This window comes from Balaenoptera physalus, assembly GCF_965194825.1.
Source record: "Balaenoptera physalus genome assembly, chromosome: 3".
Lineage (NCBI taxonomy): Eukaryota > Metazoa > Chordata > Mammalia > Artiodactyla > Balaenopteridae > Balaenoptera > Balaenoptera physalus.
This window is the reverse complement of record NC_138890.1, coordinates 21,314,114-21,436,009: the sequence shown is the minus strand read 5'-3', so window position 1 is coordinate 21,436,009 and position 121,896 is coordinate 21,314,114. Positions and strand designations below refer to the sequence as shown.

The 121,896-nt window shown below is 52.9% G+C and overlaps 5 protein-coding genes across 13 annotated transcripts; 3 read left to right on the top strand and 2 right to left on the bottom strand.

Moving 5' to 3' along the window:
- Positions 1–1,680: 1,680 nt before the first annotated feature.
- On the top strand, positions 1,681–40,785 carry CDHR2 (cadherin related family member 2). The gene is made up of 32 exons (XM_082456326.1): positions 1,681–1,780; positions 14,109–14,175; positions 14,444–14,515; positions 17,938–18,077; positions 18,189–18,242; positions 20,264–20,353; positions 22,197–22,286; positions 22,912–23,037; positions 23,114–23,260; positions 23,341–23,416; positions 23,516–23,631; positions 24,057–24,290; positions 25,222–25,377; positions 25,461–25,622; positions 25,909–25,970; positions 26,549–26,792; positions 29,288–29,527; positions 31,258–31,327; positions 31,459–32,064; positions 32,900–32,971; positions 33,398–33,447; positions 34,817–34,968; positions 35,118–35,226; positions 35,318–35,406; positions 36,030–36,098; positions 36,206–36,283; positions 36,378–36,438; positions 36,527–36,651; positions 37,187–37,300; positions 37,382–37,462; positions 37,785–37,842; positions 40,508–40,785. Exons 2-32 carry the CDS (start codon positions 14,124–14,126, stop codon positions 40,646–40,648), a joined length of 3,936 nt encoding a protein of 1,311 aa, XP_082312452.1. The 5' UTR covers positions 1,681–1,780; positions 14,109–14,123; the 3' UTR covers positions 40,649–40,785.
- Positions 40,786–40,816: 31 nt separating this feature from the next.
- On the bottom strand, positions 40,817–55,847 carry GPRIN1 (G protein regulated inducer of neurite outgrowth 1). Of its 4 annotated transcripts, none has more exons than XM_082456328.1 (3): positions 51,411–52,204; positions 48,943–49,094; positions 40,817–44,777 (listed from the first exon to the last, which is right to left on the bottom strand). In XM_082456328.1, exon 3 carries the CDS (start codon positions 44,609–44,611, stop codon positions 41,771–41,773), a length of 2,841 nt encoding a protein of 946 aa, XP_082312454.1. In that variant the 5' UTR covers positions 44,612–44,777; positions 48,943–49,094; positions 51,411–52,204; the 3' UTR covers positions 40,817–41,770. The 4 variants fall into 4 exon arrangements, with proteins under 4 accessions (XP_082312454.1, XP_082312455.1, XP_082312456.1 ...); XM_082456329.1 differs by having other exon boundaries at positions 49,001–49,094; XM_082456330.1 differs by lacking the exons at positions 48,943–49,094; positions 51,411–52,204 and adding an exon at positions 52,215–55,847.
- A 5,231-nt stretch (positions 55,848–61,078) lies between these two features.
- SNCB (synuclein beta) lies at positions 61,079–70,282 on the bottom strand. Its single transcript, XM_082456347.1, has 6 exons — positions 69,961–70,282; positions 69,212–69,341; positions 66,361–66,402; positions 66,029–66,147; positions 62,066–62,155; positions 61,079–61,716 (listed from the first exon to the last, which is right to left on the bottom strand). Exons 2-6 carry the CDS (start codon positions 69,330–69,332, stop codon positions 61,684–61,686), a joined length of 405 nt encoding a protein of 134 aa, XP_082312473.1. The 5' UTR covers positions 69,333–69,341; positions 69,961–70,282; the 3' UTR covers positions 61,079–61,683.
- Positions 70,283–81,956: 11,674 nt separating this feature from the next.
- Positions 81,957–85,447, top strand: EIF4E1B (eukaryotic translation initiation factor 4E family member 1B; the record flags this gene model as incomplete). The annotated part of the gene is made up of 7 exons (XM_082454013.1): positions 81,957–81,963; positions 82,050–82,290; positions 82,571–82,666; positions 83,280–83,499; positions 83,961–84,191; positions 84,325–84,464; positions 84,825–85,447. 7 exons carry the CDS (start codon positions 81,957–81,959, stop codon positions 84,937–84,939), a joined length of 1,050 nt encoding a protein of 349 aa, XP_082310139.1. The 3' UTR covers positions 84,940–85,447.
- Positions 85,448–87,060: 1,613 nt separating this feature from the next.
- On the top strand, positions 87,061–96,655 carry TSPAN17 (tetraspanin 17). 6 transcript variants are annotated; one of them, XM_082455294.1, is made up of 9 exons: positions 87,064–87,332; positions 91,526–91,576; positions 91,668–91,814; positions 92,608–92,778; positions 94,643–94,768; positions 95,330–95,377; positions 95,854–95,970; positions 96,059–96,120; positions 96,601–96,655. In XM_082455294.1, exons 1-9 carry the CDS (start codon positions 87,246–87,248, stop codon positions 96,635–96,637), a joined length of 846 nt encoding a protein of 281 aa, XP_082311420.1. In that variant the 5' UTR covers positions 87,064–87,245; the 3' UTR covers positions 96,638–96,655. The 6 variants fall into 6 exon arrangements, 5 of the variants coding, with proteins under 5 accessions (XP_082311419.1, XP_082311418.1, XP_082311420.1 ...); XR_014261864.1 differs by lacking the exon at positions 87,064–87,332 and adding an exon at positions 90,700–90,909 and having other exon boundaries at positions 95,334–95,377; XM_082455291.1 differs by lacking the exon at positions 87,064–87,332 and adding an exon at positions 90,707–90,909.
- The last annotated feature ends 25,241 nt before the right edge of the window (positions 96,656–121,896 follow it).

Sequence of the window (121,896 nt, the reverse complement as noted above, 5' to 3'; positions counted from 1 at the left end):
GTGCCCCGTCCTTAGCGTCTGGGTGGGGTGGTAAAAGGATGGGGAACTTCCTGCCTGAGGGGCATTGTAGTCAGGACAGACTAATTCAACCAGACCTAGCAAAAAAAATGAATGTATTGTTTCAATAATGGAAGAGTCTGGTGGTGATGGCTTCAGGCATGGCTACATCTAGGGGCTCACACAAAGTCTTGAGAAGTCCACGTGTCTCCATTTCTCAGCTCTGCTTTACTCAGTCTTGGATTATTTCTCTGTAGATCTTTCCCTCATGGTAGTAAGACAGACAGCTGTTGGAAGTCGCTTTCTCACAGCTTGGACATCCCAGCAGGGAGCAACGAGGTTCTCATGCTCAGCAGTTCCAACAAAAGTCCTTTATTTGAGTCCCACTGGTTCTCACTGACCCAGCTTTGGTCACATGCCCAAACTCAAACCAGCAGCTCTGGCCAGGGGGATGCTGTGCCGGCCTGGTCAGGCCTCATCACATGCACCCCATGGGGTAAGGAGAAGGAGGGGCGAGGAAGTTCCCCAAAGGAAAACTGGGTGTTGTTACCAGGGAAGTGAGGAGAGCTGCTAGGTGGCCAGAACAGGGGGTGGGCAGGGGGAAGTGTGGAGGAGGCCGCACTGGGTGAGGAGAAATGGGGAGGGCTGAGGTGAGCGAGGAGGACTCTTCCCTCATTGCAGGGCCTTGGTGCTGTGGTCAGAGTTGGTTCCTGGCTTACGGTCACTTCCCCTCTCTGAGCCCCATGACACTTCTCTGTAGTGTAGGCATGGTTATAATGGAACCTGCCTCTCCTGGGCAATGTCAGACATCAGAGAGACCATGATGTAAAGCACACCGTAGGTGATCAATAAATGCTGATTCCAACTCCACTCAGGAGGCACAAGGACATCCTCCCCTAGGACTTCCCTGGAGCTGAGAGTGTATTTGCATCTCATGATCTCTTTTGTTTGTTCCAGGCCTCACTGAGTGCCCATCCTGGGCTGGGTGTCTCCCTGGCCACCCTCACTGGCCCCTGGTGCGGGAGGACCCAGCGCCCCATGGTCCAGACACAGGCAGCATGGCTCAGAGAGGGGTGGTGACTTCCCCAGGCCTCCCAGCCCCAAGAACTTGAGATCCCCCTTCTCCTGTGTCAACACGGGGATGGTTGGGCCTGAGACTGGACGAGGAGTTGGGGGTTCGGCCTCTCCTGGGAGGCCGTGGGTTCTGGGAAGATATTTAAAGCCAGCCTGAGGGTGGATGAGCTCCTGGGGGGCCGGGTAGATACCCTCTGAGGGCCTCAAACGAGGGGAACAATCAAGGTTGCCTTCACTCCTCAGTGAAGACCTCGTGTTTGACTATTACACTATTTTACTGTTCCCTTCCCTGACCTATTGCCTTTCTCACCTTCCTCACAGGTCCTCTGTCACTGAAGACTCTTGTAGCAAGGAGGGGATGGAGGGCTCACCCTCCCCACATCCTCCTGCCCCAGGGCTGGGCCTGGTTCCCACATTCTCCGGGCTCGGTTCTGCCAGACCCTGGCTCCTGTGACCTAGGCCTCCAGGCCTGGGAGCACAGGGACTGTCACCTTGATCCTGCCCTCCTACCCTCTCCTCAGCTGTGGTCCGGGCCTCCTGAGGAGCCCTTCCCGTCCCAGGAGGTGTGGTCTCTCTCAGGGTTAATGATTGCTCAGGGGAGGCGGAGGTGGTGTCAAAGTCTGCTGCCCACACCACTGCAGGCCCCAGAAGGTGCCCACCTGTGCCTCAGGGCCCATCATCTGCCTCCGGGGCCCCTTCCGGGGCACAGGTAGGGAGGGTACGGCTCCTCTGCAGCAGGGGCGCGGGGTCTCCTGGCCAGGGGTGGGGACCGAGTGGGGTGGTTGGGGCCATGGGGAGCTCTGGGGGTCTCCCCCGCAGCTGGGTGGGAGCCTGGGAGGAGGGAGCAAGCACTGGAGCTGAGCTGAGTGGACCTGGAGTGAGTCCCAGCCTGGCCGCAAGGCCTCAGTGTCTCTTGCAGTGTGAGGCTAGTAATACCTATTCCCAAGGTTCCGATGGCTCCCTTCCCTTCTAAGGCCTTGGGCGATTTGGATCCAATGAGGTTTCTTCTCAGGACAGAAGGGAGGCAGGTGCCCTAGAAAAATGAATTCACACGTCCCGGCCCCTTTCACGGGAAGCCTAAAGGGGGGAAGACAGGGTGGCTGAGCCAGGGGGCTCCAGAGCTCAAAGAGAAAGGACTGGGCTCCAACTCCAGCTGCTTGGGTTCAGATCCCAGCTCCATCCTGACTTTGGGTGGGCTCCATAACTCTTCTGGGCCTCAGTTTCCTCATCTGTAGAATCGGGACGGTAATAGTGCAGGAAAGACGCTGGAGAGCCCCAGAGCAGTTTGGCTTGTGGTCGGTAATGAAGTCCGGTGCCTCCTCGGCCCAGACTAGGAAGTGTCTAGCTGGGACTCACTACAGGTGGCCCCCAGCTCTGGCACATTCCCAGGCCCCGACACATCTCTTTGCCCTGGGGTACCAGGTGGAGACTTGGCTGAGAGCTGAGCCGGGCCTGGGCCTCTTTCCTGAGGCAGGGACTGCTGGGTTGGGGCACCAGGCACAAAAGCAGGGACTTGGGGAACACTGAGATCCAACTTATGGAAACAGGCTGTGACCAGTGTGTGGACTCTGGCTCTTATCCACACCCTATTCTCAGAGGGGAAACTGAGGCCAGGAGGATAAGGGCTTGCCTGGGGTAAGTGAAATGCGGCAATCCAAACTCAGGGTCATTTGACTCCATGTCTGTTTGCCAGGGAAGCAGCCTGGGGATGGGACTGGAGGGGCCCCAGGGCCCTGGTGGCATCAAGTGGAGCCCAGACCAAGGCTTGCCCAGGGGCTCCTGGTTTGGGAGCCAGTCTGGGTCTAACGCTCTGTCCCTTCCTCTGGGCCATCCCTCTCTGAGCTTCTCTGAGCCTCAGTTTCCTCACCTGGACCCTGGAATGATAATTCCTACAGCTGGGAAACAACTGTGAGAAGTAAACAAGAAGGCGAAAAAGCAGAAGTGAGAGTTTGTGGTCGGTTGCAAGTGGCTGGTGGCTGAGCCTGCCTGCAGGGGGCCCATGGGTGAGGAGGGCCACGGCCCTCTCTGACCCTCCTGGAGGCCCTGAGCAGTCCTAGGGTCCACACTCCCAGTGCCTCCGAATTCTAGAAAGTCTTGGAGCCGTGGGCTGTTGAGAGCTGTGGCTGCCGCAGGGGGTGGGTATGCCCCTCCCAAAGGGACAGGCCCAAGGGCCTGCATGTCTCATGGGGTGGGGGCCAGAGCCACCCTAATTCACCTCCGCATCCTTTTTGACCCTTCCCCAGGCACTTTTTGAGGGCTGGGAAAGGCGAAGTGTAGAGACAGTTTGGGGGAGGGGGCTTGGGGGAAAAGAAGCTGTAATTTCTAGAATGTAGATAGTCTCATTTTTCAGGAGACAAACTGAGAGTCAGAGAGGAGCAAAGCAGAGCCCCAGGGCTCAGCTGTGAAGGGACTGGGGCCTGGAGAAAGCCATGCCTCCTTCACTCCCATGCCTCGGCCTAGGGCTGCCTGGCACAACGGAGCCCTGGGGAAGGGACTGGCCTGGGCCCTGTCGGGTCCCTTCCCCAGTACAGCCCATGGGCAACTCCATTCACTTCTTTTCCTTCTCTTTCTCCTTCTCCTCCTCCTCCTCCTCCTCTTCCCCCTCTCCCTCCCCCTCCCCTCCTCTTTTCTTCTTCTTCTTCTTCAATTTAATAGTATTTTCAATGTTGTTAGTTTCAGGTGTACAGCAAAGTGATTCAGTTATACATATATTCTTTTTTCAGATTTTTTTCCCTTACAGGTTATTACAAAACATTGAGTATAGTTCCCTGTGCTATACAGTAGGTCCTTGCTGGTTATCTATTTCACTCCATTCACTTCTTGTTCATTGGTGCTCGCTCTGTCCCTTGCCCCTGCTGGCGTACCAGGAGCTTAGGGGCCAGTGGAGGGGCCACCAACGCCTGAACTTGGTTCCACACCTGACCTGGCCTTGGAGGATAGAGAGAATTTGCACATATGCAGAAGACTAGGGAAGGTGTCCTGGGCAGAAGGCACGGCATATGCAAATGTCTGGAGGCAGGAAAACAGGCTGTGTACTGAGAACAGGAGCATTCAATGCCCGTGGGCCACGGGAGGGGAAGAACAGCTTGTGTGGGAAGAGACCCAGCAGCTGTGAGGCCCTAGCTTGCCAAGCGGAGGAACAGGAAGTGGCTTCCGCAGTCAGTGGGAGCCATGGCGGAGGTTTGAGCTTGGGAGTGGCCGCGCCTGGTGATGTGGGTGGGCAGGCTCACTGGTGGGGCAGGTTCAGCCTGTGCCTTCCCCAGCTCACACGGGCTCTGCACATTTTTCTCAGGTGACCGAATCCAGAGGATGATGCTCTGACTGTAGAACTTTGACCTCATTATGATCAAATGAGCGTGTGTTTATAAAAGTTTTTGTGACAAGGAGGAGGCAAGATTGCGTGAAAGCCAGGGCTGCGGCGAGGCAGTGAGAAAGAGTGCTGGACTGGGAGGCAGCGGGGTGGCGTCCCGGCTCTGCCCCGACTGGCGTGGCATGTTGAACAGGAGCCTGAGCTTCCCTGGGACTCAGGCCTGAAGGGGTTGACAGCCCTCTCTTCCTTCCCGGGGGACGGTGAGGGCTTGACGCAGGTAAAAGACTGCGTGTGCCTCACACACAACATCAAAGGTCACCGTGCTGCTCTGAGTAAGGGTCACAGGCCTCTCGAGGCCCCATGAGAATGGGAGGGGGGAGTCAGAAGAAACTATGATGAGTGATGGGTAGAGCTGGGTGGGGGAAGAGGGCCTGGAGGTGGAGGCCTCAGGGACCCTGCAGAATGAAGCCTGTGGTTAAGGCTGTTCTGCCCCCATCTCGACCCTGCGGGCTCTGCACAGCCTGTGGGAGAGTCTGGCCAAAGGGGAAGAGAAAACCAGAAGGCTGGCAGGAGAGAGCACAGACATCCTGCTCTGAGTTCTGATCCCGTTACGCACTGGGTCGCGTCCCTTCCCATCCGGGACCACAGTGTGCTGAGGAATCAGTGGTAATGGGTGCAAAGTTCCAGCCACAGCACTCGGCCATCGTGCCTGCTCCCTTCCCCGGGGGACTGGATCCCAGGACAGGAGTCTCCTGTCTTCCCTACTGCACTTTGACTTGGTGAGGAGCACAGCTGGCACACCTGCGGCCACACACTTAAGTGCCCAATAGTCCTATGGCTGCTGATTCACCTCTAAAAGAGGGGAAACGAGGGAGCAAAAGAGGTGAGGGTGTTAGGTCCAAGATCACACCCCAAGGGGGTGCCAAGGCTAGCTGCATCTGGCCAGTGTTAAGGGTCCTGGATTTTGCTCACACAGTGGATGCCAGCAGTTTATCAGCATCACAGGACCCCAGCTCCATCTGCATCTCCGCTATCAGCCCACCACCATCATCATCTCCGCCCCACAACCATCACCACCACCAGCTCCATCTGCATCCCCACCCGCATCATCACAAACATCACTGTTGCGTCCATCCCCACCACCATCACCACTTCCATCCCCTCTGCCATCCCTACCCCTAACCCAACTGCTCTCCTTGTCCCCCACCCACCTCCACAACCAGCTCCTGGACCGCCTCAGTCACGCACTACTCTGGACCCCAAGTCCATCACGCCAGCACCTCTCACGGCATCGCCATCCCCACAGCACATTCGTCGTCTCACTGAGGACTGTGGCTCAGCACACGTGATTCTGAGGACTGAGGGCTTATTAATTCCTCCCAAGAAGCGGGTCCATCTGCATTTCCCAACCTGGCTGAGCATAGCCCTGCTGTCCAGCATGTGGGCTGTCCCCAGCTATCATCTTTGGAGACCTTGGCAAGCCAACAGTTTTCACAGCCACTTCCCCAGGGGCACTGGCTAGAGTCCCACTGCAGGTGATGACCCAGGAATACAGTCCTTGGCGTCATCCACACACAGCCCTGCCCTGTTCTTGACCTCTACACTCAATCTCAGGGCATGGGCAGGATGACGGGCACAGGGGAGAGACGGGAGCGGTTTCTGTGGTGACCGCGCTGGGAGTAGCAGTCATAAAGTGAAGATGGCTCCACAAGATGCACAAGGAAGGGATTTGCATTTGCTGAGCACCTACTGTGTGCCAGGCACTGAGCTGGCACATTCTATTCTCATTCGCCGCCCCCCCCCCGCAACTTATCACTTATTGGAGGTATCATTCCCATCCTACAGATGAGGAAATAGGCTCAGGGAAGGGCAGTGAATTGCCCAGTGCAGCTCTGCAGCTTCTCAGCTCTGTAAACTCAAGCAAGGCTCTTCACCTCTCTGAGCTTTAGTTCCCCCAGGTGTAAAGTGGGTATAATGGCTTCTACCCTTCAGTGCTCTTGTGAGTGTTACATAGCACCCGGGCCAGGTCTGGCACGTCGTAGCTGTTCCTTACGTGGCAGCTCTTACTGTTCAACACCACGATGTCGAATGGCTGCCACACGTTCTGCCAAGGGCTCGGCCACGTTTTTCTTAAGCATTTGCTTGTGTTTCATGTTTAGGTTACTTCCATTTTCCAAGGTCAGAAATAATCGCTTGTGATGAACAACTTTCTGCAAAAAGTTTCTTTATTTTAGGTTAGTTAGATTACTGGGTCAAAGAGGGCGCATGTTTTAAAGATTTTGAGTCCACAGCTGAACTGGGTTTTTCCTCTCCTGCTGGGGTCCTGGCGGAAGGTGGGGCTGCACCCTTCCCTCTGTGCATGGGAGAGACCAGGGCCTTGAGCTTGGAGAACTGTGTTTGAATCCCACTCATTTCTAGCCGTGAGATCCTTAGCGGATCAGTCTGAGCTCCAGTGTCTCTGTCTGCAAAAGGAGATTAAATTATGTGAATTCCAAACATCCGGCCTCCAAAATATATCTCTACTCTCGCCTCTTCTCTCCAGCCCTGCTGCCACCATTTCAGCCCACTGGCACACAGCAGCTGGAAAGATCTTTTAGAAAAGTAAATGAATCCCTGTCGCTCCCCCGCTCAAAACCCTGAAACGATCTTCTGTTTTTCTTAGAATAAAACAAACCATCCTCACCATGTCTTACAGGGCCCAGCATGACCTGGCCCCAGCCTACTTCTCCAAGCTCATCTCCCACCCCTCTCCCCTCTGTCCCTGTGCTCCAGCCACACAGCCCCTCTTTCAATTCCTGGAACACACCTGATTCTTACCTGACCCGGGGCCATCTCTTGTATTGTCCGTACAACCTGGAAGGACCCTATAACAGTGCTCGCTCTATCAAAGTAACATGGATATTTAATGTAAACATTCCAAATAATACTACAAGGTTTAGAACAAAAACTGGCCTCTGAGCTGCTTTTTTCCATGTTTTTGTTTGATTTGGTTTGGGTTTTTCAGTGTCTGTCACTGGTGTGCAGGTTTCCATGATTTGATGTGTTTGCTTACTTCCACGGTGTAAATACTTCCATCTCCGCTGATTTCAAGCTGCTGACATAATGCCAACCAGTTTGCTAAATTCCTGAAACGATGGGTGCCATTGCCTCTGTCTTCCTTTCGACGCCTGGTGATCCCTGGCTAGCTCTAACTAAGAAGGAGGCTCCAAAAAGCTGACTGGGGCCCTGTGGGTGGGGCTTGTTTCCTGGACGCCACACCATAGAGTGATCCAATGGAGGCCCCTGCAGTTGAGAATCTGTGGGGCTTTTCTCTTAAGTGGGTCAGCTTTCTCTGATTTTTATTTCTGGTTGTTGGGGGAGGGGTCAGATCATCAGCCAGTGCTCTTGGGACTGATTGGGGAAGAGAGGCTGAGAGTGTCACCATTTAGTGTGTGGTCTTTCACTTAACCCCGTCTTGCTATGGTGCCCCTACCTCCACTGGGCCTCGTGTCCCTGAGTCCAGAGCTCTCTGATTCAGCCTCCCCAGGAAGCAGCCTCCTTGTGCTCTAGGGTGAGGATGAGGAAGTAGTGTCCGGAGTCTAAGTGCTTCTCATGCAAACCTTCAGCCAGTTTCCTGCCTTCAGGCCACTGCATACCTCTGCTCTCAGAGGGTCCTAGAACCTTCAATCCTTCAGGCTTGTTGGGGGTTTGAGCTTGCTTCCTGTGGGTGTTCTTTACCCCCATCCTTACTCAGGTTTTTTTTTTTTTTAATTAATTAATTAATTAATTAATTTTTGGCTGTGTTGGGTCTTCGTTTCTGTGCGAGGACTTTCTCTAGTTGTGGCAAGCGGGGGCCACTCTTCATCGCGGTGCGCGGGCCTCTCACTATTGCGGCCTCTCTTGTTGCGGAGCACAGGCTCCAGTCGCGCAGGCTCAGTAGTTGTGGCTCACGGGCCTAGTTGCTCCGCGGCATGTGGGATCTTCCCAGACCAGGGCTCGAACCTGTGTCCCCTGCATTGGCAGGCAGATTCTCAACCACTGCGCCACCAGGGAAGCCCCCTTACTCTGGTTTTAACTATCATTAGCTTGATACGGTGATCGTCTCTCATCAATTCATTCCAATTCTAAAATCTTTACTATCATTTTAGTGGGGTTTCAAGAGGGAGGAAGTGGAGATCAATGTTGAACTGTCCATGGTTAACAGGAAGCGCCCTCCTCTACTCCTTATACCTCTTCTCACCCCTCAGATCTCTGCTGACATTTCACCTCCTCAGAGACTCCACCCTATGTGTTCCCATTGTCCACTCCTGCAGAACAAACCATGCCAAGGCTCACTGGCAAACAGCAACAACAGTCATTTATTATGATGGGAAATCTGCCATTTAGGCAGGGCTCGGTAGGGATGGCTCATCTGGAGGTAGAGGGACCATTTCAGGATGGCTCACACGCATGGCTTGCTTACATAGGTGGGTGTTGCCTATCGACTGGGAGCTCGACTGGTCTGTGGGCCAGGGGCTTTGGTTCCTCTGCACATGAACCTCTTCAAGGAGCTGCTTGGACTTCCTTATAGCATGGCTGCTGAGTCCCAAGAGAGTGTGGTCCAAGAGGCAGGAAGGGGAAACTCCCAATATCATGAGACCAGGGCCTGGAAACTGGCACAGCATCTCTGGTGCCATATTCTGTTGATCAGTAACAGGGCCTGCCCAGATGTCTTAATTGTAAAACCTGTGGGATTTTTATTTTTATTTTTTTATTGAGGTATGGTTGCTATACAATATTATATAAGTTTCATGTGTACAACGTAGTGATTCACAACTAACCTTTAAAGGTTATAATCCACTTCTAGTTATTATAAAATGTTGGCTATATTCCCTGTGTTGTACAATGTATCTTTTTAGTTTATTTATTTCATACCCAGTAGTTTGTACTTCATCCCCTACCCCTATCTTGCCCCTCTCTTCCCTGTTCCCACTGGTAACCACTAGTTTGTTCTCTATATCTGTGTCTGTTTCTTTTTTGTGATATTCACTAGTTTTATTTTTTAGATTCTACATATAAATGATATGATACAGTATGACTTATTTCACTTAGTATAATACCCTCTAGGTCCATCCATGTTGCTTCAAGTGGCAAATTTTTATTCTTTTTTTATGGCTGAGTAGTATTCTACTGTATGTATGTGTATATATATATATATATATACCACAACTTTATCCATTCATATGTTGGTGGACACTTAGTTTGCTTCCATATCTCGGCAATTGTAAATGATGCTGCTGTGAACATTGGGGTGCATTTATGTTTTTGAATTAGTGTTCATTTTTTTCCAGATACATACACGGGAGTGGAATTGCTGGGTCATATGCTAGTTCTATTTTTAATTTTTTGAGAAACCTCCATGTTGTTTTCATAGTGGCTGTACCAATTTACATTCCCACCAACAGTGTACAAGGGATCCCTTTTCTCCACATCCTCATCAACATTTGTTACTTCTGTTCTTTTTGATGATAACCGTTCTGACAGGTGTGAGGTGATATCTCTTTGTGGCTTTAATTTGCATTTCTCTGGTGATGCTCAACATCGAGCAGCTTTTCATGTGCCTGTTGGCCATCTGTATGTCTTCTTTGGAAAAATATCTATTCACATCTTCTGCCCATTTTTTAATCAGGTTGTTTGGTTTTTTTTGATGTTGAGTTATATGAACTGTTTATGTATTTTGGATACTGAGCCCTTGTCAGTCGCATCATTTGCAAATATTTTCTCCTATTTGGTAGGTTGTCTTTTCGTGTTGTCGATGGTTTCCTTTGCTGTGCAAAAGCTTTTAAGTTTAGTTAGGTCCCATTTTTAAAATTTTTGCTTTTATTTCCTTTGTTTTAGGAGACAGATCAAAAAAATATTGCTACAATTTTTGTCAAAGAGTGTTCTGCCTATGTTTTCTACTAGGAGGTTTATGGTTTACCAGTCTTACATTTAGGTCTTTAATCCATTTGGAGTTTATTTTTGTATATGGCATGAGAAATTTTTCTAATTTAATTTTTTACATATAGTTGTCCAATTTTCCCAGCACCAGTTATTGAAGAGACCATCTTTTCTCCATTGTATATTTTTGTAGGGTTTTTTTTGGCCACGTTGCACAGCTTGTGGGATCTTAGTTCTCCAACCGGGGACTGAACCCAGGGCCTCGGCAGTGAAAGTGCGGAGTCCTAACCACTGGACTGCCAGGGAATTCCCCAGGATTTTTAATTTCTGCAGATGACTGAATGATGACCTGGAGAGGCTAAAGCCATTGAAGGAAGATTTTATTATTCACAGTTCCCTAGAGGAGGGGGCATGCCACACCATGCAGGGCCACATGGGGAAGCACCAGGTTTGGCCAGGAGGCAGAAGGAGTGAGGGGAAAGCAGGGCCCAGAGCCCTTACTGCATTTTCCATGGGAAGGAAGGTGGGAAGGAAGCTGCAGGTTAAGCAGCTGAGCAGGCTTAGGATTGGATAGTTTGACTAATTTTGGCAGGTTATAGGAGTCATGCTTAAACATTCAGTACCTGGTGCTGGGGAGATTTGAGACAGCAGGAATATTGGTTTGGTGTGTGAGAGCTGATAAAGGTGGCAGCTGGGAATACAGGCTTTGATTTTGTTGGTTTATATATGAGAGGAGTGTTTGCAGACAAATCACTTGTTATCTCTAGGAATTAGCTAGCCCTGATAGGGGCAGCCTTTCCCAGACCAGCAAGGCCCCCAAAATGTCAAAGCATCATAAAATACGAAAATAAAAACATGATGAATGCACCAGATTCAAGGGGAGCAATTCTCACATCTTGCTGAGAGGAGTGTTAAAAAGTCTGCAGCCCTCTTTATCTGCCAGACTGCCTAAAGTAGTGTCCCATTACTGTACTCTCGCAATGCCCACATTCTCTTCCTTCATAGCACTTAATGCAGTAAACAATTAGACAGTACTTTCCTTGCTTGTTTAGGGTCTGTCTTATTCACTAAGCATAAATTTGGTGAAGGCAGCACCTTGACTGTTATACCTACCATTGTATCCCCAGTGCTGGGAACAGGGTCTGGCACATAGTGGATCAAGGACACCCAATAAGTATTTGTTAGGGGAATGAATGGATAAATCATGGTACTCAGCACAGAGTAGGTGCTCAGGAAATGTCAGCAGATATTTAAAATGACCAACCCTCTTGATGCCCCAGAAGATCTGGGCAAAGTTGGGCAAAGACAACTCTGAGTTAAAGAGGGAAGACTAAAGCTGGAACTTCAGGACAGGTGGAGGCAAGCCAAGCCCAGAGGATGGTGGCCAGATTGGTGCCAGTGTCCCTCTGGCTATCTAGGGGACATTGACCGAGAGGGGCCTGTGAGGTGACCAAGGCAGGCCAGGGCAGAATATGGGGCTCCCAATGATGAGAGGGGCAGAAGACAGACTTTTATCTCCTCCATGATAATAGTTGCTGCCATTTTTTTGCTAACATACTTTGAGCCAGGCACTGTGTAAGCCTCACACAGACCCTGTAGTGTAGGTGCTGTAATTATTCCCAATTTACAGATGGGGGAACTGAGGCCCAGAGAGGTTAAGTTACTTGCCCAAGATTACATTGGATTGACACCCAGGCTCTCTAGCCCATATGTTTACCCCTTGCACCCTGCCCCACCTCTCAGGCTTTCCACGTCAGGCCACTGGGGTTACAGTGATTCACTGGCACACTCATTCATTCATTTCTGAAATGCCCCCTGAGCTTTCCCTGGGCTCAGCCCTGGACTCGGTCCTGGGGTCACAGAGATGAATCAGACCTGGACCTTGCCTTCACATCTCTCCTGGTCTGGAGGGAGAGGCTGATCTGCAAAGAGATAATGGGCCCTGAGAGCTACAGAGGTTAGGCTAGGATCTGAGCAGCGTCCAGTGAGGTCTCTAGGCCAGCGCAGGAGTCAGCTCCTCCTGTGGGAACATTGAAGGAGTGTCTGGACAGAAGATGACCTTGGGGCTGCTCATCAGTTAGCAAGGCAGGGAAAGGCATTCCAGAAAGAGGGAACTGCGTATGCAAAATGAGGGAAAACGGAGTGGGTCTGTGGATATGGGAGGTGTGAGGGAGGGAAGCAGGGCGTGGTTAGAGAGGAAGCTGGGGAGGGGGCAGCAGTGCTCAGGGCCAGATGGTCTGTTCGAAGCCTTTGTATGCAGTTTGGCAATGGGGAGCCACTGAAAAGTTTGGAGCAGGGGAGAAAGGTGATTAGAGGGAGTGAGGAAGGATAATTTTGGTTGAGAGGACTTGATTAGAGACGGAAGGGAAGGAGACCGTGAGGAGGGCTGAGCCGGGGAGAGAGGAAGCCTGTTGCAGGATGGAGAGAAGTGTAAGAGGTTCGGGAACTGGACTGGATGTGGGACATTCGGGAGACGGGGAGTCAAGGGTGATGGGGGAAGTGGGCGATCCCTGAGGCAGGAACACAGGAGGAGGGGTAGGTGGTGGGAGGGAGAGGAGTTGTGGTTTCTGATGTGTTTCACGGTCAAGGTTCGGCTCTGGAAGCCATTCCGCACCACCCTCGGAGGACCTGTCATACGGAGTCTGCCGTGGGTGAGGGTCCCTCCCTCTTCATTCTCCCATAGCTTTGGAGTCGGGCTCCTCTGGAAAACAGCGCTTGTCTCAGCCGCACTGGGGCAGGAGTGGGAGCTGCCCAGGACCCAGTGAGGGTGCTTAGCAGCAGCTGTGTTCCTTTGTGTGCTTTATAGCTTTAATTTATCTTTGGAAAAGTTAATATATTCACTCAGCACGAAATCCAAAAAGTACAAAAGAGTATGCAATAAAAATCCTGTCTTATGGAATGATTATGTAGATGCAAGCATGCAACTCATTTTCTTGACAGAGAGCACGAAGCATTTGCGAAATCTTGCTTTGGTAACAATTGTCTTTTGGGATGAAAGAGCCTTGGGGGTTCAGGTATCTCTTGGTGACAGTGAATCAAAGTCTGTCTTTTCCCAGATGAAGGGTAGCTTGCAATGTAAGATGACCAAGAAGACTGGGCAGGACAGGGTTTTCCAAGCGTTCCTGCCCAGCTGTCAATCAACAAGAGGAGCACAAAGCCCTTCCTAAACTGACTTGACCAGGGAACCCTTCTGTTATGGGGCATCTTACAGGACTGGGGTTCCATGGAGTACACTTTGAGAAAGGATGCAAAGGCAGCTATGAATTGTGTCAGCAAGTGGGACAAAGGACCGAGCCCCCCCACAGAGGCTCTGGATGGTCCAGGACAAGTCATAGTCCCTCTCCAGGCCCCTGATTTTGAAGGATGCTGTTAGCTTGGACTTTAAACAGGCAGGTTAGTGCAGTGGTTGAGGGAATGAATTCTGGAGTTCAAAAGACCTGTTTTCAGAGCATGGTCTTGCCATTGACTCTCTGTGTGGCCTCAGGCAAGCCCCTTAGCAGCCACTTAGTTGTAGGAATAAAGACATTATGCATGTAATATACTTGGATCCATGCCTGCTACACAGTGGGCACTGAACCCTGGGGTCAAGTTCAGGGTCAGTCTCAGGCTGGGGCTCTAGACCAGACTCAGCTACCCTGCCCCTCCCTGCCATGCCCCCCAACTCCCCGTCCCCTGGAACATCTGGCAAATGGGCAGAATTTGATAGGGGCCTGGGGGGAACCTTGAGTGATGGAGGTGAGTCGGCTGGGGTCAGACCCGACTGATCAGGGTCCACCAGAGGAGGGAGGACTGGGTTCAGGTGCCCCTCCCCTGATTCCTCTTCCCCCAGGTCCCTCCAGACGTGATGGTATGGCCGTGGCTGTCCTGCCTCTTGCTTCCTGCCCTCATGGTGTCTGGTGGGTACCTCCCCTCCCCCACCAGGGCAGCACTAACCTGGGGATCCTCAGCAGAACCCTCCAGAAGGGTGGGATGCTGCTTCATCAGCAAACACCCAACTCCTATGGCCCAGCCCCGGGCTTGGCTGCTCTGGGGAGGCCTGGAGAGGAATCCAGTCCTGGGCCGGTGAAAGTTGGCCACTGGGACTGGTGTGGGCTCCCACAGGGGCAGATGGGGGTCAGTCTTTATGGAGGTGTCCAGATGTTCCAACACTCTGTGTCCCTACAGTGGCAGCCAACGTGGCCCCAACATTCCTGCCCAACATGTCGGCAGTGAACCTGCCCGAGGACCTACCAGTGGGTGAGTAACTGTCCCTGTGCCCAGACTGCACCAAACACTTACCCACAAGAGGGCCCCAGGGGCTCCCCTTTGGGCTTGCTCCCCATCCCTGCAGCTCCACGGCTCGTCATGGGGCAAAGGTGGCCTGAAGGAAGTTTGTTCCAGAAGTTTGTTTTCTCCTTTGCAGCTTTTGGGTCGAGGGCCCTCACACAGCATCAAATAATCAAGACTCACTCCAAGAGAACATTCCTCCCATTTCCCATCTCTTTCAGTCTTTCTGATTTCCCAAGGGAGAAAGTATCCATTTGGTACCATTATTTCTCTTCTACCTCTCTCACTTGCTCATCTCTCTTCCTCCTCTGCTATTTTTTTTTTTTCAGACAGAAAGAGAGCAGGCTTTAGGCTCAGAGCCTTTCATGCATACATCTCACCAGAAATTGATACTTCTGCTGTCTTCGTTTGTAGAGTTACCTTCCCTCTATGGCTAGTGAAATGAGTTTTCTATGTACAGTAGCCATCTAGTTTGCTTTTAAAATAAATGTATTTACATGAAACAGTAAGTCAGTTAAAAGGAGGGTCATAAACACTGAGACGTGGATGTGGTAACGATCTTGGCAGTGTACAGGAGTGAATGATGTTCATGAAACATTGTTTTGGATGAAGCCACAGGGACTGGATGCCAGATTCCCAGCAGGCAGGATGGGGTTGAAGAAGCTGAAATGATAGATGACTGTATTCATTGGGATATAGGGTCAGCTGCGCATAACAGACCCCAAATAACAGAGCTGTAAACAAGGTCAAAGTTTCCTATTCTCTTACATAGTCATCTAGAGCAGTGATCCATCAGGCTGTTCCGTGCCCTATACTTCTGGCATCAGGGACCCTCCTTCCATTTCCAGGTTCTGCCTCCCCTAGGGCCTGGCCCTCACCCAGATGGTTCATGTCACGCCCTGTTCCAGTGAGAGCTGGGGACAATAAAGGGCCAAGAGGGCTCATTTCTTTCTCCTAAGGACAGGGCTCCAGATTTTACACATGTTACTTCTGCTCACATCTCATTGGCCAGAACTTAGCCACATGCCCTAGCTACAAGGGAACTAGAGAAATGAGGTCTTTATTTTATTTAGCCATGTGCACAGCTCAAAATCTGGGGTTCTATTAGTCTGAGAGAAAGGGGGTTGTGAATACTGGGGGACAATTTACAGTCTTTGTTGCAGTGTCAGAATTGGGACCCCAAATATCTAAATCTACTAGATAAAGCAAGAGACTGCATCAAAGGTGAAATCCAAAGTCTGCATTGGAATCCAGAAACCCAGGTCTAGGTACATGAAGAAAGGGTGGGCGATGGGCTTCAGAGCCACGAAGGCCACATCCATTTGGATGTGGTTGCCAGGACAGCAAGTCTACTAAGGGTTATATTAATAAAGGTTTAGATCCCAGGATGAGGGAGGTGATAGTCTCATTACATTCTGAGTTGGCACAATCCTCCCTGGAGGACTGGGCTGAGGTCAAACTATTTGATATCTGTGAATACAACAGAGAATTAGTATATACACGTTAATGATATTTTATGTATATTTTCATAGCTGTTTGGTCGCAGATAAACACACACACACCTCCAAACAAATGTCACAAATATGTTAACCCAAATGTCCTCAAGATCTCCATTCTCTTGGGTGACCCTTTAATGTCAGGTCTGATCTCAGCCAGACCAAATGAGGGTCTTTTCTTTGATAACCACAGGGCCCCTCTCTGGGCTTTCTCAAACCAAAGAGCAATTTCTTCCTTTCTGAGATGAATTGTATGGCTCTCTTGGGATGAGAAAGCATTTTCAGTCAGGTTTTTAAAAAATGTTGTTTAGACCTTTTATTTTGAGGTATAATATATATACAGGGAAGCACCCCGACCCACTCTCTCCCCTTCTAGTCACTCCCCGTCCTTTCTCTCTTGCAGACGACCTGTTTTCTTGACACTCACACTGTATAGTAGTTTAGTTTTGTCAGGCAGACTTTTTAAAATACGTCAAATTTGAGTTTAAAGACAGAGACCTAATATATGTCTTTTATTTCTGCAGCTCTTATTGATTTATTTGTTACAGTTAATTTTTTTTCAGACAGACTTTTAAAAAAGCTTTTCCTCCCTGATCCTTCTTTCTGTGTCCATGAGCACATGTGTACAGAGAAGGATTTACACATCCCCACTCACTTCCCATATTTCCTTAGGTATAAGGGCCGTATCAGTTTACATTTTGACATTTTTGAATCAGGATGTGTCTTATATTTGAGATAGTCAGTTAACACAGAGTGACTCCCCACCCCAGCAGTCATTAAATTGACAGTGTGTCTCACAACAGAGGAAACATACTGTAGATACTAACAGCTTTCTAGCCTGACGGTCTTCCTGGAGGAGGGGGCCTGGGTGGGAAGGGACCAAGCTTTCTAAGGAGTTTCTGGAGGAGCCAGAACTATTTGGTCAAAGAAGAGCAGACTCCAGATGTGCTGCCCAGACTGTCCCTGAAAGGCTGTCGTGGGCAAGATGGGGGGGCAGGCTGGTCCTCTGAGACCCTCAGGCTGGGTGCTGGGCCCCACCACCATGTCACTGTTCTGGCACTTTTGCTTTTGTAGGCCTCTCCCTCCAGAAAAATACATTAAAAATATACTTTAATATACTGCATTGGCATAAAGACAAATATCCTGAGGGCTAGATTATAATCATTAATTCCTTTTGATTTTTTTTTTACCGTTTGAAAAAATGAGGTATAATTGACATACAATATTATATTAGTTTCAGGTGTACAATATAATGATATATTTGTATATATTTCAAAATGATCACCACAATAAGTCTAGTTAACATATGTTACCACACATAGTTACAGATGGCTTTTTTTTTTTCCCTTGGGATGAGAGCTTTTAAGACCTACTCTCTTAGCAATTTTCAAATACCCAATACAGTATTATTAACTCTAGTCACCATGCTGTACATTACATCTCCAGGACTTATTTATTTTATAACTGGATATATGTACCTTTTGACCCTCTTCACCCATTTCTCAGTCCCCCACACCTCACCTCTGGCAACCACCAATCTTCTCTGTATCTATGAGCTTGGTTTTTGTTTTTAGATCCCACATGTAAATGAGATCATACAGTATTTGTTTTTTTTTTGACTTATTTCTCTTAGCAGAATTCCCTCTAGGTCCATCCATGTTGTTACAAATGGCAAGATTTTATTCTGTTTTTAAGGCTGAAAATATTCCATTGTACATGTATACCACATCTGCTTTACCCATTCATCCATTGATAGACATTTAGGTTGTTTCCATGTCTTGGCCCTTCTAATTTTAAAAGAAGTTTGACATTCTTGTGGGCCTCGTGGGCAGCTTGGCCAGGCCAGCATTGAACTAGGTGGCCGTGGACCCTGTGCATTCCCTGTCCCGTCTGCAGGTGCTGAGGTCTTCTGGCTGATAGCTCAGGACCAGGACAATGACCCTCTGACCTATGGGATTAGTGGCTCCTATGAGTACTTCTTTAATGTCACCCCGAATACTGGGGAAGTGAAGCTAGCCAAACTTCTGGACTATGAGGTAAAGGGAAGCAACCTGGGAAGGCCTCGTGAGGGGTTGGGGAGGTAGGGAGGGCCCTGGTGGGCACCCGAACAGGGCTTACCTTGGTTCCCTTCTCTCTGCCCACTGCAGACGCTCTACTGGTTTGCCATCAACATCTTTGTGAACGACGGTCACAACAACCCAGTGAGTCAGAAGTGGGGAGGGAAGGGAGGTCCAGGGATCAGAGAGCAGGGGACTGAGGGTCCACCGCTAATTGCCCACCACAAATAAGCAGAGAGCCCCAGCTAACAAAAAATGAATTGAATGTTTATTTTTATCGAAATTATACGTCTCCATTTTTTGTCATACAATATTAACCAAGATTTTAGTATTTATATTAATTATACAAATATATGGTTTATCTTTTGTGTATTTTGTATATCTATTGTATACCATTAATTACATTATTATTTTTTAAAAGATTTATGTATTATTTTTTATTTATCTTATTTACTTTTGACTGCGTTGGGTGTTAGTTGCAGCATGCAGGATCTTCGTGAGGCACGCGGGATCTTTCGTTGAGGCACGCGAGCTATTCGTTGTGGCGTGCGGGCTTCTCTCTCGTTGTGGCGCATGGGTTCCAGAGCACATGGGCTCTGTAGTTTGCAGCAGGTGGGCTCTAGTTGAGGCGCGAGCTCAGTAGTTGTGGCGCATGGGCTTAGTTGCCCCGAGGCATGTGGGATCTTAATTCCCTGACCAGGGATTGAACCCGCGTCCCCTACGTTGTAAGGCGGATTCTTTACCACTGGACCACCAGGGAAGTCCCAATTACATTATTAACTTGTATTAATACACTTATTAATAAAAAAACAAGTGCCAAATACCTCCCTACCCTCTCTCCACTGAGGTCATCACTTTCAGCCCCTTTGGCTGATAGGTTGGTCTCAGTGTTCATGTTTCTCAATAACACACTTATACAGCTGTGTCTTGTGTCTGTGAAAGTTGGGGGTTTTGTCTTTATAACCTATTCCCCAAACCCTATCCATTAAAAAAATCATTTTAATGACTTGGATATTCATAAGTATTTTCTCTTTGTAAACATTTTTAAAAGTGCAGATAAAGCTCAAGTCTCCTTGGGCAACACTTCCCAGCCCACTCCCACCTGAAGTGTCTGCCGTCACCGTGTTGTTTTCTATCCATTGCTAAACATTGACATGCATATATGCATCCACGGAAGAAAGATGATAGTTTTGGGTGCGTTTTCTGAAATCCAAGTGGGATCCTACTGCATATACGGTCTTGAACTGCCTTGTCGACTCAACAATCAGCTTTGGAAGACTTCCCTGGTGGTCCAGTGGTTAAGACTCTGTGCTTCCACTACAGGGAGCCCGGGTTCGATCCCTTGTCAGGGACGTTCCGCATGCCGCAGGGTGCAGGCAAAAAACAAAACAATACAACAATCAGCTTTGGAGTCCCTTCTGTGTCTGCACATGAGACTCCTGTTTCCTGTATGTCTATAGCCCAGTGTGGGGACTATAAGCACCACGGTGCTTAGCTGGTCTCCTTAACACTTAGGTTGTTCACAGCTTTACGCTATGGCTAACAAAGCTAAAAGGAACATTCTTGTAATAGGACATTTTAGATTTTTTTTTAATGACCTAATGATTTCCACAACATACTCTCCAAATGGTTCAGTAAATCTGTGGAGAGAAAAACTAAATAAGGGGTAAATCTGGATGAAGGGTATCAGGAATTCTTTGTACTGTACTTGCAACTTTTCTGGCGTTTGAAATGGCATCAAAAAAACACGGAGGGGAGAGGGGGAAGCTGGGGCAAAGTGAGAGTAGCATCACCATATATACACTACCAAATGTGACACAGATAGCTAGTGGGAAGCTGCTGCATAGCACAGGGAGATCAGCTCGGTGCTTTGCGACGACCTAGAAGGGTGGGATAGGGAGGATGGGAGGGAGGCTCAAGAGAGAGGGGATATGGGGACATGTGTATGCATATGGCTGATTCATTTAGTTGTACAACAGAAACTAACATAGCATTGTGAAGCAATTATACTTCAATAAAGATGTATAAAAAAAAAGTCACCCCAGATGTCACCTGATTGTTCTCCTGAGAAGCTATACCAACTTGCACTCCCGTCCTGATGTTCCTGACGTTGTTTTCTCAAGCTCCCACGTTTTCTGGGCTAACCTGGGCTTTCTCACTTGCAGGTGCAGATGGAGATGCAGGTGATCGTGGAGGACAGAAATGACAACGCACCCATTTTCCAGAACACAGACTTCTCCACCAGCATCAGTGAGGTAACATCTGCCTTAACGGGGTGTGTGTGTAGGATGCAGACATCCCACAAATCTGCTTAGAGTGGGAAGGACCAGAGATAGCCAGCAGGGCATCCAAGATTGGGAAGTGCACCTCCTAGAAAGGGCAGCTGCAGGAACCAAATTCAGGGGGTTGCATGTAACCCCATGTGCCAGAGTTACAGCAACATTTTGCAATCTATCAGACTGGATTGGAATATCTAAGTTGTGATAGTCAGAGGTGGGGGGGGGGAAGGAATTGATTTTCTCATGTTTCTGAAAAATTTAACAGTATATCTGACTTCAGGCATGGCTGGATCCAGGTACTCAAGCCATGTCATCAAAAAGAGATTTCTCTCCACCTAGCAGCTCTGCTTCTCTTGTTGCCACCATCCTGGGGTGGGGCGAGCAGTTCTCCCTTATGGTGATAAAAGTGTCCCCCAGCAGCTCCAGGCTCACATCCCACCAGCTTTGCAATTGCAACACAGACTGTCTCTTTCTCAATGGTCCCAGCCAAACCCCCAGGACTGACTCTTATTGGCCCATTTTCGGTCAGGTGCCCATCAGTTGAGGAGTATGGATTGCTCCAATTGTCTAGGTCTGCATCATGTGCTTTTCTCTCTAGCAAGAGGACCAGCCCCACTTGAACTGCATAGGCAAGGAGGAGGTTTCCCAGTGGTCCCAGGGCAGCAAACACAACACCACTCCTGAATCTTCATTACCACGTGGCTTCAAAGTCCTGACAGGTGTGGGTCCCCCTCCCCCAGGCCAGACCTGAGGCTGGTGAGGTTCAGACAGCCCTTCAACAGGCTCTGATTGAGCGCCTACTGTGTGTCTGGCACTGTCCTTGGTGCTGAGGATATCCGGTGAAGACAGACTTGGTCGCCACCCTCGGCAGCTCACATTGTAGTGAAGAGCACAGACAACAAAACATTTAATCAACAAAGCATTAAACAAACAGGATTATTTCAGATGGTGTTGAGCTCTATGAAGAGCATAAAACATGACTGGGGAGGGGCCTGCTTTAAATTGAGCCAGTCAGGAAAATCTTCTCTGAGTAGGTGACATCTGAGCAGAACTAAATGTTGAGGAGCCAGCATGGGCTGCTCCAGGAAAAGGATATTCCAGGCAGGGAACAGCAGCTGCAAAGGCTCTGAGGTGGGAATCAGCCTGGAGTGTTGTAGGCATAGCCAGGAAGCTCGTGTGTGTGGAGGGAGGAGGCTGAGGAGGAGGTGAGGTCAGAGAAGTGGGCAGTGGCCTGACCCTGGAGGGCCAAGGAGGCAGTCTGGACTGTATTCTGGGCAGAATGGGGGAACCACTTGTCGGTTTTGAGCACGAGACTGATGTGGTCTGGTTCAGGATTTTCAAAGATCTTTTTGGCCACCATGAAGAAATAGTGAGGGTGTGGACAGGTCCTAGAGGAAAAGCCTCCCAAAAGAACCTTACAGCTCTGCGGGGTGCTGTGTGGAACCTATTGCTGGAGGTTACAGAGAACACACAGGGATGTTTAAGCAGGGGAGTGGCACAACCTGAGTTCTGGAATGATCACTCATGGTGGTCCTGAGGGGCGCTGCAAATCAGAAGCCTGCTCAGGTTTCAGGGAGGCTGTGCGGGGAGAGGAGAAGGGGGAACTCTGCTCCCTGCCTCCATCCAGATGCCCCCAGAGGCCCAGCCCAGGTGGGAAGGAAAGGGGGACATCTGTGGAATGCTGGGTTTCAGGTTCTGGAAGGTCCATCGCTATCCCCGTGGTACAGTTGGGGGCACTGAAACTCCAGGAGGGGGCATGATGTGCTTGGGCATGGAAGAGATGTGTTGGAGCTCAGAGGTGACAAAACCCTTGTTACAGACCCTGCCGGTTGGCTCCCTGTTGCTCTCTGTGCTGGCCAAGGACAAAGACACTGGGTCCGGAGGCGCAGTGGTGTACTCCATAGAGAAGGTAAGTGTGTGCGGGTCCTTGTGAGAGTGTGGGCTCCACCTCCCCTCATGGCCACTAGGGGGCAGCATCTCCCACACAACCTGCAGGGACCTTGTGGAGCAGGAGCTCTGCGACGGCCCAGCCCTGGTCCCCACGCCTTCCTCTGTCCCCCTCTGGAACTCATTTGGCCCAGCCGCCTAAGGAGGATGCCTGCTGCAGACCGGACCCTCCTCCCCACCCTCTCGCCTGGGGCACTGTCTGTGACTTTGTCCGGTTAGCGTCACACCACCTGGTGGCTGTGGCAATCCTGGCTTCAAAGAAGAGGAAATCAAGTCTCAGAGAGGTCCAGGGTCTTGTCCAAGGTCACACAGACAATGGCGGGTGTGACCCCAGTTCTCACGAAGACACATTGGCTAGCCACGGCCCCCATCATTGAGTGCCCAGTACGTGCCTGGAACCTACCTTAGCTCACTTGACCCTGTTTTCATCCCACTGAGGCGATATCTAGCCCATTTCCCAGGCTCAGAGAGGTTAAGTGACCTGGTGAGGTTGAGAGCAGAGCCAGGATTCGACCCAGGTCTCTCAGAGCAGGTCCTGGGGGCAGGGCCGTCCCGGGGGAGCCTGGCCTGACTGTGCTCTGCCTCAGGTCATCCCTAGCACGGACAGCAGCGAGTACCTCTTCAGGATCCTGCCCAACGGCTCCATCATCCTCAACGGCAGCCTCAGCTACAACAACAAGAGTGCCTTCTATCAGCTGGAGCTGAAGGCCTGTGTGAGTGCGGGCGCACGTGGGGTCGGGGGCGTCGGGAGCCGAAGCCCCGGCTTCATGGAGACCCATCTCCCGGCAGGACTCGGGCGGCAGGTACAACAACAGCTTCGTCGTCCAGTGCTCCTCGCCTGTCTTCGTGTCCATCTCTGTAATCGACAAGCCGGACCTGGACCCCCAGTTTGTCAGGGAGTTTTACTCGGCCTCTGTGGCTGAGGATGCACCCCAGGTGTGCCAGGGAACTGGAGGGGTCTGGGTGGAGACGAGCGGTGGGGAAAGGGTCTGGCCACTGACCGTGCCTTCTCGCAGGGAACCTCGGTGCTGAAGGTGGAGGCCATGGATGGCGACAGAGGCATCAATGACCCTGTGATCTACAGCATCTCCAGTGAGAACGGGGTGTCCCCAGGCTGGGGCTGAGGCAAGGGAAGGGGTGGGGGCTCCGTCAGAGCCACTGGAAGCAGCTGCTCCTGCTGCCTTTTCCCAGACTCCACAAGGCCTGGCTGGTTCGAAATTGGACCAGACGGGGTGATCAGGGTCAGCGGTTCCCTGGACAGAGAGCAGCTGCTGGAGGAGGACGAGGAGGTGCAGGTGCAGGTCACGGTGAGTGAGAGGGCCACTGCCCACCTTGCACCCTGACTTTCTATACATTTATTTATTTATTTATTTATGGCTGTGTTGGGTCTTTGTTTCTGTGAGAGGGCTTTCTCTAGTTGCGGCAAGCGGGGGCCACTCTTCATCGCGGTGCACGGGCCTCTCACTATCACGGCCTCTCTTGTTGCGGAGCACAGGCTCCAGACGCGCAGGCTCAGTAATTGTGGCTCACGGGCCCAGTTGCTCTGCGGCATGCGGGATCTTCCCAGACCAGCGCTCGAACCCGTGTCCCCTGCATTGGCAGGCAGACTCTCAACCACTGCGCCACCAGGGAAGCCCTGCACCCTGACTTTCTAAACTCTGACCTTTGATCTCAGCTCTCTCTGAATGCTGGTTTTCTGACCTCTGCCTCTCGGCCTCTGCTCTGCTCTCAGGCCACCGAGATGGACCCCAACATCTATGGGCAGGAGGCCAAGGTGAGCATATGGGTCACGCTGAGAGTGACAGACGTCAATGACCACAAACCTGAGTTTTACAACTGCAGCCTCCCAACCTGCACCTTCACCCCCCAAGAGGCTCAAGTCAACTTCACTGGCTACGTGGACGAGCACGCCTCCACCCGCATCCCCATCGATGACCTAACCATGGTGGTCTACGACCCAGACAAGGCAGGGGCACTCAGACCATGCGCGGCATGGGTGGAAGTGATGGTTGGGAGATCGCTGGGGGGCAAGGTGGCGAGTGACCAGCAGAGTGTGGTACCACAGTGCTCGATGGGGCAGTGTGCAGTGGGCAACAGTGGTGCTGACCATGAGTTGTGGTCGGAGCTGTTGGGTGACATTGGAACTGCTGAGTGATGTTGAGCTGGTGGGTAAACTTGTGTTCAGGGTGGTGCTATGTGGTGGGGAACAGAAAGGCAGCACTGAGTGGAGGTTGGTCCTGGATGCTGGGTGTTGTTGAGTGGAATGTAATTTTTGGCGGTGTTGAGTAGAGGGGGTAGTGATGTGTGGATGGTGAAGTTGCGGGGTGCTGGGATAGTACTGGGTAGTGGAGGATGTGGGCAGTTTTGAGCACAGTATGGTCTGGGTGGGTGTCAAGTTGGAGGGTATTCCTAGGTGGAGGTTGATACTTAGTGCTGGGTGATTTGGGTAGTATTGAATGCTGAATAACTATGGATGGTGTTTGGTAGTATTTGGCGATAATGAGTTGGTACAAAATGTCGATTGGAGGGTGATATTGGGTAGTGGTGGATGGGTGGGTGTGTTGAGATGGTGGTTGGCCTTGACTGGAGAGGGGTGTGGAGTAGAGGGGGTGTGGATAATGGACAGACGTTGGACATTGATGATGTTTGGCGTTGGATTGGGTGGTGGAGAGTGGTGCATGGTGGCTGGTACGGAAGACTCAAAGGGAGTGAGGGGTGTGTGTCCAGGCGCTGCAGCCCAGGCTGGGGCCTCGGGGAGGTCTTCTTCTGATGAGCCCACATTGACAGGGACTAGTGACTAGCCTACCCTCCTGGGACCTGTGGCCAGGGATTGGGAGAAAGATGCAGGTGGGTACATTGCAGGAGTGGGGTCCCTAATATGTAGCCCACGTCTACAGGGCAGCAACGGCACCTTCCTGCTATCCCTGGGGGGCCCTGATGTTGAAGCCTTCAGCGTCTCCCCGGAGCGGGCGGTGGGCTCAGTGGATGTGCAGGTGCTGGTGAGAGCACCGTCGCTGGTGGACTACGAGACACAAACGGTGATGCTGGTGCAGGTGAGGGGTGCTGTGGGGCACCAGGGAGAGCGGGCCACGGGGTGCTCCAGTCCCAATGCCGCTGCCTCTTCCCCTGTCCTCAGGTCGTGGCCACTGACTCGGTCAGCAGAAGCTCCTCGGTAGCCTTGGTGACCATCCACCTTAGAGACATTAATGATCACAGGCCCACATTCCCCCACAACCTGTACAACCTCAGTGTCTTCGAGCACAGTGCGGTCGGCTATGTGGTCACCAACAGCATCCGAGTGAGTGATGGGGGACAGGGCTGGGCAGGGCTGGGAGAGATGCGGAGATGGGCAGGCCTGGGGCTGTGGCCCTGCTGGAGTTTCTGTATCATCTGATGTCAGCGGGGGCCAGCAGGTGTGTATGCGCGTGCGCGTGTATGTGATGTCTATGTGTCAGTCTGAGTGTGTCGGGGGCTTCTCCCTTTGGGTCAGGAAGCAGGACGGCCCTGTCCTCATCAATTGCACGGTTGACAGTGCGGGTATGGCTTCTGCTCAGTGTTCCATTGTCTATCTCTCTGCCTCACAGGCCTCCGACCCAGACACGGGCGAGGGGGGCCGTGTCACCTACAGCCTGCTTCCGGGGAATGGGTAAGTTATCCGGGTGGGCAGCGGGCGGGTGGGCGAGCGGGACCCAGGCTCACCTCTCTGCCTCACAGCAGGGCTAGAGGAGTCAGATAAAATATAGGGCACCCAGTTACATTTCAATTTCAGATAAACAATGAATGGGTTTTTTTTTTTTAGTATAAGTAGGTTGCAAATATTCCATGGGATGTCCTAAAATATTTTTCATTGTTTATCTGAAATGCAAATTGAAGTGGGCATCCTGTATCTTTTTTAATTTATTTATTTATTTATTTATTTATGGCTGTGTTGGGTCTTCGTTTCTGTGCGAGGCTTTCTCTAGTTGTGGCAAGCGGGGGCCACTCTTCATCACGGTGCACGTGCCTCTCACTATCGTGGCCTCTCTTGTTGCGGAGCACAGGCTCCAGACGTGCAGGCTCAGTAGTTGTGGCTCACGGGCTTTGTTGCTCCGTGGCATGTGGGATCCTCCGAGACCAGGGCTCGAACCCGTGTCCCCTGCATTAGCAGGCAGATTCTCAACCACTGCGCCACCAGGGAAGCCCCATCCTGTATCTTTATTTGCTCCACCTGGCCACTCTGCACAGGGCGGACATCTTTGCGGTGGATCCAGACTCGGGGACAGTGACGGTGAGAAACAGTGAGCTGCTGGATCGGGAGAAGCAGGCCGTGTACTACCTCACGCTGCTGGCCACGGACGGCGGGAACCTGTCGTCCTCCACCATGCTGCAGATTGTCGTGCTGGACATCAATGACAACAAGCCCGTGGTCAGCGGCTCCTACAACATCTTTGTCCAGGAAGAGGAGGGCAATGTCTCCGTGACCATCCAGGTGCGAGCCAGCCTGTAGCTGACGGGTGAGACGGGCACACGGCACCATGCCTGGCTCTGTAGTCATGCTGGTCCTGGGTTGGAATCTGGGCTCTGCTGTGTAGTCCTGAGAAAGTCACTCAGTCTCTCTGGGCCTCCGTTTTTTTTTTTTTTTTTTTTTTTGCAATGTAAATATTTAATTTTTTTTTTTTTTCTTTTTTTTTTTTTTTCTCCGTTTCTTCTTTGGAAAATGAAGACAATCTCAGTACTTATTCCCAGGGTCATAACGGATGTAAAGTGCTCGGCACAAGGCCTAGCACAGAACAAGCCCTCAAAAACATATTGCTCTTTTAAATTCAGGCTGCTGCCTCATTCCAAAAAGGATTTGAGGTGGCTTAGATTTAAAAGTGTGATAAAAGAAATAAGGAAAAAGAGAAAATAAGGATGGTATTTTTTTTAAGTGCACAAAGGTAGAAGCCATACAATTGCTAGGAGTGGGCTGAGTACTCAGTTCTGAGCTTCCTAATGGCCAAAGCAAAAATGGAAATGAGATCAGTGGTCAGGTTCACAGACTCTGTGAGATAAAAACCCACTACTGGCTCCAGAGGAACACTGGAGAGAAGCTTCGCCCCTGATTCTGAGGCTTTCAGAAGCTTCTCCACTGAGTCATCTGTAAGGGGATCTTGTGAGAATCGAGAAACCAGGTCCTTGGAATGACAATCACATGGCCGTGGAGCCCTCCCATCTTTCTGGGGCTTGTGGTTTCCGGAGTACATTCCCATCCCTGATCTCTTGACAAACTTATGAAGTAGGTGCTCTAATGCTCCCCATTTCACAGAAGGAGAAAACTGAGGCTCAAAGAGGTTAAGTGACTTTTCTGCGGTTATACAGCCAGTCAGTGGCAGTGCTGAAACCTGGGCCTTTCTTCATGTACCTCAGTGCTCCTCACCCTGGTCTGTGAGCTCTTTGGGGCAGGAGCATTTCAGATTTGCTGCCAGAACCATGGTGCCCAGTGTGAGCCCTGAGAAGTGCTTGGTGAATTAACCGGCCTGAGTTCAGAGCGCCAAGGAATGAACAGACAGAGTTTTTCATTTCATAAACATGATCCCAACAGATCTGAAACAAAAACCTGAAGGTGGCAGTGGGCAGAGAGGAGGGGAAAGAATTGGATCCAAGTGGGACTAGCCCAGCTCTGGATTCAAAGCCATATTTGCTGAGCATCTACTATGCACCAGACCCTTTGCTGGGCCCTGGGTCCTCCGAGATGAATCCACCATAATTCCTGCCTTCAGGGAGGGTGGCAGACCCTCATCCAAGGGTGTCACTTGCGCTGTACTGAAGGTAGCACAGGGGTTGTGGAGGACCAGGGGAGGCACCAATCTGACCTGGAGTCAAGCAGACAAGGTGTAGAGGGCATTCATGTGCATGTGCAAAGGCCTGGTGGCAGGGAAGAGCATCTTGTGCTCTCCGTGCTGGATCACCCCAAAGGCACACTAAGCATGTGTTCAGGACCTTGGTAGGACAGAAACACACACACACACACACACACACACACACACACACACACACACAGATTGGATGAAGAATTTCAGCTATTTAAAAAATACAGCACTGAAGTAGTCATCATGGGAAAATCAGAATCTTGTTGGACTTCACACTTCTTTATTTATTTATTTATTTATTTGGCCATGCCACACGGCTTGTGGGATTTCAGTTCTCCAACCAGGGCTTGAACCCGGGCTACAGCAGCGTAAGCCCAGAATCCTAACCACTAGGCCACCAGGGAATTCCCCCACAATTTTTTTTAAAATTTATGGCTGCGTTGGGTCTTCACTGCTGCGTGCAGGCTTTCTCTAATTGCGTTGAGCGGGGGCTACTCTTCGTTGCGGTGCACGGGCTTCTCATTGCGGTGGCTTCTCTTGCTGTGGAGCACGGGCTCTAGGTGCGTGGGCTTCAGTAGTTGTGGCTCGCGGGTTCCAGAGCGCAGGCTCAGTAGTTGTGGCGCACAGGCTTAGTTGCTCCGCGGCATGTGGGATCTTCACGGACCGGGGCTCGTACCCGTGTCCCCTGCATTGGCAGGCGGATTCTTAACCATTGTGCCACCAGGGAAGTCTCCCCAACACACACTTATTTTTGTTTGTTTATTTTAAACTTCGGCTGTCTATATTATACTACCCCCACTCCTCCCTCCCCACTAGAATATCAACTCCATAAGGGCACTGTCTTGATCATGGCTCTATTCCCAGTACCTAGACAGGGCTGGGCATATGGTAGGTAAACATTTGTGGGATGAATGAATGACCTCAATGTTTCAGACCTCAGAAGCTCTTGAAAGCTGTTGGTCTGGCCCTCTCAGATGCGAGACTGAGACTGGGAGACTGGGGGGCATCGCTCTGGCTTTAGGCCCAGTTACTGCCCTCATGGGCCAGCGCTGGAGGGGGAGTCCAGACTGCAGGGCAGGGGCTGGGGCCGGGGAGCACCTGATGGCTGACGTCCCAACCTTGCTTACCTGCACAGGCTCACGACAATGACCAGCCAGGCACCAACCACAGCCTTCTGCACTTCAGCCTGCTGAGCAGCCCCAACAGCCACAACTTCTCAGTGGACCCCGACAAAGGGATCCTCAGAAACCTGGGGCCCTTGGACCGAGAGGCCATCAACCCCACCCTGGGGGGCCGCATCGTGCTGACCGTGCGCGTGTCTGATTGTGGCGAGCCTGCCCTCTGGACTGACGTCAATGTCACCATCACTGTGGAGGTAAGGTCTGGCTCAGCCGGGGACAGGGTCCAGGATGAGCCCTGTACTGGGGGGGTCCTGAGCAGATGGCCAGCTCCCTGTCCTCCCAACTCAAGTCACATTTCTGCCCTTTGCAGTGCGGTGGGTAAAAGAGTTCTGGAACCAAGCTGATGGGTCAGAATCCTGGCTCATTTGTTGTGTGGTCTTAGGCAATCGCTCAACCTCCCTGTGTTCTCAAGTTCTTCATCTGCAAAATGGGGATGAAAATAATATAAAACGAGTTAAAAAATGGAAAGTGTTTCAAAGAATGCCCGGCCCAGAGAAGACACTCAGTGTATACCTGGTCCTGCAAGGGATGGATTGGTTAGCACCATTTTATTGATCAAGGGACTAAGACACACAGAGGTTCAGTAGCCTGCCTCGGGTCACAGAATGGGGTTTTGAATCCAGTCTGTCTGGTTCTAAGGCTGCCACTGGGTCACAGGCACCTTCCTCTACAATGTCCACAATGTGGTTGGTGCCCCCTCGGGTTGTGCAGTGCACAGCCCGCACCACCCCACACAGCAGCCCTGTTTCCCACTGGGTTGGAATGTGCCGCTTTCCCACAAGGATCAGAATGAGACCTCAGGGAAAATAGAGAAACAGAAGCTGGATGAGGATTTGCCAGCTGTCCTTGGGGTGGAAGTAGGCCACAAAGAAGGAAGAAAGCAAAATTGCATTTCCTGAGCGAGAAGGGTCCTTTCACACCCATGAGCTCTGTGAGTAGGGAGGACCACTCCACTTTGCAGATGAAGATATTGAGGCCCAGAGAGGTCAAAGTCACATGTGAGGAAGAGGTGGAGCTGGACTGAACTCAGAGCTGTGCTCTTAGCCACTCCTGTGAGTTAGGACGACCTTGAGAATGCAGCTGGCCATGTGCACGGAGGCAGTAGCGCCATCTCTGGGAAATCGCCATCAGAAATTACATCTGGTTAATGGGGAGAGGGCTCTGTTTTCAAAGATGTTCCTTCTACCATTATTTAGAAAAAGCTGAAAGCAAAAGCAGACACCTCTGGGCCATCCTGGGGAAGGACTGGGAAAGCCAAGGGCGCCCAGCACACACCAGCATCAGGGGAGGAAGCACAGGCAGAGTTGGCCTGATGCTGTGACAACAGGGGCAGCGCTCTGTCTGGGCGGGGTGACCAGGACTGGAGAGGGAAGGCGAGAACAGAACACAGTGGGCGTCTCAGGACAGGACCAGGTCAAGCCCTGGCAGGTGCCCCCAGCCCAGCCCCACCTGAGCACAGAGTGAGTGTCTTGGGATCGACCGAGGTCAGGAGGGACAGGAGAAAGGAGGGGACCAGGGAAACCTTGGGCCTTTGTGGGATCATGGTGGTATTGGGGCCAACCCAATAAATCCGAGAGATGGGGAGTCAAGCTGGGCCAGACAGGGACACAGTTGGGGACTCAGAACTATCCTTCCCAAGAGCAGGGTCTAAGATGGCTCTGGGTGGTGCACAGGGAAACAGAGTGTACACCAAACTTCAGAGTACCGCCACAGACCTCTGAGCCCCAGAGGTGGGGTCGGGGCGAGTTCTGTCTGCTTGAAGCCTGTTTCATCATCTAGGAAGCAGGCAGTGCTGTCTGAGGAGACAGGGACAGAGATTCTGGGCCTCAGGCCAGGGGAAGTATTGGCTTCTCAGACTGGCTCTGGGGAGGCTGAACCTGGGGTCTCCTGAGTTCCCTGGGCTCAGAACTGCCTCTGTCTGCAGGACATCAATGATAATCTGCCCATCTTCAACCAGTCCAGCTATTCCTTCTCAGTGAGGGAGAGGGACCCAGGTAAGTCCTCCCTCGGCCAGGCTATACGACCCCTTCGAGGGCAGGCCTGAAGCCCCCAAGGGGGGTGAGGACAGAGGATGCTCCCAGTGGCCGGGCCAGGGGTCCCTCCACACTCTGCCCCTCATTCACAGGAGTGCTGGTGGGCGTGGTGGAGGCCTGGGATGCAGACCAGACGGAAGCCAACAACCGCATCAGCTTCAGCCTATCAGGGGGCGGTGCCAACAACTTCTTGCTCCGAGGCTTGGTGCTGGGGTCTGGGCGGGCGGAGGGCCACCTCCAGCTGCCCTCGGGCGTGAGCCTGGACTATGAGACACAGGACTCCTTCAGTCTGACAGTGAGTGCTGAGAACCCAGACCCCCAGGGGCGTGACGCCACAGCAAAAGTCCTCGTGAATGTGGAGGACGTGAATGACGTGCCACCCACCCTGGACTCAGCCTCGCTCCGGGGCATCCGTGTGGCTGAGAATGGCTCGCAGCATGGTATGGTGGCTGAGGTGGTGGCCCAGGACAGGGACACCATGTCCCAGGTGGAGGTACAGCTTGTGAACGTCATCTGTACCAAGGCCGGGGTCGACGTGGGCAGTCTGTGCCACGGCTGGTTCTCTGTGATGGCCAACGGCTCTGTGTTCATCAGTCAGAGTGAAGTCATCGACTATGAGACCTGTGACCTGGTCACGCTGGTTGTGCGGGCCTATGACCTCACAACGGACCCCCGCTTCCAGGCCTACAGTGACAACGGTGAGGCAGCCTGGCCTGCAGGGCTCAGCAGGCTGTAACATAGGGGCTGTGGGAAAGAACTGGCACCTGCAAGGTCTGGGTTCAAATTGTGGCTCCAGCCTTTACCAGCTGTGCCACTGGGAAAGTCATGACACCTCCCCAAGCTTTAGTAGCCCCATCTGTCAAGTGGAGTTGGGTAGTAGGTTGGCTGTGAAGATTAAATGAGAATATATATGTAAAGCATTTCATGCAGTGTTTGGCACATAGTAAGCACTTAACTAATGCTATTATGTTGTGAGGCAGCGTAAAAGAAAGAGCACACTTCAGAGCCCGTTGTGCACTCAGATCCCACCTCTGACACCAAGTAGCAATAACAATCATATTAACAGCTAGCGTATATTGAATCCTTACTACAGCCAAGAGCTATGCCAAGTACCTTGCAAGCATTTCTTCATTTTATTCCCACACAATCCATGTGGTAGGTGATCCCTATCCAATTTTATAGATGAGGAAACAGGCACAGGGTGGGCAGTTCAATAATCTAGATTACACAGCTAGTAAGGGTCAGAATAATGTTGTGGTCAGGTGGGACATGCCTGGGTTGGGCTCAATCCTGGCCCACTGCTCTTGCTGTGTGACTTTGGACAAGTTGCTTGTCCTCTCTGAGGTCTGGGGAGGATGCTCCCTCCTACGAAGGCCAGAGGAGACTGAGTCAGCATCCTGAGTCAGGAGCAGGGGAGGGGACTGAGCATGGATGATGCATGGGAGGGAGGCTGCTGGGAGCAAGACTGAGGACCAGACTTTCTGGGTCAGGTCTTTGCTTAGAGACCAAGGCCAGCCAACATTTCCCCCCTAGGAAGCCTCCCCATCACCATTGAGGATGTGAATGACAATGCACCCTACTTTCTGCCTGAGAATAAGACTTTCGGTAAGCAGCAATCCCCTCCCTCCCCACCCACACTGTACTCTGCCAGGACTACCTTTGGGCAACTCCCACAGATGCTCCTCAGACCCCAGCTGTGCCCTTAGAAAGGGAAGAAGGCCTCCAACCCTGCCTCTCCCTCAGGGTTTCCACAGGAGGGGAGACCTGAGTTTTCACCCCAGCTCTGTCCCAGCTCACATCTGACCCTGGGCCAGGCCCTCCTTCTCTGGGCCTCAGTTTCCCCATCTGCACAATGGGAGGTGGAGGACCTGCTAACTAACGGCTTAGGGGTAGTAGTAATGGGGGTCTCTGGTGGTAGAGAGGTTAAGGGCAGGTTTGGTGGGATGAGCCCTGAACTGGGCTTAAGGTCAGCACTTGGCCAAGTGGGCACTGGCCCTGACCCCACTGACCTCTTCCTGTCCACACCTGTAGTGATCATCCCAGAACTTGTGATACCCAACCAGCAGGTGGCTTCTGTCCAGGTAAGTCCTTGGCTCCAAATTTTGTCATTCACATTAGCTCCAGGAGACACAGGGCCTAGGCCTTTAGGTCCTTCAGCTGCCCCCAAAATGTTTTAACACTAGAAAGAAAATCTATTGGCTCCGACATATGAAAAGAAAACCCCAGAATGGAAACGAACACCTGCTTAATTGATATGATTAAACTCCATTAACTGTTAAATGTAGTATTCATAAAAATTTCATGACCATAAAAATCACTTGCAGTGGTTTTCTCACTGCACCAGAATTCTGGAGCATTACAGAGAAATCATAGTAACTGTAAATTAAACAAGTTCCTCATATTAAATAATTTCCAGAGCAAAATTGTAAAAATACTTTCAATTTTTATGGCATTGGATGTGTTTATTAGAGGGTGGCAGCTATGCCATGCGGGGTCGAGGTGGGTAGTGCGGCCTCCCACACAGCTCTGGGGCCTGGGCCTGGCTGGGCTTCTTCCTGAGCTGGGGAGCTGCCACACCTTTCTGGAACTCACTTTCCCTCCTGGACAAGAAGCTGTCAGTTCTTTGCAGTAACTCCTTAGGGTTAAGAGATGGGTTGTATGTGGGCGCCACTCCCTGCGCTGTGGAAAGGGCACAGGTGTGGAGATGGATGGGCCTGGCCCTCCCCACTTAGAGCTGCGTGTGCCTGTGGGCAGGACGGGGTCTCTCTCAGACCCCCAGTGTTCTCCCATAAAAGGGGGATAGTGATTCTCCCTCTCTAGGTTCTTTCTAGGTTTAAACAGTCAGTTTTCCAGTCTTCAGCCAATTGCATTCCAATGTCATGAGTCTGGCCATGGCTTTGAACAATTTTCTTTAAACTGACTCCTTTTTGAAACATAAACACCAGCTTTGGCCTCATCCTGAACAGTGCCGTCAGTGGACTCACAGCTCTGTGTGTTGGTTATATTCTTCTCTAAAAGGCACTAGAATGAATAAAAATGCTTGTGCCCTCTCCCCACATCATTTCGTGGTTCACTTGGGGAGTTCGTACTCATGTTAGCAAGCACTGAAAGGAGGGATCTAAGGGAAGGTGACTGGCACACAGTAGGTGCCCAGGAAATCTGAGTGTCCCTGAGCTTGTGTGTGTGTGTGGCAGTGGCAGGGGCAGGGGAGAGCAGGGTGGGATTTCCACACGGGAGGGACTTTGGGCAATGACCTGTTGAGCTGGGGGGCCAGAAGCAGGGACTTGTTCAAACACTGTTTGTTTAAAGCATTTGGTCAGTGGCCTGGGGAAGGCTGATAGAGATCATGGGGACCATCCTCCCAGGCCACCCTAGCTTCAGACTCCTGCTGGGGATGGAGGGGTGCCTGGCCTGGCCTGGCCCGCAGATGTTGTTCACCCTTGCTCCTAGGCCAGAGACGATGACTCAGGGAACAATGGGGCCATCCTGTTCTCCATCCTCCAAGTGGATTTCATCGCTAAGGATGGGGCCGTGATCCCTTTCCGGGGCTTCTTCCGTGTCTCCACTTCCTTGGAGGCCAGCGTGTTCATTGGCAACATTGAGTAACTGTGGGCAGCCCCTGGATGGGGTGGGGGGAGCCAAGCAGGGCCTCAAGGCAGTGAGTTCCTTATCCTGGGAGGTGTACAAGGAGGTTCCAAGGAGACTTCAGCTTGGGTTTCAAGACTGAGCTCTGTCCTCCTACCTTCCATAGGCTGGTGACCAACCTTGATTCCACTCTCCAAGGCACTTACCAAGTGACGGTCAAGGCCCAGGACAGGTCTTCTGAGGGTCCTGCCCAGGAAGCCACAATCACCCTAAATGTGAGTGTTGGGTTCTGCCTTCAGTTCCTAGTGCCCTCTGCCAACCCCTGGGTCCCTTGTGCCTCATCTTCCCCGCGCCTTCTTTCTGTAGCTCTTCACTGTGGACCAGAGCTACCGTGTGAGGCTGCAGTTCTCCATGAGCAAGGAGGAGGTTGGCGCCAACACGGAAGAGATTAAGGCGTAGGTCCGGGGAGCTGGGAGGGGCCTGTGGGGAAGAACATGGCCTGGGAGCCTGGTCCCTGACAGAAACCTGGATGGCATATCTCTTAACCCTGTCCCTGACCCACACTTGACCTTGTCCTTGTCTTTTTTTTTTTTTAATTAATTTTTATTGGAGTATGGTTGCTTTACAATGTTGTGTTAGTCTCCACTGCACAACAAAATGAACCAGCCATACACATACAGATATCCCCTCCCTTTTGGACTTCCCTCCCATTTAGGTTACCGCAGTGCATTAGGTAGTGTCCTTGTCTTTGACCCTGTACCTGTACTTGCACTTCCTTTCTGCCTGCCCCCAGAAGCCTATGGTTGGCTGGGCAGAGACAGGCCTAAATAGGGCTGCCATGTACAGTTGCAAAGGCTGTGCATTGCACAAGGGCACTCTGCTTGCTAAACTGTAAACCCAGTCCCAGAGGAAGGGGCATCCTTGTCTAATTTGCACAGAAGTGCTACTTGCTTAGCCAATGGAGCTGTCCAGAGGAGGTGCCCCTCACACAATCCCTACTTCCACTGGCAGAGCCCTGGCTACAGGCCTGGGCTAAGGCCCCTACCCCAGCCCTCCGTGACACCTGCCCCCTTTGCAGGGCTCTTGTCCAGGCGACCAGGACTACTGTCTACATTGTGAACATTCAGGACATAGAATCCACGGCTCGGTGAGTGCCCACAGGACCGGTGGCTGGGGTGAAGAAGAGAGGACCAGCAGCAGGAGGGGCCTGCCTGGTGGTTCTGGGCTGCTGGCTTCACCTCTGCCCCATTCCAGGGCCCGAGGCCGTTCCTACCTCGATGCCTACTTTGTCTTCTCAAATGGGTCGGCCTTGACCGTTGACCAGCTGAGTGTGTGAGTGGGGCTGCCCTTGGGGTGGGCAGGAGGGTGAGCAGGAAGCCTGGGGGATGCCAACGTCCCTCGGGCCTGAGCGGGGCTCTGTGGCCAGGACGATCCGGAATGACGAGGACTCCCTGACCAAGCTGCTGCAGCTGGGGCTGGTGGTGCTGGTGAGTGTCGGCAGGGTGGAGGTAACAGGGGGGTGGGGAGGGGGGTGTTGACCCTACATCCTCCCCCATCACAATCCTTCTTCTCCAGGGCTCCCAGGGGGACCAGGAGTCAGAGTTCCCGGACACGCTCCGTAACATCGTCATAGGATTGGGAGTGGCTTTGCTGCTGGTCATCGTGATCATGACCACGGTCCTCGTGTGTACCCAGAAGAGGTGCTGCTCCCATCACCCCCTGTGTCTCCAACCTCGCCTCTCCCACCACCCAAGATATCTGAGGGGTAGAAAGACCTGGGGTTTAGGTGTCAGGTACATCTGTATTCAATCCCCGGTGACCCGTTATGACCTCTTGGGTACGTTAAACTCCCCTCCCCAAGCCTCAGTTTCCTCATTTGCAGAATGGGCATGACACTAGATCCCTCAAAGCATTCAAGGGAGCCATGCGCATCTCATACTGAGCAAGGTGTCTGGCACATACTATACATTTAATAAATGCTGCTTCTTTTTCCCTTTCCAATACATATGGAGCCAGTCGCCACATCTGGGTTTGATTCTAGGCTTTGCCACTGGTCAGCTGCGTGGTCTTCAGCAAATCATTTCCCTTCTCTGGTTCTTCCTTGTACCCTTGTAAGATGGGGCTAATACTCCCACCTGCCAGGGTTGTTGTGAAGTCACACTCTCAGGGCCTGCACTGGGCACACAGTAGGTGTGCAGGGAAAATAGTGATGCCCCCCCGCCATGTTCCCCACAGCTACCACCGGAAACTTCGGGCTATGAAGGCTTCCAAGGAGGCCCGGAAGACAGCGGCGGGGGTGATGCCCCCAGTCTCTGCCATCCCCGGGACTAACGTGTACAACACTGAGCGGTAAGTGGGGGCCGAAGGATGGGTAAGAGGCCCCATGGGGTGGTTGAGGCCCATGGTCACTTGACTGGGCCTTCTTTCCAGTGCCAATCCCGTGCTGAACCTCCCCACCAAGGACCTGGGCTTCGAGTCCCAATCTTCCTCCAGTGACTTGGACCACATCAGGTGAGCAGTGCTGTTTGGTAGTGGTAGTCATGGTGGTGGTAATGGGATGGTGACAGTGATGGTGGTGATGGTGATGATGGTGATGGCGATGGTGCTGATGGTGATGGTGGTAGTGGTGATGGTGATGGTGGTGGTAATGGTGGTGGTGGTGATGATGGTGGTGATGGCCATGGTGGTAATGGTGGTGGTGATGGTAGTGGTGGTGATGGTGGTAGTCGAGGTAGTGATGATGATGGTGGTGGTGATGGCAGGGGTAGTTGTTGGCCAGAGACAGGGAGGCCTGAGCCTGCCAATTCTCTGAGCTCCATTATCTCCCTTACAGCCTCAACTCCCTGGATGACAACTCTGTGGATCTGGAAAATAGCAGGCAGGAAATCAAGGCAAGATGGGGGATGAGTTGGTGCCTGGGGCTTCTGACTTGGGGCTCTTCTCTGAAGGAGTGGGTTTCAGGACAGAGCTCGAGGGACCTGCTGCTGACATGGGTGTGTCTGCATCTGGCCCTGGGAAGCCCCACGGCTTTGGAATGGGGCCTGATCCTCTACTCATTAACTGTGACCCTGAGTGGGTGAATTCTTCCCTCTGGTTCTCAGTTTTCTCATCTATAAATGGGGATCAGAACACCAAATATGCAGGACTGCTGTGAGGATGAAATAAGAGTGGGTATAAAAATGATCTGGCATAAAATGAGTGGTCAGGAATCTGGTTCCCTCCCTTTATATCCTTTATATAAAAGCTGGTGGGGCGGGGGGAGGAGATCCAGAGATGAACATAATCTAGCCAAGGAGCAAAGGTAGGCTCAAATGAACAACGATACCATCATTTGTTCAGTAGGTTAGTTGGTTCAGTTAGACCAAGCATTTGTGCAGCCTGGGCTGCTGACTGGAATCACGTGGGGAGCTCTTTAGACCTGAGGATGCCAGGTCACAGCTCAGAGATTCTGATCAGATGTCTGGGGTGGGCCTGAGCAGGAAGGTGCTGCTAAAGCTTCTGGGGTTCTAATGTGCAGGCAAGAGTGAGAACCACGAAAGTGGGAGAGTAGATCAGAGGGCTGGGTGGGGGATGGGACGCCAGAACCAGAAGGAACTACCCTCTCCTTCCCACTCTGAAAACCACCACTGGAGGAGAAGCTCTAACACCCACTGAGCTTTAATAGTCTGCGGTTCTGTGTGTGTGTGTGTCTGTGTGAGCGTGTGTCTGTGTGTGTGTGCGCGCGTGCGCGTAGGGGTGGATATCCACCCACCATCCACTTTATCCACCCTACTTTGGGTCCTGCCCTCAGCGGGCCCTGCCCTTCCAGGGGGTCCCTTGCTGTCCCTCATGATTCAGGACTTATTTTCCCTTGAGGACCCCTTACTTGGAAAGATTTGGTCAACCAAAGCCTCTCGTGGGTGTTAAAATATCAGAATGCTGCCCAGGGACCTGGCTGTAACATGGAGGCCTCCAAATGGACCCCCAAGGATGGGGGTCATCGATGGTGGTCCAGGCTGCCAGGCAGTGCAGGAGGCCTCTGGGTGGATGGCTCATCTCTGGTTCAGGATGGTTTGGGGCAAAAACTCCATTGAACATATCTGGGGGGAACTGAGGCAGAAGGGAACAGTCTTGTGGGCTGGAGCTTGTGACCCAGCAGGTAGCCCCTGGTGGAGGCCAAAGCTGACCCCCAGAGGGGAGTGGAGTCAGAGACCCCAGCAGTGGGGCTGGACCTGTGGGCTGGGGAGGTTCAGGGAGCTCTGAGAGTCTGAAGAGGGAGAGGGGGCCAGGCCGCTAAGAGTCTTCAAAGCCAAGAAAGAGCCAGTCCTGCAACGGCAGGGGGTTGTTCGGCTTCTGAGAAGCTGCCCGAGGCTCCACCCCAACTCCTGCAGTGGTAGGTGGGCCTTGGGGTCTCTGGGTGGGGAACGCAGGTGGGGCCTCTTTCCACAGATCCCTTGGTGCCCTGACTCACCTAAGACTTCCGTAAATGTTTGTGTGGAAGGTCTGTGAGATCTGAGGGCTCATCCAATCCAAACTTTTCAAGCAATCAAGGCCAGGGAGGGGTGCTGAACTGCCCAAGGTCAGAAAGCTTGCAAAGCCAGGGCAGCCCAGAACCCAGGTATCCTGTCTCCCGGGCCAGGCTGCACTTCCTGGGCTGTACTGTACCAACTGCTCCCACTGGGGATCTGTGTAGAGGGCTCTGGGAAGCTCAGGCAGAATGTTTAGTCCCTCCTGGGGCCCCTCATATGTTCCACTGTTTACCAGGGACCAGAACAGTCACAGTCTGGAAAAAGCCCTTAGTGTGCCCTGGGGAGGGTGGAGGTGGTGGAGGCTCTGTCCCCGTGGGTGTCTATGTGGTGGAGTAGCTGAGCCTTGGGGCCTGGCTGGTCCACTGGAGGGATTCTTGTGAGGGTGTGAGTGTGTGACACATCACATGGGGAGGGGTAAGAGGAAAGGCAGGAGACGAGAGAGTGTGTGCCATGATGGCCTACAGGTGGGACCCTGGGTGTGACATGTCCCTCTGGGATGGCAGAAGGACCTGCCAAACTCAACCAGGAGCAGCGCTGAGCCATGGACAGGCTTTAGAGCCAGCAAGACCAGCGGTCCAAACCCCGCTCTGTCCCTTCCTGGCCAGAGAGCCCTCCGAGCCTCAATTTCCACATCTGTAAAGTGGGGGACATGATCCCTCCTTCGGGAGTCCTGTGGGTACCTCAGGTGACGGATGGTTGTGCCCAGCACGGTGCCTGCCATGAGGTACAGGTGGCAGGAACTGTGCTGGACTGGCTCCTTGGCACAGGACACAGGGCCTGGCATCATTCAGGACTGGGCAGAACACCCAAATGCCACCATGTCCATGGGTGGGCAAAGGCCAGAGTAGACCCCTTAGGCTCACCCCTTCACCTGAGCCCATCTATACCACCAGTATCCATGGCCCCTTCTGGGACAGAGTCAGGAAACTGAGGCCCCAGCCACAGAGCCATCTGGTCGTGGGCTTGAAGGCCCACCCACTCTCCTAAGGACTGGGGAGATCACCCCATCTTGCCTCTGGCCTCACATCTCCCCTCCCTCTTCCCACAGAAGGAGCCCCTGCACAGTCTGATGGGGCCGGATCCAGAGCCCCTGAACAGAGTGCTGTCAGAAATGAAGGCGGGCACACATGGACAGCAGAAGGAGGAGCTGGCCTTCACCAACCCTGGCCTGAATACCACAGACCTGTGATGGGGGCCCTGCCACAGGACCCTGGCCACAGAGCCCCACATGGGCCCCCACTCTTCTGGGTCACCTCGGAAGAGGCCTTGTTACCCCTAAATTATACCTACCCCTCCCTGAACATAATAAGATATCATGTTGCTCCACCCCCGTCTGCTTGTAGCCAATCACAGCTGATAAGAGTTGGGGGAGTATTTTATTACCAATGTATATATTATGACAGTTTGTAGCCAAAAACCGCGGCTGGAGGGGTGGGGCACGGGTACTGAGTTGTCACAAGGGACTTGTGGGGCTCACAGCACTGGGGGACGGAGGGCTGGAGAGGGTGGTCTTTCAGGGACTACTGTGGTTGTAGAATGAGCTCTCCATCCTGCCCGCAATACCCAAGACCAGCTGTCACCCAGGCTGTCTGTGAGCCTCTGACTGTGATCCCCGGACCTGTCTGAGCCCTCTCCCCTTTCTGTGACTCTTTCAGCTGCGCCCCCAGGGCACTCCTGCAGCTGCCTTTGGCCTGTCTGGGAATTGTGAACCAGTGTCCAGTGGGGGTGGGGATAGGGTTGGGGATTGGGCCAGGTGAGGGGGAGACAGGAACTGGGGACAACTACCAGCATGCAAGAGATGCCCAGGCCATGGGGCCAGCCCGCTGCATGGACATGCACTCGCATACACCCGGGGCCTTGCACATCGGGGGTCTCACATGTCAATCCTTGCACACTTGGGGTTTCTGTACACAGTCTCTCCCGTTCTGGGGACCTGGCCGCCGCTGGAGACCACAGTGCACCAGTCTGGACATCTCAGGAGCCTGCCTCAGCTCTCAGGGCTGGGAGCGTGGGTGCTGAGCAGGTCCCCAGAGGTCGCCCAGTGTGACCGGGAGGGGGTGGAACTGAGGGCTGTGAGGGGACAGTGGGGTGTCAGGGCTGGGTTCGTGGGCTCATGACCACGAGGGAGCCGGGTAGAGGGCGTTCATTTGTGTGTTTAGGAGGGGAGGGGACTGGAAAGACAGGATAAGACCCTAGAGGCTGCCCGCCCCTCGGAGGCCTGTCACGCGTCGAGGGGATCCCTTCTAGGGGTCTGGGGTCAAGAAGGGAGCCTGAGAAGGTTGGAAACCCGGGCGTACAAAAGGGGAGCAGATCACTCGGCCGTGGGTCCGGCCCGTGAGCAGCACCGCGGCCGGCGCACACTCTGCAGCAGCGCGCGGAAGAGGCCGGGCGGGCGCTTCGCTGCGCCCTCTGGGGGCGCGGTGCGCACGGAGCCCACACGGCCCGGGCCTTGGCGCGGGGCGGGCGGCGGCGCGGGCGCCCCTTGGCGGCCGTGCTCCTCGATCTGTCGCTCCAGATGCTTCTGGATGGCCATGCCCAGCACCTCCACCTCCATGGCGGCGCCGTACACCTCCCACGTCATGCCCTTTTCGTCCCAGCTCACGTCGCGCACCGGCTCAGCGGCCTCTGGGGGCGCCACGGCGGCCGCCAGTGCGGAGCCCGGCCGCACCCGCACTTCGGGGAAGGCGGGCGGCGCGGCGGCCTGCGGCGTCATGGGCTCGGTGGCCACGGAGCGCGTCTCGGCGGCGCCCAGTGACACCTGTAGGCCCGCGTCCCGGCGAGAGGGCGGCCTGGGCGCGGGGCTGGGTGCGCGTGGCGCCGCCTGGAAGCTGAAAGCCGAGCCGCCCCCGCCGTCCTGCGGAGACATGGGGCTCACGGCCACCGACACGCAGGCCTGCGAGCCCGCCTGCGTGCCCGCGTCCTCGCGTGGCGGCGTGGCGCTCGCCTCCCACGACGGCGCCTTGGTGAAGTTGTCGCGAGTTCGCGGCCCCGGCGACGGCGCTACGGCCTCCAGGCCCAGGCTTCTCTCGGCCCTAGTGGCCGCCGGGTCCTTCTGGCCAAGGCTGCAGGTCTCGGAGCTGGGCAGTGGCGCTGGCTCCACGCGACCCCCGCTATCCGCGGGGTGAGAAGCGGAGCCGCAGGGTTTGTCATCTGCCTGCCTGGAGGAGGAAGCCTCCGCCTTCTCCAGAGTCAGGTGGGCCCGCTTCCCTGAGGATGGGGGTTCCCCTTTTCTCTGAGGCACAGAGTCAGTCTTCCCCAGGGCTACAGGCTCCAACTTCCCAGAGACGATAGAGGATCCAGGATCCCCCTTCTCCGAGGTCAGCGGCTTCTCCTTCTGCAAAGATTTAGCCTCTGCTTTTCCTGATGAGGCAGTGCCCTCCTGCCCAGGGGGCCTTGTTTCTGCTTTGCCCTCAGACTTGGGTTCTGCTTTCCCTGAGGCCCTGGGATCCACCTTCGTGGAATTCATAGGATTGCCCTTCTCTAGAGGTGGAGGATCCACCTTTCCCTCTGGGACAGCTTCTACTTTTCCCAAGGATGCCTGGACTGTTTTTCCTAGGGTTGTGGGGGCCACCTTTCCTGCAGACTCGGAGTCCATGTCTCCAGAGGGAACAGTTTCTGCCTTTCCCTTGCATACAGGGTCCACTTTACCCAAGGTGGGGGGATCAGCCTTCCCTGAGGCCATGAGACCCACCTTTCCAGGGGCCACAGGACCTGACTTTTCTGAAGATAGTGGATCTGCTTTTCCTCCTGTCACTGCCTCAGCTTTTACAGAGGATGGGGGACCCGCTGGACCTGAGGACACAGGGTCTATCTTTCCTGATGATTCAGGATTCACTTTTCCAGAAGATGATGCTTTTGTATTTCCCACAGAAATGGGATCCCCCTTTCTGGAGGACACGGGGTCCTCCTTTCTTGAGGATGCAGTTTCTGTCTTTCCCACAGACATCAGTTCTGCCTGCCCAGGAGACAAGGCCTTTGGCTTTCCTGAGGACACAGGATCCACTTTTCCCAAAGAAACTGGACCCGTCTTGCCTGAAGACACAGGGTCCATGTTTTTCAAAGATGTGGGATCCATCTTTCCTGAAAACATGGGATCCACCTGTCCAGTAGACATGGTTTTTGTCATTCTCATAGACATGGACTCTTGCTTTCCTGAGGAGGCAGGATCCATCTTTCCCAGGAACTGAGGGTCCTCTTTTGTAGAGGACACGGTTTCTGCATTAACCATAGATTCAGGATCTGTCATCCCTAAGTGAGTAGGATCCACCCTTCCAGATGACCCCAGAGCCACTGTTCCAGGGGATACAGGCTTGATTTTGCCTGAAGACCCTGGAGTCAGCATTCCCAAGGACCCGGGATCTGTCTTTTCTACAGATGCAGAATCCGTGTTTTCCAAGGACATGGGATCCACCTTTTCGGAGAGCTCAGGATCTCTCTTTCCCAAGGATACAAGATCTGTCTTTCCTGCAGAAGCAGGACCCACCTCTTCTGAGGACACTTGAAGGTCTTTTCCTGAATACCTGGGCTCCTCCTTTTTTGGGAATGCAAGATCCACTTTGCCCAAGGATACAGGATACTCCTTCCTTGTGGACATTGTATCCACCTTGCTGGAGCACTCAGGATCTACCTTTCCCAAGGATCCAGGATCCTCCTTTCTTGGGGTCACAGGATCCATCCTTCCAGAAGCCGCAGGATCCCCTTTCCCCAAGATTACAGGCTCTGTCTTTCCTGTAAACATGGGATCTGCCTTCCTCAAGGACCCGGCATCTTCCTTTCCTATGGAAATGGAATCTGCCTGCTTTGAAGACTTGGAATCCATCTTCTGTAATAACATAGGATTTCTGTTTTCTGAGGATGAAGGATCAGTTTTCACTGAGGACACAGGCTCTGGCTTCCCAGAGAAGGTGGTTTCTGGTGTCCCTGAGATCAAGGCTCCATGTGTCCCTAATGTCTCCTTGGTGGCTGCCTCTTGGGGAGGGATGCAGGTCAGGGAGGGGAAGGCCAAACTCCTGCCAGGGCCCTCAGAGCAGGATGCCCTTTCCCCAGCCCCAGTGGGGCTGCTGTGTCTAGAGTCCATGCCTGGGCTTTGGGCAGGGGTGTGCCTTGGGGGTGCAGGGCTGGCCTTTTGCTGGGAGGGGCAGCAGTCCCTCATGGCCGGGCTCCCAGCCCCCAGGCTCCCATCCTGTGGGCAGCAGAGGGCTGTGGGCTGGGGTCCTGGGGGGCTGGAGTCCTTTCGAAGCAGCTGGAGCCAGGCTGGGTCTTCAGCGCTGCCCAACTGCCCTCATGACCATGCTTGGGCCCCAGGTTTCTGTCTGGTTCTGAAACACAGAGAGAGCAGACTCAGACTCAGAGGGGATCCAGTGGGGAGTAGCCTCCATCTGGGCCTCCTCCTTCTCACTCTCTTTCTAGCAGGCGGGCCTTCTCACCATGTTCTCTGCCTTTGTCTGGTCCCCTCCTGTCCATAGGGTCTGGGCTAAAAACATGAACCCAACTATGTCATTCCCCTGCTTCACTGCTCCCAGTGGCCCTCTGGATAAAGGTCAGGCTTCCTAAAATGGCATTCAAGGCCCTTCACAACTTGGCCACAGTCTAACTTTTCTACTTCATCTACCATCACCCCTTCCTTATCAGCCCACCCCATGCAACATGCTACCTAGAAGTTATGCTTTTCTCCTTTAGGCCATGGGTCATAAATTCTGATGCCATAGGAGCCAGGTAGGTAATTTAATTGAGGGAAACAGACTGGGTACAGAACAATAGGGAGTGGTGGGGACTAAGGCAAAGTGGAGAGCACATGCCCTGTCTAAAGGGGGAGCCATACTCCATCAGCCAAGTACTGCCCTGGAGAAATGCATCCTAGTAGTATCAGTCAGAAGTGGGAAATATAGAAGTTTACTGTAAAATATCCCAATTAATTCAAGATTAAAAAAAAAAAAAAAACACAGTATGTGGCCCAAACAAAATATGTCTGCAGATCACCAGTTTATGTCTGTGTAGGCCCTGGGGAGATGGGAATGGTTTACAGTCAAGGAAAGGACATAGTCTGAAATGTGTGTTTTCAAAGATTGCTTAGGGATGGTGTGGAGGCTGGAGGGGAAGGGCTGGCCAATCATTTATTCAATCTCTCATTCATTTAATTCTTCATTCGTTTACCCAGCCCCTTCTCTGCGATAGTCTAGATGAGAGATGGTACAGCGAAGGTTGTGGGAATGAAGAGTTGGCAGGATTGAGAGGTCTGAGGGAAACTAACAGGAACCAGCTGGCTGTAAGAGGTGATGGTGGGGGTGGCCTGCAGGATGCTGGCTACGGTGGCGGGTGCTGGACAACAGATCCGGGAAAAGGGGGAGTTGCATTTTGGACAAGCTGAGTGTGTGGTGCCTGGGGGATATCCAAGGAGAGGGTCTGGCAGGCAGCTGGATCTGCATGCAACTCTCGTTTATTATACACTCAGCGGCCAAAGCAAGCAGAGTTCCCAATTCCCCCCAGACCTCTTCCTCCTGCCATCTTCTCCAAAGCCATATTGCTGGTGCTCAGGCCAATATCCCTTGACTTTTTCTCACACCCGGCATCCCACCATCAGCAAAACATAATGGATCTACCTTCAAAATATATCGAGAATTTGGCCACTACCGTGAGCCAAACCTGCACCATCTCCCACCTGGATTATCCTTGCTTTTTCCTTCACCCCATATAGTTTTTTTCTCAACACAGGAACCAGAGGGATCTTAGTAAAACTCAAGGTAGATCATGTCCCTCCTTTGCCCAGAACCATGCAGTGTCTTGCCATCTCATGCAATGTAAAAGTAAACTCCTTACCATAGCCCACAGGTTCCTGCATTTTCTGGCCCTGTCACCGCTCTTGGCTTTGTCTCCTACTGCTCTCCTGTGATTACCCTGCTTCAGTCACCCTGGCTGCCCCGCTGATCCTTGAACCCACTGCCTTGGGGCCTTTGCACTCGCTGTCTTCTCTGCCTGAAATGCTTTCCTTCCCAACATCTGCATCTCCCTGAAGCTTTCCCTGACCCATCCTGTATAAAATAGCCTCCTTCGCAACACTGGCTGACGCTTTCCATTCCCCTTGCCCTGATCAGTTTTTCTTCATGGTACCTGTCTCCAGCCACCATATTGCATATGTTTGTTTATTGCTCGTGGTTTGTCTCTCCCATTAGAATGTCAGCTCCAGAAGTGTGGGGACTTTGCTGTGTTTACTGATGTGGTCTCAGGGTTGAGAACAATGACTGGCACATAGTAAGCAAGTGGCTCCCAATAAATATTCGTTAAATGAATGACTGAATGACCTGTCTATGATGTTAGTCCAACCATGCCACTCCTTGGCTCAAAACGCTCCTTGCTTTTTCGGGGGAAGTAAATTGGTTGTAATGTTTTTGGAAGGACATTTACCAATTCTTATCAAAGTTTACAATGCATACAGCATTTGGGCCAGCAAGCCCACCTCCAGGGTGGTCTTGAAGACAGACAAATGGTGCATGAGAACATGGCTGGTGATGAGAAGAAAACCAGGAAGTGGGTTTGTAAAATGTGGGACAAGCACAGAGGACTTCCCCTCCCCCACAGCTGTTAGACTGTGTGGAGTGATGAGGTAAGATGCCCAAGATAAATTAAGTGAAAAAAACCCAGAGGATAGCATGGCTAGTGGGATCCCATGCGGGTAGGCAAGGAAAAGGACAAATACACATCTGTAGGTTTATTTATAAACAGAAAATTTCTGGAAGGAAACCCATGAAACTTTTAGCAGTGATTGCCTTTGTGAAGCGAGATCAGGGATCTGGAGGTGGAAGAGACTTTTTCTGAATGCCCTTTTGCAATACTTGAATTTTGGTTGTGTGCACATATTTTTTTAAAAACAGGAAAAAAAAGAAACTTTTAATGACTCCCTGTTACTTTTAGGGTCAAGTTCCAGCTCTTCAATGTGCTTCTAAGCCCCTGTGTATTTACTCACCTGCTGGGCTTTATCTTTCATTATGCACTCCATCCCCCAAAGCATGTGTACACACACACACACACACACACACACACACACACACACACACACACACACACGAAACCTCTTTGGGTTCAACCATGGGTTCACATTCTTTCCAATCTTGGCCTCTACAACACCTTCCCGCTTGGCTCTTATTAAACCTTCAGTCCTCAGCTTAAACGCCTCCTCCTCCAGTGAGCCTTCTTTGCCTACCAGCTTCCTCAGGGTCCCTGTGGCCTCTTGTTCTGCCCCTAACCAAACTCTTGTCATTCTGCTTGTAGCCCTTTACACCTCTGTCCCCACCTAGCCCTCAGGTCCCTGGATGGGGACTCAGCTGGTATTGTTCACGACTGAGTCCCCCAAGCTTTGGGCATATGGGACTTGGGGGGATGAGTGTTATCACCAAAATGGAGGCATGGGGGGAGGGGCAGTTTGCAGAGGATGGTGGGGGGCTGGGTTTTGGGAAGTTGAACTGGGGTGCCTGGGGGACTTATAGGGGAGATATCCAGGAGGCTGCTGGGAGACAGGTTTGAAACACAGGAGAGGTCTGCTGCAATTCTTCGGATCTGGTTTTCATCAGCATAAAAATGGCAGGTGTATGGTGAGCTTGGGCTGGAACTGGAAGGAGTCACCAAGGGCTATAGAAGGTGTGCTCTGAGTCTTCACCACCCTTCCTTTCACCCCTGGTAGCTCAGCCCTCGGGTCCTCTCACACCAGCCCCTCCAACAGGCTCCCTCCCCCTGGGTGAGGCATGGGTAGGAAGTTGGGACAGCTCCCTGATTTACCAGCTTTGTGACCTCAGGTGAGTCCCATCTCCTCAGTGGGGACCCTAACAAACCTACCCCCTGCTCGCACAGGGCTGCAGGGAGAATTAAAGATGAGGGGTGTGCACGTCTCTGCTACTTTAGGGCTGGGCTGTGTACATGCAAGGCCTGTTTTTATCTACTCAGCCTGTCAGAGCCCAGCTGCGCTCCCAGGAGGGGGCAGGGGAGGAAGGGCCAGCAGCACAGGCACAAACTGGCAAAACCTCACCCTTGGACATGGCTGATTAACTCAGAGTGCTTAAAAAAATTTTTTTAAGGAATTTAGTCATCAACATTTAAAAATTAGAAGGTTTCACGTAAAAATCAGATTTCTAGCTTCTCTTGGGAAACTAAAACTTGGCAATCTGAGCATGCTTCCTGCATGGCAGCAGTCAGCTGGAGCCAAGCAGTGGCTACTTCCTTAGATGGGGGTACACTCTCCAATTAGCCACCATCTCTACCCCTCCCAGTGGTGTCCTGGACACTGAGGTTGACTGCCCGCTGCCACTGATCACTGATTTGCACCATCATTTTTCTTATAGCAGCCCTTCATGCATGCTACCCACCTGGCCTGTAGCCACCTGAGTTTTGACCCTTGACCTAGATGCCAAGAAAGGTGGGAGGTGACCTCAAGCCCTTACTATGCTTATTATGTGCAGATCCCATACACCTTCCAGGCAGATGTTGTGTTCTTACTTTCCAGAGAAGGAAACTGAGGTTCCAAGAGGCAGGCATGGTCCAGCTGGTAACATACCCCTTCCAAAAGTCCTCCGGGAAGAGGCCGGCTTCTTAGTTCTCAGCTCACAATTCTCTGATATGGGATAAGGTCCAGGATTGGGACAGAGAGCCTGGCCAGGGAGTTAGAAAGATGTGGGGTCAAGCTCCAGCTTAGTCATTGACTTGCTACATGACTTTGGGTGAGTTTTTCCACACCCTGAACCTCCGTTTCCCAATCTGTGAAATGGGGGAGAGGAAGTAGTTATATTTAGTAGAGCTGGCTGAGCCCTGGGTTTAAGATCTGCCAAGATACCATTCCCAGAGGCTCTGCTGCTCACAGTTCTGCTAGACTATTCCGGGCTCTCAAAGAAGCCTTGGTATCCTCCAGCCTCTTCTCCAAAAGGCAACTCAGGCCTGGGGCCCTACCTCCTCGCCTCCCATCTCCCACTGGAACCCAGCTCCATCACTCTCCCACTGTGTGCTCAGCCCTGGATGCAGCATTCTCAGGCTCATTTTAGCACCTGGACTCCACAACAATCTCATGAAGGGGGCATTATCATCCCATTTCACAGATGAGGACACTGAGGTCAGAGGGAGAAAAGACTTGACCAAGGGCACACAGCTGGGATGGGGGGCTCTGATTCAAAGCCTGTTTTGTCTGAATCCAAAGCCTGGTTCTTCCCACTCATATCAGCTGAGATCCTGGACACTGATGCTTGGCTCTTAAAACCCCTTTCTGCTCTTCAGGGTCACGCCAAGGGTCCTCCCAATCCCCTGGACCTAACAGGCAACAGTGTGAGGGATCGTCTAGGAGAGGAAGCAAGAGTGTCCTCCGTGCGGGAACCCACCTTTGGAAACACCCTATGAGCAGATGAGCCTGCACACTTCTGCCGCCCGATTGAGGTAAAAGGTTGAAATGACCCCCAGTTGTATGGGCTGGCTCACCCAGCATGCAGGAGAGCACGTAGGTGGCTTGTGGACATCTGCACCAGCTTAGGCCAGCCTGGGGAGCCAGGGCCTGGCTCCTACCTTCTGCTCAAGAACTTGGTGTGCACATGTGCAACCTGTATGTGCAGAATGCCCTGTGTGTTTGTGTCTCATGGTGGCCACTTGGACCCTGTGGGTATGCACATGTGTGGCCACATGGCCTAAGAGCCTCACTCATGGGAGAGATGGCCTGGGTATGTGCCCAAGTGATTGTGCCCTGCTCCCAGGCAGAGAAGCCCCTGTGAATGCTCACTCAGGCCCAGAGACCTGACCAGCCAGTTATTTTCCCTTTAGGATTTCTTCCCTAATTGGAGCCAGGGTGCCAGGCACCTGCAAACACCTCCTCCCATGGCGATAAGATTGACAAAGGCTTCTGGTACTTCAGCAGGTGTGAGAGAGAGAGTGTGTGTGTGTGTGTGACAATCCTGGTGTGCTGTACTTCACCCTCTCATCCCCTTGTCTCCTACAACCCTCAGAGCAGCAAAGCTTCCTCCCTGGGGCTGGAGGGGAGATGGAGTCTAGCAAAGGGTGATATCCAGTCTTCCTTCCAGAAATGGCCTCCAGACCATCCGTCCATCTATCCACAGGAGAGCAAGACTGGACATGCAGGAGTGGGTGTGTGTGTGTGGAGAGCAAGCTAAAAGTGTGTGACGGAGTGTGTGACACACCTGCTCCGGGGTCCGGGGGTACATGAGGGATACCATGACGTGCAGCTGTGAATAGGCGCAAGCAGGCCAGAGCAGGATGGCTGCGAATGCTTTGTGATCGGGGAGTATTGCTGAATTGAGTGTGCTGTGATAGGCAATGGCTGGTGTGAGTGTGTAGCTATGCCTGGGTGTGTACCAAAGGTGTACGGGGTGCGTGCACAGGTGACCATGTGTATGAGTCTGATGGAATGATCAAGGGACACAGTGTGTGTAGACCTGTGGCCTCGAGCGGTGAGTGTGTGACAGTGTGTGTGATGGAGCCCCAGAGCGTATTCCACACTGAGCGTGCGACAGCGAATGTGCTCCATGATGCCAATAGAGCCACTCGAGCGCCGAGCTCGCTCCAGGGGGAAAATGAATCAACGCGGGCGGACCCCTCCCCGCGGTGGCGGGAAGCGCCCCCTCCCGCATCACGGCGCCAAACAAAGCGGCAGTCAGCGGCGAGGCCAGGAGCGGGGCCGGGGTCTTACACACAGGGCAGGCTGGCCCGCAGGGCCCCTCGGGTGCTCGGCCAGGACTGCGGACCCACCCCCGCCCCGCCCCTGAGAGGAACCTGGAAATGGACACCCGCCGCCCCGGCCGCGCGCGTACATTCACCCGGGCGCACGCCAGACACGCTGCTCACGGTGCCCAAACCCCGCCACCCAGGAGGTTCGAGGACCCTGGACAGCGGCTGTGGGGCAGCCGCGAGCCGAAGAAGGCGGTCGACACCGCCCGCCTGGAGCGGGCAGCAGGTGCAGGCGCGGCGCTTACCCGGCTGTGCCGCCGTTCCGTCTCCTCGGCGCGCTGCGCTCCGGCTCCCGTCACCGCCACCGCTACCACCACCGCCGCCGCCCGAGCTGCCTCGGCTGCCTCCGGCAGGGCTGGCGGGCGGACCGCGGACTCCGCTACGCCGTCCCCCGCGCCGGCTCCGCGCTCCAGCCCCGCGCCCCGCCCCGGGCATGCGCACTGGCCGACTCGCGGCCTCAGAACCCGGGAGGGGGCGGTGCCCGCAGGGAAGCAGGGGCCCAAAGGAGGGAGGGGCGCCCCTCGCCCACCGCCCCTCACCACGGCCGCTGGGCTCCTGGGTTCCCCGCCCTCCTCGACCTGGTTCCCATTTCACAGACAGGAGACTAAGGGGCGGAGAGGCTGCCTATTTGCTGCGCGCCTGTTGAGGGAGGGGCGCGCTGTCAGATCTCACTCAATCCAGCCCGGTGAACGCTCTCTGCTTGTTTCACCGAGGAGGAAATTGGGGCCCAGAGAGGGGAAGCCGCTTGTCCGCGGATACTCGGTCCCTGGAGCGGGATCCAGGTCTGCGCGATCTCCGAGCTCCCCCTGCGCGGAATTTCCCGCCTCCGCCTTGGCCGCACTTCCGGCCTTCTCCCCCTCACCTCGCCCCGCCCCCGCCCCCTTTGTCTCGCCTCCACCCACGCTCCCGGGAGTGGAGGGACCTGCGTGGTGGGGGGAGCGCCTTCGATTTCCCCGCTACCGGCCTCCCTAGCCGGGTGCCCTCCCACCTTCTAGTCTGTGCAAGCCGGGTTCTCCTCCTCCTGGGTACCCTCAAGCAAGTCATCTCACCTCTCCGAGTCTCAATTTCCCGATCTGTAAGGTGGGACTAACATTAATCACCTCACAGTAAGTGGTCTTGGAAGGACGAAGGAGCCTGAAGTAGGTGTTCAGGGCCTTCCAGCTGAATCTGAATTGCCAAGGACATGAGGACTTGCTGCCCACCCTGCCTCGACCTTTCTAAGCAGAGAAATTGTCCCCTCCCCTTTGACTTCCCAGAGGAGAAAAAATAAGTCTGTAATTGCCAAGAGGTGATAAAGCCCTCTCGCTTGTACTGTGAAACCACCTACTAAAAATGGTAACAACTAACGTTAATATAATGCTTATTTAGGTGCAGTGTTTTTATGGTAAAGCCCGCAAGTTAACCTAACAACTAACGTTACCTTAATTTTGTTTCCGGTTTCATCTAATTTCAATTTCCAATCACTTATAAGCAAGTTAATATTAATGTATTATATCCTTGTTTTTCAGATAAGAAAACTGAGATACTGATGATAAATCACTTGTCTGCGTTAGTAGCGAAGCTAACTCCTGAAACTTCAAGCTTCACCTTTACTTTCTATTCCTCTCACTTACCTGGTGAACCATAAGTCACCGTGATTGTTAAAATAAAAAAAAAATTTTTTTTTTTTTAAATCTAGATGGCAAATGAAGGAAAAAAAAAAAAAAATCTATCGTATGACGTCTTTAGCCAGCATTGCAGGGAAGCAAAAAACGGGAGCACAGAACCAATTTTCAGCACCACGGACAACACTCATGCAAGGGCGCTTCCCCACGTCTCTGGCCCTGAAAATTGCTCATTCATTGCCCACAATGGCACTTCGCTTCACAGTTTACAAACCCTATTCTACGCTCATCGTTTCATTTTACTTTCCCTACAGTCCTTCAGGGTAAACATCATTGGCTCCATGACACAGATGAAGACATCGAGGCTTGGGCAGGTTCACAAGACATGAAAAGTAGCAAGAACGTGGCTGTGATCTAAAAAGCCCCCCACACCCCCACCCCTGGGCAGGGCGAGTGTGGATGGGAGCGGGATCAGGGCAGGAGTGAGGAGGCCGTAGCAGCTGCCCAGGTGAGAGGTAATGATGCCTGAACCATTGGGATGGAGGGGAGGGGCCAGATCTGATAACTATTTAGGGGTAAAGTCAACACGTCTCCGTCATGGGGTGGATGTGAGTGTGAGCGGAGAGAGGATTCTGCTGCCCCTCTGAGGTTCTGCCTTGGGGAGCCAAATGGTTGGAGGACAGATACCTGATGAACCCTGGGGAAAGAAGGGACTTGTGAAACAGCCACACTGAGACATCCGAGTCCAAAACTGAGCTCTGAAGTGGCCAGGCCTGGCAACAGACCAGGGAGCTGGTGATGGAGGTCAGGAGAGGTGTGTTGGTACATGAGGGGAGAGTACAGGCCAAAATAGGGTGAGACAAGGGCCCATCCTGAGGAACATCAACATTAAGGGAAAAGGAGGCTGCAAAGAAGAATGAGAAAAAGTGGTCTGAGAAACCAGAAGAAACCCAGGAGAGTGTGATGTCTCAGAAGCCAAGGGGAGAGAACATTCCAGAAGGTCAGGGTAAACTGCATCAGGAAGACAAGATACAGCCTGAGAGTTGTCCTCTGGACTTGAAAAAAAGATGATGGAAATTTGATGAAAGCATGGTTAGTGGAGTGGTGGGGGTGGAAGCCAGACTGGGGTGGGGATGGAGCAGGGACTGATGAGTTAATGGGAGCAAGGAGGTGGAGAGGGCAAGTAGATGACTCTCAGGTTTGGGCTTGGAGGGAGAAAGGGGATCTGATAATCTCTACAGGGGCATTGGAGGCATTGAAGTCCTGATGGGAGGGGGCCAGTAGAGAGGGAAAGGAAGATGCCAAGAAAGGAGATCATAATGGCTGGGCCCAGATGCTCAGTGTGGAAGGATAGGATGGGATCCAGCACCCTGGGGCAGCTCACAGACCCTGAAATGAAGATTCAGGGAATATGGTTTATTTGGGAGGTGCAGGGACACCAGCAGGGGAGTGGGAAGGTGACCCAGGAAGGGAAGGCATCCAATAAGAGGTGGTTATCAAGCCAGCTACCACAGTGGTTGAGTGAGGCTTAATCCTGCAGGAAGTCTTGGGAAATGGGGTAAATGCACATCTCAGAATTCCCCTGGCTGAGGGCAAGGGAGCTGGTGTATTTATATCCCAGCATCTGGCAGACATTGGTGAAGAGCCAGCCCATGGGGCTGTGTGTTAATTCCCAAGCACTTCTAGCCCACAGTGCATGTGGACAAAGTGGGTTCCAGAGCCCGTGGACAGCTCTTTGATAATGATGCGGGTACTGGCTGTTGGGAGTCCTACTGGTGGGCACAGAAATAGTATGGTCATCTGAGGGGATGTAGTCAGAGCTCTGGCCATGTCTACTACATGGGCACAGTCAGGGCCTTTTTCCATCGATGCCCTTTGCCATGCTCCAACCACTCTTGTTCCACGGTGACTTGTTGATAAAAAACCCATTTAAAAATGAAAATTTCCAGACAACAAAACAAAACACTGCCAAGGCGGAGTGGGAGCTCAAAAAGGGCATGGAGGTAGGCAGTGTGGGTTCACATTCTGACTTTGCCAGTTGCTAGCTGTGTGGCCTTGACTGAGGTCTCTCTAGGCCTCAACTTCATCATTTGTAATTCTTAGCTCTCAGAGCTCTGAGGAGGATGTAGGGAGAAAAAAAACCCCAAGCACCAAGCATAGTGTAACACTTGTGGTGGATGCCAGGGTTTGGCAAGCCCAGCACTGTGTACCCTTGTCTGACCACAGCACCTCCATTTTCCTTGGGGAACCCCCTCCTCACTCCAGTCCATGTGGTGGAGTGGGATGGACCCACTGCCATTTTTAGGGAGGGGCAGTGACCCAGGCGTGGCCAATCACTGTGCAGTGATTAGTTCCGGGGGTAGAGGTAGAGCAAAGGACCACAGCCAGGGCAACTGGCTCTCCCACTTCCTTGGAGCTTTAGGGGTTGCTAAATTGGTGGTGTGTCTGCCTGGAGCTGCTGAGGGTCATCTTTGTCCCCATGTGGAGCGAGTCTGCCTGGGCCCAGACTGTGGCTCATAGGGTTCAGGCTCATCCTGTGACAACCAACATGATTACCCGCTCCGGTGTGAGTGTGTGTGCGTGCGTATCTCTGGTTGGTCTGCCTCCGTGAAGCCATATACACTCATACACACCAGAAGATAAACAAGTGCCTGCAGCTCCTTGGCTGGCGCCCAGGCTGGGGGTGGAATAAACAATCCCAGTGACTTTCTGAAAAGCAAGCATGTGTGGCAACAGGCACCATGGAGACAAGCAGACTGTACCACAGCAGAGACAGCAGCCACCCCCCAGTGCCACCCCGGCCCACCGCCACACACATGCACATACACACGCACATCTCATGTTCATATCTACTCCATCACACACGGTCCCGCTTTCAAACCCAGGCACATCACCCTTGGGATCTGGCCCCCATTCCAGCTTTGCTTGAGACTAAAGGCCTTGAGAAGGTCTGAGATTTCCAGTACAGTGGCATTCACAGTTCCTCACCCCTTGCGTGGACACTGGTCCTGGTCTAGGCCAAATTTCAGCAAACCATAGCCTCTAGGAAAGGGGTGTGTGTGTGTGTGTGTGTATGTGTGTGTGTGTGTGTGAGGGAGAGAGAGAAACAGAGACAGAGAGGAGAGAGAGAGAGAAGGGGAGAGAGAGAGGGAGGGAGCGAAGGAGAAAGAGGTGGGAGGGTGGGCAGGATCACATGGTGGGCAATGCCATATAAACCCAACTTTCTGGAAAGTTCTTCTCTTTGCTTCAGAGGTGCAAACACAACACACATTCATCTGCTCCTTCAAGAAACATTCACCCAGACCCCCCACCCCCTGAGGCTTGTATGGACACAGCCCTGGATACAAACACTCAGATATGTATCCATCCTCATGCATGCAGGGTATAACCCAGTATCCCCTAGATGGTGTTGGTGGTGGTGGTGGTGTACCATTTACTGACTGCCCAAGTGTTTTACAGTCATCTCTTTATATTTAACCCTTAAGAAAAACCATCTGAGATTGATATTATTATTATTCCCATTTCACAGATAAGGCAACAAAAGTTCATAGAGGTTAAGTAACTTGCCAGAGTCACACAGAAAGTGACAAAGCTGGCAGCCAAACTCCTGCCCACACTATTAGCCCCTCTTCATTTAGTCAGATATACATGCAACACCCATGCGTGCACAGGTGTGCGTGTGTACACACACAAACCCTGCCTCCTCCGTCAGTGCAGGTAACTGATGTCCATGGGGTCATTTTCCTCACCCTGACCTCCTCATATGCACCACTCCCAGACCCGCACAGCACTGCCCTGATATTCATGAGAGCCCCTCGTCCAGGCACCTATGAGCACAGCCTGCTGCCCACAAAGGTCCCATCCCCCCAGCAGCTGTAGGCCCCGGCCCAGCTGGGGGCCACCCTGGGATTTGGATGGGTGACTCAGGCTGAATCATGGCCCAGCTGCTCCTTGGCAGCCCTCTCCCCTACTCTGCCCAGAAAGCCTATTTTGAAGGCAGAGATGGGCCTTGCGTGGTGGACAGGGAGCGGGGCAGTAGGGGGTGGGGACAGGGAGCATGGGCACTTGAGCAGGAGGAATCAGGCACAGGAGGGTCTCTGTGCCCTCCTCTACTCCTCAGTGGCCTGCAGGTGCTCTCAGGCAGCACCCAACCACGCGCCTCACTCTGCCAGGGAAGTGGATCCTTCTGCCTGGACATGGGCAAGGGGCTCCCTCTCTGATCTCAGGGCCCACTTTGGCTCCCCTGCCCCACCTTTTGGCCTTAATAACAACAATAATGACAATATTTACTATTCTAATTGATCACTCACATGTTACAGTATTCTACAGTTTCAAAGCACTTTCTCATCAGTATTGCATTTGATTCTCTTATTAGTCCTAGAGTGGACTAATAGCATCCCTAGGAGTGGAAATTATCATCCTTACGTTTGAGCTGAAGAAACTGAAGCTCAAAGAGGTTATGTGAACCACCTAAGGTCACACAGTTGAAGTGACAGAGCCAGGAACCAAACTTAGGCTTCTTGGTCCAATCTGTGGAAGGTAAGCATTAGGGCTGGAGTTAAGCTGCAGTTGGGCATGGTGGGAACAAGGTAGGGAAATGTGGGGCACAGCAGGGCCATGGTTGGGGCATTGGAAGTGGCATGGGGGAGTGGCAAGGTAGGGGGCCTGCCTAGTGGCTTGTTGTGCAGCAGGATCATGACAAAATTTTTCTCTTTACCCTTCTGCAACTAACAGATTATGGAATCATTTATGCTTTTAAATCTTCTTTTCCATGTTTCAGGCCAATGTCCTATGGCTAACAAGTGCAGAGCCATGGAGTTTCTACTGAGAAGCCTTGACCCATAGGACCTTTGCTTTCCAAAGCCTTAGTTTCCTCATCTGAAAAAATGGGTCTGGGCCTCCAGTGGGGCAGAGTGTTGAGAGGCGTGAGTGCAATCATGTGCATCATGCCCTTTAGAAGCCATGAAGGACTTCACAAAAGATGCTGGTTTTCACATTTTGTTTTATCTTTAAAAAACACCCGTGGGTACTGGGCAGAGGGCAGGTGGGCTTCTGGGAACCTGGGAGCAGTGCCGAGAAGGGGAGTGGGTGACAGCTCTTCCTTCCCCCTGCCTGGGCTCGGCCTGGCCTTCCCCCACCCTCAGCCCAGAGCTGGTTTCTAGGCAACAGGATGGATGCAGGGATGGTTCGGAGGGGAGAGAGCTATAAATAGGGAAGGGAAAAACAAAAATAAAGTTCCAGAGAAGGCTGTGGAGCCACATTACTAAGGGTGGGGGTGGGAAGACAGGGAGGGAGATGGGCGAATGGTGGGGCAGAGGGACAGCCCCCATCCCTCCATCAGGGGAGAGGGCAGTTTCAGGTTACCCAGCTGGCAAAGGTCCACAGAGTGCTGACATGTGTGAGGAGGGGGTCTCCGTGTGCACAGCTAAGCAGATGGGGGTGACAAGGAGAAGTCAGTTCTGGTTAGAGAACTAGGGGAAGCTCAGAAGAAGAAAGGATTTCAACAGGCAGAGTTGCAGGCAGATGTCCAGGTGAAGGAAAGAAGCAGGCAAAGGAAAGGAAGGTGTGAACCAGGTGGGGTGGGGCTGGACTCACAGATCTCAGAGGCCTGGCCAGGTGTGGCCTCGCCAACCACACACACCGTGTCCACAGAGACGCAGCGGGGCTCTTCCTGTGCTGTGATGCTCGCCCTCCCCAGATTTCCCAGGCCACCTCCTTTTCATTCAGGTTTCAGCTCTACCTCGCCTCCTTAGACGCTTGACCTGACCACCCAATTGAATGCTGGTCACCACCCTTACTGTGTCACATTCTATCACATTACTCTGTTTTATGTTCTCCATAAAACCCAAAATTATCTTGATCCATATATTTGCTGATCCATGGACATGAGTTCTGCCAGGGCAGTGACCCGCAGAGCTGTTCCCTGCAGCCCCTTACTTCTAAGAACAGAGCAGGTGAGCAACACACACTGTCGAATGACTAAATGCACACAACGTGTGGGCAACCTCCATGTACACGTGTGAACAGAGATACACCTGCATCCATATGTAAGTGTGCACACTCAACACCCCCCCCCCCCACACACAATCTCACTTGCAGTCTCCATGAAATTGCGCAAGCATCTGTTATCTCCACTCTGCTGCCTCCACATTTTCCTGTTGTTGGTGGGTTTTGTTTGTCTCCCCTCAGAGCAAGTCCCTTTTGGAAAATTCCTAAGGAACTGGGCTTCAGAGTCAGGCTCGGGGCTGGATGTGGCCTTTGCCACTTCCCAGCAATGTGACCTAGGGCAGGTAACTCTGCCTCTCTGGCCTCCATTCTCTCATCCATAAATTGGGGCTAATAAGGAATCCTTGAGGACAGTTTCAAGTGAAATGAATGGAGGCAAGTGCTGGATGCCTGGGAGATACTGGGCACTGGGGAAATGGCTCTGTCCCTGTCCTGAGGGTGGAGCCCATGAGCTGTGTGTGCTCACACACGCACTCACAGTCAGGAATTCGGTCTGACACAGGGCTGGCATCTTCCATTGTCGCTTCTGGGCTTGTGCCTGGAATGCATTTAAAGTGACCCCTGCAGATGAGAACATTGGTCTCTGAGCAGAAAATCAAGCTCAGAAAACCAGGTGTGTGGCTTGGCACCCGGGAAGGAGGAATAAACCTCTTCACAAGCCAGATGGTGGACCTGGTTTGGGCATCTAAAAATGGATATCAGGTGCTGGTAGCTGGCAAGGGGTTGGCAAACTCAAATTCCTCAGAGGTCAGGCAGTTCATGAAAATGAGTGAAGTGGATGGGAGGAACACACTAGGGAGGGAAAGGGACTGTCGCCAACTGGAATCAAATGAAAAATATTTAAACCTTGTGCTAGAAAATTAAACATCTCTACAGGCCAAATTCAACCTAAGGGCCACGAGTTTGCAATCCCTGCAGACTGTGGGTTGTAAATAATGTCTTAATTCAGCCAGAAAGGATCTGGCCATCCTGGAACCCGCACGTTGAACCAGAGAATTGGAGTCCACCGGTTTGTTCTCCCTACACACACGTCTGCCATAAGCCTCCTACTTCCAGAAGTAAAGGCTCGTACACTGCAGGCCAAGGTGACCCGAGTGGATCCCGGTCTCCCCCAGCGTTCAAGGCCTTCTCGAGCCAGGCACCACCCCCCGCCCCGAACAGCTCAGGGAAGGAGGGGGCGCTAAACACCTGGCGGTTGACTGAATACAGCAAGCTCCTTCCAGCCCTTGGGGCTGGAGGGGCGAAGCAAGGTTTGAGTCGGAAAGGAGGTTGGACCTAGCAGAGAAGGGGCTGGGTCTTCCTCAGGCAAGAACGGGGGTTATTGCGGCAAAGCAGAGCCAGGCTTCCGCATGGGTGAGCCAAGTTAGCCCGCGGCTGCGGCAAAAGAGAGCAAGAGCACTGCATCGTCGGGGGCGGGGCCTATCCCTGGTTGGGGCGGGGGGAGCTTCTGTGCCAATCAGAGCAGTGCCTTCGCCTTGATGGAGGCGGGGCCTCTGCTCAGCAAGGCGGCATCTCCGCCCCCCTACTTCCCTGCACCGCGGCGGTGCTGGGGGCCCTCTAGTGCCAATACTCATCCACTCAAGGCGCCAGGTCGGCTTCCCAGATTTCTGCAGACCCTTGCTCACCTCAGCCGAGGTCGCAAACTTTCGGACTCCTTTCCGGGAAGGGTGGAGCACTGGTTGCCCGAACTCTGCTTTTTTCCGTGGCAACTGCCCATTTTCCCTCCCCTGGGATGAGTTTTTCTTCGGTGAGCAGGTGTGCGCAGGGGTATGTGCGTGTCAGCGTTCTCGCGGGGAGAGGTTTGAGTGAAGCAGCTTCTTCCAGTGACCAGGCTGCTGTTTTCCCAGAGCTTCATCACGGCGCGTGTGCAACTCTGAGTGCGCGCGCGGGTCTGCACGTGTCGGCCAGCGTGCGTGCACGCTGGTCCGCGCGTGCGTGACCATCGAGGCGCCTGCGCTGCATGCGCCTTGAGCCTGTCGGCCCTGCGCCTTGGCTGCACCGGGCTTCCCTCCGCCCAGCACGCCCAGTAGGCGCTTTACGGTCCAATAGGTGGCGCCCGAGGCCGCCTTCCCGCCTCCCAGGCCGCAGCGTGGCCCAGCCTGGGGGCAACCCTCCATCCAGGTCGTCCCCTGGGGGTGCGAGGCGGGTAGTAGCTGAGGCCAGATGTGGTCAGTCCTGTACCTGGGCTGAGTGTGCCGGGCCCCAAAGAGGGGCGTGGGGCAGGCTGGGACGTGGAAGCCTGTCGGTCGTCCCCATCCGGCGCCCAGCCCAGCCCAGCCCAGCCCTGCCCGTGCGGCGCCTGCTACAGACAGATTGGCTTTATTCATGGACACCCGGGGGGCGGCCGGGCCCGCCCGCCCGGGACACGCTCACACGGGGGTGGGGTACTCTCCATGCCACAATCACGACACACGACGCCCGCGCTCGGACCGGACCGGCTGGGGGAGGGGCATGGCACAGCCTGGCTCCTGGTTTTGGTTAAAAAAAAAGGTTCTTGGGGTCGATGTGGGAATGCGGTGGGGGGGTTCTGGGGCTGCCCGGGGCCCCTCAGAGAGCCTCTGTCGGGGGTGGAGGGGAGCCGTTGCTTTCCGATTCGTTTAAAAACACATCGAACATGCTACATTCGCGCAGACACTGGATGGGATGGGATGGGGTGGGGAGGGGGCAACATAGGTGGGGCGAGGCTACCAGCCATGGCCGCAGCCCCGGCCCTGTCCACGCCCCGGGGTTGGACGCGGGCAGGTGGGACAGACAGATAGACTCTAACACAGGCTCCGAGGGAGCGCCTCGGAGCGACGGAAGATCTCGTGTTTTAAGGGGAAGGGGTAGAAGGACAACCCTGGCTCTGGGGGGCGGGGCACGGGACAGGGAAGGGATTGTGCTGCTGGTGGGGGGCCGTCCTGGGCCCTTACGCCTCTGGCTCATACTCCCGATACTCCTCCTGCATCAGAGGGATGGGGGTGGAGTGGAGAAGAGCAAAAGAGGAAGGGGTTGGAGACCAAGTGGCCAGGCCCGGCCCAGAGACCCCTCCCCCTCAAGTAGGAACAGTGCATGTCCCTCTCCCTGGGCAGAAGAGAAACCTGGAAGTTGGGGACATCTGGGATGTTCTGGGCAGGGGTGCCTGGCACCCAGTGCTAGGCCCCATCTGTCCTCCCTCCCTGCTGCCACCTCTGGTGTCTGGGTTCTAGAAAAGGGGGGCTTGAAGCTCCCAGGCCCAACCTTATCCTGCCAGGAACCTCCCATCCCAGCTGGGGATGCCCAAAGCCCCACCCAGCCTTGACACCCCTCACCTGGGGCGGTTCCTCATAACTCTCCCCTTCTGGCTCCATCAGGGGCTCAATCAGCGGCTCCTCTGCAGCTTCCTGGGCCACTTCCTCTGGCTGCAGGCAGAGAAGAGACAGTGCCCATGAGGCCAGCTGGGGATGCCCCTCAAATTCCTACCTTGGGAAGCTTTTGGCTGATTGGGGGAAGGCTAGGCTTTGTTGGCAATGCAACCAGAATTTTTAATTAAATTGTTTATTTGGAGTGCCTTGGAAGTGGGATGGAGGAGTGAAATTCCTCCAATTATGGCTTGAAGCTGGGGGTGGCGAGGGGGAGAGGGCTCTCCATACCCCTCTCCCCAGCACGTGGCAGCCTCCTGCGCTTCCATCATATGGACTGGGTGGGATGGGGAGCTAGATGGCACACTCAGTCACCCATTTATACCTACCCTCTTTGTGTCAGCTCTGTGAGGGGGTGCGTATCAGGTCCCCAGAGATAACCCTGGAGGCTCCTCTGGGCTGGAAGGAGATGGAGACTCAGGGACAGGGCTGAGCAGGGGCTCTGAGCCATTCCCCTGCCACTTTCCACCCATCCCTCCCCCAGGGCCCTGTGTGGCCTGGTTTCTTCAGCTGTTGCTATTTTAAGATAAGCTGGAAGCGACAGCTCATGGTGTTGCTTGGATGTGTGAGCTAAGACTCTCCCCTCCCCACTGCATCTGCTGTCCAGACCGGTGCAGACCAGCAGGCACGCAAATAGGGGGCTGCCAGACACATGGCCAGTCCCCTGTGGGCGAGCACATGTATGTGCACAAACACGGGACTGAGCTGGCTGCACACGTGGGCACTCACAGTAACCTGAGGTCCAGGCACGGCTGCACAAGGCCACATGTGGGGGAACCTGTAGGCAAGGGGCACACCACCTCCCCCACTTCCATATGTAACCACTGTCCCTCCCTACTGGACAGAGGTGAGAATTTTGGGACCCTGGAGGGCTGGCACCTCTACACTCTAGTTGCTCCGGCTCCATCCAGGCAGCTTCAGCTCCTTCACATTACCTGTCATGGGCCCTGTGGGCACATGAGTTTACACTCCTGGCCTGGCTCACTTTCCCCAATTACAAGTGGGTCCGTCAAGGCCCAGGAGGTGGGGAAATTTTAGTTTGCCCAAAGTCACCCAGCTATGACCAGAACCCAGGAAAGAAACAGACTATTAAGAATCCCAGCTCTGCACATTATTGGGTAACAACTCAAATGTCCAACAACAGTAGAATGGATGTGTGCTCTGTCGTCCTATCACACAGTGGTTACTGCACCTCAAGGATGGGGAACCACAGTGCACACCACAGCATGGTTGACTCTCACGCTTACTGATGAATGAAAGAAACCAGGTACAGAAGAGCATGTGCTCTAGGATAACATTTATGTGAAGCTGAAAAACACCCAACTTATTTGTGGTGATAGAAGTCAGGAAGCAATTAGCTGTGCGGGGGGAGACAGGGCCAGGACAAAGGTGAGGAGAGTCAGGCGCCTGGGGTGCAAATGAGACCCTGGAATAAGCATCCTCCCTTAAATTTTGTGCCCCAGATACCTCACTTCTCTCACCCTAGTCTTGGCCCTGGGAGTAGGGACTGGGAGGAGGTGTAAGGGAGGCTTCTAAGGGGCTGATGTTCTGTGTCTTGATCTGGGAGTTGGTTATTTGGGGAGAGTTGAATTTGTGAAAATTTCATGGAGCTGCGTGCTTTCTGCATGAATGCTGTACTTCAATAAAAAGTTCACTTAAAAACCATCCTAGCCTGGCCATTCACTACCTCTTTGCCGTTAGGTAAGTCGTTTTACCTCTGATCTCAGCTGCCTCGGGTGGGAAATGGGATGGTGTCTCTGCTTTGTATGCATATGGGGAGGCTTCCATGATAACGTATGTGAGCAGACTGGAGGTAGAGACAGAAACTTGCGCCCCCGGCTTGCATGGGTTCTCCATGGGCCCAGTGGCCCCAAAGGCCTGGCTTTGGATTGTAAGTCTGTGATCTTGAGCTCCCTTGAGAGAGGAGGCTTGAAGTGTCAACAAGTGCTGGTAAGAGGAAGGCAGCCTGAGAGAAATGGTTCTGTGCAAGGCCCTCACCAAGCCTTGAGCTGAGAGCTCAGGCCCAGACCTGCCTTCTCTGCACCCCAGCTCTCAGCGCTGGGCCTGGCCTCATGTTGGCACCAAGGGACTACAGTGACATGAACCTGAGCTTATCCTCCCAACCACCTTCTCAGGGGGGCAGTCAGGATTTGTGATCTTGGGCAAGTCATTTTACCTCTCTGAGCCTCAGTTCCTTCATCTGTAAAATGGGCTAATTGTGATGCCTTCTTTACAGGGATGTTGTGAAGATTCAATGAGTGACTCCATGTACAATGTCTAGAACAGTGCCTACCCACACCAGAGATCAGTGAATGGGAGCAATCACTGGAAACATAAGGATAAGAAATGGAAAGTCACACAGCTGATAAAATGCAGAGACAGGACTTGAACCAGAACTTCTGAGTCAGGTCCCAGCTTTCAGACAGGGGAAGGAACCAACTGTGCAAAATGTCTAGAGTGGAGGGTGCTGTGGGGTCTCCTCAGCATGGATACCCTCATGCTGAATGCACACTGATCTCCTGATCACGCTGAAGGAAGCCCCACCCCCACAGAGGCAGAGTCTGCACTTACACGTGGACAACACGGAGCACCCCATGGGAGGCGTGTCTGTACAGACATCATAGAGACCCACAGAGTGCACTGTCCTAGCACACCTATGGTGACACAAGACCTTGGGGGCGCACACAGGCTGACCATGTGATCATGGGGCCATCATCTCTTACTGAGCACTCACTATGCCATCCAGGCTTTTCACATCAGTAGTTCTCAAAGTGTGATCCCTGGACCTGCAGCATCAATATCACCCAGGTACTTGTTAAACATGCAAATTCTCGAGCCCCACAGACCTGCTGAATCAGAAATTCTAGGGATGGGACCAACAGTCTGTATTTTAACCTGGCCTCCTAGTGATCTAATGCACACTTAAGTTTTTGAGAACCTCTGAGCTACATTATCTCTAATCTACCTAAAAGTCCTCTTGTGCTCATCTCCCGTCTTAGAGGCAAAGAATCAGGCTCAGAGACATGATGGGACCTGCGTAGGGTCACACAGGAAGTAGTGGAGTTGGGATTCAGATCCAGCTCTGTGGGGCTCCAGAGCTCACAGCTCTCACCCTACAGCATGTCCTAATGAGGTATCTGACTTCATGCACACGTGGGTAGCCGCCACCAGTTGCCTGGGGTAACATGTCTGCACAAATGTGTGACACAGTTAACCCCTCCCCATGGCCCACTTCTGCTCATACCTGCCTCAGGGCCTTTGCACGTGCTCTTCCTACTGCCTGAAATATACTTTCCACATGGCTTGCCTCATCCCTTGGGTGTCAGCTCTAAGGTCACCTCCTCAGAGAAGCCTTCCCAAATAAGTAGCCCCCTCACCCCTTGACTGTCTGTCCCCTCACCCTTGTTGTCTTTTCGTCATAGCACATACCCCTGTCTGAAACGATCCTGCTTACTGGTTAGCTTTTTACTGTATCTTCTCCCACTACAGTGTCAGCTCCATGAATGTAGGAACCTATTCTGTCGTAACCCCTAGAACAATCCCTCTCTGGCATGAATACTTGTTGACTGAAAAGACATGAGTGAACAATCAGTGACATATGTGGATGAGGCCAAAAGTGGTCCAAATGACACTCACAATCAGGACACATGCATCCAGCCAGATCTGGGTCACAGTCACGGGGAGTGCCATGCCCGTACACAGCTTCATGCAGACTCATTCTGAGCTGCGTCTAGCAGGGCCCTGCAGAACGTGAGGCAAGGTGGCTTGTGCCCCAGGCTGGCTGGGGGAACAGGGAGCCTGGTGGCAGGTTTATGGGTGTGCCTGGCACGTGTGTGTGTGTGTGTGTGTGTGTGTGTTGGAAGGATAGCTCACCTTCAGATCGGTGGGAAATTCCTCCTTCTTCACCAGGCCTGTGGCTGCTGCGATATTCCCAGCCCCAGAGAACACGGCTCCTCCCAGATGAGATGCCTGCTCCTTGGTTTTCTCAGCCACTACGTCAGGGAGAGGGTTGGGGGCCAGGGTGAAGCAGGCATAGATGCCACCCTCCTCCATAGTGTCCCAGGGCCTGCCTTCCCATGGAGCACACCCCCAGGAAGCCTTGGGGGTGCCCTCTTCCACCACCCCTCCCCCCTCCCAGTCTCTGGGTGCCAGCCAGATCCCAGGCTAGGGTGAGGACACAGGGCTGAGCAGGGCTGGGCTGGTACCTGAGGCCACTCCTTGTACAACCCCCTCTCGGGTCTTGCTTCCTATAGGGACAAAAAGGAGCACACGTAAGGGCTCTGAGCCGAGGGAACAGACTCCAGCAAGTACAGTGGTTACAGAGTGGGCAGAGGGACCCAGTCAGCAGTGGGCATCCTGGCCCTTCACTGCCTCCTTGGGTTCCCAAATCCCACAAGTGCCCCCCATGCCTACATCTTCAGGACTTCCAGTTCTCCCCACTCTCTGTCCCCTGCCACCCCCACCTGATATGATACCCACACCTCTGGTGGATGTTGCCTGAGCGCCAGCACTGGGAAAGCACTCTACCTGCGCCGGTTCATTTAATCCTCTGTCCAGGATGGGAGCAGATGGGGGTGGAACTGGGGGCAGGGCAAAAAGGCTCTGTATTTGGAAAGGTGCCCCTGATGCATAACTGCCCACATCCTACCCGAGGACACTCACATCCCAACATTCCCCACTCCATTTCTTCTAAAGACTCTCTTCTAACTAGAGTGCAAATCCCTCCTTCTGGCCGAAGTTGGGAGAGTCTTAGATGCAGAATGGGTGTATAAGGGTGACGTGAAGATGGTGACTGACACCCATGGCATTGGCTGGGTCTTTCCAGGAGGGTAGCGACTGGGAAAGGCAAGAGACCCTAACCTGAGGTGGTGGGGGGTGGATGCCCTCAGGGGAGTGGGCTGTCTCCCATCCTGAGGATTTGGCAACCCAGACAACAACTGACAGAGCCAGAAATGGGTGTCTGGGCCAGCTGAGGCCAGCAGAAGGAGGGTGCAAGAAGACAGGATTCTCAGGGTTAAGGCCAGCTAGACCCAGAGACTGGCAGGGGTCGGGGGTTGTGCATGCACATCCATTTATTCCTCCCACAAATGCTTGTTGGCACCTGCTCTGATTCAGGTTCCAGGCCAATGGCTCACTGTCAGATGGGGGAAGGAGAAGAGCAGAGTTGGTGCCCTGGACCTCAAGTAGTGGGGAGAGGACTTCCAGCCTCCAGGGGGTATGTGATGGGGAAGGGGGCACTGCCTGAGTCTTGACAAATGGGGAGCAGGTGGATATGCAGAAAGGAGACTGAGGAGGGTGTCCCAGGCACAGGGGACCATGTGGGCAAGGCATAGAGAGGTGTGTTTTCAGGGCCTGCATGGAGCACATCGACGGGGTCTATGTGCTCGAAGCAATGGAAACTGAGGCAGGACCACAAAGCATGTTGAATGCTAGGCTACAGGGAGCTGAGGCTTTGATGAGTAAGAACTGGGGGCCATCAGGAGTTCCTGGTCAGGGGGAGGAGCAGGAGGTGCCCTTCTAAGGGGAAAGGGAGGGGCCGAGTCTGTTAGCAAGGAGACAGTGTCAGGGGTGCCAGGAGTCCACAGGAGTGAAAGGGCTGAGGGAGAAGGGAGGAGGGAAGAGGAAGGCCAGAGCTGGGGTCCAGCAGGTGTGGGCTCAAGCCTTCTCCTAGTCTCCATCACCTCTGCCCTAGCTCCAACCACCCTCATCTGGAGACTATGTTACCCCCCAGCGGGCCTCCCTGCAATTTGTTCTGTCCCCAGAGGCCTGAGGGACCTTTCCATACTGAAGTCAGATCCGGTCGGTCCCTGGCTTACAGTCTGTCATGGAAATTATAATAATGCTTTGCCCGGGCCTGCAAGGGCCCCTCATGAACTGGCTCTTGCCCACCTTTCTGATCTCATTTCCTACCACTGCTTTCTGCCCTCTGCTCTCGAACCCAGTGTCCTTCAGCCCATTCCAGGCCTTTGCACCTGCTTTTCTGCACCCCCTTCCCACCCTCCTTATTCTTCGGGCTCAGCTCAGATGCTACCCTCTTTGTTTACCCTACCAAAGTGGCCCTCCACCCCAGCCACTGGATGTCAAATCCCACTACTGGAATACTTGGCATCACTGTCGGGAGAGCCGGCACCTACCAGCACATAGTATGTGGTCAATAAGTATTTTTCAAATTAGCACAACTCCAAGTCTGCCACAACCCTGGGCAAGTTAACCAGCCCTCTACAGCCTGAATAGGAGATAATTCTACGGACCGCACAAAAGTTAAGCCCTGAATCAGCAGACAGAATTCAATCAGTTTCTTGCCTCCCTTTATGCAAATGATCCTGCAGGCTCCCTCTTTTTTCCCACTTAGGGTGAGACATTTTAACCACTTGGCCTTTCTCCTGATGACAGCTGGCAGCTGCAAGGAGGGTGCACCCAGAAGAGAGATGCCAGTGGTGGAACCGCTGGGAGGAGGGAGACCCAGAGAGAGATTCAGAGGTGGAAGTAGCTGGAGAGGAGGGCTGGGAGGGAGCCCCAACAATACAGGGGGGAGCACAGCAAGGGGAGGGGGCATTTTGGAGTCCATAAAGCTTGACTCAAACTCCAGCTTCGGGTTTTATCAGCTGTGACCTTGACCAAGATAGTTAAACCTCTGGGAAGCCCCAGTTTCCCTGGTCTGTGGATGGGCAGGGAGCATTAAATGAGGTAATAGATGTTATGGATGTATTTCACAGGGTACTTGGCAGAGAGTAAGGGCTCAGCACCAGGTAACCATTAATAATGGGAAGAATAAGGAAAAGAAGGCTGTCTCCTTTGATCCCCGCATTGGTCCCTGGACTTTCAGCTGAACCTCACCCTCACCAACCTTTCCCCCATTCCCCCTCCGGTCGGTCTCATCACTGGCCCAGGTTCCATCGCTGGCTATGACTTCAGTGACCCCTGCTGACCCGGCCCCATCTGCTGACTCATATTCTCCTGCCCAGACCCCCCACTCCCTCCTTCTAAGGACCTCGGCTCCACTCCATCGGAGGACACCCAAACCCCTGCACCCCGGAAGCCCCGCCCCTCGCCCACCGACGTAGAGGACACCCTCCTTGGTCTTCTCCGCGGCCTCGGTGACCCCCTGCTTGGTTTTCTCCGCGGCGGCCACGACGCCCTCCTTGGCCATGGACAGGCCCTTCATGAACACGTCCATCCTGGCGGCCTGAGGAGAGCGAACACACGGGCACGGATGTGCTGGCCCCGCGTTCTCACCCCAGCCCTTCCGGAGGGACGCTGGTGTCCCCTCCCCTCCCTCCTGAGACCGAAGGCGCCCTTCCGGGCCCGGAACCCCCTCCCGCCTTACCCCCTCCCCAGCGCTAGGCCACAGGGCCGCAGCGAGTCCTAGCGTCCTTGAAACTGGGGACGCAGGAGAGGCCACCGCCTCGGTTATCCGGGGCCCTGCAACCTGCAGCCCCGGGGAACCGGAGTGCTGGGCAAGGCGCGAAGCCCCGGGGCCTCTCTGTACACACACGACAGAGTCACACGGCCATGCACACAAACATACTCCATGGACACGCTCACGTGCACAGAGGACATGCAGGCGTTCAAACGCGCCTGGACACTCTGACACACGCGGGGCACACGGCCGCGGACGCACGTCCACACGGCCACCCAGGCAGTTGCAGACACCGAGCAACAGAGACACATATCCCGGGGCGCACACTGACACGCACCCACCGGCGTCCTCTTTCAGTTCTCCAGCCCCTTCCCCATCCCATCCAGTTCCCTCTCCATTCCCAGCCATTTCCTCAGCCCGGGCGCCCGGAGCGCGGCCGCCTCACCTGGATGCGGGTTCCGGGCTGGGGATGGAGCTGCGGCTGCGGCTGCGGCTGCAGCAGCGGCAGGCGGATGCAGGGGCTCGGCTAGGACGGGCTGGTGTGGGCTCGGGGCTGATGGGGGATCGGGCAGTGGCCAGGCGCTCAGCTTGGTCTGCAGCAGGCGGGGCGCGAGCCCTGAGCTGGGGCGCAGTAGTGCCCTGGCCTTGGGTGCGTCGCCAGCCACCGCTCGCTCCTAGCGCCCTGCTCGCTCGCGCGCTTCTGCTCTGGCTGGGGCGCTGCGGCAGCTCTGAGCTCAGCGCCCCCACTGGCGGCCGCGCCACCCCTCAGCCTGACTGACAGGGGGCGGGGAGGGTGACATCTCCGCGGAGCCCGCTAGCCTCACGGGGCGGGCCCGGGACACGCCGCTGGGGACCCCGGAGCGTCGTCAGACTCAAGTCCTGCCCCCAAGAGTCTAGTCTGGTGAGGGAGAAAATGCGGCGTGCTGAGAATAGGGACGTGCAGTTGGTTTTAGAGTTCAGACCTGTTTGGATCTCAGCTGTGGTTTTATTAACTGTGGGACCTTGGGCTACTCAGCTCTCCTTTCTGAATGTCAGTTTCCTCTTCGGTAAAATACGGATGGTTCATTCAATGAACGATTATTGAGCGCTTAGGTGCCAGGCAGGTTTGAGGCTGGAGACAGCGGAAAAGGAAAACAAGGTCCCTTGCTCTTCGGGAGTTTACAGTGGTGAGTTTCTGTGTGTGCAGAGATGGGTCACAGGACAGAAAATAAACGTCAACACTTAAACCAAACAAGGTTATTTCAGCTTCTGAGAAGTGTCATGAAGATGATGAAATGGAGATGAACCAGAGTTACTAGAGGAGGGGCACTTGAGACCAACTGGTCAGGGGAGGCCTTTGTGAGAAGGTGAATGGGAGCAGAGACCCCAGAGAGGCGCCAAGGCCAGGATGCTTGAGGGCAAGATCCATAGAGAGGGCACTGCAAGTGCAAAGGCCCTGAGGCAGGACTGTGCTTGGGAACAGATAAAAGACTGAAGAACCAGGAGGGAGGGAGAAGGAGGTGGACGTGATCCTTTTTAGTGTGGTTATGGTCTGGATTGTCAAAATGGCCATAGAGTGCCAGGCACACATAGGTCCTTAGTTGGTATATGACAGAATTATGCCCAAAAAGCTGTGGGATCTCAGAGGAAGGGGACTCTGACAGCTCAAGGGAGTCAGGGAAGGCTGTACAGAGGAGGTGACATTAGAGCTGGGCCTTGTGGGATTTCATCTGGCAGACAAGGGAGGAAGGGAATATTAGGCTGTGGACATAGCATGGGCAAAGGCACTGTGGTTGGAAATGCAGGGTATGTGAGAGGGCAATCAGGAACCAGACTACGCAGGGCGTGGAAAAAAAAATGTTCCCAGATTGCTGGTAGAGCTGCAAATTGTCACATGCTTTTTGGAAGGTGATTTGGAAACATTTACCAAAGACATAAATGCATGCTCCTTTGGAGCCAACAGTTCCTCTTCCAGGAATTCATCCCTTGGATCTCTACTCATACAAGCACACAAAGACATTTGTGCAAGGATGTTCACTGCAGCCTGGTTTATTGTAGCAAAAAATGGAAAATAATCTAAATGTCCCTCTGTAGAGGACTGGCTAGTTAATTGTGTTTCATCCACTCAGTGCGACTCTGTACTGTCATTAGAAAGGATGGGCTAGACCCATGTGTACTGATACGGGAGTGTGACAAGACATGGTGTGAGGTGAGAGAAGCAAGGTGCCAAACTGTAATGTGTGGAGCTAGGCAATTTTTAAAAAAAATTATTTTATTGAAGTATAGTTGATTTACAATGTGTTAATTTCTATTGCACAGCAAAGTGATTCAGTTATACATATATATATATACATTCTTCTTCATATTCTTTTTCATTATGGTTTATCACAGGATATTGAATATAGTTCCCTGTGCTATACAGTAGTACCTTGTTGTTTATCCATTCTATATATAATAGTTTGCATCTGCTAATCCCAAACTCCCAATCCACCCCTCCCTCACCCCCTGCCCCCTTGGCAACCACAAGTCTGTTCTCTATGTCTGTGAGTCTGTTTCTTTTTCATAGATAAGCTCATTTGTGTTATATTTTAGATTCCACACGTAAGTGATATCATATGGTATTTGTCTTTCTCTTTCTGACTTTACTTCATATGATAATCTCCTGGTCCATCCATGTTGCTGCAAACAGAACTATTTCATTCTTTTTTATGGCTGAGTAATATTCCACTGTATACATGTACTACATCTTCTTTGTCCATTCAACTGTCATTGGACATTTAGGTTGTTTCCATGTCTTGGCTATTGTAAATAGTGGCACTATGAACATTGGGGTGCATGTGCCTTTTCGAATTATAGTTTTCTCCCACTATATGCCTAGGAATGGGATTGTAGGATCATATGGCAACTCTATTTTTAGTTTTTTGAGGAACCTCCATACTGTTTTCCATAGTGGCTGCACCAACTTACATTCCCACTGACAGTGTAGGCGGGTTCCCTTTTCTTGTGGAGCTAGTCAATTTTGATACAAGGAAAATACATACACTCACACAGTTATATACAGATACCTTATATATAAATATAGACATCTGGATATACAAAGAACACACCTGCAAGGATTTCCAAAACACTGTTAACAGTAGTTGCCCCTGGCAAATGGGATTGAGAGAACTCAGGGAGAGAAGCTTGTACATTTCATCACCTCCCTTCTTGTGCTGTTTGATTACTTTACCTTGAATAGTATTTTACTTGTGTAATTTTAAAAGCGAGCATGGGGGACAGCATGGCCTCTCATCATTGAAACTGCCTCCGTCCTATGTCTGGGGGATCCCGCACCTTATGAGGCAGAGCCCATCTCCCCACTCCAGGAGCTGACGATGCTTTCCCAGCTTTCCTTGCCAGGACATGTGACCTCAGCCCCAGACTTGGAACCTGAACCTAGCACCAGGAAGAAGCAGGGAAGGAGGAGAGTCTGCTCTGGTGAAGACAGGTGATGGTGACGGTGGTGGCAGTTCCTGCCAGGGACCAGGGGCAGCACTGCTTCTGGGAGCATCAAGCACCAACAGGGCAAGCTGTACTGTCTGTACTCAGCTGTAGCATCTGGGGAGTCTTCCTGGGACTGCTTGACAATGTGATTTGGCCATCATTCCAGGCTGCATGGTCTCCAAGGGGACTCTGGCTTTCCAGGAGAGTCTCTGAGCTGCCCACTATTGGATAATAAGCTCCTTATCTGTTTAAATAAGCCAGAAGTGATGTTTGTGACTCTTGACTAAGATCCCCTGAATGTCAGATGAGGAAGGACCAAGCAGTAGGGAAGAGAGAGGAGGAAGAGAGAAAGAAGACCATACGAAGGGTGTCTGTACTCCCTATTTTAGGAACTGGGGAGTCACTGAAGGATTTTAAGTACAAGAGAGACCTAAATGAGACTTGCATTTTATGGGGCCCAAATGGAGGTGGGTTGGAGGGGGACACTGCTAGAATCAGCAAGAGCAGTGAGGAGGCTGGGGCAGAATCCACTGGAGGAATGATGAAACCTGAACCAGGGAAGCCTCGATGAGGCTGGAACAGGACTGGAGGGGAGACATGAGCATCACTGAGGACATAACTTATTAGATGTTGGGGAAGAGGGAGCGAGACGAGTCCAGGAAGATTCCCAGGTTTCTGGCTTGGACAATGGGGTGAGTGATCTTGCTGCAAAATGAAATAGGCGTTGAGGGGGTGGGGCAGTTTTGGGGGGTGATGGTGAGTTTGTCTGGGGCACACTGAATGTGCAGTGCCTGATAGACTAGCTGGACGAGGAGTCCAGCTGAGAGTTGGATATCTGAGCCCAGAGCTCAGGAAGTCACTCCAGGCTGGCTTCAGGTATCGATTTGGGCCCTGGTATAGTGGGAAATCTTTAATACATGGCTTTCCAAGCAGGGAAGCACCTTGATTTGTAGAGTTTGCCCATACCCGTGGTGTAAATTCTCCTGCTGTGGTTGATTTCAAGCTGTCACTGTGATGTCTCTGAGCATTTCCACCATTCAGATAAAATAGATAAAAAACAATCTTGGGCTTCCCTGGTGGCGCAGTGGTTGAGAATCTGTCTGCCGATGCAGGGGACACGGGTTTGAGCCCTGGTCTGGGAAGATCCCACATGCCACGGAGCAACTGGGCCCGTGAGCCACAACTACTGAGCCTGCGTGTCTGGAGCCTGTGCTCCGCAACAAGAGAGGCCACGATAGTGAGAGGCCCGCGCACCGCGATGAAGAGTGGCCCCCGCTTGCCGCAACTGGAGAAGGCCCTCACAGAAACGGAGACCCAACACAAGCCAAAAATTAAATAAATAAATAAATAAATAATTAAAAAAAATAATAATAATCTTAAAAGCATAGATAGTAAAATAACTAGGAAGTTATGTTTTGAGTGTTTATTAACTTTGTTTTAAACATATTTATATAACCATAAATTTATATAACTTAATTTTTAATAATGGCCTTAACACCTGGCTCACAAAATTCCTGAAACTTTGTTCTCAGGAGCTGGTCCAAGCCAGCCCAGTACACCATTGGATTCGTAGTCATTTGCATAGAGGTGGTGGATGGAGGATGCAATAGCCCAGGGGAACAAAGAGAGTGAAAAGAATGGAGGGGCCAGAACAGAATCCTGATTTCCTGCAAACTTCCTGAGTTGCCAGGGGCAGAGGAGCCCAGGGAAAGGCTGAGAAGGAGCAGCACAGAGAGGAGGAGAAACTGGAGAGAGCGGTGACAGGGAAACCGAGGGATTAGAGGACAAAATGTTACAGGGAAGCCAAAGCAATGAGTAGTAAAGAATCCTCGGATGGTCAGCAAGCAGGCTGTGGGGGAGTTTAACAGCAGCAATAGGAGGTGCTGGGAGTCCACGAGGGAAGAGGTACCTAGGGAAAGCCTCCAGGAGAAAGTGACATTCAAGCTGGGTTTTGAAAGATGAGAAAGACCTTACAAGTGGTGGTGAGCTTTCCCAGCAGATGATCCAGCAGGTGGAAAAGTCCAGAGTGTAAAAGGAGCAGAAAACAGGTTGAAATCTGAATCAGGTGGGAAGTTCATTTGGCTGCTAATCAGAAGCTTAGGCAGGGCTTCCCTGGTGGCGCAGTGGTTAAGAATCCGCCTGCCAATGCAGGGGACACGGGTTCGAGCCCTGGTCCAGGAAGATCCCACATGCCGCGGAGTAACTAAGCCTGTGCACCACAACTACTGAGCCTGTGCTCTAGAGCCCGTGAGCCGCAACTACTGAGCCTGCATGCCACAACTATTGAAGCCCGCGTGCCTAGAGCACATGCTCTGCAACAAGAGAAGCCACCTCAATGAGAAGACCGCGCACAGCCGCGAAGAGTAGCCCCCGTTCGCAGCAGCTAGAGAAAAACCGCGCAGCTACGAAGACCCAGCGCAGCCAAAAATAAATAAATAAATTTATAAACAAAACAAAACAATCCTTATATTAAAAAGAAAAACCAACCAGTTTCTTCAACAAATAAACTATAAGGAATAAAAAAAAAAAAAGAGATGGAATCAGGGAGAAGACCTAGAGATTAAAAGAGATTTAAAAAAAAAAAAAAAAAAAGAAGCTTAGGCAAAGCAGGTGTTTATTCTTTCACTTAAAGAAGCCGTGCTACTGCAGTAGGCAGTCCATAGTTGGTGTGATGACTTCACAGTCATCAGGGACCCAGAATCTTACCTTCCTGTTCTACCATTCTTAGTACCTGGATTCCACCTTCAAGGCCCCTTCAACGCCCAAGATGGCTGCTGCAGTTCCAGCCATCATGTCTATGTAGAAAGCAGGAGGAAGGGAAGTAGGGTAAAGAGAGTACCTGCCAGTTTTCTGTCTCTTTCTTAAGAAGTTTTCCCAGAAGCCAACAATTTCTGCCTACTTCTCATTGGCTACACCTAGCTGCAGGGAGGCTGGAAAACTCTGGTCATCTTGCTGGGCTTATGACTTCCTAGAATCAAAGTATGAGAAGGGGAGAATGGTTACTGGTGAGCCACTAGGAGCTCTGTCCCCCCTCCCAAAGTTTTGCCCCCAACTTATTATTTTTAAAAACTTCAAACCTAGAGAAAAGTTGCAAACATAATACAATGAACAAAACCTTCAGAAAAGTTGCAATATTAGCACAATGAATACCCAGATATCCTCACCTAGATTCCCCAGTTGGTAACATTTGCTACATCTTTGTTTCTCTCTCTGCATATGTGCTGTCTCCAGAAGAAGGTGGCATGGTTACTGGGCCACTACTTTCTAGCACAATGGATTCTTTACCCCATGTCACATGGCCAGCCCACCTTTAGGGCATAGGATGGCGGAGTGCAGGCCCCTGGGTCTCTTTCTGGCCAGGCACTAAACCTGTGAGTTCTTGGGGCCCTCTCTTTGTTTCTGTTCTCTCTCCCCACTGGAAAATGGGCCGCTCCACTCCTCTCTTTTCTCTCCCCTTCTTACAAGTGTACCAAGGAGCACAGTTATTGAAGCTTCTGGAGAGGAAAGGCTGGGAGAGTGTGGAGAAGGGGTTGGGAGAAAATCCCAGCTGGAGCAGCAGGTGCTCTCTTAAGAGAATCCCAGGGATCCTAGCTTTGCCTGGGTTCTGCAAAAATCCAGAAGTGTCTTTATAACTCTGAGTGTGGTGCCTGACAGTGTGATTGAACATTTACCAACATTACTGCTGTCTGGGCCTCAGGATGGGGAGGAAGACAGGCAGGAGGGATTGGGGTGCTAAGAACAGAGCGGGGTGGGTGGGTGATATTGATTGAACACCTGTGTGCCAGGCACTACATCATTATGCCCTAAAATCAATCCCTTAAAGCAGGCACTTTCATTCCCACTTTACTGATGAAAGAACTGACACCCAGAGAGGGAAAGTCATGTAACTGGTCATTGGCCTCTATTCTTTTCAGTCGGATTTCCTGAGTGCCTATTGTGTTCCAGGTACTGTTCTAGGTACTGGAGATTCAGCAGAAAACAAGATGCATGAAGTCCTTGTTCTTCTAGAACTTACTATTCTAGAAGGAGGCGGCAGACAATTAACAAATGAACTAGTGACCAAATAAAATGCCTTAGATTGTGTCCCTTTTGTCAAAATCAGTGACATTCACCTCGCTAAATCTAATGGTCAATTCTCCCTCGTGACTCTGACTTCTAGGTACTTGCTCTGAGCCAGGCCCTGCTCCAGGAACTGGAGAAGAGAGTCGTGAGTAAAAGAGGCACTGGGGACCTTATATTCTAGTACCAGAAAGCAGATGATGAGTAAAATAAATAAGTAAAATATGGGGTGCATCAGGAGGTGATAAGTGCTTGGAGGGAAAGCGAAGAAGAGAAAGAGCATGGGGTGCTGGGGTGAGGCTGAGGGCTTGACCAGTTAAATGCAGTGGGCAGGGAAGGCCTGGCTTGAGGTAGGAATTGAAGGAGCAGCCAGTATAAAGTCCTAAGGCAGGCGTGGGCCTGGCACGTTTGAAGACCTGCAAGGTGGCCAGTGTGGTGGAGTGAGTGAGGGGTGGAGAGTAGTGGGGAGGGAAGGCTGAGAGCTGGTGGCACCTTACAGACCCTTGTAGTGTGAGCTCAGGAGTGATGTGATCTAACTTTCCTTTTTAAAGATTGCTGTGTAGGGAGTAGATTGTTCTTGGGCCAGGGTGGAAGCTGGGACCGGTTTGGATGCCATCGCCATAGTACAGGGAAGATGAGAGTCCGCTTGGGCTAGGGTGGTGGCAATGGAGATGGAGAGAAGCGGCTGGATCCTGGATATTTTGAAGGTAGAACTGAAGATGGGTTACAAGAGAGGAGTCAGGACCAGTCCAGAATTTTTGGCTGAGCAGGTGGAAGGATGGAGAAGATTGTGGGAGGAGCAGGTCTGGGGACAGGGGAAAGTCAGGAATTCAGCTTTGGATGCAATAAGCCTGAGCCAGATGCACATTAGATACCCAGGTGGAGCTGTGAGCAGGCAGCTGGATGTGCTCTTTGGGATTTCAGATTGGGGCCACAGGTGTACTGTATTTGTGACATTCAATGCCCAAGACTGGGTGAGACCGTGAAACAGCAAGTGTTGACAGATCAAAACTCTGTCAACACTTAGTCCTGGGGCCTTCCAAAGCAAAGAGGAGGAACCATCAATTTTGTTCATGTCTTTATCCCCCATTGCCTAAAACAGTGCCTGGCACAAAGTAACTGCTAGGTCAGTATTTTTTGAATGAATGAATGAATGAATGAATGAGTGGTGCTAAGTGCTAAGAAGGAAATAAAATGGATGCTGAGTTAAAGAGTATATGGGGGACTTCCCTGGTGGCACAGTGGTTAAGAATCCGCCTGCCAATGCAGCGGACACAGGTTCGATCCCTGGTCCAGAAGATCCCACATGCCATGGAGCAACTAAGCCCATGTGCCACAACTACTAAGCCTGCGCTCTACAGCCCGCGAGTCACAACTACTGAAGCCCGCATGCCCTAAAGCCTGTGCGCAACTACTGAGTTCATGTGCCGCAACTACTGAAGCTCGCGTGCCTGGAACCCGTGCTCCGCAACAAGAGAAGCCACCACAATGAGAAGCCTGTGCGCCACAACAAAGAGTAGCCCCCGCTCGCCACAACTAGAGAAACCCTGCACGCAGCAATGAAGACTCAATGCAGCCAAAAAAAAAAAAAGAAGTACATGGGGGAGAGTGGTCTACTTTAGATAGAGTGGTCAGGGAAGGTCTCTTTGAGAAGGTGGCATGAGTCAAGCCCTGAAGGACAGGGAGAAGTCAGTCATATAAAGAGTTGGGGAGAAATGTCAAGTGCAAAGTCCCTGAGGCAGAAACGAGACTGGCCTCTTGGAGGATCAGCATCGTAAGCCTGGATCGTGCAGGAACTTGCAGTCCCAGAACCTAGACTGGATCACATCCTGGGTATCCTGGAGAGTTTTAAAGAGAGGAGTTAAGTGATCAGACTGATTGTTTAAATAATCCCTCTGAGCCAGGTGGAGGATGTTTTGTAGGGAGGCAGGAGTGGAAGCAAGGAGAGTGTTAGGAGAGAAAAGGCAGTGGCCCAGGCCAGAGATGGCGATGTTTGCTGAGGTGAGGGAGGGAGAGTAATGGGCAGATTCGAGATATTTTAGGAACAGAATGGCAGGATTGGGATTCAAGAGCCCCTGCTTGTTCAACCCCACTGTGAAAATGTCCTCCACAGACAGACTTGGGAGGGCCTGGGGTAGGGACCAGAACCCCATAGGGCCGGGGGGTGGTTTCCTCCTGGGGTCTCTTCATAGTCACCCAACCCCAGACTCCAGGGGCTGCCCCACGCTGGAAGACGTGGAAGATGGTGGGAAGGGGTGCTGTGGCTGCTAGGATCATCCCATGCCAGGCTCTGGGCCAGGACTCTAAGGCAGCTAAAACCATGTCCAGCACTTGCAGAGGGTCCTTTCTCCCTTTTTCTCCATCAAATCTGGATTCGTGATCTCTCCCCAAGCCTGGCCCTCCTCCAATGCTTCTTCTGTCCAAAATTCTTCAACATTCCTCCCACTGAGAGGTGGGATTATGTCCCTGTTGTTGAATGTGGGCCCTGGGACTCAAAAAGAGTACACTGGACATAAAGCTGTACCAGGTTTCAGGCTGAGGCCTTAAGAAACTGGCAGCTTCTGCCTCTCATCTCTTGGGACATTGGTTATGAGAACCCAGCCACCATGCTGTGAGGAAGCCAAGTGGTCACATGGAGAGGCTACATAGAACTGTCCCAGCTGACACCCCAGTTGAGGTTCCATCTGTCAGCCAGCAAAGACTGCCCCACTGTGAGTGAGCAGATAGCCCCAGCCCCAGCCTGTAAGCCACTCCAATCGATAGGGCTTTGGAGTAGAGATGGGCCATCCCTATCTAGTGCTACCCAAATTGCAGATCTGTGAGCAAAATAAATGATTATTGTAGTTTTAGGCCACTGTGTTTGGGGTGGTTTGTTATGCAGCAACAGGTAGCTGGGACTTCATGCCCACCTCTCCAGAGCCTATCCACCACCAAGCACTACTGAGTCTTCCTTCTAAATACATGTTCTCTTCATCTTCCCTGCCACCCCTTTTGTGACCTGGACAGCTACGTCAGCATCCAAGTAGATCTCCTCCCACTTGCTCTTAATTGCACAGGGTCTGTTTCCTACACAGCAGCCAGAGAACTTGCTAGAAAGCCCATCTGATTACCTCCCCAGCCCCTCTGTACCCACTTGAAGCACCCAATGGCTCTCCACTCTCCTAAGATCAAGACTCACCATCCTTGCCCCCTTTAGGCGTCAGCCACAGTGGTGGTCTTTCTTCTCTTCCTCCAGTACCTCACGGGCCCTTTGCCCCAGAGCCTCTGCACGTGCTGCTTTCACTCCCCGAGATGCCCTCCTCCACCTACCTAGTTAATGTCTTGCTCAAACGTCACCTCTTCTGTGAACTGCCTCTGAGTCGGTGGTTCTTGAAATGGGGTCTCTGACCAGCATCATCAGGGAACTTGTTAGAAATGCCAATTCTCAGGCCCAAGCCCTGTGCTAAGGCATCAGAAATTGGGAGGCAGGGCCCAGTGGTCCGTGTTTAACAAGCCCTGCAGGTGATTCTGATCCATGCTCTTGAGAAGTGTTGCTCTAAAGCCCAGGTCATGGATTTTGTCTTCTCCCATCTGTGAAATCCTTTCCTTCAGAAGTCTGCATTTATGATGACACAGGTCTTTGTGAGGTTACCTGATGCCTGGCTCCCCTGATAGACCAGAGCACAGGGGCCATTCATCTTCTGCTCCTCACTGCCTCCCAGGCCTAGGCCTGGCACACCCTGGAGCTCAGGGATGCGGGTTGAACAGATATTAACCGTCAGCCTCCAGGTGGTCATGGGCTCCTCTGGCTGTGGGGGAGGGGAAGGGACTGGTCCCTTACAGAGCTGGGACCCTAAAAGTGGACAAGGGGAGGGTGAGAAACCTTAAGAAGTTTGGGGAGGGTTCAGCCCCTGCAGAAAAGGCTGCTGTTCAGAAGGCAGGGAAAAGGTCTCCCCAGCCAGAGCTTTCCCTCCCTCCCTCACCTCCCCAGTCCCTCCTCCACCCTGGGGTAGCCCTCAGCTGACTGCTATTGACCACTGAGCCAGGCCTTGTTCTGTGGGCTTACGTGTTTTATATCATTTAATACCTAAGCTTCTGCGTTGTGTATCATTAACATGCCCATCTTATAGACAGGGAAACTGAGACTCAGTGAGGTTCAGGTACTTGGCTGAGGTCAGGGCAGGGAGGACTTGAACCCAGGCTGTACGACAGGTGTACTGGCCCTCGCCATCCATGCCCAGGTGGAGAACACTCAGATGGCCCAGGAGGTAGGAAGCAGGAGTGCAGTGGGCCGGCGGGCCTGTGTGGAACCTCATTTGCTCTTTCCAAAGGCAGCGTCATCTGTAGCAGATTGGGAGAAGGAGGCCCCAGTGTTGCCAGACCTCTCTAAAATTTCAAGAGCAACCAAAAATGTGGATTTTTAATATCCTCCTTGTTTCTAAATAATCACATTAGAAAGAAAACCCTTAGATGCTTCCAGAGACCAGATAAATGCCTGGGTCAGATGACATTGATGGTGAAATCGAGGGGGTGAATGACAGCAGAGCCAAAAAGGAGACACCACAATATGTGTATAAGGTCTCTGACCTGGCCCCGCGCTGCCCCCCTCCCCCACGTCAGAGTCGCAGCTTCTGCCATGTCTGGGACGGTCTGCTTTAAATTCAGCGTCCACCCTTGGTGGCATGCGGTTTCACTAAGGGCAGACCCCTAATACTGACCCTTACCATCGTGTCTCAGCCCCCAAATGGCCAGCGCCATGTGGGCGGAGGCTAGGTCTGCCTGGTCACAGCTGTGTTCCCAGCCCCCGGGCTGCAGGCAGGTGCTCACTAAACGCTTGCTGATGGAAATAATAGTGTAAGCCCTTCCCCCTCTGAACACCCCCACCCCCACCCCTACGCTGGCTCCTCCCAGTCCCCTGTCCTGGGTGAGTGGGGCGGGGCGATGGTGGGTTAAATGCCGGCAGCTGGGGGCCCCCTCGCATGCTGGGTGCCCATGGAGTCCAGGCTGTAGCATGGCTACCGCGCGCTCTGTAAGTCCACCCGCCCGCCCCCTCGGGCAGCGAAGGCCGGGGCTCACCGCCCACCTTGACTTCTTTCCTTGGTCAGGCCAAAGAGGCTGAGGGTGGAATCCAAAAGTGGAAGAAAGAGAAGGAGGAGAAAGAGAAAGAGGAAGAGGAGGCAGCAGCGGCGGTGTGGGTGGGAGAGGAGGCTCTGAGGAAGGCCCGGGCCAAGGGCCCCGTGGATAGCAAGCTGGAGTTGCACCCGCTGCTGAACAGGTAGGGCAGGCCCTCCTCTTGGCCTTGGACTCACTTCCTCATCTGGGAAAGGCCAGAGCTGGCCTAAGATTTGGGCTCTGGTGGCCCTTCCAGCCTTAACCCAGCTGAGATTCTGGGTTAAAGGCCCTCACTCATCCCCTGGCCCTTCAGGATAACTGGCTCCAGTCACTTTGGGCGGCCTGTTTGCCCTTGGAGGAACAGGGCTTCCCTGCCAACCTAGCTGCTGCTGGGGGCGGGCAGGTGGGTGCACTCTGCTTCCTCCTGGCCCACCCTCCTCCAGGTGGGCTCTGTGGTTCTTCAAGAATGACCGCAGCAGGGCCTGGCAGGATAACCTGCATCTGGTCACCAAGTTTGACACCGTGGAGGACTTCTGGGCGTGAGTGTCTGTCCCTCATGGAGGAGGCTGGGGCCAGGGGGTTCTGAGCTGGGGATCCTTCCCAGACCCCACCCCTCCAGGGAGCTGCTTCCTACACAGCTTTCCCAGTCTTTCCTGGGGCCTTGCAGCATCTGCTGAGGACTGGGGCTTGGTGGGTTCTGCAGGGAGGTGGCGGGGGGATTGGGCTGGGGCACATCCCCCCCTGAAGCCTCCTTGGGACTCAGGGAAAGAGCCTGGGAAGTGGGAGAAACAAGGAGTTGACCCTGACTCTGCTGCTCCATGCTTTGTGACCCTGGGCAAGTTCCTTCCCCTCTCTGAGCTTGTCTCAGCCACAAAGTGAGTTTTAGGCTGTCTCAGTGTCTGTGGTAATCCAGTGAGGGGATCTGAAAGGTGCTTCACAAACCCTAGAGGTGGGTGAGAAGGTGGGATTTGAAGGTCTGGGCAAGTGGGGATGGAATTCCTGGCAGGGGGCACCAGTATGAGCAAAGGCTTGGAGGCTGGAAGGTGGGTGGAAAGCAGTGGGGTCTGGTAAGAGATTGAAGGGTCTGAGGCCAGTTGGAACCAGGCTCTAAAAAGCCTGGACTTTCAGCCTGGGGTGGGGGCCTCTCTCCAGGATGTACAATAACATCCAGCTGGCCAGTAAGCTCTCTTCCGGCTGTGACTACGCCCTGTTCAAGGTAAGCCCTGCTTCCCCGCCGCCCCCCCATCCCCGGGGCACAGGGTGGGTGATTCTTCCCAGCTTCCTACCTCACAGGGGGTTTGGGGGTGGGGTGCCGAGGACAGCCTCCCTCAGAGCCAAGTATAATTTCAGATCGGAGGACCGCTCTGCAGAAGCATAGACAGAGTGTCAGACCTGAGCTGTACCTTGAAGGACAGGGGAGGGGAAAGAAGGGGGAACAAGGAAGGAGTCTAGGTTTCTGGCCTGGCTCCTTAACTAGGGACGTGCATCAGAATTGCCCCAGGACACTCATCAATATCCAGGCCTGTCCCTGGAGGTGCTGTGCAGTGGGGCCCTGACATCAGCATTTAAAGATTTCCCTAGGTGACTTGTGTCCAGCTGAGCCTGGGATGTCTGCCTTTGGCCACACTGGGGTTGCCCCAGATCCTTTCTTAGTCACCTCCATTTGAACTCTCATATCAAGGAACTTGGTTCAGTAAAGGAGATAAACACACACCCACGCAAAGCTATGTGAGGTGACAGATGTTGAGGCTTAGGGGCCCGTGGGAACTCACAGGAGGGTCTGGGGGGCTGAATGGCTGGTAGAACCTGCTTGTACAGGAGGGATGAAGGCAGAGAGGTTCTGGCCTGTGGAGGCCTACTGAGGGGCTAGAGCAGGACCTGGGGAGGTGGCCAGGCCCTCACTTTCCTTTGAACAAAGGGAGGTGGTTGATCTGCCAGCCTGCCTCCCAGGATGGCATTGAGCCCATGTGGGAAGACAGCAGGAATAGGCGGGGTGGCCGCTGGCTGGTCAGCCTCTCCAAGCAGCAGCGCCACAGTGAGCTGGACCACCTATGGCTGGAGACGGTGAGTGGGGGGCTGGGCGAGGAGGCTTCCCAAGGGAAAGGGGCTGGGCTGGTGTGTGGTGGTGGTCTCAGGGTGGTGGGGGCAGACTCTGTGCCCGCCAGGAAGTCTCATCCTCCTCCTTTTTTGGCTCCAGCTGCTGTGTCTGATCGGGGAGAGCTTTGAGGAGCACAGCCGGGAGGTGTGTGGGGCCGTCATCAACATCCGAACCAAGGGGGACAAGATTGCCGTGTGGACAAGAGAGACAGAGAACCAGGAGGGCGTGCTGCGCATTGGGTGAGGGGTATCTCTGACACAGGGTGGGGGCTGGGTCTCTTCTAGGAGAGAAGGGGAAGGTGGAAGGGTGTGGTTTGGCCTGCATGGGAGACCTCTGGAACTCTGCATGCTGTCTCTCCCTTCTTTCTTCCCCATTTGTGAAAAGGGTGTGGCATCTCAATTTCAAACTGTTTCTTAATAGACCTCTTTTCCTTTGCACTAGGCACATTTTGGGTTTCCACATGGGTAAGACAAATACAACAGGAGTTACTGTGGTTGGAACCAGGGTAGGAGCTCTGAGCAAAGGACCCAGGGTCCCACGTTATCTCCAGGACCCGCTGCTGACTGCCTGTCTCCTTTCCTCTCCCACTTACCTCCCAGGCGTGTCTACAAAGAGCGCCTGGGACTCTCCACAAAGACCATCATTGGGTACCAGGCCCACGCAGACACGGCCGCCAAGAGCAACTCCCTAGCCAAGAACAAATTTGTGGTGTGAGGGGACCCTGGCCCCACTGCCCATTCGGCTGCCCCTGAGCCTCCCACTGCTGTGTGTGTGTGTGTGTGTGTGTGTAAAAGGGGCTGGGCTGGGGGCAGATGGCATGGTTCTCACCTATTCTGGAGTGAATACGAACACTCTTTAATGTGAATTGGGGCCCAGGCCTAGGGGCAGTTCTGGTTGGGGACCCAATGTGAGGGACCAGGGCAACGGAAAGGTGGAGGAAACCCTGGGCTTGTTTCACCCTGGGGGTTGGGTTGAGTAGAGTGGGGTGAGGTGAGTTATTGGTGGGAGGAGGGCACAACTGCAGGTGGAAAGATAACAGGAGAGAATCCTAGGCTCTAGGACTGACTCTGTGCTCCCCACCTCGGGGAAAGAGGCTAGGTGGCCTGAGGGCCAGACTCTTCCATTTTGGGGGAGGGGGCTCAAGGCCGCTGACCCAGAGCTGGAGCTCAGGGACAGGAGTGGGGCGCTCTCTCGAATGATCACTCTGCTTTAAAAACTTTTATGGATTGCCTCTCATCAGATTTGTAGCCTTGGAGCCTACCCTGTATCCCGCACCTCCCCTCAGCCAGCTGTGCGTGGGTCCCTAGAGTGGCAGGGGTGGGCAGGGGGGCGACTGTTGAGGCCCTGGCCCAGGAGAGGTGGTCAGGCCTTACTATGGTTCTGCTAGACGATGATTAACTGGAAGGTGATGAAGCTTAAGCCCCTTTCTGTTTCCTATCTAAATAAATACTTTTAAACAAAACCAGAATTATTTTTAAAGAGGACTCTAAAATTGAGTAAAATTCAGGCCCCCCAAACCTTGATCTGCTCTAGTCCTGCCTTGACAGGGCTCATGTGAGACCCCCCAGGTACCAAGGAGCCTGATCAGGGTGGAAGCTGGTAGGGGGGAGAGGGGTTAGACGGTGGGGGAGGGGCTTTAACCGCCAAAGGGGTTTGAGCCAGGGGATGCAGTGTATGCCCCTGGCAAAACTGAAGGGGCAGGGAGCAGCAGGAGTGGCCCTCGCAAGACCCAGGTGTCATCCGGTCTGAGTTTGAACCAGTAGAGGTAGAACTGAATTTCCGGGGCTTCCTTGGTGGCCCAGTGGTTAAGAATCCGCCTGCCAATGCAGAGGACACGGATTCGAGCCCTGGTCCGGGAAGATCCCACATACCTCGGAGCAGCTAAGCCCGAAAGCCACGACTACTGAGCCTGCACTCTAGAGTTGGTGAGCCACAACTACTGAAGCCCGTTCTGCAACAAGAAAAGCCAGCCTGATGAGAAGCCCACACACGGCAACTAGAGAAAGCCTGCGCGCAGCAACGAAGACCCAACGCAGCCATAAAGTAAATTTAAAAAAAAGAATTTCCGTCCAGTGAGAAGCGCTTTTTTAAAAAATTTATTTTTACTGGAGTATAGTTGCTTTACAATGTTGTGTTAGTTTCTACTGTACAGCAAAGTGAATCAGCTATACGTATACAAATATCCCTCTTTTTTGGATTTCCTTCCCATTTAGGTCACCACAGAGCACTGAGTAGAGTTCCCTGAGCAATACAGTAGGTTCTCATTAGTTATCTATTTTATACATAGTGTCAAGTATATATATGTCAATCCCAATCTCCCAATTCATCCCAGCACCCAAAAAGCGCTTCTGATTGGGCTCCACTGTAATAAAACGTCCTGCATGTGTGCTAAAAACACCATCCTTATAACCATCCTCCTCTCGCTCACCAGCTCAGTAGTTACTCCTCTCCAGGGTCTGGGAAGGCCGGGGATTGGGGTGGCGCTGGTCCTGAGCTTTGCGGTGTGGGGGGAACTAGGGGTCTTTCGTGTCTGCGACTTGCGGCGCCCTCAGCATCTCAGGTTGGTCTGAAGGATGCTGCAGCGGCCAGCGCATAAGGAGGAGTCAGGCCTAGACGCTGGGCTCCGAGGGGGCTGAGTCGGGCTGTGGGGAGGGGCCTGGGGTGGGGCCTGTATGGGGGCGGGGTCCGGAGGGGGATAGTCGGGAGGGGGCGGAGCCAAGCCCAGAGACTGGGCTCCAAAGGGGAGTAAGGCTGGGGGCGGAGCCTAGGGAGGGGGCGGAGTCAGGCCTAGAGGTGGGGCTCTGAGGGGGACCAAGCAGGGGGCGGTCCGGGAGCCGAGGGCGGTCCCTGCGGGGCGGACCCTGGGGGGCGGACGGGGCCCGACGGGCGCTCTGGGTGGCCGCGGCCATGAAGCCGCAGCCGCCGGGCTAGGCCCCGGGCGGCTCCAGCCCTGGGCGGCCCGCAGAGGGCTGGGCCCAGCCCCCGGCTCCGGTTCCCGGGCCGGCGGGCGGCCGCTCACCATGCCCGGCAAGCACCAGCACTTCCAGGAACCCGAGGTCGGCTGCTGCGGGAAATACTTCCTGTTTGGCTTCAACATCGTCTTCTGGGTGAGCGCGGGGTGGGTTCTGGGCCCTGTGCTGGGGATGGCGGGAGAAGGAGCCTCAGTCCCCTACTAGGGGGTGACACTCTCTGCCACAAGGGCTTGGGACCGTCCCCCCACTCCTTCCTCCCACTCGCACTTCCACGCCCACCCCCAGGACCACCCGAGGGAACTACGAAGAGGCCCGGATTGCAGGGGACGGGTCCCAGCCACTGCGGTAGTGGGGGGGAGGGTAGTCTTCCGGGGTCTTCCCGAGGCCCGGCGGAGAAATGGGAGGTGTTTCCGTGAAGACCCCACGGCACGCTTAGTGCGGGCGCCCCCTCTCCCTCCCAGCCCCCTTGCTACCCTGGGGTGTCGGGGGTGCGCGGAGCCCCAACCCTGGTTTTACCCGTAGGGAGGAGAGCCTCCTCGAAGGATGGGATCCCGTCTCCTGCCCCTTTACCCCTCCATTACCTGGGCCTGCTGCCTCGCCTTAAGCTCCTACAAAGGGGGAGGGATAGGTCAAAGGTCGAAGCCCCACCCCACCCCAAAGAGGCTTGCGGGCAGGGAGGGCCAATCGCCCTAGTTCTCAGCCGGGGACAGGGGATATTTCCTGATGAGAGGCCAGGAGAGCTGGCCCTGGGGAACAGAATTCAACATCCACAGCTGACCAAACCAAGGCTCCAGGGTGGGGCTGCCCCTGCCTGGAGAAAGGAGCTGCTGGTGCCCCTCCCAGGGTGGCATCTGTAGCCCTGGGCCCTGCCAAGTCATCTTTCCCTTCTCCCTCCCCATCCCATATCTCCAAGGCTACTTGCTGCCTCTGCAGTCTCTGCTTCTGACGTCTTGGGTCAGAATGCCAGGCCCATTCAGTTTTGTTTAGCAAGGCTCAGTGGCACTGCCCTCTACCCACATGCTGCTCATGCAATGTGGGTGCCCTTTGGCCTCAGCAGTGCCCAGCCTCGAGGGTGTGAGCCATGTGCAGAGAGCGCTAGTCAGGGAAGTCTGAGGCTCTGGGCGAAGCAGGCCTAGCTGTGAGACAGTGGACAAGTCACTTCTCTCTGGGCCTCAGCTTCCCTGGCAGCGAGTGGGTGATAATGAAGCCTGCCCCTCAGGACTGTTACGCAGATTAAATGAATTATAACTTACTGTATTCTTGCAGCTACTTTATTATCTACATTTTACAGGTGAAGTAACAGGCACAGAGAGGTTAAATCATTTAACCCAGAGTCACACAGCCAGTAAGTGCAGAGCCAAGGTGACAGCTCAGTGGGCAGTAGATGGAGGTGAGGCAGAGCATTAAGCAGAGGGAGCCCCCAGATGTCAAGGGGCGAGAGGCATGAGAGACCCAGGCTTGTTCCAGGGTCCCCCAGGGTGGGGAGCCCGAGTGTGAAAGGCCCCAGGGCTGGGGCAGAGAGTTTGAGTTTTATGTTGAGGGCAGAGGGTAGCACTGAAGGCTTCAGTGCTGGGTGATGGGTATGTTCTAGCTTCTGTTTTGGAGGCAGATCTGCCTGGCTGACACGGGGAGGGTGAGTGAGGGGCAGAGTTTGGAGGTAGGGAGACCAGGGAGGAGGGCTGGGGCCCTCCAGTTGGGGTGGTGGCGAGTGGGAAAGGTGAGGAAGGCTCCAGGGGAAGTTATGAGGCTGAACTGACAGGACTGGGCCACTTGGGGGTTTGGTTTTGGGTCAAGGTGGCCTGAAGGAGGTACCTGTGAAACAGGCCCAGAGATTTTTTTATTTTAATGGAAAGCAGACCCTTATGTTACCCTGCTCAGAACCTTCCAGTTTTTTCTCACTAGAATACAGTCCAGACTCCTCCCCGTGGCCCACAGCACCCTGTGCTGTCTGGTCTTGCTGCCCTTCAGTTTGTCCCTTGCACCGCCAAACATGATCTTACCTCTGGGCCTTTGCCAGTACTTGCGCCTGGATTCTCTTCTCTTCAATGCACCTTTTCATCATTCAAACCTCAGCTAAAATGTCACCATGCTCCCTAACTGAAACATGCCCCCACTACCCTAGTAACTCCCCATTTCATCACCCTGTTTGATTTCCTTTAAAGGCTCTGTTGGTATCTGAAATTACCTTGTTTGCTCACTGTGGATTTCCCCCACTGGAGTGTAAACTCCATGAGGGCTGAGAGCTCATGTGTCCTATTCCCTGATGTATTTCTGGTGCATGGAATGGATCCTGGGACATGGAGGCGTTTGCAGCAGGCAGGTGGACTAAGGGCTGTAGAGCCAGGGAGAGGTTTGGGTGGAGATCAGGAGACGCCAGTGTCATGATGGGGTGAAAGATGAGTGTGAGAAGAAGAAGGGTAGAAGGCTGAGGTTGGAACCTGGTGGGGGAGGGGGGTAGCCATGTGCATGGCGCAGGTGAAGCAGAGCATTGTAGGAGGGAGGCTGAGAAGGGGCAGGAGGAAGAATGGCATTGCGTTAACCATGGAGAGGTTTGGGAAAGAGAAAGTAGTGATCATTCGCCTAAAGACCATGGGCGGGTCAAGTGGGATGAGGCAGGAGAAGTGATGTTTGGTGTCACATCCCAGATCCAGTGTGGGGGAGGGAAGGAAAAATATTTCTAGAAAAAGAGTACAGCAGTGGGAGGAGCCTGGGGTTGGAGAGGGGAAGGTGCTAAAGGTGGCAGGTCAGGGGTGGAGCTGACTGAGGCTCTGTGCTGAGGGCAAGGAGGCTGCAGAGAAAGCAGGTGGGAGAGGGAGGTCTGAAGAGATGGGGTCACGGCCTTGGGCTTGGGCCAGAGGAGCACTCTCCCTCTGAGACTAGATGTCCTGCCTGGGTTCAGGCAGCTGCCCTCGATATCCAGGGCTCTTCCCAGTACGGAAATGAGGTGGGATAGTGGGTGGTGTTTAGAAGGCCTAGGCTGGTGCCCCTCTGCTGATCTGGGCTGAATTGGGATTCCCTGTCATTCAGGAGTCTTTGGCTGTGAACTACAAACATGTACTCTGCTAGATAGAGGTTGAAAGGGTGGGACGGGAGTGAGGTGGCAGTCACAGAGTTGCAGGGCAGCAGGAGAACCAGACTTGGGAGGGGGCAGAGAGGATGCCAGGAGCCTGGAACCCTAACATAGGCCTGGGGTGAGAACAGAGGCTCAGGAAACAGCTGCTGCCGCTTGGTGGGAGTGTTTTGGCCATCCTCTGCTCCAGTTCTGAGTTCCAAGAAGGGGCCTGCCTTTGTCTGTGTTAGGGCTGGGGACGGTTCAGTCTTCCAAGCTGTGTCCTGTGGGAAGAAACACTGAGATGCATTCTTGGGAAGATTGAAAGGACCCTGAATGTAAATTGATACAGCCACTACGGAGAACAGTATGGAGGTTCCTTAAAAAACTAAAAATAGAACTACCATACGACCCAGCAATCCCACTACTGGGCATATACCCTGAGAAAACCATAATTCAAAAAGAGTCATGTACCAAAATGTTCATTGCAGCTCTATTTACAATAGCCAGGACATGGAAGCAACCTAAGTGTCCATCGACAGATGAATGGATAAAGAAGATGTGGCACATATATACAGTGGAATATTACTCAGCCATAAAAGGAACAAAACTGAGTTATTTGTAGTGAGGTGGATGGACGTAGAGACTGTCATACAGAGTGAAGTAAGTCAGAAAGAGAAAAACAAATACCGTATGCTAACAAATATATATGGAATCTAAAAAAAAGAAAAAAAAAGAGAAAAAAAAAAGAAAAAAAAATGGTCAGAAGAACCTAGGGGCAAGATGTGAATAAAGATGCAGACCTACTGAGAATGGACTTGAGGATATGGGGAGGGGGAAGGGTAAGCTGGGACGAGGTGAGAGAGTGGCATGGACATATATACACTACCAAACGTAAAATAGATAGCTAGTGGGAAGCAGCCGCATAGCACAGGGAGATCAGCTCGGTGCTTTGTGACCACCTAGAGGGGTGGGATAGGGAGGGTGGGAGGGAGGGAGATGCAAGAGGGAAGAGATATGGGGACATATGTATAAGTATAACTGATTCACTTTGTTATAAAGCAGAAACTAACACACCATTGTAAAGCAATTATACTCCAATAAAGATGTTAAAAAAAAAAAGAAAGGACCCTGGATCCCATTTATAGCCCTTTCCCCTCTTTCTCTCTTTCCCCCTGGCTTCCTGAAGACCCTGAGCAGTAGGGGGGAGGGGGCTCTGCTGGGGGTGGGAAAGGATGCTGGTGCCCCAGCCCTCAGCTCTTTGCTGCTGCTCCTGCAGGTGCTGGGAGCCCTGTTCCTGGCCATTGGTCTCTGGGCCTGGGGTGAGAAGGTAAGGTGGTGGGGTAGGGTGTGGGGCTGCTCTGGGTCAAGATGGTGGGAGGGCCGGCCCCCCCCCATTTGCCTCTGCTCGCCCTTCACAGGGTGTTCTCTCCAACATCTCGGCGCTGACAGATCTGGGAGGCCTTGACCCCGTGTGGCTGTTTGTAGTGGTAGGAGGCATCATGTCGGTGCTGGGCTTTGCCGGCTGCATTGGGGCCCTCCGGGAGAACACCTTCCTGCTCAAGTTTGTGAGTGCCCTCCCACTGGGGACCCCAACCTCCTCCCACCCACTTCTTGCATAGTTCATGCTTAATAACGGTAGTTTTATTATTATGTTATTGTAACAGTGATCACCAGATTTGTATTCTCCACATTTATAGTATCCTTTCTGTTGTAAGGGACCGAAACCTAGTGGCCTAAGCTAAAAGGGCCACTAAGAAAGCCCAGGGGCGTGTTAGCTGCCAGCGCATTTGGATCCAGGAGCCACCACAGTGTCACTTGTCTTAGTCGCTCTGTTTCTCAGCTCTGTCCCTCTGGGTTGGCTCCAGTCCCCTTGGGGTGGAAAGATGTCCAGGAATGGGTGGGTGCTGGCTTCAAGCTGCCCTCCCAGGAACTCCTGCTGGAGGCTGAGTGAGGTTCTCCCTTCCCAACCATTCTGCCAAAGTCCTTCAATTGCATCTCCTTAGTCCTGATTGGCTGTCTCTGGACCAATCCCTGTGATCCCAGGGGAGGTAGCGCTCTGATTGATGGGCTCTTGACGCATGCCCAGTCCTCTATGTGGGAATGGGAATGGGGAACGAGGTGGAGATGGCTCCTTCGGAGCCGCAGAAACTGAATGTGTGTGTGGAGAGTGGTTTCTCAAAGACAACAGGGTAGGTAAGACCAACACTATCTTTTTTCATCATAAAACAATACTAACATGATAGAAGGTGGGGACTCTGGGCTGTCTTGGGTCGGGGCGCAGGAGGTTGGAGCCCCACCCAGTGGCAACCCCAGACCCTGTATCTCTGACCCCCACTGTCTGTGTGCCCCCAACCCCAGTTCTCCGTGTTCCTTGGCCTCATCTTCTTCCTGGAGCTGGCAACAGGGATCCTGGCCTTCGTCTTCAAGGATTGGATTCGAGACCAGCTCAACCTCTTCATCAACAACAATGTCAAGGCCTATCGGGACGACATTGACCTCCAGAACCTCATTGACTTTGCTCAGGAATACGTAAGTCCAGCATCCAGCTCTGACCACGTGCAGGAGGCACCTACCGGGCAGATGAATGAGGGAGCAAGTTCCCTGTGTGCTGGGTCCGTTCCCTCGCCCACCAGGCCAGGCAGGCCCCAAGGAAGCGAGCTAGGAAGGCCCCTGTCTGAGAGGAAGCCAGCCCCCGGTGGTCTCCATGTGCCTAGCCCTGCATGGACACAGCATTGGGAAACAGAGGCCAGAGGATCCAAACTGGCTGCTCCTAGGCCAGGCTTACAGAACACTTAAAGGAGGAAACGTGGCATAAAAATATAGATTTCTTCTACTAAACTGGGCCCACAGTATGGGCTGGCGCTACATTGCCACTGCCCCCTTTGCTGGTAGAGGGACTGTGACCCGTCCCCGCCACTCTATTTTATTATACCTGTCGGCCCTCTTCCCTCATTTATATTATTTGTTTGGCCTCTGAACATATTCGAGTTTGAGACCCGCCCCCCAGAAGCTCTGCCCTCAAGCTTGCAAACCTAACCCCTGTGAAGAAGCAGTCAGTGAACAGTTCACGAAATCCTAGACACCTCCCGCCTGCATGTTCTCACCCACTCACACACGTAGTCACACACGCTCAGAGTCACACTGCTTTGGTGCCATCCACCCTAAGAACTGCTCTGGGATCCAGAGGTGAACCAGAGCCGGTGCCTGCTTTGAGGAGCTCTCAACCCAGGGCAGAAGTAAACAGAGAGGCAGGTGGTTAGGATGTGATTTATTTGTTCATTCAACACAGAATTGTTATGGACCTATTGTGTGCCAGGCTCTGGGCTAGGGGCTGGGGATTCAGAGGTGAAAAAAGCTGGGACCTGTGTTTGTGGGGATGGTAGTCTGGGGGAAGAGACAGATGATAAAAGAGCAAAGCAAACAAGCGTGTGTGTGTGTGTGTGTGTGTGTGTGTGTGTGTGTGTGTAGAATTATAAATTGTGGTAAGGGCTGAAATGGGGAAGCTCGGAGAAGGGGAAGGCCACTCGGGGGCAGCCTTGGGGGAGGAGAAGGAGCAGGGAGATGAAGAGAGGGGCAAGTGCTCTCCAGCAGGAGCAGCGGGTGCTGACAGAGTGAGAGGAGGCAGGCAGAGGCCAGGCTGTGTGCTGGGACCCATGCAGGCAGAGCCACATGGCCGTACCTCACTCCCCTGGCCCAGCCCGCGGGGTGTACCTGTGTCTGCCGCTGAGCTGGTCCCTTGAGGGCCAGCTTTTTAGCAGCCTGTGCCATGTCAGTGAGTTAAGGCTGTGTGCTCCTGTCTCCCCACTAGATCATGAGCTCCCTGCTTCATTGCAGCCCCACGATGTGCTGGGTAGGGGTAATGGTGATACAGGTGCTGACAGCAGCATCTGTGAAGTGGAATGGGATCATTGTGAGGGTGGCAGGATTGCCCTCCTGTCCCGGCAGAGAGGAAGGGAGAAGGTCTTCTGTAAAAATCGCTGGGGCAAGTGTGGGGAGATGGGTCACAGATGTGGGGTTCAGTGGTGCCTTTCCCCACAGGGTTGGTTGAAACTCCAACCCGTCAAGGTGGCCTGGAGGAAGCCACAGTCCTTGTGCCACCATCCTTGCCCCCTCCCTTCCTTTTCTCAGCCTTTCTTGGGCTAGGGGACAAGCTCAGGAGCCCCTTCCTACTCCCCCCAGCCCCCACCAACCCAGGCAGGAGCCTCAAGCTGCTCTGGTGGCCCTGGGCCCAGGCCTGGCCTGTCTGTGGGGGAGCTACCCGCCTGCCTGGCTGCCTCTAGGCCCCCTCCTGGCCAGCCCAGCCCTGTCTTCCTGCAGCCTGGGCCTGTCCCCAGACAGGATGGGGCTCCTGGGCTGGGCCTGGCTCACCTGGGGTTCTTCTCCCACCCCGTAGTGGTCTTGCTGCGGAGCCCGAGGGCCCAACGACTGGAACCTCAATATCTACTTCAACTGCACTGACGTGAACCCGAGCCGGGAACGCTGCGGGGTGCCCTTCTCCTGCTGCGTCAGGGACCCTGTGGTGAGTGGGGCCTGGTGAGGAGGGGTGGGCCTCGCAGTTCGCAGGCCCAGTCTGGGAAGAGCCCATCCCCGGGCTGGCTCGGCCCCGCCCTGCTCTGGGGGCTGTGGATGTGGATGTCGGGGGAGGTCAGCTTACATGGGAGTAGCCCTGCGGGCTGGGGAGTTTGTGTCCATGGGCAGCGCTGAGGCCTGTTGGATAGGGACTGCTCCTCTTGGGCCACCATGCTGGGGTGGCAGGGTTGGGGGTTCTGACCCTTTTATGGCTTTCTTTAGAGCAGAAGCTTCTCGCAGTGCCATCCCTCCAGTCACAGTGCACAGGGACAACGAGGGCCAGGTTTCTTCCCATTCTTACAAAACTCGAGCTGTCAGAGTTCCTAAAAATGAAGCAGTTCAAGCTGGTGGTGTGGCCATGCGCCCTGGCATCAGGGAAGGAGGTGCACGGGTCCCAGCCAGCCTAGCTTAAGGAGCGGTGGACGTGGCGGAATCCATGGTTCCATCTGCTTCCCCTGAGACCCCGTGGATGCCCCCCCACTGAGTTGCTCACTGGCCTGTTTCTTCTCAGGAAGATGTCCTCAACACTCAGTGTGGCTACGATGTTCGGCTCAAACTGGTGAGAGGGGAGGGGACAGGGCTGGGGGCAGCTGGGGGCACTGGGATTGGAAGATGGGGGTCCCCTATAGGCTCTAAAAGGCCTCAGGGATTCGTGGGAGGGGATGCTGAGTCCTAGGAGGCACGTGGGGCTTGGTACTGCCAAACACAAGGCAGTGGACTCCACTAGAGGGAGAAAACAGTAAGACATGGATAAAGAAATATGAACAGTAATGTGACAATTTCAGCTAAGCACTTGGAAGAAAATAAAATCAGAGAAGTGATGGGATTGGGGCAGGGCAGTCAGGGAAGGCCTCTCAGAGGAGAAGGCATCTGTGCTGAGACCCCGATGAGGAGAAGGCCCTGCAGTGGAGCTCCAGGCGGCAGGCACTAAGGTGTAAGGTCCTGGGCGGGGCTGAGCTTAGCAAGCTGGACTGAGATGGGGCCTGCAGTGGTGGTGGGTGGGCTGAGCCGAGCCTGGTGCCCATCTGTCCCCAGGAGCTGGAGCAGCAGGGCTTCATCCACACCAAAGGCTGCGTGGGCCAGTTTGAAAAGTGGCTGCAGGACAACCTGATCATCGTGGCTGGGATCTTTGTGGGCATCGCCCTCCTCCAGGTACTGCTGTGGCCCTGCATGCCCTCACTCTGCCCTGGACAACCTGCCCTGCCAGTGGCCTCTCCCTCACCTGCTCTCCGTCTTACAGATCTTTGGTATCTGCCTGGCCCAGAACCTCGTGAGTGACATCAAGGCAGTGAAGGCCAACTGGTGAGGCTGCCACGCTGGCCATGGCCACTCGCCTGGCTGACCCAGGGACCCCCCTCCCCAACTCTGCCCGTGATGGGCAAGGCTGCAGGAGGTGTTTCTGCTTGGACCTGAACCCCACATAGGGCTTGCGTGCCTCTGGGCTGTGCACCCATGGAGAGAGCTGCATGGCTCTGCCCGGGCTGCCTGTCCTGTAGCTGTGTGCACGGAGGGTGGGTGTGGCCAGTCGGTGTGCACAGGGAGCCGCCATCTCAGCTGTTGTTGGGTGGTTGGCTCTCCAGGGGACTAGGAAGGGCACAGCTAAGAGGGGGCAGGCCAGGTGGGGTGGGCTTGGGGCCTGCTGTTGCGTGGGACACAGCCTCACGCGTCTCAGAGCTCCCTCCACTAGCTGTGACCTCGACCCTGCCAGGAGCCCACTTCAGCCTCAATGTCTCAGACTCTAAAATGGGTCCAAGAATTTTCTCTCCCTTGCTTGCCTCTCAGGAGCAAACATGACGATGGCTACAGACTACTCAAATAAACAAAACCTTGAAAACCACTGGCTTCCGCCCGGCGTCTTGAAGGTTCTATCAGCTGCAGGTTCTCAGCAGAGCTCTCCATCTTGGGCCCTGGCCTGGAGCCATCCGCCAATGTGTTTTCTTGGCCTGGGTAGTATATACATTTGAGCCAACCTTTAAAACTTGGTGTATTTCACTTAAAAGTCCAGATCCCCAGCTTCTTGTGAAGATTGGCCATCTGGCCACAGCAGCTCTTGGGACATTGTCTCCTGGGACATGTGCTTCCTGTTCTCTGAGGGACCCACCTGGCCTGTGCTGCTCACCCTGTAGGCTGGGGTTGGCCTCCCCACTGCTGTAGGGTTTTTCCCTGCAAACACCGCGAGGCTGCCGTGGGCTAAGCCTGGGGCGAGGCACCAGGATGTGAAGAATGGGGAGGCTGGACCCTGCCCTGAAGAGGCCACACAGCCTAGGAGGAGCCCAGCCACACTGGAGACTGAGATGGGTGCCCAGGAGAGTGGCTGAGGGGTGGAATGGAGATCAGGAAGGTTTGGGGAAGGAAGTAGTTGGAAGTTGAAAACTTGGCACACATGGGGTTGGGGGGAGCCTGCTTTGGGGCCCATGGTGGTTGACGCAGGGACTTGCTCACTTGGAATCAAATCGAAAATCTTCATGGAGGCCTGCAGAGCTGCCTCATGGCCACCAGAGGGCGCACCGGCAAGCTTTGCCTGGGTCTGGCTGCTTCGTCCACAACCTCACTCTGGTACAGCCAAGTGCCTGGTGTGTCCACCCAGCTTACCAGTGCTTTGGGTTCAGGGAATTTGAGAACTTCAAAAGGAGCAACTGGCTCAGACTTGGGAAGCCTGCTGCTCTCAGCTCTGCCTCTTAGCTGCACGAAGGGGTGTGTGTGGAGTGAATGCTGCACCCATCCCTAGGGTGCCCTTTGTGGATAAAAGGAGGGATTTGGGCTGGTTCAGAGCTCCTACTCAGATGCTCTTAAGGTTGTATAAATGAATGAAGCAGGCCTTTGACTTGTGAGGTCTTTGCAGTGCAACTGACTTTCCTACTGTTCCTGAAGACTACACAGAGAGACATTGCTTTATGACGAAAAATATTTGGACCATCAAGTTGATAATGGCAGCTGACCTTGAGGTACAATAGAGTGGTGGGGACTGGCAAAGCACAGGTCCCCATCTGAAGTTGGTGGCTGTCATTTAGTTGTGGCTAATTGCTATAAAGTGGGAATGCAGGTCTAATGTCAGAAATCTGGAGAAGCCAGAAATCCAGGTTTTTATGTGAAATATCCCTATTTTTAAGGTGTTGACAACTAATGAAAAAAAAATGCTGCAAACCCAACAAAAGAGGAGGGGGCCAGCTTTGGCCCCTGTGTCACTATAGTTCCCTCTGGGATAATCACCCACCTGGGTCCTGGCTGCTCTGCCATTCAGGGGTGGTGGGAGCTGCTGCCAGGAGGGGAGGGTGTGGGGTATGCACCCAGCATTGTAGCTCCCAGACACAGGCTGGACAGTGTCCTGGGGTCCCTCACAGGTGCCAGTGCACTACAATAAATGCAGCTCACGATATTGTGCACGTCTTGCATTTTTTAATTTCACAAGCTTTTACTTTTCATTTTCCCCCTCAAACCTCACAATCCCCTTGTGAGGTGGAGACTCTTTTCCTGATGAAGAAACGGCTCAGAGAGGGGAGCGAGTTGCCCACCACACAGCCGGAGGAGGCACCCAGATCTGAGCCTTCTCGCCGGAGTTCTGCACCAGACCCGTCCTGCCTTTCTGATGCATTCGGGTGACACCTGCACACTTGAAGTGCAAACCAGTAAGGGACAGCAAGGGATCGTTCCCCAAGCATGAGTTGAGCTTCCACACAGGTGCTGGGGATGTAGAGGAGAGAGAAGGGCAAAGTCCCGGCCCTCGTGCTGCATTCTCGTGGGGGAGACAAGTAGGCAAATAAGCATTTTTGTTAGTAATATAAGCTATGAAGAAAATAAGAGTGATGGGCTAGACAGTGATGGCTGGAATGCCTGGGAGAAGGGACCCCTTGCTGGGGTGGTGGAAGGAGTCCCATATCTGGGAAGCTCCAGGGGAACAGTATTTCAGGTTTTGGTACCAGCTGCCCTAGAGGCGCTGAAGCTGGGTGGGCTTGACATAAGGGAGGCTGGGGTGCTGGAGGGGTGGGAGTGAGGGAGGGGCAGAGGGCACGGACAGAGGGAAGTGGTGGAACCAGGATATATTTGGAAATAGGACTAATGAGATGCACGGGAATGATGAAGGAGTGGTCGTGACCTTGGCTGCGGATGCAGAGTTCTCCAAAGCTCAGTTCTGCTACAGGACATCCATCCCTCCATCCACTCAGGTAGGCCCTGGCTGGAGGCTGGGGTTGCTGAGGCAGCTCAGACTTGCCCTTTCCCTCCCGGAGCCCACGGTTTCCTGGTAGAGGCTGGTGGAACAGTTGGTAGTGGTGTGATGTGTATGCGGCGACGAGCACATGATGATCACTGCACGTGTCATTTCATGCTGGTGAGAGACAAATCTCCTGTCCCCAAAGTAGAACTTGGAGCAGTTCTTTTCCTTGGACTGAGGAGCCCTTACCCAGATGGGACCTCTCCGGATGTGTAGAAAACACAAGGAAGCTTATAAGCTACCCACTGCCCATCACACTAGGATCCCTGGGACATGGGGACCAAGGTCACCCTCCCACCCTCTGTCAGGGACACTGGAGGTGACAGGGGTAGGCATTGTCTTGCAGCCTGGGAGACCCTCAGGAGCCATGGGCCTACCTAGTCTAACCAGAGGAGAGGCTGCCAGCAGCTCCCCTATCATCTTGGCAGGAGGGCATCTTCTGACATCAGGCTACCTTGTGCGTGGGGGGAGGGTGGGGGAAGAACTGGAAGGGAGAGATTGAGCCGGACCATTGAGCCCTTAGATCTCTGGATGAGGAGGTCAGATGGGTTATGGAGTCCGGGGCCAGGGTTCACTTCCAGAGGGTGGCTGGCGCATGCCTTGGAAAGAGACACTCGTGGTGGCCACCAGAGGGCACCAAAGTGCAGCCCACGCAGGCAGCAGAGTCAGCTGTGGACAGAGAGGGGCTGTGGGTCGTTGGAGGGAGGTCCGCGTGGCTAAGCAAAGACATGCCACCTTCCAGAGACCTGGGGGCCCACCCTGTTGGTACCAAATCCAGACCTTGCCACCCTCTGCTTTATTCTCCGAGGACTTAGAGCAAATCGTAAATATTTTAGGCTTTCAGGTCACACAACCGCTCAACTCTGCCTTTATAGCAGAAAGCAGCTCTTGACAAGACAAACGAATGGGCTTGGCCATGTTCAAATAACATTATCTGGACACTGAAATTTGAATTTCATATAATTTTCATGTGTCACAAAATACTATCCCTCTTTTGATTTTCAACAATTAAAAAACATAAAACCATTCTTTTATATATAGCTCTGGAGCTGTGTAAAAACAGGCAGTGGGCCGGATTGGCCTCACACACCAGCTGGTATGGCCGCCCCCCCCCCCCCACCCCGACGCCAGGAAGGGACAAGACCAGGCACGGTGAGCCTCACTGCTGTGGAAATATGAGTGAGCAAGGGGCCTTGGGAGTGTAGGGGCTAGGTCAGGCCTCGGCACTAAATGGGGTGAGCAGAGGGAGCCTTGATGAGACAGCAAGACGGAGCAATGACTTTTTATATTAACTTTAAGTCATTTTGGTAGCACAGGTAAAAATAGGAACCCAATCTACTTAAAAAATGGATGACTCTAAGGTCCCCTTACTGCCCTATTCTATTCCCCTCTCCTCTCCCAGTGACATTGAAGCTGTGAGCTATAGATCCCTCTGGACCACTTACATTTTAAAAATTTCCCCCTCGTATTATGCACTCAGAGACAGTGTTCAGCGTCGTGTGTATGTGTGTTAAGTGGCGAGATACTGTCCGCATCTTGCTGGGCTAGCTTTCCCCCCGCCGCTCCCCACACACACACCCGTGATGTGTTTTGAAGACAGAGTCACATTTGTGCATGTAAAGCTGCTTCATTTCTCCACTTCGGGGGTGTTCCCTGTGGGGATAAGCCATGTTTTGCCTCTCCATCCCTTTCCTTGACTGTCCATGGAGAGTGGACAGTCAAGCTCTTCCCACTTTGGGGCTCTTTCCGCCACAAGGCTCTGGTGAGAGACACAGCCGGGCCTCCTCTCCTGGGGTTCCAGCTGGAGCAGCCACTGTTCACTGCACAGGACAAGGGCTGCAAGGGAGGGTGGCCCCAAGTCGGGGCTGATGGCAGAGGTGGCCCCAGCAGGTCCCTTCCTGTGCTGAGGGGCATCATTTGTGCTCCTCAGCCCAGGCACCGGCCTGATAGGCTGCATTACCGCAGATCTGGGGCCTGGAACTCAGCCCATCAGAGGTGTGAAAGCCACACAATTAGCCCTTTGGCACTGTGAAGGCTGTTGCCACCGTAATGCCTCCCTGGTCCCTCGTGCAGCCATGCAGATAGATGGGGACATCAGCCTCCTGCATACAGAGGGGCCTGCGCTGTGGCCTGAGAGAGGGTCCTGCCCTTGATCGAGGCTGTTGTCTTAGGCTCCTGGAGGCCTGGATGCACCTTGACACCTGGGTCCTGCTTCCAGGAATGATCCTCTGGGAATTAGCTTTCCAGGTCTGCCTCCCACTGAGGCCAAATGCTCCCCAGGCTGCTCCAGCATGCCCCATCCCTAATCTGTGGGCATCTCCTGGGAATCGTGCCTTGGGGGGGAGTCCCAGCAGAGGGGCCACATGGAATTCCAGCTAGCTCACCCATCAGCCAACATTTGCCAGGTACCTTTGTGTGCCGGGCTGGGAATTCTGCAGTGGCTCCAACACAGTGTCTGCCTTCAGGGGGCTCATGGTCTGGTGGGAGACGCAGACAGGTGAATCACCAGTCTTTATGAGTGATTTATTTGTTTGAATAGATGGTGCAGGCATGTGGTTAAAAACTGCAAACTGCGTGGAAGTCTCCGTGCAAATCTTCCTCTCGCCCCTGTCTCCCGGTCTCCTGCCCCTCCCCGGAGGCAGCCACTGCTGTCAGCCCTGTCCACTTCCGTGGAGATGGTCTATGCATTCAAAAGCAGATCTCCTCAAGAAACAAAGCCAGCCAGAACCCAATCCACATCCTGCACCACTGGCGGCCTCTGTCTGCATTTTTCACTGACCAGCATTTCTGGGAGGTAATTACGTATCAGTATGTACAGATCCAGCCAATGCTTTTCAACAAGAGCAAACCCATAATAATAGCAAGAACTTATACTTACTCTGTGCGGGACGCTCCTCCAAGCACTTTATTTATATTAACTGATCGACTCCCCGCAATAGCTTGGAGATGGGTGCTCTGCTTATCTCACTCCACGGGCAGGAGGTTGGGGATGCCCATTGTGTGATGTGGCCTGAGTGACTCTCACCACCCTCCTGATGGACATGGAGGACATTTCCAGGCAGTGAGCACTCTGGTACTTTTATCTTTGGGCACTTGTATCTCAGACGATGAATGCTTGGAAGTGAATGGCTAGGTCAAAGGGCAGGTACATTTTGAATTTACATAGCTATTGTCAAATTACCCTCTGAAGAGGTCAAACTCGGTTACTAAGGTGGCACCTGCCCCTCCTGCTCTGGCAAGAAGGGCTAGCACTGCCTTTATCCACCCTTTCTATCTTTGCCAATCTGATAGAGGAAAACCATCTCTTCTCGTGGTTTTCCTTTGCGTTGCTCTTATGAGAGAGGTTGAGTGTCTTTTCAAACAGATCAGTACAATCTGGTAGAGTCAGAATTACACAGAGCGAGGTCCAAAGGGGCTGGGAGCCAAGAGGCTGGAGTGGTTTTTCTGTCGGGGGTAAGGGTAGAGGTGGTCCAGGAGCGTTGCTGGTGATGACATCTGGCCCTTGGGATATGGGGTAGACACAGGGAGGGCATTCTTTTTTTTTTTTTTTTTTTTTTTTTTTTTAGGGAGGGCATTCTTGGTAGAGGGGAGGGTCCGAGCAAAGGCTCAGAGGGCTGGGCAGCAGGGACACCCGAACAGGCCAAGCCTGAGAATGCACCTCTTCTCATCAGTGTCACCCCTACTCCCTGAGTCCCGAATCCCCAGCCAGGCTGTTTCTTCTGCTCCCACACACAGCTTGAGCTAAACCATGGTTCCTGGGGTCTCTGCCCCAAGGGAGCATCTTCCAGGGACCCTAGAAGGGACCTGCCCCACCAAGCACTTAGTAAGTAGCCTCCCTTGCCCGCTCTCCGCCCCTCTGCCTCCCCTGCCCCTCCCACCCATGCCCACCACCAGCCGGGTGTGCGTACATCCTCATTAGCACGGTTCAGTGGCCAGCACTGGTAATTGATCTCCCTCCAGCCCAGTGTGGACAGCAGCTAATGGGGATGAATGGGGAGGGAGTTGCCGCTGAGGGACGCTCACCCGGAGGCCTGCACGTGGTGGAGAGGCAGGCAGGAGATGGAGATGCAAGGCCTTCAAGTCAGCAGGGAAGTCTGCAGCTGCCTCTGCCCACCCCTCCAGGCTGCCATCCGACCCTCAACCTGACCCTGGGGCAGGATGAGCACACAGGTGGGCAGAGGGGCTCTGGAATTCAGCTGCCTGCTGGGGTGGAGGCAGGGGCCAGTCTTGGAGGTGGGATTGGAGTTCTGGGAGGGCATCCCAGGAAAGCTATGAGTGCTGGGGCCCAAGGTAAGGCAGGGTCCCCAGTTAGTCATGTGCGGAGGAGGGACCAAGACACTCCAAAACCGAACTGGCCAGCCATAGATTCCATCGTACAGTCAGTCAACAAGTATTTATTAATTGGTTACGGTGTGCCAGGCACTGGGTAGCTGCAAAGTGACCAGAACAGTCAGGATCTTCTTTATGGGCAGGGAGATGGACAGTAACTAGGAAAATACTTAATATGGTGATAAATGGTGATAACTGCTCAGAAGAAAATAAACAGGGTTACATGACAGGGGTGCAGGATGGAGTGCTACTTTAGGAAGAGGGCTGGGGAGGCAACATGTGAACTGAAACCTGAATGGTGACAAAGAAAAGCACTCCAGGGCTTCCCTGGTGGTGCAGTGGTTAAGAATCCGCCTGCCAGTGCAGGGGACACGGGTTCGAGCCCTGATCTGGGAAGATCCCACATGCCGCAGAGCAACTAAGCCCATGTGCCACAACTACTGAGGCTGCGCTCTAGAGCCTGCGAACCACAACTACTGAAGCCCGAGAGCCTAGAGCCCGTGCTCCGCGACAAGAAAAGCCACCACAATGAGAAGCCCACGCACCTCAACCAAGAGTAGCGCCCGCTCGCCGCAACTAGAGAAAGCCCGAGCACAGCAATGAAGACCCAACGCAGCCAAAAATAAAATAAATAAAAATAAATTTATAAAATATAAGTAAAATAAAATACATAAAAGTGAGGTGCATTTAAACGAAAAAAAAAAAAAAGAAAAGAAAAAAGAAAAGCACTCTAGGCAAAGGGAACAGGCAGTGCAAAGGTCCTGAGGCAGAAATGAGCTTTGGGTGTTTGAGAAAGAAGATGGAACCAGTGTGACTGGAGCAAGTCCAGCGAGGAGGAGATGAGCTGAGAAATCGGTGGCAATAAAGTAAGGACAATCATGGTCAAGGCCAGAAGCCCAGTTTCCAGGTGTGTGGCGTCATGGTGAATGGGTCCCCTTTCCTGGTGGTGTTGGCCACATGCAAAGGTGGAGAGAAAGGTCTGGCCTGGGGTCAGCATGGCCAGGGAAGTCAGGCTTGGGAAGACCCCTGTCACTCTCTGGTCATGTGCCTGCAGATTGGGGAGGGGCAGACTTTCAGTGGTGTCAGGGCCAGCCTCAACCTGACTTAGAGGAGGCACAGAAGCCTCGCTGGCCATTCTGGGAGAAGGTATACAGTCTCTGCTGCGTGTACGGCACAGTGACATCCTGCATGATCTAACTTCTGGCTGACTTGAGCTACAACTCAGGTAATCCTTCCAGCAACTAACAAATATATTAATGAGTGTAAATGTTAAAGGATAAAGCTTAATAAACTCCCAGAAGCAGGTTGGAGTCAGCCTGGCAGGCAAGCAGGAGCACTCTAGAATTCTTATAGAGTTTTAGACATAAAACCCATCTATGTTTTTTATGGGCAATGTAAGCAGTTTCCATGGGTTAATCTTGACTGTTCTCTTGATTTTTGCTGTGAGTGCCGACTTCACTGTAGAATGCCCAAGTTACTGTTCCTGTGGGGTTGAGGCGTGTCCTGGACCCACAGTGGGCAGGTGTTTGCAAACCAGGAGAGGGGGTTTCACATGAAAGAACCACTCAGACTAGTCTCATTCTCTAAAGGCATGGTTACACCCCCATATCCTTGCTGAGATTGTCCCCGCAGCTCACAATGCCATTCCCCTCATTGAGGCTGGTCAGTTTCTCACATCCTTGAAGGAACTACTCAAATGTTCCTTTAGCCCCTGCCTTCCCTCTCCTAGAGCTTAGTGTAGTATAGCTTTTGGATTCCAGAAAATATGATCTAGAAAAAGCATTTGATAAATTTTAAATCAATTTATGATTATTTTTAAAATCACAATTGCTTAGCAACTAGAAATAAAAGGGAGTTTCTTTAACCTGATAAAGGGCATCTACCAGACATATAAGACAAATGTTATACTTAATGATGAAACATTAGTAGCAGGAATTGGACAAGGATGCCTAGTATCAGCATTGTAGTGGAGTCCTAGCCAATGCAACAACACAAGAAAATATATAAGTGTAAAGAATAGAAAGGAAGAGGGACTTCCCTGGTGGTCCAATGGTTAAGACTTCGCCTTCCAGTGCAGGGGGTATGGGTTCAATCCCTGGTCGGGGAGCTAAGATCCCACATGCCTTGGGGCCAAAAAACCAAAACATAAAACAGAAGCAATACTGTAACAAATTCAATGAAGACTTTAAAAATGGTCCACATCAAAAATCTTAAAAAAAAAAAAAAGAATAGAAAGGAAGAGACAGGGCAGGGACCATCTCTTTCATCTTGCTTCCAATTAAGCAGATACTTAATAAATGTTTGTTAAATTGAAGAAAAATTCAGTGTGTCCTCAAAGAAGTTTCTTGAAGGAGGCAGGGGCAGAACTGATCCTCTAATAGCAAGAGTCAGAGAAAATTCACTGGTGCTCAAGAAGTTCCATCATCATGGTCCTGCCAGAAAGATAGAAGTATGATATTTCCCTGAGACCAGAAGTGAGAGACAGAGCTCTTGAGATGCCAGGAAAAGACTTAGTTATGTCCAGGAAAAGTATCTCTGGCTCAAGGCAAATTGGGTGTTGGGTACCTACTGTCTCTGCCTGGTCCCCGTCTCTTCCCCCATCTTCTGGAAACAGCACCTGAGTTATCTTTTGGGGAGCAATCTCCCCCACCCTCAGTCCATGTTCTTCAAGGGGAGTAGGAACAGAACCCAGGCCTGACCAGTCAGCATGTTCCATCCCCTTAGCTGTGGAGGGTTGGGCAAAGGATATCTGTTCCTGAATGTTTGCTGATAACAGAGATGCTCCCTCTCCTTGGTGTTCTGGGTCTACTGGTGACCACCTTTCTGCCCATGGTCCCAGAGTGAAGCTGACACAGAGAAATAGAGTCAAGAGAGGGAGATCAGTCTTGGCCTGGTGACCATACTTGATCCCTAGATCTAGTCATGTCTGATGGTAGAGCTTTCCTGCTCTTTCCAATGACATGAACAAATAACACCCCCACTTTTTTTTTCAATTTTTAAAACAGTTTTATTGAGGTAATGTTGACACTCAATAAAGTACATATTTAAAGTGTGCAATTTGACCGATTTTAACATGTATACACCCACGAAATCATCATCATAATAAATGAACACCCCAAATCATCATCCCCAAAGTTTTCTCAGGATTATTTGGAATTCTTTTCTCCTGTCCTTCTCTTCACCACCAAGCGATCACTGATCTACTTTTCCTCATTATAGATTAGTTTACATTTTCTAGAACTTCATATAAATAGAATCATACAGTATGTCTGGCTTCTTTCATGCAGCATAATTATTTTGAGATTTATCCATGTTGTTACATGTATCAATAGTTTATTCCATTTTATTGCTAAGTAATATTTCATAGTGTGGATATACTATTCACCTGTTGTTTCCAGTTTTTGGCTACTTCAAATAAAGCTGCTATGAAAATTTGTGTATAAGTCTTTTTTTTAATGGAAGTATATTTGATTTACAGTGTTTCAGGTGTACAGCAAAGTGATTCAGTTTTATATATATATATATATATATATATATATATATATATATAATATACATCTATATGTGTATATATAGATACATATCTTCTTTTCCAGATTCTTTTCCTACAGGTTGTTACAAGATATTGAATATTGTTCCCTGCGCTGTCCTTGTTTTTTATCTATTTTATATATATTAGTGTGTATCTGTTAATCCCTCTCCTCCATTTCCCCTTTGGTAGCCATAAGTTTGTTTTCTATGTCCCCCCCCCCCCACTCTGTTTTTTTTTGTCTAAGCTGATTTGAGTTGGATTTCTGTCACCAGCAACCAAAAGAGTTCTGATTGACACAGTGGGAATGAGAATGTCTGGGTGGGAGAAGCTGAAGGTCTGCATCATACATGCTGCCTCACAGGGGTGAGGTTTGGGGGGGGTGGTGCAAACAGCTTCCAAATGGAGCCCAAGTCAGCATCCCTGCCTCTTCCTTTATTCTGTGCTGACCCTTCCAAGGGGGCTGGCTCCAAGATCCCAAGAGGAATGGAAGAATGATCAGATATCATTTTTGGTAAGTCGCTTTTATAAACTCAACTTCATTGAGGTAAAATTTACAAACAATAAAATGCACCCATTTTAAGTGTATATTTCAATGAGTTTTACAAATGCATTGCCCTGTGTAACCCCCATAACAATTAAAATACAGAACATTATCATCACCCAGAAGGTGCCCCATGGTCCTTCCTGGCCAGTCTCTGTGCCTCCCCCCACCAGACAACCACTGACCTACTTTCTGTCACTGCAGGTTAGATTTTTTTCATATACAGTCAGTCCTCACTATTTGCAGATTCCATATTTGAGAACTCACCTACTTGCTAAAATTTATTTGTAACCCCCAAATCAACTCTCACGGTGCTTTCATGGTCATTTGTAGACACACGCAGAGGGGTGAAAAATTTAATTCATATGACGCCATTCCCAGCTAAGACTGAAGAAAGCAAGGCTCTGCTTTTTGCTTCAGTTCCCACTGTAAACAAGCGTCCTCTTTGCAGGCTATTTAGTGATGCGATTTTTGCATTTGGGCATTTGTTTTTGTTTGTTTGTTTGTTTTTGGTGGTGGTTTTGCTGTTTAAAATGGCCCCAAATGTAGTGCTGAAGTGCTGTCCAGCATTCCTCAGTGTGAGAAGGCTGTGATGTGCCTGATGGAAAAAATAACGTGTGTTAGGTAAGCTTCGTAGAGACATGAGTTACAGTGCCTCTGGCCGTGAGTTCAATGTTAATGACTCAACTATATGTATTAAATAAAGTGTCTTTAAACAGAAACACACACACAACAAAGTTATGTATTGATTGGCTGACGCAAATGTGACCAGAGGCTTGCAGGAACCTAACCCTGTGTGTATTCTCCCAGGAGCAATGTTTCAGACTCACAAATTCAGTGTTTGCAGTGGCTTTATAGAAGAATGAACCTCTCTGTGTATGAGATCACACAGAGGCAGCCTTTTGAGTCTGGCTCTGCCACTCAGCATAATGCTCTTGAGAAGCATCCACTTCGTTGTGCGTATCCATAGTTTGTCCCTTTTACTGCTGAGTAGTATTCCGTCATGTGGACACACAGTTTCTTTATTCATTCACCAGTTGATGGAGCATCTCGGTCATGTCCAGTTTTTGGCAATTATGAATAAAGCTGCTATGAACTTTCACGTAGAAATCTTTGCATGGACATATGTTTTTATTTCTATTCCAAGTATTTTCACATGAGCAAATAAATGTCATATTTGCCTAATCCTTACAATAACCCTGACAAGCAGCCTCATTTTATACACAGGGAGATAGGAGCTTAGAGCTTGGTGGCCTGCCACAGGTCACACAGCTCACAGCTCCTGCCCCCAGCCAGGCTGCCTCTTCCCTGGTGGAGACCTGAGGGTCCCTAGTCAGTGTTGGCCCCATGCTGGGGTGGGAGGGATCTTGGCTCTGTCACTGTCTCTCCATGGGCCTTGGGTTCCCCAGCTACAAAACGTGCAGTTTCAGTCCCCTCCAAGGAGCCCTTGCTCTCCAAGTCTGTGGTCTTTACCCTGTGGGGAATCTGAGCAACTGGGCCAGGCCCAAAGCAGCCCTTGGGAGGCCAAGCCAGGCAGGAACCAGAAATTCAGAGTCTGGGTGGCTTGGCTTATCCGCTTATGGTACTTGAGCAGCCCGAGTCCACTCCTCTTGCTAGAATAACAGTTCCAGTTTTTTCTCTTGGGGATTCTCCTCCTCCATCACATGCAGCCCAGTGGGGACTGTCCATCAAGGCCTTACCCTGGCCAGAGGAGGATCACCTGCCCGTCTCTGTGCCAGGGCTTTGAGTCCCGAGCAGAGGGAGGCCTGACACAGGGACTGATAAGTGGTCTGAGCAGGCTCTGAGCTGCTGTTGATTCAGTCAGCTGCCTGACAACTTCCCAGGGCAACCCGGGAACTTTCTGTTGCTTGTAATCAGTGAGCCCTGCATACCATGATTGCTATTCCCCTCCCTCGTGAACCTGCAGCCTTAGTGCCAGCTTGGCTCTCAGGAGACTCTTCCTCTGGATTTCCCTTGGCTTGAGGAAACCCAGTAGAGGGCGTCATGTATTTGGGAGCAAATGGCAGAGGAGGGGTCCCAGGCTTGGGGAGAGAAGACACAGACTTGGGTCCTGACTTGTCACTCTCCCTCTGGGGCTCACCGTCCTTATCTCTAAAAAGGGCACCCCTTCCCCTGTTTCATTCATTGTCAGCAACCCACTTCCTGTGGGCAGGCGCTGTCCCTGGTGCTGGGGAGACAGGGTGAGGAGATGACTCAGACAGGCCCCTGCCCTAAGAGGGGACAGACAATGAGATGTCACAGTTGGGAGAGATGATAGAGCAAGTCCCAGTGCCTTGGAGGTCAGCTTGGGGCTTTGTCCAGACCTTGGTCAGTCTTTGCACCAGAAACTGACCTTGGCTACCTTGAGCGAGGGGATTTGGAAGGAAAGGACAGAAATCAGGGCAGCACAGCGGATCTAAGCAGTGAGGCCTTCAAGTAAAGTCTCTTCAGGGGGTGGCCATCAGAATGAAAAATTCTGCTGAAGAGTCAAAATCACAGAGAGGGGTCTGCCTAGCCTCACGGGCCTGTGTCAGTACCCACCAGGGTACAAGGTCTCTTGATTGACAGCCGCCGGGACTGCCTGTGGTGGAGAAGGGCTGAGTCCTCAGGTGCTGCTTCCTGCAAAGTGGGGGAGACACAGGGAGGCAAAAACCACCAGTGTCCCCTGGCTGTCAGGCAAGGACTCATAAGAGGCAGCGAAAGTGCCGGGGGAACTGAACAGTAAGCACGTAAGGGTTTGGTATGTCAGGGCTCAGAAGGAGCGGTGGCCTCACCTGCCCCCACCTACGGAGTGGCCGCCCTTGGGCAGGGCTTCCCATCTGAACCTGGGAGGGCTCCGTGCCTGTTTGGTAAAGGCAGGTGGAATGAATGAAACTCCGCGCACGTGCCTGGGTTGAGAAGGTGCTGCAAAGCCACACCCACGTGGCCCCTGTCTCCCAGGATTGAGTCCAGCAGTGGAGACAGATGTGCCCTGGACTAGAGATAGAACAAGATATCGTCACTGAGGCGTGTGGCGAGTGCCAAGGGAGTGTCCGGCACGGGTGCTCAGCCTAGACAGGAGGCCAGGGGCTCTCAGAGGAGGTCTGCGTGGGGAGGCTGAGAGGGTGGTTGGAAGACTGTGGCAGAGAGGGAGCGCATTCCCGGGGGACCCTAGTGTTTTGTTCTGGGGCCTGGCTCTGCCCTGTGGGCCTTAGAGGGAGCAGGGGGGATGGGCAGACAGGTGCAAAACTGTCCAGTGGGTGAGCTGGGGGGGGCGGGGCAGGGGAAGGAGGATGGGGGTGGGAACACGGGAAGCCTCGGATTGGGGGAGAGGCGAGGAGACGGGGGCTGCAATTCCCTGCCGGCTGCAGAGGACACCCCAAGGTTACCTTGGCCTGTGGCTCCACGGCTCGAGCCACTGCCTCTCCGAGTTTTATTATCATTCAAATGAGGACGTGGAGAGTTATTTCATTTGATTGGTAGAATAATAGGAGCCATTTATCTACCTTCTCTCAACCTTTCATATCTGTTTCACTATTTTATGGGATCGCATACATCATAGTAAAGGCAAAAATGTATTTTTTTTCCCCTGACTTGGGTCTGGGGGGCAGCAGGGATGGGAAGGCAGCTCTCGGAGTGGCTGGCAGGAACTCAAGGAAATGAAATCGAAAAAGACTATTATTGGTGACAGACAGTTATATCTGAAAGGGAATAAGAAACTCCCCAGTGCGGGCGCGGATGAGGAGTTTTAAATGGAAGATCTAACAGCCTCCAGCTCTGGGCCCAGCGAGAGGGTGGGACTGCAGGAAAGCCTGAGGGATGAGGGCAGGCGGGGAGCCAGGAGCGAGGCTGGCACATGGGGCATGTGGGCCAGCTCTTGGAATTCTTTGTCTCTCTTCAGCTATGATAAATTACACATGTCATACAAGGATCAATTCTCCTTCTGAAAAAATTAGAACATTCCAGGTAAAATCCACTGTGACCACCAATCCCAACCCCACCCCTTCCTCCTTTTCCCCAGAGGCAACTACTAAGGATTTTTTTTTCCTCTTGAGTTTACAAATATACAAAGATACCTTAAAAGAGGTAGTACTCTTTTGTGGATTTGTTTTCCTTTCTTAAGTGGTATCCTACTGCATCATGCAGCTTCTTGTGTTTTGCACTCAATATGTTTTCAAGCTCCGTGTGAGGAGACCCACGTGGGTCTCGATCCTTCCTGGAACTGCCAGGTGGTTCTCCCTTCCATGACTAGCCTGTCTTTTAGCCACCCAGCGACCCCTTGACGAATACTTGGGTGGCTTCCAGCTTTTCACAATTACGAACCACGCTGCAAGGCTCCTGGCACCTGGGCCAGTTTCTTGAGGGCAGATGAGCAGTGAGCTCACTGGTGAGGGAGGGGTATGCTTTTTCAGGTGGAGGAGACATCGCACGGATCGCTGCCCAAAGTGTCCCCGCTGTGGGGCTCCAGCCAACTGCCCCCAGCAGCCCCCACCTCCTAGGCGACGGCGAGTGAAAGTGCACCGAGGGTCATGTCTTGGCTAGAGGTGGGCGTCAGAGCAGGGAGCAGCAAAGACCTGGATGGACCGGGCGTCAGGGTGGAAGGGAGGAAGCTGACCCCAGAGCTCCAGGCGTGACCCCACAAGGTAAGGGCTGGATTCCAGGCAGGCACGCAAAAGGCCGTCAGGGTTGATCCTGGACATGATGGTGGGGCCGCAGGCAAGGGCTGGAGGGTGGGTAAGGGCGGGAATCAGAGGGCACTGGGAGGCTGGCAGGGTAGCTGGCCAGCAGGGCCAAGGAGCACAGCTAAGGCGAAGCTAGAGTCTGTGGACAGTACCAAAACACAAGGCAGGGGGTGGGCAGCACAGGCATAGAGGGGCGCTCCAGGGGCCCTGGCTCCCTGTGGGTAGCACAGAGACACGAGGGTCCACGGAAATGTAGGAGACTTAGCTCAGGCCCATGGGTGTAGGCTGAGGCTCCCTGCTCAGGCCCCGTCCATAGGATAGCATTTGGGGCCCCGCCCTCAAGGATGTGGGAGGGGCAGTTAGGGGAACGGGGGCAGCAGCTTGGTGAGAACTAGGCTCTCTATTCTGGGAGAAAGACTCAGGTTCCAGAACTCTCTATGGAGTCCAGTTGCAAAGATTACAAGGGAGAGTTGCTTTAAAAAAAAAGACACAGCTTTTTGAGGTATAATTCACATACCTCATACCTCACCCATTTAAAGTATACCATTCCGTGGTTTTTAGTATATTCACAGATACATGCAACTATCATCACAATCAATTGAGAACATTTTCATCATCTCCAAAAGAAGCCTTTTAGCTATCATCCCCATGTCCCCCCAGCCCTAAGCAACCAGTAATCAACTTTCCATCTCTGTAGATCCTCCCGTTCTGGACATTTCGTATGAATGGAATCACACACTATGCGGCCTTTTGTGTCTGGCTTAATTCACTTAGCATAATGGTTCATTCATGCTGTGACATGTGTCAGAACATTCTTTTTATGGCTGAATAATATTTCATCATATAGATTGACCACATTTGGTTTATCCATTAATCAGCTGATGGACATTGGATCGTTTCATCCCACCTTTTTTGGACTATTATGAATAATGCTATAAACAGTTGTGTACATGTTTCAGCATGGACACATGTTTTCATTTCTCTGGGTACATGCCTAGGAGTGGAATTGCTGGGTCATGTGGTCATTCTGTGTATAGCAGCTGCTAGACGGTTTTCCAAAGAGGCTGCACCACTTTACAGTCCCACCAGCAGTGGATGAGGTTTCCGATTTCTCCACATTTCTCGCCAATGCTTGTTATTGTCTGACTTTTGGATTCTAGCCATCCTAGTGGGAGGAATTGCCTTTTGAGGCAACTTCAGAAGCTGGTGGCACGAGCTTGGTGCACCTCTGGGCTCCAGGACCCTCCAAAGATTCCCCAGCAATCTCCTGGGTTGGCTTCACCTCAGGCAGACCCTGGCAACGTAAGACAGGTTCAAGCCACTTCCTGACCTGACCTTGGAGCCTCCTTCCCTCAAAGGCTCCAGAAAGGCTGTATAAGTCAAGGTTCTCCAGAGAACAGAACAAATAGGATGTATATAAATAGATATAATTTACATATTTATTATAAGGAAATGGCTCATGTGATTATGGAGACTGACAAGTCCCAAGATCTGCAGGGTGAGTTGCCAAGCTGGAGACCCAGCTGGAGTTCCACTAGTCTGAAGGCTGGCAAGCTCAAGACCCAGGAGGGGCTGGTGTTTCAATTCAAGTCTGCAGGCAGGAAAAGGCTGGTGTCCCAGTGCAAAAGCAGTCAGACAGGAAGAATTCTCTCTTCCTCAGAGGAGAGACAGCCTTTTTGTTTTTTCAGGCCATCAACTGATTGGACAAGGCTCACCCACCCTGGGGAGTACAATCTGCTTTACTCAGTCTACTAATTCAAAAGTGAATCTCATCCAGAAACACCCTCACAGAAACACCCAGAATAATGTTTTTTTTTTTTTTTTAAAGAAGCATCACCATGGTGTTTTTTTTTTTTTTAATAGCTACTTTATTTATTTATTTATTTTTATTTTTGGCTGTGTTGGGTCTTCGGTTTGTGCGAGGGCTTTCTCTAGTTGCGGCAAGTGGGGGCCACTCTTCATCGCGGTGCGCGGGCCTTTCACTATCGCGGCCCCTCCCGTTGCGGGGCACAGGCTCCAGACGCGCAGGCTCAGTAGTTGTGGCTCATGGGCCCGGCTGCTCCATGGCATGTGGGATCTTCCCAGACCAGGGCTCGAACCCGTGTCCCCTGCATTAGCAGGCAGATTCTCAACCACTGCGCCACCAGGGAAGCCCCCAGAATAATGTTTGACTGAATATCTTGGTCCCATGGCCCAGTCAAGTTGACATAAAATTAACTTTCACAGAGGCTCTCAATGGCCAGCTCAGCCATCTCTTGACTTTCAGTTGTGAGTCAGCATATTTCCTTTTGTGACTGACAGTCACAGTGGGGCTTTGGCCACTTGGAACTAAAAGACACCTGACTGAGGTCATCAGTACTTTCAAAAGGTTCAGAGTCCAGGAAACTGCTGGGGCCAGGTGATATTCCCTGATGTGAGTAAGCAAATGAGCCTGCCGTCTGGAGTCTGCAGTTGTTCCTCTGAGTTGGGAGCCCCTACGAGGGGCTCCTGTTTCCATTAATTAAACCTAGACCACTCCTTCTTCGGATTCTCTCTCTCCCTGGGGGCTCTCCCTCTGATTCCTGCCACCCACCCCTCAGGGATCAGTGGCAAGTGCTGCCCCTTTTTATGTCCTGGCTCCCGTGTGAATAACCTTTTCCCTGGGTCCCCTGTGCACAGTTTTGTTACTGCTGGGACTTAACAAAGGTATAAACACAGAGAAGCCAAGAAGCATGGGCCGGGCCCAACCAGATGGGCTCCTCCAGCTCCGATATCAGCCCCTGGGCCTTGGTCACCAACTGCAGCTGGTGCTCTCAAATTCCTGGTCCGCTTGGCCTCTAGGTGGCAGGCAGGGCAGCTTTTCTGGCCTCTGCCAGGAGCTCCCCACTGGGTGTCTGTCTGGCTGCCTTGATAGGCCTGCCCCACAGGGAGGGACCCACCTCTATAGCTGCCCCCACCCCCATGTGTGGCTCTCAGCACACAGTGTCACCAGAGATGGCCTCGTCTCTCCCAGGGTTGTGGCTTCACCCCAGCCAGCCTGAGGTGGGTGACACTGTGACATCTTCCCCAGCGAGGGCCAGTGAGGCCTGCAATGCCCTCTTTACCGTATCACACTCCCACCACCCACAGCAACCAGACCCGGCCTGCGGGATGCAGGCTATGCAGAAAAGCAGAGAGAATCAAAAGAAGCTAAATCTTAGCTTTTAAGCTCCCTAAGGCCCAGGTCCCATCATAAACAGTAAATTTGGAACAATGCCTGCCCAGCGCATTTTTGGTTGCCACAGATATGTGAGGTTAAAAATTCTGTCTGGCTGGGAAAGAGAGAGTGTAAGGAATGAAATGAGTGAGCTGGGCCCTGCTGGGGCTGTTCTAGGTCTGGAGGAGGGAGGGGAGGGAATCCCTGAAGCAGGGCAGCTAGGGAGGATTATACCCCCAGCAGAGCTGAGGATCTGATTGCAGGGGGCACCTGGCTGAGCGAGGCCCCCAGGCCCCCTGTGCCCTGACAAGGTGTGGTGACAGTAGACAGGAGGTGAGAGGTGGCCCACAGTGAGGGCCTGAGACAGCCCAGTGAGCTTCACAGCCCCAGAGAAACCGGGGCAGCAGCCAAGGTCCCCAGGAGGACATGGAGGAGCTTCCTGGTTGTGAGGGGGAAAGGCCACCACCAAAACTGTCTTGGCCCTTGCAAGCAGGGACCAGATGGGGCCACAGACACCTCAACGGCTGCCAGCACTGAAGGGAGGTGACAGCCAAGAACCAGATGTCCCCGTGTATGTCTTGGGGGTGTCAGCAGGGCAGACACCAACCTATGACCCATCTGCCACCTCCCTACCCACGTTGTGATACCACCCACATTCACTGGAATCCGGGGACCAAGAGACAGGGAGGGGGAACTCCGAATCAACTGAGTATAAACACCAGTCGCTGAACTGACCAACACTTATTTTCTTCTGCTGGGCAGGAAATGGGGGTTTGCAATAAAGAAGAATACAGATAATAGGAATGTAAGGTTGCGGTTTGGGCACACTTGGATTAGTGGCTGGAATAGTCATACCCACAACCCACGGCTTAACTCAGGACTGGGGTCACAACAGGAGCTGGTGCTGAGGAGGAAGGAAGAAGGCAGACCGGGGAGCTGGGCGAGCTGCTGGTCAGAGGAGAGGACAGGCCTGGAGGGGGCTGCCAGGACACAGGGAAGCATCGTTGTGTAGGCACGGGGTGGGCTATGGAGGGGAAGGGGCAGGGGAAGGGGGGTGGGTCAGCAGGCTTGGGAGCACAAATCAGCTCCAGGGTCCCGGGCAAGTCCCTAAGCTCTCTGAGCCTCCAGGTCCTCACCCAAAACAGGGTGGCCTGCCAGTCCCGCCTGACCCACATCTTTCCCCTGCGTGACTCTCATTTGGGAAAACCTCATCTCCCAGTAGTTCCGGCAGGGCTGACCCTGGCCTCTAGTTTCAGGCATGGGTATGTGATCTGGGCCTGGCCGACAAGACTATATTCTGGCACCTTTGTTGGAACTATTGCCAAAGAGAAGCTAGCTCTCCTGGGGTGGTGAGCAGTGAGTTTGCAGCTTGGAGCTGCTGGGGCGCCTCCATGAAGAGGTAGGTTTGTCTGAGAATGACTCCAACTCAGAGGAAAGCAGAGCTGAAAGATGAAAGAAATGAAGCCCGTCTCAGTCAGCTCAGCTGCTATAACAAAATGCCACAGACTGTGGCTTGAACAACAGACATTTATTTCTCACAGCGCTGGAGGCTGAGAATCCACGATCAAGGTGCTGACAAAGTAGAGAGAGAGAGAGGGACAACCAGCACTCTTGTGCTTCTTCTTATAAGGATAATAATCCTGTGGGATCAGGACCCCATCTTTATGACCTCACTTAACCTTGATTACCTCCATAAAGGCCCTATCTTCAAATACAGTCACATTAGGGTTTGCAGCTTCAATATGTGAATCTGGGAGGGGGGTGTGGACACAAACGTTCAGTCCATAACAAAGTCCTAAAAACATGGTTTGCACACCTGGGTCCAGCTATGACTGAAGTGAGATCTTCCCACGGACTTTCCAGCTACATAAGCCGTTCCATTCTAGACCAATGTGGTCTGGGTTTCCTCAACTTGCAAGTGAGAGTCCTGTGACAATTGTCATAGATATTACACGTGTCTGTGCTTAGCACACGACATATGTGGAAGAAGTATTCATTCGGTCCCTGGGGAAAAGGCTCAAATGTTTAACGTGGGGAGGGGGAAGCAGTCAGGAGAGGAAGGGGAGAAGACAAGGAAAGGCAAATCATGGGAAGGAAGGAAGGATTCAGAATGGCAAAGGACACAGGAAATGTTATTTGGAGGGAAAGTGAGAAGAGAGAAAATAAACCAAGACTTTTGTTGTTGGAAATGTTTGGTTCCCAGCAAATTAAGTTCCTGTTTGCTGTGTGGTGTTGAGCGATAGAGTCTTTGTGGAGGCAGGCCTGTGGAGTGGGCTAGGGGTGGCGGGGGCCCATGAGGCCACAAGGCTGGCGTGGATGTGGAGTCAGGTGGCGTCCGAGGGGGTCACGGTGGGGCGGTGCGGGGCACGGCAGATTGTCCCCTGTCGCTGAGCTATCCTTTAAAAGTAGTAAATCAGATCAGGTCTCTTCCCTGCTTTACCTCCTCTGGCTGCTGACTTCCCATCATATAGAATGAAGGGCAGACACCCCCTACCCCGTGCCTTCCTGGGCCCATCGCCGCGCACACCATGCTGCAGCCCCCTGGCCCCGCCCGCCATGCTCCTGTGAGCCATCCCACTTCTGGCCCCTTGCACCTGCCGTCCCCTTCCCCTGGAAAGCCTTCTCTGCCGACCTTCACCTTCAGCTCCTTCTCCTCATCTGAGAATCAGCCCAGTGTCCCCTCCTCAGAGAGGTCCCCCTGGATGTCCTCCACAGCAGCCCTGAGGCTCCATCACAGGGTTCTGTGCTATTGCTCTCTCAAGCACTCACCACCATCACATCACTTCCACTTTTGTATCGCCCGTCTCCTCCTCCAACATCAGTGCCCGTGGCCTGGGACCTCGCCTCAGCTGTGCTCACTGCTGCATCCCCCGTCCCAGGATGGAAACCGGCACAGCGCAGACACTCAGTAGAGGGCCTGCCCGGACCCCAAATGCCTCTTGAGAACTCTGAGCCGAGCACCGGGCAGAGTCTCCAGGTTAGAAACCCAGGTGTGTAAAAATGGTCTCAGGTTTTTAAAAACTGAGCTTAACCTTTTTTTCCCCATTTTTATTTTATATTGGAGCATAGTTGATTAACAATATTGTGTTAGTTTCAGGTGTACAGCAAAGTGATTCAGTTATACATATACATGTATCTATTCTTTTTCAGATTCTTTTCCCATTTAGGTTATTACAGAATACTGAGCAGAGTTCCCTGTGCTATACAGTAGGTCCTTGTTGTTTTATCTATTTTAAATATAGCAGTGTGTTCATGTAAAACTTAATCTTATCTTAACCCCCACTACAGTAAACTCAGGATAAATGTAGTCATTTCAAGGTGTTCTTGGTCAGTTCTCAGTCTCCTAGGTCACTTGCAAGTTCCCGCTTCTCACTAGGGCTGGAGTCGAACCTAAGGTGGGAGCAGGGCCCACGAAGGGTGGAGACCTTGAATGGGGGCCGAGCTCACCACATCCATGCTGGGTCCACATTCCCAGAGCTCTCCGCTCCTCCACAATGGCTCACCTTGTGGTCCCCAGTCTGGCCTGGTCCTCGGTCCATCCCCTGCCACATGTCCCTTCCCGGCCACTGAGGTCCCCCATCATGTTTCAGGGCCACGCTGGTGACCTTCTCATTCCAAGAGAAACATTCTGCCTCCAGGGGCACACGGGGATCGTCTGTTCTGCTCCAAGCCTGTCTGTACCAACCCCTCCAAAAGGAGTTTCTTGTCTTGCTGGCTGGGGGCCGAGTGGGTGGGTGGAGGTCTCTGTGGGCCTCCATGCTCCCCAGGCCTCACCTCAGAAGTGAGTCACAGTCCCGCTGCCGTGGGATCCCCTAACTCCACACAGGCCCAGGCTAGCTTTCCCCACCCCTCCCATCTCACTCCAGGGCTCTCCCCAGCCTGGGGTCTTGCTAACCACCACACACGCCTCTGTGCCTGCTGCTTGTGGCATGCATGTTAGCCTTGGGCCTGCCAGGGCTCCCTGGGGTCCTCAGAGTAAGGATATGCAGAGAGGAAGGGAGGGCAAGGGTGCCGGGAACAAGGCTCCCCCGCTCCCACCCCCCGCCCGGGCTGGGCAGAACATTCACTCCAACTGGTCAGGCTGGACTCCCAGGGGGAGGCATCTGAGGGGTCCTGGGTGCCAAGCCTGAGTGAGCCAGGCTCGTGCTGAGGGGTGAGGGGCCTGATAGTGGGCTTCATCTTGCTTTAAGTAGCCGCAGGACCAAATTGGATTCCTGGTTTCGAGATGGAGACTTCGATGCAGCTCTGCTCCAGGCCTAAGCTCCGAGGACAGGGCAGCAAGGAGACCCATCCCCAGCACCCCTGCAGCCCCCGGTGGAGGGCCGGAACCCGCCCATCCGCCCCTTTTCACTTCTCATTCCTCTTCAGATTTTCCATCTCAGCCTCAGCCTCCAGTCTCCACCTCCCACACTGCATTGCTTAATTCCCCTCTCTCTTCTGCAATTTATTATTTAAGTCCGCAGAGCGACCAGGGTGAAGCGCCGCTTCCTGGGAGACGTTACGTTGGAGAAAAGAGACCCGCCTTGGTGGGAGGGGGCCAGCTCAGGGCCAGGGACCAGGGTGGGGATGTCCCAGGGAGATGGCTGAGCCCAGGGGCGTGAGCTCGGTTCCAGGGCAGACTCTCTGGTCAAGCATCACCCACCCAGGGCGGCCTTTGAAGGAGGACATTCTACCTCCGCCGCCCTCACTCCACTCCCCAGGCCCTGCCGAGTCAGGCTCCAAGAGGGTTGGAGATGCAGAGACCCAGCTGCCAGGCAGCCACTGGGCAAGCAGGCCAGTTTTGTGTGGCTCCCAGGGAGGATGGATTTAAAGAAAACCAAGCAGCTTTTAAAAACCAGGAGATTTCATATACATACCTCGATTTAGCTTCTCCTGCAAAACTGGTCAACACTGAGCTGCTTTCCACAAGGCCAAGCTGGGCTGCAGCGGAATTTGGAAAGGGCCTGCGTGGGCCTTAACCACAGCCCTGCCTCTGCTCCCCTAGAGGCCTGCCCCACCCCAGGGGACGTCTGGGTTTGAGACCCCTGCTCAGCGCCAGCTCCCTCCCTCCCCCTCCGCTGTACTGTGCGTTTCTGGAGGGCAAGGACTCTCTATTCTCCCTGTATCTCTGTATATTACTCACTGTAATACCCAGCCCAGTGGCTGGCATATAGAGAAGCTGAATAAGTACATTTTTAATGAGCAGCTGAATGAATGAGTGAACAAGTGGAAGACCCCTGCCCAGGGTTAGGAGGTTGAATGCCATTTGAAAAGCTGAGTCTGAACTGCAGGTGAAGGAAGCAGGGGGACAGAGGCTGGGGGCATCCAGAGGAGTCCAGGGCTCTTGGGATGGGGTGGGGATGAGGGCAGGGAGGTCTCCCAGGGGTGGCTGCAAGGCCAAGCTGAGGAGTTGAGATTTATTGTCCAATCCCCCGAGCTTAAAAAGAACACAATCTGGGGACCACTCCAGACCCACTGAATCAGACTCTTCAAGGTGGGAGGCAATCTCTGTTTTTAAAAATGTTCTCCCCAGCTGGGGGACCTGGAGCCTCAACAGGCATGGGAACTTGGCCGTGTGGCCGGGAGGTGGTCATCTGTGCCACAGGTCTGCTGCTGTGTCCAATTCCCTTCCCGCCCCACCTGGGGCTGGGTGTCTCTCTAAAGCCACCTGTCACGCTTCCGAGTGGTGGTATGGCCCTGTGTCCATCATAGTCACTCACCACATTTTCAGCAAGTTTTAGAAGGAAGTATGAAATGGCTGTGTTTGTTTTGTCCTAGCAAAATCCATTTATAAAGTGCAGCACTTGTTTAAGAAAAAACAACAGCTATTGACAAAATATAAAAAAATAAATTAAAACTGCAGCTCCTTAAAAGGACCCTGTCCGATAATTTGATTTTTCCCCCCTTCTTCCCTCAAAGGCCAGAACGACACAATCAATCTTGCAATTCCATAAGCTGCCTCATTACAGCTTTTTCTTAAGTGGAGGAAGAAAACATGGAAAGAAAAAGAGGTACCATCTGCAGCCCCATCACCTCCCATCTCACGATGGGTCCCTCTCGGTCCCCCTGTTTCCCCGCCCCAGGCTTCTTGTCCTTCTGGCAGCCTGACCCTGGCCCCCCGCCCTGCCCCAGCTGTACCCTCCAGATGGGACCAGCGTGCCCAGTCAGCTCAGGGCTTCTCCTGCCAATCCCTACAACCATCAGGCCCTGTGGGGACCCTGTCCTGTCCCCCAGCCCACGAGTGGGTTCTCAAACAGATTTCTCATCCTGACGCCCCATCCACATCACTGATGTTTTTCATGAGAAAAGCACAGAGCAGGACACATGTGTGCTGAGAGGAGACACACTTTGCACACACAAGTGAACCCACGCTGCAGGCAGCACCTTGCTTCCAGAGAACATATGCAGGACCTCAGATGGAGGGGCTCCCACACTCCCCTCATTTCAAGACTCCCTTCCCCGAATGCTGCCCCCATTGTGGCTGCCATCCTTTCACTGGGCGCCTGCCCCACCGTCGGTGACACCACCTCCACTTTGACAACAGGTACGATTCAAACCAGCTTTAAAGTCCACCTGTGTCCTGGGCCAAATCACTGCACCTCTATAAGTTTCTCCACACAGAGAGCGAGGTCAGTAACACACAGAGATTGT

Excerpts from the sequence above, each read along its gene's own strand:
- SNCB (XM_082456347.1), bottom strand. The coding sequence starts at position 69,332 with ATGGACGTGTTCATGAAGGGCCTGTCCATGGCCAAGGAGGGCGTCGTG. Across the intron at positions 66,148-66,360 it reads TGTACAAGGAGTGGCCTCAG|TGGCTGAGAAAACCAAGGAG; the intron begins GTACCAGCCCAG and ends TCCCTGACGTAG. Across the intron at positions 62,156-66,028 it reads AATTTCCCACCGATCTGAAG|CCAGAGGAAGTGGCCCAGGA; the intron begins GTGAGCTATCCT and ends CTCTGCCTGCAG.
- TSPAN17 (XM_082455291.1), top strand. The coding sequence starts at position 90,793 with ATGGATAAAGAAGATGTGGCACATATATACAGTGGAATATTACTCAGC. Across the intron at positions 90,910-91,525 it reads AGACTGTCATACAGAGTGAA|GTGCTGGGAGCCCTGTTCCT; the intron begins GTAAGTCAGAAA and ends CTGCTCCTGCAG. Across the intron at positions 91,577-91,667 it reads TCTGGGCCTGGGGTGAGAAG|GGTGTTCTCTCCAACATCTC; the intron begins GTAAGGTGGTGG and ends CGCCCTTCACAG.
- GPRIN1 (XM_082456330.1), bottom strand. The coding sequence starts at position 44,611 with ATGAGGGACTGCTGCCCCTCCCAGCAAAAGGCCAGCCCTGCACCCCCA.
- CDHR2 (XM_082456326.1), top strand. The coding sequence starts at position 14,124 with ATGGTATGGCCGTGGCTGTCCTGCCTCTTGCTTCCTGCCCTCATGGTG. Across the intron at positions 23,417-23,515 it reads TGTGATCTACAGCATCTCCA|ACTCCACAAGGCCTGGCTGG; the intron begins GTGAGAACGGGG and ends GCCTTTTCCCAG. Across the intron at positions 35,227-35,317 it reads AAGCCACAATCACCCTAAAT|CTCTTCACTGTGGACCAGAG; the intron begins GTGAGTGTTGGG and ends TTCTTTCTGTAG.